The sequence below is a fragment of the Neovison vison genome, chromosome 7 (assembly GCF_020171115.1).
Source record: "Neovison vison isolate M4711 chromosome 7, ASM_NN_V1, whole genome shotgun sequence".
NCBI classification, from domain to species: domain Eukaryota; kingdom Metazoa; phylum Chordata; class Mammalia; order Carnivora; family Mustelidae; genus Neogale; species Neogale vison.
The window spans coordinates 32,706,580-32,849,689 of NC_058097.1; the positions used below are offsets into that span (position 1 = coordinate 32,706,580).

At 46.2% G+C, this 143,110-nt stretch overlaps 1 protein-coding gene across 1 annotated transcript; it reads left to right on the forward strand.

Annotated features, from left to right (window-relative positions):
• The first annotated feature begins 8,221 nt into the window (after positions 1-8,221).
• On the forward strand, positions 8,222-87,703 carry LOC122911468. The gene is made up of 11 exons (XM_044256197.1): positions 8,222-8,235; positions 10,620-10,830; positions 49,804-49,870; positions 69,610-69,687; positions 72,801-72,883; positions 73,030-73,156; positions 76,966-77,165; positions 79,610-79,885; positions 81,446-81,640; positions 84,060-84,206; positions 86,987-87,703. The coding sequence occupies exons 3-11, from the start codon at positions 49,812-49,814 to the stop codon at positions 87,040-87,042; spliced, it is 1,221 nt and encodes a 406-aa protein (XP_044112132.1). The 5' UTR covers positions 8,222-8,235; positions 10,620-10,830; positions 49,804-49,811; the 3' UTR covers positions 87,043-87,703.
• The last annotated feature ends 55,407 nt before the right edge of the window (positions 87,704-143,110 follow it).

Here is a 143,110-nt window from a genome sequence, read left to right on the forward strand (position 1 = left end):
GGCATGCCTCTACCCTGAGATGATGACCTGATCCAAAGGCAGACATTAACCAACTGAACCACCCAGGAGCCCCTTCATACATTTTTATTTATTTAAAAAAATTTGCGTGGGGGGGTACCTGGTGGCTCTGCTTGGCAGAGAGCCTGCTTGGCGCCCCTTTGATGGATTTCTATGTTTGCTGTTTTCCACCGATGTCCTCTACTAACTACTTAAATTACAATATTTGGTAATTTCCCCCTTATAAAACTTTTCTATTATTTTCCATGGGTTAAAAGTGGCAGGGCCATAGTGCCTGGGTGGCTCAGTGGGTTAAGCCTCTGCCTTCGGCTCCAGTCATGATCCCGGGGTCCTGGATCAAGCCCCATCAGTGGGGAGCCTGCTTCCCCCTCACTGTCTCTACCTACTTGTGATCTCTGTCTGTCAAATAAATAAATAAAATCTTTAAAAAAAAAAAAAAGTGGCAGGGCAGTAGGCAAACTTCAGGCCATATGACGGCTCAGCCCAGGGAATTTCAGTCCCTTCACTGAGCACCTGTCGGCAGCCTAGGATGTGGTGGGGGAGGGGACGGACACAGGCATCCCTCCTATGGGGCCTTTTAGGGCAGGAATGCCTTCACGGGAGGGCAGGATGGTGATCAATAGTGATTCTGAATCTTCGGGGGATTCCTCCAGTTGCTTTCGACACCCTGGGACCTCTGACATGTCCTGAGTGGACGCCACCCAGGAGTTAGGGGTGGGATACAGTAATGAACCTTCTTTACTTTTCTGGGAGCATGGCCTCAATACTAAGCTTCTTCTTCGGTTCCCTTAGTAACATTTTTTTAAGAGTGAAAGAGAGAGAGAGGAAGAAGAGAGGGAGAGGGATAAGGAGGCTCAGCGCAGAGCTGGATGCAGGGCTTGATCTCATGACCCTGAGATCATGACCTGAGCTGAAATCAAGAGTCAGATGCTTAACTGGATGGGCCACTCAGGTGCTCCTTGGGATGTCTTTTAACTCACTGGAAACAACTCGGATTGCAAAATTTAGGAAAGGACTGATCTCCTGTAACCCTTCATGGCCACAGTGGGATCAGTCAGTTAGATCTCACATGCAGGAAACAGGGTAGAAAGTATTTGCCCAAAGGTGTCTGGCTAGTAAACCCTTTCCTGACCTGCTGGAAGATAATCATCTAAACAGGCCTCTTGCAGATAAACCCAGAGTGCCAGAAACACAGACCCTCCCTAGCGAAGGGGAACCTGACTCTTGTCAGTGTTCCTCCTCCTAATAGACATGAGGGCTTCTCCCTCACTCATTTCTTAGGTTAATGGCTATAGTTGGAATCAACAGTGGTTGGTCTCCCTCCGGATGGAGACTTTAAGGAATATTCCCAAGCAGCTGCAGGAAACTCCCTTTGCTTCAGGGAAATTCCATCTTCTCTGGCTTGACATGGACTGACTAACCCCTCCCCCCTTGCTGGTGGGAAAACATGGTTATCTGCTTCCCTGTGGGAGCTGATGAGCTCTAAAAACCGGGAACCCTTTCTCAGCCTCTGGTAACACTTTGCCTGTTCTGTCTCCCCGTACTCCTTCTCCTCTTTCTGTACCACCTCTGGCACGGCCTTCATAACTGGTTTCTAGACCATCATTCTCAGTGCCTCAGGCACCATGCCCTTTCTCCCCTCAGGGTTCCTTCTCCCCTCACGGTCAAGGAGCAAGAAGAGCACCCCCCTAGACCTAACACCACCACTCCAGAGTTCCCCAGCAGGGTCTCCAGTAAAAACGACAATGGGGAAGATCCCCCGGTGGAACAGAATTCAGTATGTAAACTAAATTTGGTGGTTTAATTAAGATAAAAGTCTTTAAAGATACCAGGACTAACCGGGAAACTTGGATTCTATCAAGGTTTGCTGAAGGTCAAATAAGCTCATATGATCTGTTGCCATTTGTTAGCAAGAAGATGACTTAAAAGGTTGGTTAATCTTGTCTGCCTCAAAGTTTTCAAAGGGTAATTAAGGTATAGCTTTAAGTCTTTGGGAACCTGAAACTTAAAATCGTTTTGCTGGGACAATAAATGGGATTAAATTCACTGCACACGTAGGTCTTTTCCAGGTAGGATAAAGTGCTAACGCATCATTACCGGATATAGGTTTATGCTTTTGACTTCTTTTTACAAAAAACAAAGGATATTTGGGTCTGTTGGTAAACATGCTTTGTGCTTAACGGATTCATAAATTTACCATCTAAAGAATTCTGGTGTGGGGCCCCTGGGTGGCTCAGTGAGTTAAGCTTGCTGCCTTGGGCTCAGGTCATGATCCCTGAGTCCTGGGACTGAGCCTTGCATTGGGCTCCCTGCTTAGCAGGGGAACCTGCTTCTCCCTCTCCCTCTCGCTGCCCCTGCTTTCTGTGCTCTCTCTGGCTGTGACATCTGTCACCCCATTGATCGCCAGGGTTGATTCGGCTGATCTGGCTGGCTAGTGTCCCCTTCCTCCCTCACCGCTCTGTGTGCCTCCTTCCCGAAGCTGTGGGCTCCGTCGAAGAGGATGAGAGGGGAGAGGACCATTCCTCGGTCAAGGGTATACGAGGAGCTTCGCTCCCCTGCTAGAACCTCCCAACAAGCTCACTTACTCTCTCAAATAAATAAAATCTTAAAAAAAAATAAAGAATTTTTATGGAACAGTTCACAGTTGGTTAGTACTTCGTCTTCACTGGAGATGAAGGTTTCTAAGAGTGCAAAATTCTACTAATGTAGGGGCGTCTGGGTGGCTCGGTGGGTTAGAGCCTCTGCCTTCAGCTCGGGTCATGATCCCAAAGTCCTGGGATGGAGCCCCGCATCGGGCTCCCTGCTCGGTGGGGAGCCTGCTTCCTCCTCTCTCTCTGCCTGCCTCTCTGACTACTTGTGATCTCTATCTGTCAAATAAATAAATAAAATCTTTAAAAAAAAATTCTACTAATGTAGAATGTAATTAAGACTGACGGGAATTAGGGAAACAACTCTATGTAGAAAAGTAGGAAATACGTAAGAAAGATACAAGGAAAGGGACTGCATTTTTGTTGAAGGTAAAAGAAGGTAATTTTGTCTTGCATGAGACTGGTTGTTTGGAAAGAAATGACTTGGGACAAAACCTGAATACAAAGGAAAGTTGTACAAGCTTTCTGAAGGGAAATTTTTGGAGAGGAATTGTAGGTGTGGTCAGGACAGACAAAGATTGAAATGAATGGATCTAATTGTTGGTCTGCTCTTGATAACAAAATGTCAACAGTTGTTTTCTCTTTGGCCGCCCAGAGAAACCAGTTTCTATCTGTTGCCTTTATCATGTCTTTAACATCCCTAATCCTAGTTAGGCATGCCCTTTAAAACTTTGAGGTTTTAACAAACTTCCCCAAGATTAAAATCATGAACAAAGTCTCATTGACTAATCAGGTTTGTTTGTTTGGTATGTTACCTTCTGGGATAAGGCCATCATCACTCCATATTCTGTCTTTTGAAGTGTTACATGTCACAGAAATAACCAAGTTTCCTTGTCACTTGCATCATAACAAACTCTCAGATCATTAACAATGTCAATATCTGAGTTTTTGTTATTTATAATTTTTCTCAGTCTCTTGCGGAATGAATTTCCTGGGGTGCCTGGGTGGCTCAGGCATTAAGCATCTGCCTTGGGCTTAGGTCATGATCAGTGGGAAGCCTGCCTCTCCCTCTCCCACTCCCCCTGCTTGTGCTACCTCCCTCGCTGTTTCTCTGTCAAATAAATAAAATCTTAAAAAAAAAAAAAGTACGTTTCCTCTTGAAGAAGATTCATAAAAAGGACTGTTAGGACAAACAACAAGTAAAGATATTCAATATCTTTAAGATCAAAACTGAAATGGGTAGGAATTTCCAGAACTAACTAAACACTGCATTCAAACTGAACAAGAATTAGTAACAGAGACTAAATGAACTAATAAGATTATACTATCGTGACTCTTGTTTGAAACACTGTTGGTTCTCTAATGTTGGCTCTGCCAGATTAAGGAAACTTTCTCTTAAGATATCTATGACCTACAGAAACGTGATGAAGTATTTATTTGTAAACAAATCAAAGCATTTAACTTTCCTATCTGAACCCTCTGAAATCAAAAAGGTCTCAGTAAGTATTCTTTTCTCCGTGGCAATCTCTGTCATTTGCATAAATTCGATGAGAATCTGTTCTCCTTGGAAGAGATGATCTCTTTAGTTCATTTAGTCCCATGTTATTAATTCCTGTTCAGTTTGGATGCAGCGTTTAGTTAGTTCTGGAAATTCTTACCCATTTCAGTTTTGATCTTAAAGATATTGAATATCTTTACTTGTTGTTTGTCCTAACAGTCCTTTTTATGAATCTTCTACAAGAGGAAACTTATTTTTTTTTAAGGTTTTATTTAACCATTGGAAACATTGGTTATTTTACCAAGGCTATGACTGGAGTGTCATTTTTTTTTTTAAGATGTTTATTTATTTATTTATTTGACAGAGAGAGAGAGAGAGATCACAGGTAGGCAGAGAGGCAGGCACAAAGAGGGCGAAGCAGGCTCCCCACTGAGCAGAGAGCCTGATGTGGGGCTCGATTCTAGGACCCTGAGATCATGACCCGAGCCGAAGGCAGAGGCTTAACCCACTGAGCCACCCAGGCGTCCCCTGGACTGTCTTATTTGAGAGAGACATGCATAGACTCAGATATGACCAAACAGCTTTGAGGAAGTGAGGTTGGCTTTATGAAACCTGGAGCCAAAAAGCCCCTTGGAACTGTTGGCCTGGTACCTTAGCCACCCAGAGAGCCCGATGAGGAACTCGATCCCAGGACCCTGAGATCATGACCTGAGCCGAAGGCAGCGGCTTAACCCACTGAGCCACCCAGGCGCCCCAACCAAATTTTTTTTTTTTAAAGATTTTATTTATTTATTTAACAGACAGAGATCACAAGTAGGCAGAGAGGCAGGCAGAGAGAGAGGGGGAAGCAGGCTCCCCGCCGAGCAGAGAGCCTGACTCGGGGCTTGATCCCAAGACCCTGAGATCATGATCCAAGCTGAAGGCAGAGGCTCAACCCACTGAGCTACCCAGGTGCCCCAGTCAAACAAATTTAAAAGATGCCCCTATTGAAAATACAGATGACAGTTGGTTTACTGATGGCAATGGTTTCATGGAAAAAGGAATAAGAAAAGCTGGGTATGCTGTAGTGTTCACGAGTGCTTTGCAATCACCAAAGCACTATAAATTAATATTTATTCTGACAAATATGCTTTCCTAGTCCTACATGCTCACAGAGCCATTTGGAAGAACAAGGGATTATTATCAAGCCATAACTCTCCTATCAAATAGGGGCCTGAAATTATTACTCTTCTTAAGGCTGTACACCTACCTAAGGACAGAACTATAATTCACCTCCAAAGACATCAAAGGATAGGACCTTAGGATCTAGGGGAAACAATTTGGTAAACTATGCAGCCAAGAACGTAGCACAAAATAAACAAATTTTTTTTTTAAAGTTTTTTTTTTTTTTTTTTTTTTTAATTTGACAGAGAGAGATCACAAGTAGACAGAGAGGCAGGCAGAGAGAGAGGTAGAGGGAAGCAGGCTCCCTGCTGAGCAAAGAGCCCGATGCGGGACTCGATCCCAGGACCCTGAGATCATGACCTGAGCCGAAGGCAGCGGCTTAACCCACTGAGCCACCCAGGCGCCCAAAATAAACAAATATTAAGTCTAAGAGAAATTGTCCTTAGATTGGGACTCCTGGTGTCCCTGCAAAGTAACAACGGACTTTTATTACACAAATTCAAAAGATGGCCCTCCAAACTGACTAGCCCTTGACACCTTGACTGTAGTTGAAAGGGCCCAGAATTATATGACTACCTCCTAATGGGACCCAATGGCTATGTGGCTCTAACTTGTGTTCATGGCTTCCCCCAGGCTGCACAGGCCCCTGTACCCTGGGTTTTGCCTAGAGGCACAGATGCATTATTAAGACCATTATCAACCTGATTAACCATCCAAAGTTAAAATAATGTTGGACAAGTTCTATGTCTCATTGGTATAACCAACTGACATCCATTTTAGTTCCCTCTTTGGGACTGGGGAATGTTATTCGGCACACAGAAACTCTTTAATAAGTACACAAAGCCCTCAGTGACGCTCAAAATAGCATTTATCTACTAAATACTGAACTAACACAAATGTGTAAAGCAGTTTTACAAAATAGAACATTAAGATATTTTAACTGCTACATAAGCTGAAACGTATGCTGCTATCATAAACACTGAATGCGATGTGTATGTTCCAGATTAACACAAAGGATTTCTGGGACTCTGACATGAATACTCAAGTTGTTGCTTTAAGGGTCCCTGGGCGGCTTGGTCGTTGTTGGCTCAGGTCTGGATCCCAGCGTCCTGAGATAGAGACCCACATCCAGCTCCCGCTCAGCGGAAAGCCTACTTCTCCCTCTCCCACTCCCCCTGCTTGTCGTTGCTCTCTTGCTGCCTCTCCTTCTGTCAAATAAATAAATAATATCTTTTAAAAAAGTGGGTGCTTTGAATGATCCATCTCTTTCCTTTAATGATTGGTTAAACTCCTGGACTGGAAGAGGATTTTTGTCCACTACCAAAGGACTTTTTTTTTTTTTTTTAAGATTTTTAACCCACCAAGACATGCGTTGGTAATTATCTGGGGTCTCATGACTGAGGTTTTCTTAGACGATAACAAAATGACCCTTTCCCAGGAATAGCTAGCCCCTCAGGGTCCTGGAAACCTGCTTCTAGAATTCCTTAGAGACTTACAATGTCCCTAACCCCCTCCCAACTTGGAAGGATATAATGGGTCACTCCTTAATGACCCCAAGTGTAGCTCTTTCTGCCCAGGGGTCCTGTCCCTGTGCTTCAATAAAACCAACTTTTTGCACCAAAGATGTTTCAAGAATTCTTTCTTGGCCACCGGCTTGAACCCTAATGTGTTTCCTACATCAATAATCTATCATTGAAAAATATTTTATTGCTCTCTCACTAGATTAGGCCCTTCTTAGGACTGTAGCAGCTTCCTCTTCTGCAAAAGGATGTCCTACTCTGTCCTCAGACCCGCCCATCTCCGGAGTTTCTGGAAAGTATCAGAAATGTTTTAGCAAGACTTATCAAACGACGGGTGCCTGGGTGGCTCAGTGGGTTAAAGCATCTGCCTTCGGCTCAGGTCATGATTCCAGGACCCTGGGATCGAGCCCCACATTGGGCTCTCTGCTCAGTGGGGAGCCTGCTTCCCCCTCACTCTCTCTGCCTGCCTCTCTGCCTACTTGTGATCTCTGTCAAATAAATAAATAAATAAATAAATAAAAGAGTTGGGCGCCTGGGTGGCTCAGTGGGTTAAGCCGCTGCCTTCGATTCGGGTCATGATCCTCCTGGGATCGAGTCCCACATCGGGCTCCTTGCTCAGCAGGGAGCCTGCTTCTCCCTCTGCCTCTGCCTGGCATTCTGTCTGCCTGTGCTCGCTCTCCACCCCCCGATAAATAAATAAAAAAATCTTGAAAAAAAAAGGAAAACAAAAACCACAAGCCTTAAATACGTTTTTTTAAAAAAGATTATTTATTTATTTATTTGACACAGAGAGAGAGAGAGAGAGAGAGAGAGAAAGATCATACGTAGGCAGAGAGGCAGGCAGAGGGGGTGGGAAGGAGGCTCCCTGCTGAGCAGAGAGCCCAATTGTAGTGAGTATACACCTTTAATAAATGAATGTAATAAATAAATGAGTGAATGAAGAAATAAGTAACATGTAGTTTCCAACCAAACGAAAACATTCATAGCAAATACCCAAGCATAGCGAGTAAGCCTAGACCAATGTGTGTAGAGTGATAAGACTAATGTGTGTGCAGTGATAAAGATGAACATAGAGCAATAAGTTGTAAATATTTTAAGTCATGCAGAATATTGCAAAAACATGTTTACAACGTGCATGTGTGTTGTGGAGTGTAAGCATATGAAAAACAAGTGATGTAATATGTTTATGAAGGAGACTTAGCACAGCACATAAAAAGAGGCATCAGGTTGGACTGAGGTGAAGCGAGTTCCCTGTCGGGAGAACATCATCGCCCGTGTTGCCGACGCCCCGACAGTCTCGCTGCCAACCACTCGCTGGTTCCCAGTCGCAACTTCTGCGGTGACCTCTCTGTCTAGATTGTGAGGCGACGTCTCCTTCATCGTGACCACTTGACGAGCTGCCAGACCGCGACGATTGTGGTGCGGACCTCGTCCCAATAAAGATCAAGTGAGTTACATCTTACAAATCTCTCTTCATTCTTATAAGCCGTGACCTCCTGGCGGGACGCAGGGGCTTTGCTCGCAACACCAATGCAGAACTTGATCCCAAGACCCTGAGATCACGACCTAGGTCGAAGGCAGGAGCTTAACCCTCTGAGCCACCCAGGCATCCTAACGTTCTTTGTTTTAAAGATTTTTATTTATTTATTTGACAGAGCACAAGTAGGCAGAGAGGCAGGCAGAGAGAGAGGAGGAAGCAGGCTCCCTGCCGAGCAGAGAGCCCGATGGAGGGCTCGGTTCCAGGACCCGGGGACCATGACTTGTGCCAAAGGCAGAGGCTTTAACCCACTGAACCACCCAGGCACCCCAACGTTCCTTGTTTCAAGAGACTTCCGAGATGCCTCATTTTCAAACAAGAGGCCCTGGTGGCACCTGGCTGTCTCAGTTCGTGGTGTATAGGACTTTTGATCTCAGGGTAGCGATTACTTAAAAAAAATAAAATGGAAACGAAAAGTCTTTAATTTAAAAAAAAAAAAAAAAGGTGGCCTGATTGCCCCCCCCCCCACACCCTGTCTTTTCCATACCCCGCGCGCTCCATTGTAATTCAGAGTGGCTGGAGATGGGCCTTTCTTCTGTAAAGTGAGCTTCGGTGTGGGGGCGGGGAATCGCCGGAGAGGAGACAGCACTTCCAGAGCGAGGAACTGGCATTTAGGTTCTTTGGAGCCTCCCCTCCCTCTCAGTCTGGGTGCTGGACTGCTTAGAGGACGGGCACTCACTTGGATTTTCCCCCAAACCTGCTGTTTATCCATCTTCACTATTTTGGTAAACAGCCCAGCATCCGCCAGGTGTTCAGCCAAGAACCTGTGGGTCAGCTTTGGTTATTTCTCTTTTCCCCTCCCCCAACACTCCTTAAAGCCCATCCATCATGTCCCACCACTTTTTTTCCAAACTGAATCCCAAATTTTCTCACTTCTCACCTCGACCTCTACTGCCCAAGTCCTGGCCACCATCACCCTTGCCTGGAAGATTGCAAGATCCTCTCAACTGTTTCCCTTTCTCCTGCCTCCCATCCTCCAGTTGTAGCCAGGGGTCCTGTCCCTCCCTTATGTAAAATTTTCCATTGCTTTCCTTTGCACTTAGCATAAATTTTGAATAATACTACTTACTAGGGTGACCAGTTTGTCTTGGGCCGAACCGGATAATTGATCACTCACACGACTTCGCTTGGTGCGTTCTGTCTCTGACAGCCTCTGTCACTGCTTCTTAGAGGACTTACTGCCACCTCTGTCTCCTCCCCCATTCCCTAAACTTCCCTCTTTGGTTTATTTGACTCCAATCATGTGGGCGCTTTGTTGTTCCTTGAGAGGCCCAGGTGTCTCAGGACCTTTGCACCTGAGTCATGGTGCAAAGGCTTGCCCTTGGCTTGCTCTTGCATATTGGGTTCGGCTCAATGTTCCCTCCTTCAGGAGTCCTTGGAACACTCCAGCTTTTACCATGATTGTCAGGCCCCCACGCCTTCCTACTTATTCATTGTGGAATTTGAGGCTCTCTGTGCTTCACTTCCCACAAAATAGAGACGGGTGTTATCCCCAAAGGGCTGGAGTTGTGGATATAGTAAGATACTCCTTGCGCAGGCCTCAAATCGCTGCTGAAACAAAGTAAATTCTTCATAGCAACGGTGATTATCGCCCTGTCCTGTTTTCTTTCTAGTTCCTGTTAATATTTGATCCAATTACATTTATATACTTACTAATTTCATGTTTATTGTCTGTCTTTAACAGACATGAGCTGCATCCCGGTGAAGATCAGGTTTATCTCCTTCAGTGCCTAGAATGGTTGCCTGGCACGTATCAAAAGCTCAAGACGTGTTAAATGTGAATGAAGCTTGATGTTTGCTCACAATGGGAGTGTACCTAATGCCACCCAGTTGTACACTTAAAAATGGCTAAAATGGTGTATTTTACCAAATAAGAAAATGCATAGTTGGGTGCTTGGGTGGCTCAGTCGATAAGCGTCTGGTTTTGGGTTGGGTCATAATCCCAGGGTCCTGCGCTCGAACCCCGCATTGGGCTTCCTGCTCAGGGGGAAGTCTGCTTCTCCCTCTCCCTCAGCCCCTACTTGCGCTCCCTCTCTCGCTGTGTTTCTCTGTTCAAATAAGTAAAAATCTTAACCCCCCCCCCAAAAAAAAAACAAAAAACGTACACTAATGCCACGTAATACATACTTGATAGCTTTGATGGTTACAAAAAAAGAAAATGGAATGACAGTCCGAACATCCCAGGAATGGTTAGCCCCTCAGAGACGGGACAGTTTGGGACTGCAGGTTACAGGGACTTTTTTTTTTTTTTTTTAAATTAACATAACACTCCTCCTTTTCATTATGTTCCGCAGCGTACGTGCCCTCCTGGGGAGGTGAGCGGGAGGTGGGGACAGGAAATCCCAGAAGTCCTGCCTCCAAGGTTGAATTCTCCTAGAAGAACTGGGCTTGTTTCTTCCTCCTCGTGCTTCTGGAACCCCTCAGCCCGCTACGCACGGGTCGTCACCCTTCCATGGACAGAGTTTTTGCAGCCAAACGTGCCACTTACCGGCTGCGGGATCTCAGGTAAGTTACCTGACTTCCTCTGCTGCTGTTTTTCCCTTTTAAATGTTAACAACAATAAGAAAAGCTCCCTTCCAGGATTGGTGTGAGGGCTGAGCACGATAAAGCATGCAAAATGCTTAGAGAAGTCCCCACCTTGTTCATCGTTAGTGTTACGGAAATGTTTGCTGTTAATATTTTTATTATCCATCCAGATACTTAAGCCAAAAATCTAGGAGTTGTTCATGTTCTTTCCCCCACTTCCAGTGTTCGGAATGGATCTTGGAGCCATTCACTTTTTCTTCTAAATATTCTCAAGTCTTGCCTTTCCTACTCGTCTTTACCCTCTTCAGAGACTTATCCAATGCGTCTTCGTTTCCATGTGGTCTACCAGTTCCAGTGCTATTTACTCCTAGTCAACCTCTTCCCTGTTGGTCTTCCTGGAGAGTGCTGTGCTGTAAAAGTTTGTGTGTGTGCAGGGGTCTGTTTTGGAGTCTGTTCCATTGGCCAGTGGTTAACGATTTTCCTTCCTCCTCATTCCTTGTGGGCACTGCATCAGCAAGTCCGTGCTACCTTCAAAACACCTCTCAAATCTGTTTCTCCGTGCATTGCCACCCCGCCATCATTTCTCAGAGACAATCTCAATGGCTCCGATCTACTGCCTACCTGCACCTTTTCCTGTGGAACTCCCCTGCCTCTAGCCATTCTCCTTAGTGATGTAGGAAAGATGTTGGGGTTTGAAGCCGACGGCCAGGAAAGAACTCTTGAGACATTTTTGGTGCGAAAAGGCGGTTTTGTTAAAGCACAGGGACAGGACCTGTGGGCAGAAAGAGCTATACCGAGGTCAGGAGGAGTGGCCCATTGTATCCTTACAAGTTAGGAGGGGGTTAGGGATAGTTTAAGTCTCCAAGGAATTTTGGAAGCGAGGTTTCCAGGACCTTGAGGGGGCCAGCTATGTTGGGAAAGGGTCATTTTGTTATCTTCTAAGAAAATCTTAAGTCATGAGACCCTTGTGCACATGGGTGGGTCATATACTTGGGGGGAATGATTGCCAAGATATATATCTTAGGGGAGGGTAGAGGTGAAGGAAGATTCCAAAGGAAGTTTTTCTTTCTTTCTTTTTTTTTTTTTTTAAAGATTTTATTCATTTATTCGACAGAGAGATCACAAGTAGGCAGAGAGGCAGGTAGAGAGAGAAGGAGGAGGAAGCAGGCTCCCTGCTGAGCAGAGAGCCCAATGCGGGACTCGTTACCAGGACCCCGAGATCATGATCTGAGCCGAAGGCAGCGGCTTAACCCACTAAGCCACCCAGGCGCCCCAGGAAGTTTTTCAGTGTTCAAGTAAACTTACAGGGTCCTGGGAGTTAGGGCTAAGATTTCCTTTTGCCCTTAGAAAAGTATCAGTATCAGGCAGTTGAGTCTCTAGAGGAAAGTCACACTGCCTGCTTCAAGGACTTGTCAGTGGGCAGTAAGGGAATTTAATAATTTTTCTTCTGCCTTTGTTTCCCACATCACTTAGTGCAATCCAAGAGACCACTTTCTTTTTTTAAAATGGCATAATGTTTGATATGTACAAAAATAAAGAAGGACGCCTGTGGAGGTGAAGAAGCATGACCACAGAACCGTCTGTGAGCCCACCTCCCTACCTAGGAAATTCTTTGATGTCCTGAATGACCTCAACACTACTGGGAACTTGTGCTTTAAAAAAAAAAAAAAAAAAGGGACGCCTGGGTGGCTCAGGTGGTTAAGCAGCTGCCTTCGGCTCAGGTCATGATCCCAGCGTCCTGGGATCGAGTCCCACATCAGGCTCCTTGCTCTGCAGGGAGCCTGCTTCTCCCTCTGCCTGCCACTCTGCCTGCCTGTGCTTGCTCTCCCTCTCTCTCTCTCTGACAAATAAATAAATAAAATCTTTAAAAAAAAAAATTGTTCTTTTAAAACTATTCCTTTGCTTTCTTTTATCTATCCATCATCATTTATCAAGTAATCTCTACACCCAGTGTTGGGCTTGAACTCATAACCCCGAGATCAAGAGTTGAATGCCCTTCTGACTGACCCAGCCAGGCTCCCCACCCGTGCTTTCTTCTATAGTTTTACTACATGTATATATATTCCTAAGCAATTTATTATTTGTTTTTGCTTGTAAATTTTACAAAAATAGTATCATATTGTGACTACTCCTGAGAATTGGTTGACTTGTTTACCAGTACTGATTCTAAGATCCTTTTATGTTCGTGGTTGTAGCTACTGGACAGTCATTTCTTTTCTTTTTCTTTTTTTTTTAAGATTTTATTTATTTATTTGTCAGAGAGACAGTACAGGCAGGCAGAGGCAGAGGGAGAAGCAGGTTCCCCGAGGAGCTAGGAGCCCAATGCGAGACTCGATCCCAGGACGCTGGGATCATGACCTGAGCCGAAGACAGCCGCTCAGCCAGCAGAGCCACCTAGGTGACCCTGGACAGTCATTTCTGTTGCTACTTAGTAATCCACCGTAGGATCCCTTATTTGCTGCTAATAGGCATTTGATTGCTACTTTGCTTTTCTGTCTTATTCCTGTTACGAACGATGCTTGTGCATGTCTCCTGGTGCACTCCCATAGGGGTTTCTTCTAAGTATTGGCCTTCATCCCCCTCACCCCCATTCGTCTTTGTGCTTTGTCAGGACCCAGTACACTAGACACATACATTTATCCTGCTTTTAGTGGTGCAACTTGGCATTTTCTATATTCTATTTCATTAAAAATTTTTTTTTAATTTTTTAAATATTTTATTTATATATTTATTTGATTTGACACAGAAAGAGAGATCACAAGTAGGCAGAGAGGCAGGCAGAGAGAGGGAGGGAAGCAAGCTCCCTGCCAAGCAGAGAGCCCGATGCGGGGTTGATCCCAGGACCCTGGGATCATGACCTGAGCCGAAGGCAGAGCCTTTAACCTACTGAGCCACCTAGGTGCCCCTATTTCATTTTTTTAAAAAAGATTTTATTTGTTTATTTAAGAGCAAGAGTGAGAGAGAGCATGAGCAGGGGAAGAGACAGAGGGAGAGGGAGAAGCAGACTTTCTCCTGAGCAGGGAGCCCAATGCTGGACTCGATCCCAGGACCCTGGGTTACTGACTCGAGCCAAAGGCAGACAATTAACCGACTGAGCCACCCAGGAGCCTCATATTCTACTTCATTTTTAAAACAGAAGTTGAGGGGGGCGCCTGCTTCCTCTCTGCTGCTTCCTCCTCTCTCTCTCTGCCTGCCTCTCTGCCTACTTGTGATCTCTGTCTGTCAAATACATAAATAAAATCTTAAAAACAAAAAAGATTTTATTTATTTATTTGACAGACACAGGTCACAAGTAGGCAGAGAGGCAGGCAGAGAGAGAGAGGAGGAAGCAGATTACCTGCTGAGGAGAGAGCCCGATGTGGGGCTGTGGGGCTGGATCCCAGAATCCTGGGATCATGACCTGAGCTGAAGGCAGAGACTTTAACCCACTGAGCCACCCAGGTGCCCCTAAATAAATAAAATCTTAAAAAAATAAATAAAAAAGAAGATGATCTGGGGCGTCTGGCTGACCACATCCCCAGAGCATGTGACTCTTGATCTCCTGGTTGTGAGTTGGGTCATGAGTTTGAGCCCCATGCTGGGCCTAGAGCTTACTTGAAATCAAGCAAGCAAGCAAGTAGGAGGATGGAGAGCATTTCGTTGTGAATGCCTAAAAAGAATTTTTTTTTTTTTTAATTTAAAAAGCTGTTGATCCGCAAAATGATTTAATGACCAACCAATCCACAGTGTGGAAAATCCCCTAGTCTAAGGGAGCCTGGCTGGTGCAGTCATTAGAGCATGCAACTCTTGATCTCGGGGTTTGGGGTTCAGGTCCCACGTTGGGAGTACAGCTTACCTAAGAAAAAAAAGAAAGGAAGAGAAAGAAAAACCTGTGGTTGATTCTGAGTATGTACCTAGGAGAGAGATGCTGGTTCAGGGAGTGTGAGCATAGTCAATGCTCAATCAGAACAAATTGCTCTCCTAAGTAGCTAAAATAATTGACCCTTACCAGCCCCATATTAGAATTGGTGTGTATTCCACATCTTTTTTTTTTTTTTAAAAACATGTAGTTTTATTTTATTTTTTTAGATTTTTATTTATTTATTTGACAGATCGTAAGTTGGCAGAGAGGCAGGTGGTAGGGGCGGGGAAGCAGGCTCCCTGCTGATGTGGGGCTGGATCCCAGGACCCTGAGACCATGACCTGAGCTGAAGGCAGAGGCTTGAACCCACTGAGCCACCCAGGCGCCCCTATAGTTCGTACTTTTTGAATAAAAAAAAATTCTTCTCTTTTCCGAACTCATAAAGATGGCCTCCAAGATTTTCTGCTTAACAAATTTTGAAAATTTAAATCTTTAGTCCCCAAGAACTTGGGCAATTTTTCTTTATTTCTTTATGAATTCTCAATTGACCCAGCACCCTGTGCTGGATAACCTGTCCTGTCCCCATTGATTGCTCACGTCAGGCTGTCACTTATCAAACTCTTAACTGTGTGGGTCCATTTCTGTGCTCTCCTCACTTCCTTTCATCAGGGGAAGACTATTCTTGTCCAATACTTATTATTCTATTGTAATTTTGGAGTGTTTTGAGTATTATTTCTTTCTTAAAGATTTCATTTATTTGAGAGAGAGAGAGAGAGAGCATGCATGAGCTGGGAGAGGGGCAGAGAAGAGGAGAAGCCAATTTCCCACTGAGAGGGGAGCCCAACGCAGGGCTTGATCCCAGGAACCTGAGAGAGACCATGACCTGAGCCACCCAGACACCCTTGTTCTGAGTATTGTACATGCTTGGCTCGCATATCTGCGTAAGACTCAGTTGAGCAGGTTTTATGACACCCACTGTTGAGACTCTGGAATTGGTACTGACTCCAGAAATCAATTTTTTTTTTAAAGATTTTATTTATTTATTTGACAGAGAAATCACAAGTAGTTAGAGAGGCAGGCAAAGAGAGAGAGAGAGGGAAGCAGGCTCCCCGCTGAGCAGAGAGCACGATGCGGGACTCAATCCCAGGACCCTGAGATCATGACCTGAGCCGAAGGCAGCGGCTTAACCCACTGATTTTATTTATTTATTTGAGAGAGAGACAGTGAGAGAGAACATGAGCGAGGAGAAGGTCAGAGGGAGAAGCGGACTTCCTATGGAGCTGGGAGCCCGATGTGGGAGTCGATCCCGGGACTCCAGGATCATGACCTGAGCCGAAGGCAGTCGTCCAACCAACTGAGCCACCCAGGCGCCCCAAGAAATCAATTTTTTTTAAAAAAGATTTTGTTTCTTTGACAGAGAGAGAGAGAGAGAGGATAGCAGGGGCAGCAGCAGGCAGAGGGAGAAGGGAAGCAGGGTCGTTCCGAGCAGGGAGCCCAAGGAAGGGGTTGATCCCAGAACCCCGAGATCATGACCTTAGCTGAAGGCAAAGGCTTAATGACCAAATTTTTTTTAAATTTTTTTTAATGACCAAATTTTGAAAATTTAAATCTTTAGTCACCAAGAACTTGGACAGTTTTTCTTTATTGTCCCGAGTAGTCCTATTTTTTCTTACAGATTTTAAAATTTATTTGAAAGAGAATGCAGGGGGATGGGGCAAGGTGGGGGGAGAGAATCCCAAGTGGACACAGGGCTTAATCCCATGACCCCAAGATCAGGAATAGAGCTGAAACCAAGAGTCAGATGCTCAACTGAGTCAGTCACCAGGCACCCATGGTAGTTCTATTTTCAATTTTCTTTCCTTTTTTTTTTTTTTTAAAGATTTTATTTATTTATTTGACAGCCAGAGATCACAAGGAGGCAGAGAGGCAGGCAGAGAGAGAGAGAGAGAGAGGAGGAAGCAGGCTCCCTGCTAAGCGAGGCTCAATCCCAGGACTCTGGGTTCATGACCTGAGCCGAAGGCAGACACTTAACCACTGAGCCACCCAGGCGCCCCCAAACCAACTGTTTTTAAAACTTAATCATGTATTGACATATTAAAGTATCTCACAGGTTTGATTCACTTATTTTATTTATAAAGGTATTTTTACCTTCAAGTTAAAAAAAATACCAAATAATACTAAACCCAGTATAGAAAATCAGAATAAAGAGCAGCAGACGGAGAGGGAGAAGCAGGGAGCCCGATGCAGGGCTCAATCCCGGGACTCTGGGATCATGACCTGAGTGAGCCAAAGGCAGATGCTTAACTGACTGAGCCACCCAGGTGCCCCCTTTTTTTCTTTTTTAATTAAGTAGTTTCCATGCTCAGCGTGGCCCAGCTCAGGGATTGAACTCATGACCCTGAGATCAAGACTTGAGCTGAGATCAAGAGTCGAATGCTTAACTGACTGAGACACCCAGATGCCCCTCTCTACACCTTTTTAAAAAAGATTTTATTTATTTATTTGACATAGATAGAGAGACACAGCAAGAGAGGGAATACAAGCAGGGAGAGGGAGAAGCAGGGTTCCTAGAAGCAGGGAGCCTGATGCGGGGCTCGATCCCAGGGTGCTGGGATCATGACCTGAGCCAAAGCAGATGCTTAATGACTGAGCCACACAGGCGCCCCCTCTATCCACTTTTTAATCAGATTTTTTTTTTCCCCATTGAGTTAATGTGAGTTCTTACACATTTTGGATATTAACCCCTTATCGGATACATGATTTGCAGATACTTTCTCCCACTCCATAGGTTGCCTTTCTATTTTGTTGATGTTTTTCTTTGCTCTATGGAAGCTTTGTACTTTGATGTAGCCCCACTACTTTCTTTTTGCTTTTATTGCCTTTGCTTTTGTCAACAACTCCCCCAAAAAATCATTGCCAAGACTGATGTCAAAGACTTTACTCCTTATGTTTTCTTCTGGGAGTTTTATGGCTTCAAGTCGTAACATTCAAAGCTTTAATCTATTTTGAGTTAATTTTTGTGTAGCATAAAATAATGGCCCGGTTTCATTCTTTCACAGCGGCTTAACCCACTGAACCACCCAGGCACCCCCTCTGTAGGGTAGATTTTTAAGAGAGGGTTTAAAAAAATTGTAAGATAGGGACTCGGGGGTGGTGCAGTTGTTAAGCATCTTCCTTCGGCTCTGGTCATGATTCCAGGGTTCTGGGATCGAGTCCCACATCGGCTCCCTGCTGAATGGGGAGTCAGCGTCTACCTTTCTTACTTCCTCTGCTTGTGTTCCGTCTCTGGCTGTGTCTCCTCTCTCTGTCAAATAAATAGATAAAATCTTTAAAAAAAAATGTAAATTAGATCTTCTCCCTTCCCTGGTTATAACTTGATAATCATTTTCCATTGCCCTTCATATAAAGCCCAAATTCTTTACCTAAACATATACAACCTGGTCCTGTCTCTTCAGTTTTATCTTATAAAACGGGCACCCTCACCCAGAACTGGCCAGTGTCACGGTCTTCTGGTCAGTTCCTCTTGCTTACCTCAGCAATAGTCAGCCAGTGTTTCCCCTCTGCTAGAAGACTTCTTATTATCCCACTGTCCACCTTCTGCCTGGCTAACAACCAGCTCAGATCTCTACTTCATAGATACCTTTTTTGAACCTCTTACTCAAAACCATTCAGTTAATGTTCTTTTTTACCCTTAAAGATTTTATTTATTTATTTGACAGACAGAGATCACAAGTAGGCAGAGAGGCCGGCAGAGAGAGAGGGGGAAGCAGGCTCCCGATGTGGGAGAGAGCAGAGAGCCTGATGTGGGACTCGATCCCAGGACCCTGTGATCATGACCTGAGCCGAAGGTAGAGGCTTTAACCCACTGAGCCACCCAGGTGCCCCAGTTAATGCTCTCTGATAGCCAGAGTGCCCTGTTTTCCCTTCTAACTCTATTGTCTTTGGCAGTTGCTTAGTTTATTTGTCTCTGCCTGATGTCTGGTTTCTTGAACAGCCTACAAGCTCCCTGGGAGACCTTGGCTCTTTGGCTCACCATGGCATCTGGTGCATTGTTTAGTACATAATGCATACTCAAAACATGTTTGTCAAAGGACCAAAGGCAAGGGAAGAGGAAGGGAGAGAGGTACTTCTATGCTATAGCTTGGAAAGCAGAAGCAGAGCCAAATAAGGGATGCAAGGGGTCAAAAGTGGGCTGGGTTTCAAGAAGGTCATAGAGGGGGCCCCCTGGCTGGCTTCGTCGGTAGAACATGAGACTCTTGATCTTGGGGTCCTGAGTTCGTGACCCATGTTGGGTGTAGAGTTTACTTTTAAAAAAGGCCTTGATGGTTGGGGCGCCTGGGTGGCTCAGTGGGTTAAGCCGCTGCCTTCGCCTCAGGTCATGATCTCAGAGTCCTGGGATCGAGTCCCGCATCGGGCTCTCTGCTCAGCAGGGAGCCTGCTTCCCTCCCTCTCTCTCTGCCTGCCTCTCTGCCTACTTGTGATTTCTCTGTCAAATAAATAAATAAAATCTTAAAAAAAAAAAAAGGCCTTGATGGTTTTATTTATTTACTTATTAAGATTTTATTTATTTATTTGACGGGAGAGATCACAAGCAGGCAGAGACGGGGGGGTGGGGGGGGGGGGGGGGGGGGGGGGGCGGGGGGAAGCAGATTCCCCGCTGAGCAGAGAGCCCGATGCAGGGCTCCATCCCAGACCCTGGGATCATGACCTGAGCCAAAGACAGAGGCTTAACCCACTGAGCCACCCTCGTGCCCCAGCCTTGATGGTTTTAAAAATCATTTCATTTATGACGTATGGAATGTATTAATAGTTGTCAAAGGTTCAAATGATACAGAAATGTAAGGAATATACATTTAAGTTTATTTTTACCACCCACTCTTCAGACCCACGCCCCATCTCCAGGGAAACCACATTTATTGCTAGTTTGGTAAATATCTTTATTTTATCTACTTAGACATTTTTGCATATATACCAAATACATTTATATACATACAGGGTTTTTCTTTTAAAGATTTTATCTATTTATTTGACAGAGAGATCACAAGTAGGCAGAGTGGCAGGCAGAGAGGGAGATGCAGGCTCCCTACTCTGCAGGGAGCCCAATGCGGGGCTCAATCCCAGGACCCCAGGATCATGACCTGAGTGGAAGGCAGACACCCAACATACTGAGCTACCCAAGTGCCCCAGATTTGTTTTTCTTTTTTGCGGTCATGGATAGCATCCTTACTGTTGTGTGAGATGCTTGCTTTATTTAAAAATACGACTTGGAGGGGTGCCTGGGTGGCCCAGTGGGTTAAGCCTCTGCTTTCAGCTCAGGTCATGATCTCAGGGTCCTGGGATTGAGCCCCGCATCTGTCTCCCTGCCTGCTTGTGACCTCTCTCTTTGTGTCAAATAAATAAATAAAATCTTTAAAAATACGATATGGAAATCTTTCCATTTCACTTCAGGTAGATATTTAGCCACTCACAGTTGGTGGACATTTAGTCTGTTGAAATAGCTCACAAGTATAAACAGGGCTCAAGTGAAAGTGATTATATCAGTCAGGCAGATGCTTAACGACTGAGTCCACTCAGGTTCCCCAAGTTTCACCTTTATAAGAACGAAAAATGTTCTTGGGGAGCCTGGGGGCACAGTGGGTTAAGCCTCTGCTTTCGGCTTAGGTCATGATCCCAGAGTCCTAGGATCGAGCCCTGCATTGGGCTCTCTGCTCAGCTGGGAGCCTGCTTTCCTTTCCCTCTCTGCCTGCCTCTCTGCCTACTTGTGATTTCTCTCTGTCAAATAAATGAATAAAATCTTAAAAAAAAAAAAAAAAAAAAAAAAAGAAGAAGAAAAGTGTTCTGGACGGTGGTAATGGTTGCACAATATTGTGAATAGGCTTCATGAGCCAGAACTGTATACTTAACATCTGTCATAGATTATATATTATGCATACTTTATTGTAATTAAAAATAGTAATTAAAAAACTCATACCAAGAGCACACAGATTCCCTTGTATTCAGAGTGTTGGAGGAATAGAAGGTTAAACTTACAAAAAGAAAAAAATCCATACAGATGAATTTGAAATCATTCTGGGAACATATAGTCCCAGACTTCCAGATCTGTATCAAAATTTTATTAAGATTTTGTTTTCTGTTTATTATTTTTGAAAATATTTATTTATTTATTTTAGAGGGTAGAAGTAGAGAGAGTCCTAAACACACTCTGCACTGAGCAGGGAGACTGACACAGGGCTTAATGTCATGACCAGAGCTGAAACCAAGAATTGGACTCCTGTGCCACTCTGGTGCTCCTTTAAGAGTTGATTTGATCTGATTTTTAAAAATATTTTATTTATTTGACAGAAGGGAGACACAAACTCCCCACTAGGCAGAGAGCCTGATGAAAGGCTCAATCCCAGGAGCCTGGGATCATGGCCTGAGCCGAAGGCAGGTGCTTAACCAAATGAGCCACCCAGGTGCCCCAAGATTATATTTTTATGCAATCTCTATAACCAACGTGGGACTTGAACATACAACCCTGAGATCAGGAGTCATGTGCTCCACTGACTGAGCCAGCCAGGCACCCCTAGATCTGTATCAATTGGTTCATAGATTGGTTAGGTGCTTGGCTGCAAAAATTGAATAGAGGGGTGCCTGGGTGGCTCAGTGGGTTAAGCCTCTGCCTTCCGCTAAGGTCATGGTTTTGGGGTCTTGGGATTGAGCTCTGCATTGGGCTCTCTGCTCAGCGGGGAGCCTGCTTCCCCCTCTTTCTCTCTGCCTGCCTCTCTGCCTACTTGTCAGATCTATTTGACAGATCTCTGTCAAATAAATAAATAACATCTTAAAAAAAAAGTTACAGTAAAGAAGTCCGCATTGTCTTAAAAAATGGAATGGTCAGTGATTTTACTAGCCAAAATGGACCTGCTTGGGAATAGCAGGGAATTGCAATTCAGGACAAACAAAATAAAGCAAAAAAACCCCAAAAAACAAAAAGCAAAAAAAAATCTAGCCCAATAAACAAAGGAGAGAAATATTATTTTATGGGGAAGTAGGAGTAAGTTGGGAGGAGTTGTTTTGAGTAAAATCACTGGAGAAACCCACAGGTTCAGGGTAACAGTGGTTTCTCATTGGTTGAGTTGCTGGGGTAGTCGATTTCTTGTGGGAGATGCAGTGTACATCTTCCTTTGGCGGTTGATGATTCTTTCCTATAATTGACACTGAGTGTATGGCTCCCCATTCTGGCCTCCCGAGTTTATTTTAGGGAGGAGTTTCTTTATTTTCACATTTCCTCCTTTTGATCCAGATACTTCTCTGAAAGCATCACTGATCAAGAGTCATGTTTTCTTAATTCCCTGGCCTTGTGTCTTTGGTGCCAAGAAGGGCCTTTCTTGGGTGTCATGTCCCAGGCTGGAGAGAAATTGTACAGATTAGAAACCTGCTATCACAGGGGTGACTGGGTGGCTCAGACAGTTAAGCTTCTTACTTGGGCTCAGGTCACGATCTCAGGATCCTGGGATCAAGTCCCACATCGGGCCCCTTGTTCAGTGGAGAGCCTGCTTCTCCCTCTGCCTGCTGCTCTGCCTGCTTGTGCTCTCTCTCACACACACAAGTGAATAAAATCATTTAAAAAAAAAAGAAAAAAGAAACCTACCATCACCTTTGTGCAACAAGGAGGGGTAGGAGGGAGAAGTCAGGCACTTACCATGTATTGTCTGTATTCATTAAGATCGTGAGCATTGGAGATCATCATCTTGGGCCCATCATTTCTACGAAGGTTTAATAGGCAGTAAGTACAGAACGAAAATAACATGACAATTCCACATCATACAGTGATTCTAAGCCAGGACCCAGGGTCTGAATATTGAAAATATTCATTGACACTTTTCCTGACTTAGAGGACAAAAGTTCTCCCTCTGACTCCAAGCAAACCCGGAGTCGACTTTGCCTTCTGGAAGTCCCTGTTTAAAGCAGCCACGGAGGGAGAATAGTGGGTACTGCAGAAGCACAGCTAGAGAGTTCAGCAAGGGCAGTTAGGAAGACGCAGTGCAGGTGTAAACAGGCAGCAATAGCTGATGAACCTTTTGCAGAACATCAGCGCTTCACAGATATTTGACAGCATTGTTAGCTCAAAATAACTGGAATCAAAGGTGGGATCAGTAATACAGCCTTTACATTGTAAATTTAGAAATCAGGAATTCAGATAAGAACCCCGAATCAGGCGGCACCTGGGTTGCACAGTCAGTTAAGCATCTGCCTTTGGCTTAGGTCATGATCTTGAGGTCTTGGGATGAAGCCCCATGTCGGGCTCCATGCTTAGTGTGGAGACTGCTTCTCCCTCTGCCTTTGCCCCTCACTGCCTCTCACTCCGACCTCATTTTTTCTTTATTAACATGTAATGTATTATTTGCCCCTGGGGTTCAGGTCTGTGAATCGTCAGGCTAACACATTTCATAACACTCACCATAGCACATACCCTCCCCAGTGTGCATAACCCAGCCACCCTATCCCTACCCGCCCCCCCAATCCAGCAACCCTCCGTTTGTTCATTGAGATTAAAAAAAAAAAATGGATAATTTGGCTCCATAAAGATTAAAACATCTATATGACACAAATAATGTTAAAACACAAGGGACATATGAAAGAAAATTTTGTCACAATATTAATGTCTAGACTGTATAGAGAATTTCAAAAGCTGAGTAAGGAGCCCAGTGCAGGACTCTATCCCAGGATGTCAGGATCATGACCTGAGCCTAAAGAAGGCACTTAACTGACTGAGTCACCCAAGCGCCCCAACAAATGAATAAATAAAATCTTAAAACCCCCAAATTACAAAAACAAAAAAACAAAAAACAAAACCCAACCCAATGAACCCAGGATCAGCTAATAGTCCAGTTGAAAAAGACAGACTTCTTTGAGTACTGAATCTTATAATCGGCCTGGTCTGGGCATTTTGGGAAAACTATTGTCAGATGTCCTCTTACCAGATACCTTTTTTAAAAAAAGATTTATTTATTTGTTTGTTTGACAGAGACAGAGAGAGGGAACACAAGCAGGGGGCGTGGGGGAGGGAGAAGCAGGTTTCCCACTGAGCAGGGAGCCTGATGTGGGACTTGATCCCAGGACGCTGGGATCATGACCTGATTTGCCGAAGGCAGACGCTTAACAGATGAGCCACCTAGGCTCAAGTAATCTGTACACCCAATGTGGGGCTCAAACCCAAAACCCCAAGATTAAGAGTTGCGCACTCCACTGACTGAGCCGGCCGGGTGCCCGTCATCAGATGTCTTCAATTCTGGGACATATACTTGAAGGTCACCAGATGGTGTGCAGGCCCAGTCAGGATTTGGTGCTTTCTTTAAATGTGTCATGCAAATCCCAGAGTCTAGTTCCTGGAATTTGGTCACACGGGATTGGTTAGCAGTATCTGATGGGGCCTTTCCAGTGAGGCTTAAGAGAGTCTTTTGGAAGTGTGTGTGTGTGTGTGTGTGTGTGTGTTTTAAATAGATAAAATCTTCAGGTTGCAAGATGTGATGCTTTAAGATCTCCATCTTCTGAGCACACACTGTAAAAAGACTGCTCTACCAAAGCATTTTTTTTTAAAAGTAGGCTCCACGACCCTAAGATCAAAAGTTGCATGCTCAAGGGGGCGCCTGGGTGGCTCAGTTGGTTAAGCATCCGATTCTTGATCTCTGCTCAGGTCTTGATCTCAGGGGCGTGAGTTCAAGCCCTGCATTGGGCTCCATGCTGGGCGTGAAGCCTACTTAAAAAAAAAAAAAAAAGTTTCAAGCTCTACCGACTGAGCCAGCCAGGCATCCCAGCATGGCTATTTTTAATAGAAGCAATTAGGCCTTTACACTATTGAAGTATATCTTTTATCAGCTGTGGCTCAAAGGAGGCAGGGACCAAATGCATTGGGCGTCCTATGACTGTCTCAAAGGATGAGACTCGGTGAGTTCCTAAAAAGATGGATCTGAGATTCAGAAGGACCAACAGCAATGCTTGTGGTCAAAGTCGTTAGAGGATTTCTTTCTTCCTTCCTTCCTTTCTTTTTCTTTTTCTCTATTTCTTCTTAAAGATTTATTTGAAAGAGAAAGAGGTTTGGCCAGTTAGGGGGGAGGGGCAGAGGAAGAAGTAGACTCCCCACTGAGCAGGGAGCTGGAGGTGGGGGATATTGGGACTCTTTGACCATGACCCAAGGCAAAGGCAGATGCATAACCTAGGTGCCTCAAAAAGTATTTAGGATTTCTACAAATTTTGCCAGTTGACTATTAATGGTGCTGTTAGCACTGAACTGAAGGGTTAAGGATGGCATGCACGGTGAAAGTGTTGTAAAACTGGCTGAAGAGCACAGATTTATTGAAGCCCCTCACCGGGAAAATGGGTTCGTTGATCACTAGGAAGTCCAGGAAGGATTCCCCAGGTACATGTAGTCTTTTTTAACAGAATTTTAGCCACACAAGAAGCTGTGGCCCATTTACAGATGAAAGCCTTAGACCAGTGAGAAAACATACAAACCATGACTGAAACATATCCCATCCATGAAATGGGAGGAGCTGTATGAAACCGATTGGCCAGACCTCCAGTGGGCCATTGGCAGTTCACAGGGTCTGGGTGCAGACAGAGCACGGGTCCTTGGACTGGACTTTGGACATCTGGGACACAAGAGGTAGGCACTTTGTAGCCTTATTAATATTCCTCTGCCATTATTTGTTCAGGAATGCTATCACTTTGGTTTAAGGCACATACAGTAGTAAGTAGTGGGAATTTTAGAATTTCTGGAATGGCTGGAACAGTATTGGGTCCAAACCAGAGTTCTCTCTTTTTTAGTGAACCAACATTTATTAGATTTCCAGTATTGTTTTTCCTTTTCTGGGGCCAATTGTTCAGTGTCTTTTGTCAATTTTTTCAGATTGTCTTTTGAGAGAACATCCCTCTGGACCGTGACAGAGGTGTGTGACTGTTGGTTTCTTTGAGAGAGAATTTTGGCTGGAAATAATCCGTGGGGTGGTTTCTGCTGGCCTCCAGGGGGTTGAGTCTGGAACGCCAAGAACATTTAATACCCGGAGCAGCTGGCAAAATTAGGGCATCAATCAATTTTGGGTATAGAAGCCATTTTAAAGGCTTTTTTTTTTTTTTTTAAAGATTTTATGTATTTATTTGACGGAGAGAAATCACAAGTAGATGGAGAGGCAGGCAGAGAAAGAGAGAGGGAAGCAGGCTCCCTGCTGAGCAGAGAGCCGGATGCGGGACTCGATCCCAGGACCCTGAGATCATGACCTGAGCCGAAGGCAGCGGCTTAACCCACTGAGCCACCCAGGCGCCCCTAGAAGCCATTTTAAATTTCATTCCCATTAGAGGTAAGGAAACCTCACTGTTTCCATGCCATTCCCAGGTTATGAGCTACTCCAAAGGGGTATCAGTTATCTGTACGAATGTCTGCGGTTTTACTTCCATCTGAGGTACAAGCCTGAGTAAAGGCGTATCACAGCCCATTGGGTGGAGGCAGAGGCAAACACACTGCCTCACTGACATCAAACAGTAGCATGCCCAGCGCAATATTTAGCATTTTCATCCTTTAAATAACATCCACCAGGCGGCGCCTGGCTGACTCAGACAGTGGTGTATGGCTCTTGATCCCGGGGTTGTGAGTTTGAGCCCCATGTTGCTGTAGGGATTACTTAAAAAAAAAAAAAAAAAAAAAAAATCTTTAAAAAGGACCCATCAGGGGGAGGTGAACCATGAGAGACTATGGACTCTGAAAAACAGTCTGAGGGGTTTGAAGTGGCGGGGGGGGTGGGTGGGAGGTTGGGGTACCAGGTGGTGGGTGTTATAGAGGGCACGGCTTGCATGGAGCACTGGGTGTGGTGAAAAAATAATGAATACTGTTTTTCTGAAAATAAATAAATTGGGAAAAAAAAAAAAAAAGGACCCATCAGTAAGCCATGAAAAATCTTCAGCTAGAGAAGTTTTCTATAAATAGCCACGGGGAGGCAAAAGGTGATTAGTCAGCGTGAAGCAGTCACGAGGGGTCTCCTCTGTGGAGGCGGGGTCGGGTGGTGTGCTGGGTAGAATCTGAGCAGGGTGGAATAACTTAAAGAAGTTATAGGAGGGGTGCATGAGTGGCTCAGAAGGTTGAGCATATGCTTTCCGCTCAGATCATGATCCTGGAGTCCTGGGATTGAGCCCCGCGTTGGGCTCCTTTGCTCAGCAGGGAGCCTGCTTCTCCCTGTACCTCTGCGGCTCCCCCTGCTGTGCTCTCTTGCTCGCTCTGTCAAATAAATAAATAAAATATATTTTTAAAAAGTTATATAACATTTTAAAAATGTTATATAAAATAAAATATTTTTTTTTAAAGATTTTATTTATTTATTTGACAGAGAGAGATCACAAGTAGACGGAGAGGCAGGCAGAGAGAGAGAGAGAGAGGGAAGCAGGCTCCCTGCTGAGCAGAGAGCCTGATGTGGGACTCGATCCCAGGACCCTGAGATCATGACCTGAGCCGAAGGCAGCGGCTTAACCCACTGAGCCAAAAAAATGTTAGTGGAAGATGTCATAGGAGGTGAGGTGATTGGCAGCAAAGGGTTGAGTGATGGAATTCAGGACGGCTTTTGCTGCAGGGGGCATAAGCGTGGTTAAGAATGTCCTCTGGCGTTTTCTTCAGTCACCTTAACCAATAGGGCAGTGGCAGGAATGGCTCTAAGGCAAGGGGGATGTCCCCAAGCCCCAGGATCCTCTTGTTTGCTATAATGCCCTATGAAGTGATGATGGTCTCTCTGTTTTGGGGTGAGCACTCCAAGGGATGTCCTTCCCTCTCACATACAGAAAGTAAATAGGAGCTGATAGGATGGCCAAGGGCAGGGGACTTTATTTTAGGCTTTTCTTTAAAGTCCCAAGAGCTATGTCCTCCTAATCTTTCTGAATAATAGGGTCAGTTTGGTTGTTGTTTTTTTTTTTTTTTTTTTTGGTTTAATTTTTTAAAGAATTTATTTATTTATTTGACAGAGAGAGATCACAAGTAGGCAGAGAGGCAGGCAGAGAGAGAGAGGAGGAAGCAGGATCCCCGTTGAACAGAGAGCCCGATGCGGGACTCAATCCCAGGACCCTGGGATCATGACCTGAGCCGAAGGCAGTGGCCCAACCCACTGAGCCACCCAGGCGCCCCTTTTTTTAAAAAAGATTTTATTTATTTATTTATTTGTCAGAAACAGATATATAGAGAGAGAGCACAAGCAGGCAGAGTGGCAGGCAGAGGCAGAGAGAGAAGCAGCAGGCTCTCCGCTGAGCCAGGAGCCCAATGTGGGGCTCAGTCCCAGGATTCTGGGATCCTGACCTGAGCCAAAGGCACCAGCTTAACCAACTGAACCACCCAGGCGTGGGTGTTGGTTGTTTCTTAGTAAAGCGCATACATAGAAGTTGAGCCATAAGAAAAGTTCGGAATCCAGTTTTGACAGTAGCCAGCTAGTACAAGAGAAGCTCATAATTATTGCTTAGTTTTAGGTTTGAGGAAGTTCAGGATGCCATGAAATCTACCTGGTCCCAAATGTAACCATTGTTCTGAGATCAGGTGCCCTAAGTATCAAACCTGAGCTTGAGCAGACTACAATTTTCTATGAAGACTTTATGTGCTTTAAGGTCCATTTTTAAAAAAAAAATTTAATTTTTAATTTTAATTTTAATTTTTTTTTAAAGAGTTATTTATTTGAGAGAGAGAGAGAGAGCATGAGCCAAGGGGAGAGGCAGAGGGAGAGGGAGAAAAGCAGATTCCCCACTGAGCATGGAGCCCTATGCAGGGCTCAATACCAGGCCCCTGGGATCATGACCTGAGCTGAAATCAAGAGTCAGACGCTTGACCAACTGAGCCACCCATGCGCCCTAAGGCCCAAAGTTTAACAAGTGGACTGTCTTCCTGTGTAGAGGTTTGAAAAGTGGAGCAGAGAAGCAGTCTGTGCGTTGAACAAAGTAGAGGCTGCAGAAGCCTTTATATCCTTGTAAGAAAGAAAGGGCTCTCTGAAGCCTTGAGCCATCACTGTGTAGGTATATTGCATTTCTTCCCAGGTGAAAGCAAAAAGAGGTTGACTGTACTTAACCAGAATACTAAAACATGTCCTGTGTCAATCAGTGACAGCAAAAACATTTGCTTTCAGTGGCAGTGGTTATCAATAGCAGATGGGGCTTAGGAACAATGAGGTGCCAAGGGATAACAGTGTTATTTATTCCTTGGAAGTCCTGGACAAAACTTCATCCTCAGTCATTGGGTTTTCTCATGGGTAAAGTTGGGGTATTAGAGGAATGAGTGCAGGGGATAATGAGGCCCTGAATCTTGTAATCCTCTATTATGGGTTTGATACTATGAAGGGCTTCTTTATAGAGTATTGACTAGTTCTGGGGAGGGATTTTGAGTGATATAGGGGAGATGCACTGTGGATTCTGCCAATATCAGTTGAAGATTTTGCTCCTAATGAGGTTGGTAGTTTATCCAGTAAGGATACACAATCAGTGTCCCCCACTCAAGTGTAGTGGTGTCAGTGATAGAGCAGATCAAAGTATCGATGCGTCCTTTAATTCACCCAGTTGGCTAGTTTGATTACTGCTGTCAGTTTCTGGAATTATTTAAACCCTTTTGGGAAAAAGATATTCCAGCATGATATTTTTAAGAAATAAAATCTCTGTCCAGTAAAAATAGGGAGGAATGGGGGTGCCTGGGTGGCCCAGTGGGTTAAAGCCTCTGCCTTTAGCTCAGGTCATGATCTCAGGGTCATGGAATCGAGTCCCACGGAATTGAGTCCCGCATTGGGTCTCTGCTCAGCAGTGAGCCTGCTTCCTCCTCTCTCCCTCTCTGCCTACCTCTTTGCCTACTTGTGATCTCTGTCTGTGAAATAAATAAGTTAAAAAATCTTTAAAAAAAAAAGAGAGAGAGAAAGGAACTAAGGGGAAAAGGGTGGGTAACTAAAGGGGCCTAAACAAAAGGGAATAGTTCAGAAATTGGAATCTGTTGAGGTTTGTTAGAGAACCACACTATTTGAACTATTTTAGTACTCTGAGCCAAGGCCTGCTTTATAGCAGTGGGATTAAGCGCTGACGGTATAGCACTGGTGTCAGTAAGGGCACAGAGAGATTCATTGCTAATCTGGAGAGTTTTTTCCTCCAGGCTGAGTAGAAGGGAAGATTGGGAAGATCCTTGATAGTTTCTCAGAACGCCATCTTTGGGAATTAGGAAGCCATTGGAAAAGGCTGCCTGGTGGGCCGTAGGTGCCTTAAGTTGGTATATGTGCTGCCGAAGCGAGCACGGAAGGTGCCTTAAGTTGGTAACAATCTTTTTTCCAGTGTTCTGGCTCTTTGCAGTAGCAACAGAAACTGTTTGGGTTTTGTTTAGGAGCCTCCATTTGTCAGAATTCAAAATTAAAGAATTTTAGTGGTCTGTCTTTTAGGTGACTCACCTAGCATGCAGGTGAGCTGGTTTGCCACATTAACTCAGTGTGGAGCAGACACAGTTTCCCATTTAATTCTTGTCCTTTATTATTTTTTTTAAAGGTTTTTTTTTTTTTAAATTTACTTATTTTTAGGGGTGTCTGGGTGACTCAGTGGGTGAAGCCTCTGCCTTTGGCTAAGGTCATGGTCTCAGGGTCCTGGGATTGAGCCCTGCATCGGGGTTCTCTGCTCAGCAGGGAGCCTACTTCCTCCTCTCTGCCAGCTGCTCTGCCTACTTGTGATCTGTCTCTCTGTCAAGTAAATAAATAAAATCTTAAAACAATAAATTCATTTATTTGAGACAGAGAGCACAGGCAGGAGGAGGGAGAGGAAGAAGCAGAGTCCCCGTTGAGCAAGGAGCCTGATGTAGGGCTTGATCCCAGGACCCCATTATCATGATCCAAGCCGAAGGCAGATGTTTAACCCACTAAGCCACCCAGGCACCCCCATCCTTGTCCATTGTCCAATGTCCTTGGCCATTAACAAATACAGAGTTAAAGCCTACCCAGGTGGATTCAACATCTGAAGGAAGCCCAGAATTTTTTTGAAAACAATCTGTAGTGGGGTGCATGGGTGGCTTAGTGGGTTAAGCTGCTGCCTTAGGCTCAGGTCATGATCTCGGTGTCCTGGGATCAAGCCCCGCATCAGGCTCTCTGCTTAGCAGGGAGCCTGCTTCCTCTTCTCTCTCTGCCTGCCTCTCTGCCTGCTTGTGATCTCTCTCTGTCAAATAAATAAATAAAATCTTAAAAAAAAAAATCTGTAGTATAAGAGTCATAAACAAGTTCTTCAAATCTTTGTGCGCATGCCTGAATTTGTTCCAGTCGACAGGCCGACCAGACGCTACCACAGTTGCTCGGTGGAAGTTTTCCGCATGTGTTTTCAGCATTTACCAAAAGTTAGGGTTTTGTTTTCCTAATCCTGTTCAGCATGCTCCCATGGATAAATGTCCTCCAATGTTTGGCTTGGCTGTCAGCAACAAGCATGTGGGCTCAGTGATACAGATCTGAGAAACCAGGTGGGTCAGTTTGAATAACTATGTTAAATTCATCAGCAAACCTATGGAGGTCCTCAGTCACTTTAGGAAATTCTTTTTCTGTGGCTCACAATCCAGCTTTTGTCCTGGGAATGTAAGAAATTTCAGATTTATTTGGTTCCCTAGAAACCTGTTTGTCTTTTTCTAATTGTTTGTCTCACTTAGTCTGGACATTGTATTTTGCAGAGGGGCAACTTTATTTTTTATTTTTATTATTTATTTTGAAAAAAGATTTTCATCTGTTTGTCAGAGAGAGAGAGCGCACGCACACAGGGGAAGTGGCGGGTGGAGGGAGAAGCAGGCTCCCTGCTGAGCAAGGAGCCCAGCACAGGACTTGATCCCAGGACACTGGGTTCATGACCCCAGCAGAAGGCAGGCGCTCAAATGACTGAGCCACCCAGGCATCCCAGAGTGGCAATTTTAGATTCCTGATAATATTTGGAATCTTCCTAATACTTATCAAAATAGGCATCCATTTCAGCTTTGACAACTCTAAAGCCATGGTTGTGCAATTTGGTTTTGAGAAAAGTAGGTTTGGGGAGACTGAAAATTCCCTGTAATGGGCATTGCTGTTGGGAATTATTTCTGGTTACGTCAGTCCATTTAGTTAGAAAATAGTTTCTGGTTATTTATTTATTTTCACAGTTTATTTTTTTTTAAAAGATTCTATTTATTTGAGAGAGAGAGAGAATGAGCAGTGGGAGAGAGAGAGGGACGCAGACTCCCTTCTGAGCAGGAAGCTTTATGTAGGACTTGATCCTAGGACCCAGAGAGATCATGACCCGAGCCGAGGGCAAATGCTAAACCAACTGAGCCATCCAGGCCCCCCATATTTATTTATTTATTTAAAAAATTGGTTTATTTTTAAGTAATTTCCACACCCCACTGTGGGACTTGAACTCAAAACCCCGAGATCAAGAGTCACACACACTCCTGATTGACCCAACTAGGCTCACCAGGGACCAGAGTTTTTATTTTCAAAGATTCTATTTGTTTATTAGAGACAGAGAGAGAGGGAGAGGTGGAGGGAGAAGCAGGCTCCCCACAGAGCAGGGAACCCATGTGGTACTTCATCCCAGGACTCTGGGATCATGACCTGAGCTGAAGGCAGACACTTAACAACCTGAGCCACCCAGGCACCCCAAAGTGTTTATTTTTAGTCTTTTTAAATTCATTTTTAAAAATTGACAGCGATCACAAGCAGGCAGAGAGGCAGGCAGAGAGAGAGGAGGAAGCAGGCTCCCTGCCAAACAGAGAGCCCGATGCGGGGCTCCGTCCCAGGTGGGATCATGACCTGAGCCAAAGGCAGAGGCCTAACCCACTGAGCCACCCAGGCGCCATTTTAAATTCATTTTAAAAAGATTTTACTTATTTCAGAGAGAGAGAGTTTGTGCATGTGAGAGGTGGAAGAGGCAGAGGGAGAGGGAGACCCCGGCTCCCTGCTGACCAGGGAGCCTGCCCTGGGGGCCTGATTCCAAGCACCTGGGATCATGATCTGAGCTGAAGGCAGACACTTAACCGACTGAGCCATCCTGGCACCCCCAAGACCACAGTTTTTAAACATAAAACTGGCAGAAATTGTGTGTGTGTGGGGGGTGACTCAAAATATTTTGATGACTGGAATCCCATTTTTTTTTTTTTTTTGTTAGAGAGAGTGAGCAGAGGCAGAGTGACCGGCAGAGGCAGAGGGAGAAGCAGGCTTCCTGCTGAGCAAGGAGCCCGATGTGGGACTCGATCCCAGGATGCTGGCATCATGACCTGAGCCGAAGGCAGCTGTTTAGCCAACTGAGCCACCCAGGCGTCCCTGGAATCCCATTTCTTAGAGGTTTTTTTTGTTTTTCCCCTGGAATCCCATTTCTTAGAGGTTTTTTTTTTTTTTTTTTTTTTTTAAGATTTTATTTTTAAGTAATCTCTACAGTCCATGTGGGGCTTGAACTCACAACCCTGAGATCAAGAGTTCCATGCTCTACTGACTGAAACAGCCAGGTGCCCCATAAGGGTTTTTCTATAGAGCAAAAAGAAAAATTCCTAAACTGCTATATAATAGGAATGGCCCAGTTCCCAAAAGGAATTGGGCCAACAACCAGCACAATCGTGATAGGAACAGTACAGTTCCAAAATGGAGTCAGACCAAAGGCCAAATGAGTACTCTCAGAAAGGAAAACCCTTCAGACAGATCCCCAAATAAAGGCCAGGGAGCTTAAAATGCAGAGAGCAGAGTTAGAAATTCAGGAGAGACATACCTCACTTCAACTCTAGAGTCAGCAAGAAAGCAAAGAGCCCTGTGCATACCAGCTCCTGTTTGCTTACCAGTCTTGGGGTTTTGTGTGTGTGTGTGTGTGTGTGTGTGCACGTGTGCGTGCACACATCCTTGCCAGATCCCACTTATGACACCAAGTAATGTCCCTAAACATAAAAGTTACTTTACCATCAAAAAATGGGTTTATTTGGGAATATCAGAAAATTGTAATTCTGGACAGGGCCACTGCAGCAAAATCCATAGGCTAGTACAACAAAGAAAGATAAATGTTATTTTATGGAGAAGAAGGAGGAATCTGGGAGAGGTTGTTTTGAATAAAAGTCCCCTGGAAAAAAGCAAGATTTCAGCGTGATAATGGTTCTCTTGGCTGAATTGCTGGGGTAGTTGATTTCTTAGAGGAGATGAAGTGAACATCTTTTCTATTGGGGTCTGTAATGATCATTCTTTCTTGTGATTATTCTTCTGCTGGGTCTGTAATTGACCATTCTTCCTCTGTTTGACATCAAGTGGTATGGCATAAGACCTCCCCCATCTGGCCTCCTGGCTTTATTTTAGTGAGATTTCCTTTTATTACTTTACACAACCCTGAAGATGACCTAAAAGATCCAAATTGTATTGGAAGCCAGAGGGGTTTAGTAAAGCTGCAGATGTTTGAAAAGGTGTTTTAGAAACAGTTTCCTGTGAGCATAGATTAGATTCTTATCCTGAGGGCACCTGGGTGGCTCAGTCGGTTATGCTGCTGCCTTCAGCTCAGGTCATGATCCCAGTGTCCTGGGATCGAGTCCCACCTTGGGCTCCCTGCTCACCAGGGAGCCTGCTTCCTCCTCGTCTCTGCCTGCCTCTTTGCCAACTTGTGATTCTGTCTGTCAAATAAATAAATAACATCTCTTAAAAAAAGAAAAAAGAGTCTTTCCTTTACATCTTCAATAAATTCACCTTTCTTGCTCTAGGATCAGGGTAAGAATCTTTTTTTTTTTCCCCAAGATTTTATTTGTCAGAGAGAGAGAGCACGCAAGTGCACAAGCAGGCAGAGAGAGAGCACGCAAGTGCACAAGCAGGCAGAGCGGCAGGCAGAGGCAGAGAGAGAAGCACGCTCCCTGCTGAGCAAGGAGTCCCATGAGGGGCTCGATCCCAGGACCCCGAGATCATGACCCGAGCTGAAGGCAGAGGCTTAACCCACTGAACCACTCAGGTGCCCCAAGGAAAGACTCTTAAACACGTTTTGTTTATTGCCCCCCCTTTTTTTTTTTTTTAAAGATTTTTTTATTATTTATTTGACAGAGAGAGATCACAAATAGAGAGGCAGGTAGAGAGAGAGAGAGGAGGAAGCAGGCTCCCTGCTGAGCAGAGAGCCCGATGCGGGACTCGATCCCAGGACCCCGAGATCATGACCCGAGACGAAGGCAGCGGCTTAACCCACTGAGCCACCCAGGCACCCCCTTATTGCCCTTTTAAATGTATTTCTTATTACAGTAAAATAAACAGAACAACATTTACTTTTTTTAAGATTTATTTATTTATTTGACACAGACAGTGAGGGGGAACACAAGCAGGGGGAGTGGGAGAGGGAGAAGCAGGCTTCCTGCTGAGCAGGGAGCGTGATGGTGGGGCTCCATTCCTGGACCCTGGATCTATGACCTGAGCCAAAGACAGAAGCTTTTTTTTTTTTTTTTTTTAATGAGTTTTCTTTTCTTTCTTTCTTTTTTTTTTTTTAAGATTATTTATTATTTATTTGGCAGATCACAAGTAGGCAGAGAGGCAGGCAGAAGGAGAAAGAGAGGGGTAAGCAGGCTCTCTGCTGATCCAAGAGTCCAATGCGGGACTCAGTTTCAGGACCCTGAGATCATGACCTGAGCAGGGGTCTAACCCACTGAGCCACCCAGGTGCCCCGAAAGGCACCTGAGCCACCCAGGCACACCAACATTTACTATTTTGACTATTTTTTATTTTAATGTTTTTTAAAAGTTTTATTTATGTATTTATTTGAGGGAGAGAGAGAAAGTGAGCTTAAGTGGGGGAAGGAGCAGAGGGAGAAGGACAAGCAGACTTCACACTGAGCATAGAGCCTAAGGCAGGGCTCCATCCCAGGACCTGAGATCATGACCTGAGATCCTGACCTGACCTGAATTAATGTGTCAGATGCTCAAGTGATTGACTCACCCAGGTGCCCCTTATTTTAACTATATTTAAAAAAAGGTTTTATTGGGGAGCCTGGGTGGCTCAGTGCGTTAAAGTCCCTGCCTTCGGCTCAGGTCATGATCCCAGGGTCCTGGGATCCAGCCCTGCATCGGGCTCTCTGCTCAGTGGGGAGCCTGCTTCCTCCTCTCTCTCCCTCTATCTGCCTCTCTGCCTACTTGTAATCTCTCTCTCCATGTCAAATAAATAAATAAAATCTTTTTTAAAAAAGGTATTATTTTTTTATTTAGAAAAATATTTATTTATTTGAAAGATTTTATTTATTTATTTGACAGAGAGATCACAAGTAGGCAGAAAGGCAGGCAGAGAGAGAGAGGAGGAAGCAGGCTTCCCGAAGCAGAAGCCCGATGCGGGACTCAATCCCAGGACCCCGAGATCATGACCTGAGCCGAAGGCAGTGGCCCAACCCACTGAGCCCCCAAGATTTTATTTATTTATTTGAAAGAGAGAGAGATTGAGAGTACACGAGCAGGGAGAAGGGGTAGAGGGAGAGGGAGAAACCGGCTCGCAGCTGAGCCAGGAGTCCAATGTGGGACTCAGTCCTAGGACCCTGAGATCAAGACCTGAGCTGAAGGTGGACGTTTAACCCACTGAGCTACTCAGGTGCTCCAGAGATTTTATTTATTTACTCAAGAAAGGGAGAGAGAGAGAATGAGATGGAGGGTGGGGGGGAGGTAGAGGGACAAGCTGGCTCCCAGCTAAACAGGATACCCAACTCCGGGTTTGATCCCAGGATCTTTGGGATTATGACCCAAGTCGAAGGCAGACGCCCAAACGACTGAGCCACCCAGGTGCTCCTATTTTGACTATTTTTAAGTGTACAGTTTTGGTGCATTAAGTGCATTCACATAGCTGTGTAATGATCACTACCACCATGTCCAGAATACTTTTCATCTTGCAAAACTAAAACTACCCATTAAACACTGACCTTCCCTTCCCCCAGTTCCTGGTGACCACCATTCTACTTTCTGTCTCCATGATTTTGACTTTAAGTACCCCATGTCAGGAGAATCAAAAAGTATTTTACTCTTTTGTGAATAACTGATTTCATTTAACATTTGGTGCTCAAGGTTCATCACATCATGAATGTGTCAGAATTTCCGTCCCTTTGAAGGCTGAATAATATTCCACTATATGTATCTACACCCAAATCGATTCATTACCTTTTGACAATTGGGCTACCATCTCAAGATTCTCGGATTCCTCTAGAAGCAAGCAGCATGAGAAGAAGAACAGCTATTCCAAGGCCATCAGACCAAGCAGATGAAATGAAGAATACTTTACAAATTCTGAATTAAATTCTCACCTTGTCTTTCTGGTTTTACTCTTGAGATCTTCGTAGGCTAATTCTAGTCATGCTCCTCTGCATTCTCTGCCTATTTACTGTACCATAAAGATGGAAAGAACTGCTTTTATGTTAACTTTTTTTTTTTTTTTTTAGTTTTATCATTTTTTTTTTGGGTATGCTATTATAGCTGGTTACAAATGGCTCATTCAGTATCTAATCTTTGGGAAAAAAGTGATCACTATGCATATATCCAATTTTGCTTTGTATGCTGGTTGCTTTCCAATATTCCTCATTTCCTAGCCAAAACAGGTAAAACATCTTTTCAGAGACAAAAGCATAAGGGAATAGGACTTTCTTGAAAATCAGTACAGGGCGCCTGGGTGGCTCAGTGGGTTAAGCCTCTTCCTTCAGCTCAGGTCACGATCTCAGGGTCCTGGGATTGAGTCCCACATCAGGCTCTCTGCTTGGCAGGGAGCCTGCTTCCTGCTCTTTCTCTCCTCTGCTTGCCTCTCTGCCTACTTGTGATCTCTCTTTGTCAAATAAATAAATAAAATCTTTAAAAGAAAAAAAGAGGAAATCGGTACAGTCATAGACCTAACAAACACCAGCCTAATTCATGTTTTGATACAGTTTTGCAGAAAAGGAAAATGTATTTGGAAAGACTGGACCCAACTTTGAGACCCAGGGTTGGCACTAGAAAGTGTTAAGAGAAGTTATAATTAGGTTTCCCTGCCAGAAAGAAAGTTTATTTATTTCATTAAAAAAATTTTTTTTAAAAGATTTTATTTTTTTGAGAGAGTGAGAGAGAGCATAAGCAGTGGGAATGGCAGGCACTGGGAAAGGGAGAAGCAGGCTCCCCACTAAGCAGAGAGCCCAACATGGGGCTCAATCCCAGGGCCCTAGTACAGTGACCTGAGCTGAAGGCAGATGCCCAACAGACTGAACCACCCAGGTGCCCCTCATTTTAAAAATTTTTAAAAAAAGATTTTATTTATTGGGGCACCTGGGTGACTCAGTGGGTTAAGACTCAGCCTTTGGGTCGGGTCATGGTCTCAGGGTCCTGGGATCGAGCCCCCGCATCGGCCTCTCTGCTCAGCATGGTGCCTGCTTCCCCCTCTCTCTCTGCCTGCCTCTCTGCCTACTTGTGATCTCTCTCTCTCTCAACTAAATAAATAAAATCTTCAAAAAAAAGATTTTATTTATTTCTTAGAGAGGGGGGCGGGGCATGAGCAAAATGAAGGGCAGAGGGAGAGAGAGAAGCAGACCTCTCGACTGAGCAGGGAGTTTGATGCAGGGCCCAGTCCCACAACCCTGGGATCATGACCTGATAGGATGGCAGGTCCATCCAGGTGCCCCCAGAAGGAAAGTTTAATTTACAATGATCAGCCAATCCATGTGACCTGCTTCTCCTATATCCCGAAGGATATAGGAGAGTTCCCTAAGGAACTCCTTATTTTCCAAATAATCCAAATGTGGATGATTTTTTTTTTAAAATTTAAGGAATCTCTACACCCAGCATGGGGCTTGAACTCACAGCCCCAAGATCAAGAGTCACATGTTCTACCTACTGAGCCAGCCGGGTGCCCTCAAATGTGTGGCAGATTTAAGTTGGTCACATTCTTTGATACTCCTTGCATCAAGAGATGGGCGTCTCTTCCCCTTTCCTTGAGTCTGGATGCTCTTTGCTATTGCTTTGACCTGTAGAATACAGCAAAGATGATGCTGTGCTCAGTAAGATAAGTCTATAAATCAGTAAATAATTGTTTGGTTTAGGAATTTGTTTAAACCTATTTTTCTGGACAGTTTGCAGGATGGGCTCTCACACTGGGAATCCCATCGGGATTGCGCATCTAGGAGAACAGGTTGCCTATCAAACAGTTCTACTTACTGAGACTTGCTTTAAGAGCCTTGCCTTGAAGTGTTCTCTAATCCTAAAATTTATGTCAAGACATTTGCCCAATCTCAGACAATCCTTGTTTTTTTTTGTTTTTGTTTTTTTAAAGATTTCATTTATTTATTTGGCAGACAGAGATCACAAGTAGGCAGAGCAGCAGGCAGAGAGGGGGGGGGAAGCAGGCTCCCTGCTGAGCAGAGAGCCTCTTGCGGGGCTTGATCCCAGGACCCTGGGATCATGACCTGAGCCGAAGGCAGAGGCTTTAACCCACTGAGCCACTAAGGTGCCCCGACAATCCTTGTTTTTAAAAATAATCCAACTTAAAATTCATCTAGTACATAAATATCAAGGAAATTACATTTAACATTTCTTTCAAACTAGGAGAATGAGTAACCTGGGTGGCTTAATCAGTTATGCGTCTGCCTTCAGTTCAGGTCATACTCCTGGGGTCTTGGGATCAAATCCCACATCTGACTCCCTGCTTGGCAGAGAGTCTGCTTCTCTCTCTCTCCCCCTCTGCCCCTCTTCCCCGCTTGTGCTTTCCCTCTCTCTCTCTCTCCCTCAAATAAATAAATAAATAAGAATTAAAACAAATTGAATTAGGAGGATGTTTTTCATTAAAGCTATGTATCATTGGGTGCTTGGGTGGCCCAGTTGGTTGGGCGACCTATTCTTGGTCTCTGCTCAGGTCTTAATTTCAGAGTTGTGAATTTGAGTCCCATCTTGGGCTCTGTGCTCTGTGCGGACCTATTTAAAAAAAAAAAAAAATGTGGGGACACGTGGGTGGCTCAGTTGGTTAAGCATCTGCCTTTGACTTAAGTCATGTGGGCTCCTTGCTCAGCAGGGAGCCTGCTTCTCCCTCTCCCATTGTATGCTGCTGCCTCTGCTTGTGGTGTCTCTCTCTCTTTGTCAAACAAATATATAAAATCTTTATTAAAGAGGAAGTTCCATAGCCTTTTAAATTCAATAATTGATAGTCAGTAAATTAAAGGAAATAAAATGTCCTTCTAAAATTCAATCTTTCTACCTGCTTTGCAACGTCTTTCCTGCCTATTAGGTCTTGTCTTGAAAGACCTGCTTGAACTACCCAAGCCCAGACCCCAACCCTATAAATTTCCTTTCCTTGTCCCCCCTTTCTGAGACACTACTGAGACTGTCAATGTAGAATTCTCCATTACTGCAGGAAATCTAACAAAGTTAGTTGTGCTTGGTCACAAGTTTTCTGGTTCTCTCTTGATGAGCTGCCCATCAAGTATTATTTTGTGAAACTTGAGTTTTAGTTTTATGGGTGTGTGTGGGTGTGTGGGTGTGTGTACACTGGAAAGGGATGTAAAATGTGTTGCATCTGTGAGTGGGGATAACAAAGTTAGAAAGTCACTCATTTGTTGTCGTCATCTTCTAGAATGTAAGCTGATGGGCACAGGATTTTTGTCTTCCCTGCATTCTCCCCAGTGAGCAGTTTCCGGAGCACATTTAATTGTTTTGTTTGGTTGTTGTCTGTTTTGCACACACATAATTGTTAAATGTAGGAATGAGTGAAAGAACTACTGTGTGATTGAAAACATGAAAAAGGCAAAGGGAAGGTGAGGGGGGAAGGAAGGGCAAGGAGGGATATGCAAGGAAAGGGCAGAGGAAAACGAACAAGAAAGACCAGTCAAGAAGACAGTGGGCCTACACCTCCCAGCCTGCAGGGGCGCTGTGGGCCGCTCGCCCGCGAGGTGTGGGGGGCGGGGCCTGTTGGGCGGGGCCGCAGGCGCGCAGGCGCGCAGGCGCGCAGGGCGAGGTGAAAGTGGAAAGGCTTGAGGAGGAAAGGCGGGGGACGCTGAGTGAGGGAACCCTGGAAGAACACCTTGGTCCGGCGGGGTAAGTGTCCCACCAAGGGCGGAGGGGTCCCGGTCTTCCCTCCCTGCAGGCCTTGTGCCCCTAACCATCTCCCGGCTGGAGAGCCTGGGGAGGTGGAGGCGGGTGGGTGCCTCAGAACCTATGTTCTGGCTCCTTGGGGACCTCAGTTTCTCCAGTTGAGAAGTGGGCAGGTGGGCCTGGTGCATTACCTGGGGATGAACTGGGAACCCCCGGCAGCCTCCCCTGCCTCTTACAGCCTGTGGGTGCATCCTCTTGCCTTCCCGCCTTGGCGTGTCCTCGTCGTCATCTGGTTTGGCCCTGCCTTAGCCTCCCTTGACCTCCTTGGGAGTGGGTGGGGTGGGCTCTTGCTAATATGCTGTGACTGTCTCCAGTTCATTCTTTCTTCCGGTATTTACCAAGGCAGCGGATTGGGTGATTGCACCAGGCTTCTGCGGTCAGACGCGTGGGTGCATGTGGGTGGACCGCTGACGAGCTGTGTGTACCTGGGCAAGTTATCTTACCTCTCTGTGTCCACTTTCTCATCCCCAAAATAGGGTAATGATAGATCTCACTTTATAGGATCTTTTGATGGTTCGATGAGTTAATATGGATAAAAGTTTAGAACAGATACATTCTGTTGCACCATTTCCAAAGTGCCTGTGCTTCCCTGCCTATTACCACACAGTTCTAATTTTGCTTCAGTGATTATTTAATAACCGTTCTGACTGCGTAATGCTTGATTAATAAATTATTCCTAGGAGAGCAAGACAGTGTTCTTACCTGCTCGCCCTGTATCCCCTGCACTAAACTCCATGCCTGAGTTGGGGAGTCTGAGGTTGAGGTTGGCTAGGCTGGGAGTATGGGAGTGATCAAGAGGGTTGTGCCCTGTCTGAAAGAGGCATTTGAACAAGTATGGCATGTTTGGGTCTTCTGTGGGAGTCTGGTGACCGGGAAAGAAATGAGTTTAGGTCAGTATTACTTTTTTTTTTTTTTTTTAAGATTTTATTTATTTATGTGACAGACAGAGACCACAAGTAAGCAGAGAAGCAGGCAGAGAGATAAGGAGGAAGCAGGCTCACTGCTGAGCAGGGAGCCCGATGCAGGGCTCGAGCCCAGGACCCTGGGATCATGACCTAGGCCAAAGGCAGAGGCTTTAACCCAGTGAGCCACCCAGGCGCCCCAAGGTCAGTATTGAGTCTTGAAGGAAGGGTGCCTTGCTGGCTCAGTGGGAGAAGTGTGAGACTGTTCTTGGGGGTCCTGAGTTTGAGCCCCCTTTTGAGTGTAGAGATTCCTTAAGTAAATAAAATAACGACTTCTGAAGGAATTGAATATTGAAAGCTCCAAACTGAGGTTTATGGTTTTGTTTTGCCTTTGGTCATCTTTGTAATTCAGCTTTATCCCAGTCCCAGCAGCAGTGGGGGCCAAGAGGCTACCTATTTTGTTTTTGTTTTTTATTTTTTTTGAGGCTACCTATTTCGCAAGGCAAATGAATGCCTCCAGCCATGGCTCTGCCATAATCAGGGAGTGGGAGCAGACAAGAGGCTACCTGCAATTCAGTGTTGGTTCTCTAATCCTGCCCTTAGCTAAGCGTTGAGAATGCTGTTGCGTTTGGGTGGGTGACCACTCGTCTCTAGGGTGAGGTTTTATTTTGCTAGTTCCCATGACAGGCTGACCTGTGGGGTGACCCTCTTCCCAAGCTCGCGGTGGAACAATTTATCTCCTTCTTACACACTTGTAAATTGACAACTAACGTATGTTTTTATTATACTAATAAGGACTTGCAAAGGGTATCATGACCATCCTATGCTGTGGTTTTCATATGTATGTTTTAGTCCTATTTTGAGTAAAATCCAGGAGGTGTAGATTGCACTCATTTGGTTTATGGAAATTAAATGGCAAAGCACCGATCTGGCCAAATTGACCCTCAGTGTCCAACCGAGAAGTCTGAGTTCACTTTTTAAACAGTGTATTACTGAGATGTGTAACTTACATCCCACATAATTCAGTCATTTTAAATTTAATGAGTTTTAGTAAATTTACATAATACCTTTACCACAGTCCATTTTGAAAATTTTTGTCCCCCCAGAAAGATGCCCCGTACCCCATTTTAGTCACTTCCCATTCTACCCAGGGCAACCAGTAAACTTTCTGTTTCTTTGAATTCACATTTTCTGTATATTTCATATAAATGGAATCGTAATTATATAATTGTTGGTTTGTAAGCTCCTTGGAAGCTTCTGGGTATAATCTGAAATGGGCAGAGGGCAGAGAGAGACCCAAGAAAGAGGCAGACCACTGCCAATTGGTAGGTGTGAGGTATAATAAGCAAAGGAGCTCAAATAGAAGATGTGTCTTGGGCAGCTACAAGATAAGTAGATCTCTGCACCCACCTGCCAAATCTTACCAGTTTCTGTAGAGATCTTCACCTGCATTCAGTCATGTACTGTCCAGATGGTCTCAACATCACATAGCTCTCTGAAGGCTTTGTTCTAGGGCAGGCTCTGGGAGTAGGAATGGCAAGCTGGATGCATAGTCCAAAGACAGAAGGGGGTAAGGAGCCTTCTGTTGCTGAGATCCTGCTCACAGGTCATGTCGTCTCAGTGACTCCTCCACCAGTAATATGTAGCCTTTGGTGACTGGCTTTCACTGTGGTTTGCTGGTTTTGGGATTCATGCATGTTGCAGCATATCTCAATACTTAATTCCTTTTTATTGCTGAGTAGTAGTTCATGGCACGGATATCCCACATTTTTTTCTTTTTACCCGTTCACCAGTTGATGGACATTTGAATTGTTTTCATCGTTTGGTTCTTGTGAGTAATGCTTCTGTGATCATTCACCCACAAGTCTGAGTGTGGATGTTTCATTTCTCTTGGGTAGGTGGGTTGAATGGCTATTTATGTTTATTTAACTTTTTAATAACCTACTAAACTGCTTTCCAGAGGGGCTGTACTATTTTACATTCCCAGCAGCAATAGATGAGGGTTCCAGTTTCTTCACCTCCTCACCAGCCTTTGACCTTTTTGTAAGGTTTTACAGGCGAGATACAGGACACCAAGGCAAGATAGGCACAAGGCAAGCTTTATTAAAGGCACCCTCTGGTGAGGTTCTGCGACTGTCCTAGGAGAGGACAGGCGGTGAAGTCGTGGGGTAAGGGGTTAAGTGAGCTTTTACTAGGCCAGGGCAGGGTGGGGGCTCATAACCATATTTGGTGAGGTTAGAGGTTGGGGTTGAAAAGTCCCAAAGTGGCTGGTTTCTGTTTCTGGTAGAGGTTTTGGTTTACTCATGGTGACCTTGACAGATGTCCTTCTGGTGGGAAAGTCCTGGGTAGGGGAAGATGGCGGCCTGGAGGCCATTTTATTGTTCCTCATGCATTCCCAGGGCCGCTGACCCAACACTTTCGGTGAAGTGCGGTCTCTTTGTGATTTAAACTAAAAAACAAAACAAGGGCGCCTGGGTGGCTCAGTGGGTTAAGCCGCTGCCTTCGGCTCAGGTCATGATCTCAGAGTCCTGGGATGGAGTCCCGCATCGGGCTCTCTGCTCAGCAGGGAGCCTGCTTCCTCCTCTCTCTCTCTGCCTGCCTCTCTGCCTACTTGTGATCTCTCTCTGTCAAATAAATAAATAAAATCTTTTAAATAAAAATAATAAAAAACAACAACAACAAAAAAAAACAAAACCGAGACTAGAGCCAGTGGTACTGTAATAGCGCTGTGTGTGACAGATGCTGGCGACACTGCGGTGAGGATAGTGCCATGTATAGACTTGTTGAGTCACTAGTCACTGGGTGGCACACTTGAAACGAATGGAATGTGTGTCACTAGTACATGAATTTTTAAAAATTGTGGTAAGACACACATGACAAAATTGCTGTCGTAACCATTTTTTTAAAAAGACATTTTATTTTTTATTTATGTATTTATTGATTTTGACATTTATTTATTTATTTAGAAGATTTTATTTAGTTATTTGACAGAGAGAGAGATCACAAGTAGGCAGAGGCAGGCAGAGAGGGGGATGCAGGCTTGCGACTGAGCAGAGAGCCCGACGCGGGGCTCCATCCCAGGACCCTGAGACCATGACCCGACCCAAAGGCTGAGGCTTAACTCACCCAGGCACCCCAAATTCATGTATGGGGGGAGGGAGAGAGAATCTCAAGTACACTGCTGAGCGTGGAGCCCCACGTGGGGCTCTGAAACAAAATCAAGAGTCAGATGCTCAGCTGACTGAGCCCCCCCAGGTGCTTTCATCTTAAGTGCTTTTGTGTGTCCAGTTCAGTGGCGGAAAGTATGTTCACCTTGTGTGCAACCAGTCTCTGGGACATTTTGCAAAACTGAAACTTCTTGCACATGAAACAGCAGCTCCCTCCTCCTAACCTCAGGCAACCTCCATTCTGCTTTCTATTTCTATATATTTGACTCCTCTAGATAACCCCATATAAGTGGATTCATAAAATGTTGGCCGTTTCGTAACTGGCTATAACCATCCGGTATAATGTCCTTGAGATTCATACATGGTGTAGAGTGTATCAGAATTCCGTTCCTTTTTAAGGGTGAATAGTCCAGTCTATGTTTATACCACATTTTGTTCTATTCAGTCTTCGACTGATGGACACTTGGATTGCTTGTACCTTTTGGCTGTTGTGTGTGAACTGTGCTGCCATGAATATGGGTGTACAAACGTCTCCCAAGACCTTGCTTTCAGTTCTTTTGGGTATATACCCAGAAGTGGAATTACTGAATGATAGATAATTTTGTTTTTAATTGTTTGAGGAACTGTCATTCTGTTTTCTATAGTGGCTGCACCATTTTACATGTCCGCTAACAATGTGTAAGGGTTCCCATTCCTCCACACATCTACCAACATATATTATTTTCTGTTTTTTTTATAGTGGCCATCCTTATGGGTGTGATATCACTGTAGTTTTGATTTGTACTTTCCTTATGACTGATGATGTTGAGCACCTTTTCATGTGTTTTGTGCCATGTGTACATCTTCTTTGAAGAAATGTCTGCTTAAATCCTTTGTCCATTTTAGGGGCACGTGGGTAGCTCAGTCAGTTGAATGTCCAACTCTTGGTTTTGGCTCAGGTCATGATCTCAGGGTCTTGGGATTGACCCCCTAGTTGAACTCCACGGTCAGTATGGAGTCAGCTTGATTCTTTTCCTCTGCTCCTCCCCCTTCTTGTGCTGTTTCTGTCAAATCAGTCAATCAAATTAAAAAAATCGTTTGCCCGTTTTACTTATTTAAAGATTTTATTTATTTATTTATGTATTTGTCAGCGAGAGAGAGCGCGCACGAGCGTGCGTGCGAGATAGAGCACACCGGCAGGCAGAGGCAGAGAGAGAAGCAGCCTCTCCACCAAGCAGGGAGCCCGATGCGGGACTTGATCCTAGCTGGGATCAGGACCTGAGCCAAAGGCAGTGGCTCAACCAACTGAGTCACCCAGGCTTCCCCATTTGCCCGTTTTAAAATTGCGTTATTTTTCTTTTTATTATTGAATTGTAAGAGTTCCTTTTATGTCCTGAATACAAGGTCTTTATCAGATACAAGATTTACAAGTTTTTTTTTTAAAGATTTCCTTTTTGTATTACCTTTCTTTCTTTTTTACTTTTTTTCTTTTATTTTTTAGATTTTATTTATTTATTTGACAGACAGATCACAAGCAGGTAGAGAAGCAGGCAGAGAAAGGGGGAAGCAGGGTCCCTGCTGAGCAGAGAGCCTGATGTGGTGCTCGATCCTAGGACCCTGGGATCATGACCCGAGCCGAAGGCAGAGGCTTTAACCCACTGAGCCACCCAGGCGCCCCTCTTTTTTTATTTTTTAAGATTTTATGTATTTAGAAGCACCTGGGTGGCTCAGAGGGTTAAGCCTCAGCCTTCGGCTCAGGTCATGATCTCAGGGTCCTGGGATTGAGCCCCCTCATCTGGTTCTCTGCTCAGTGGGGAGTCTGCTTCCCCCAATCTCTCTGCTGCTTTTTCTGCCTACTTGTGATCTCTATCTCTGTGTCAAATAAATACATAGAATCCTTAAAAAAAAAAAAAAAGATTTTATGTATTTATTTGAGAGAGAGAGCCAGAGAACACAAGTGGGATGAAGAGCACTGGGGAGAAATAGACTCCCTGCTGAGCAGGGAACCCGATGTGGGGCTTCATCTGGGGACTCCAGAATTGTGACCTGAGCTAAAAGCAGATGCTTAACCTACTGAACCACCCAGGTGCCCCTACAAATATTTTTTTTAATGGTGTCTTTTAAAGCACAAAATTTTAAAGTTTTGATAAAATCAACTTGTCAAATTTTTTTTTTAAAGATTTTACTTATTTGACATAGAGAGATCACAATTAGGCAGAGAAGCAGGCAGAGGGGGAGGGGGAAGCAGACTCTCCGCTGAGCAGAGAGCCGGATATGGGGCTTGATCCCAGGACACTGAGATCATGACCTGAACCAAAGGTAGATGCTTATCACCTGAGCCATCCAGGCGCCCCCAACTTGTCAAGTTTTTTACTTCTTTTTTGATAGCATACGATCGAGGGGAGGGGCAGAGGTCATGGGAGAGAGAGAATCTTAAGCAGGCTCCATCCTCAGCACAGAGTCTGCTGTGGGGCTTGATCTCATGATCCTGAAATTAAGACTGAGCTGAAATTGAGAGTCAGATGCTTAGCCGACTGAGCCACCCAGGCACCCCCCCAGCCTGTCAGTTTTTTTAATGCTTGTGCTTTTGGTGCCATATCCAAAAATCTTTCTCTAATCCAAGGTTGTAAATATTTACTCCCATGTTTTCTTCTAAGAATTGCATACTTCAGGGACATCGGGGTGGCTCTGTCAGTTAAGTGTCTGCCTTTGGCCCAGGTCTTGATCCCAGGGTTCTGGGATTGACTCCGACATCAGGCTCCTTGCTCACCAGGCAACCTGCATCTCCTTCTGCTTCCCATTCCCCAGGCTTGTGCACTCGCTCGCTCTCTCTGACAAATTAATAAATAAAATATTTTAAAAAGTTAGGAATTGTATACTTTGACTCTTTTATTTAGGTCTGTGATCAGTTTTGAGTTGATTATTGGTTATGGTGTAATCAAACATGTCCATCTTTATGTTGAACATTCCAGTCTTCTGGGATGGACAGTGCTTAGAACCATGCTGGGAATTGGATGAAATAAGACTCTCGTTTCCTTCAATATGTCTTGTTGAAGTTATTTGCATTGTTCTGCCTTCTCTGCTTACTTTAATCTCATTCTGAAGTTTCTACTGGGGTGATCCACTGGATCAAGTGAGATTCTGGGTGGTGGGCGGTTGGTCTGTCTTCTGTGTGGTGGGATAGTGTGATTGAGCGAGAGGAGAGGAGGAGGTTACAGGCCTTTCCTCAGCCTGTTAGATCAAGTCCGTGTGAGAAAGAGTACTTGTGGAAGCTGGGGGCCTGCAGTTGCGTTGAGAGTATCCGTCATGCTCATGCTCATGATCCGCAGAGAATGTCTTCCTATTTAAGGTTGATGTCAGGTGTTGGCAAGGTTGGGGAGAAATTGAAACTCTCATGTATGGTATTATTGATGAAAATGTAAAATAGTACAGCATATGTGGCAAACAGTCTCGCTGTTCCTCAAAAAGTTAAACATAATTACCCTGTCGCCCAGCAGTTCCACTCCTAAGTGTGTACCCAAGAGATTGAATATGTGTTCCCACAAAAATTTGTTACACAAATGTTCATAGCGGCATTGTTCATAATAACCAAAAAAACAGAAGCAACCCGAGGGACCATCCACTGGTGAATGGATGAACAAGCCGTATATCCATACAGTGGAATAGTATTTAGCCATAAAAGGAACAAATACTGATGCATCCTACAACAACCCAAAGCATGCTGTATGAAAGAAGCCAGACATAAAAGAGGACATCCATTTATATCACAGTCTGAAATAACATAATTCCAAAAAGACTGGAAGTTCATGATTGGTTACCAGAGCCTGGGAGGAGGAGCGTAGAGGAGTGACTGCTGCTGGAATTTTTTTTGGTGGAGGGAGAATGGTGAGAATGTTCTGGAATTTCAGAAGTGGTGATGGTTGCACAACTTTGTGAATGTACTAAAAAACACCATAAAATTTAACTTTAAAAGGGTGAATTTTATGGTGGGTGAATTATAGCACTTATTTATTTATTTAAAGATTTTATTTATTTATTTGACAGAGAGAGATCACAAGCAGGCTGAGAGGCAGGCAAAGAGAGAGAGAGGAGGAAGCAGGCTCCCTGCCGAGCAGAGAGCCCGATGCGGGACTCGATCCCAGGACTCTGAGATCATGACCTGAGCCGGAGGCAGCGGCTTAACCCACTGAGCCACCCAGGCGCCCCAAATTATAGCATTTAAAATAATGGCCGGTACCTCGGTGGTAGAGTCACTTGAGAAGCTGATACTTAATCTCATGTGCCATGGAGCCCCACATCAGGCTTCCATGCTTGAGGTGAAGTCGGTTTGGGATCTCTCTGCGCCCCTCCCCCTCACCGTGCTTGTGTGCGCCTGTGCGTGCGTGCACACGTGCTCTCCCTCAGATAAATCTTTATAAAAATAATAGGAAAGTTCCTTATTTTGGTGCTTCTTTTTCTCCTCATTTTAAAGGTTTATTTGTTCTCTCTTTTAGTCATAGACATCTCAGCATCTTTTCAGTGTAGGTAATGCACAGATCAGTTCATTAAGGAAAAGAAAACTATGCTTTCTGGCTCCAAATCTGGACAGTGTGTTTTGTGATCGTTTGCCTTTGCCATGTCTCCTTGTCAAGCATCACATGGTTCTAAAGGAAGACAGGACACCAAAGTGGAACTGAAATCAGTGAAATAAGTTTGTTTCATTTGTTTGTTTCACCTTGCCACTGTGCATTTTAAATCATACTTATCTCTTTTCCTTTCCTCCAATCTGTGAGCATTTTTGCCAGTGCCCCTTGCAGCTTCCCTAGATGTTGTGTTGACTTCGACTTTTTCTTTAGCTGAGAAATAGAGTTGGGAGGGTATTTTAGGGTTGTGATTAGCTGGTCTTCATTATTGTGTTTGCTTGAAGAGTTGTTATGGGTGGAGGTTGGAAGCAAGCACTGCTGCTTGTAAATGTTTCACACTGCTCTTGATTGTAAAATGGTTTTCTAATTTAATCCTAAAAAAACCCTCAATTTATTTTCCTAGGACTTAAGATGTCTTCATCTGCCAAGCCTCGCAGAAGACAAGATGGAAGATCTTCGGTAGCTAAAAGGTAAAGTGAAATATTTTTTAAATATGTGTATTGGTTTTTACATGTTCCCAGGGTAAAATAGCAAAATTAGATAAAGATGTCAAGATTTAATTTTAGGGGTGCCTGGGTGGCTCAGTGGGTTAAAGCCTCTGCCTTCAGCTCAGGTCATGATTGATCCCAGGGTCCTAGGATTGAGTCCCACATTGGGCTCTCTGCTTGGCGGGGAGCCTGCTTCCCCCTCTCTCTCTGCCTGCCTCTCTGCTTATTTGTGATCTCTCTCTCTGTCAAATAAATAAATAAATACAATCTTTAAAAAGAAATAATTTTAGCAGTTGTTGCTGATTTTACTTTTAGTTTATGTAACTTACAAAATGACATTTTTTTCAGTCTTCTAAGAGCAAAAGTAACACGTTCTTTAAACTTTTTATTTTGGAATATAGATGCTTAAGAAGTATAGTAAATACTTGTTTTTAATTTTTCAAACAACACTGAAATGTATAACACAAAAAAGTGCAAATCTTCTATAAGCCCACTCTTGAGCATTTGGCACTGTTAACAGATTGGTACGTGCTCCATGCATTTTGTTATATTGCTAGGGAAACTTGCAAACTAACTTCTCTTTTTTTATATAAGATTTTTATTTATTTATTTGACACACACACACACAGTGAGATGGAACACAAGCAGGGGGAGTTGGAGAGGGAGAAACAGACTTCCCGCTGAGCAGGGAGCCCAGTGCGGGGCTGGATCCCAGGACCCTGAGATTATGACCTGAGCCGAAGGCAAATGCTTATCGCCTGAGCCACCCAGGCGCCCCACAAACTTCTTAATTTTTACGTGTTTGAGGATAGTCTGTAAATTTAATTGTATACTCCGCATTTTACCTCTTCAGTCACCAAAACAGTTCCGTTAGATGTTTGTATTTTTTTTTTTAACCCCTCAACTGTTGTTTAAAACTTACCGACTTTGTAGCCCTTACTCAGAGCCTTGTTACTCCCAGAGAGATGGGGTTAGGGCCCCAGGACTCCACTGTGGTTTGCTTCTCAAGCTTAGGGATGCCTAAGAATCAGTTGAAGAGCCCGATGAAATGCAGATTCCCAGGCCGCGTCCCTGCTGGTTTTTGAAGTCTTGGGCCAAGGGAGATGCACATTTAACTACGCAGCTTGTATGTCTTCTGCTTTGGGTTTTAGAACCAGCAAATTGCTGGTACCAAGTATCTGAGAAACTTTGCAGCCTGAGAAGACTAGCTCCACTCAGCACTCATGGCTGGTTGTGTTTGGTTGGAGTCTGGGTGCTGTAGATGAAGCCAGCGTGGGTGCCCCTGTAGGTCTGGGGACACACACCAGTCTCTTAAGCTGGTCCCCAAGACAGCCCTCGTGTCCACCTGGCTGCCTGCCTGATACAGAGCAGGGACTGCTGGGATAGCTGCTCATTGGTGTTGACTGAATGAGCAAACATGTATTTGCTTCCCACTGCCATAGCACATATGAAGTGGTGAATAAGCAGCAGTCATAGCCTATACCCTTACACCAAAGGACAGTAGGGAAAAAATGCAGAAAGCGGACAGAAACATTAAAAGTCCTAGACATTTTAGGGCGCCTGGGTGGCTCAGTAGGCTCTCTGCTCAGCATGGAGCTTCCTTGTGTCAAATAAATAAATAAATAAAATCTTTAAAAAAAAAAAAAAAGTCCTAAATGTTTTGGACCATGTGTGGTTTTCCATTTCTGCCATGTCAGATTAGCATACATTTAGCACTTTAAAAGAACACATTCATTACCATACAGCTCTGTAGGTCAGAAGAGCAACTTGGGTCTCTCCAGCCTAAAATTCAAGGTGTCGGCAGGCTGTATTCCTCTCTGAAGAGGTTGTAAGAGACCGCACATGTTCTTGCTTGTTCAGAGTGTTGGTAGAATTTAGTTCCTCACAGTTGGAGGACTGAGGTCTCCATCTCCTTGCTGGCTGGCAGCTGAGGGCCATTCGCAGCTTCCAGAGGCCACTGGCCTTCCTGGCTCGAGACCCCTTCCTCTGTCTTCAGAGCCAGTCCCTGTCACGCTTCAGATCTCTCCTCCAACTCTTCTCTCTTAATTGCAGACCAGAAAGGTTCTCTGCTTTAAAGGACTCCAGTGATTACATTGGACTCATTCGGATATTCAGTGTGGTTCCCCTAGCTCAAAGTCTGTGTCCTTAATCATGTCTCTAAAGCCCCTTTGGGACATAAACTAACCTGTTCACAAGCTCTAGCAGTTTTGCTGTGGATGTGTCTTAGGCCATTCTGCCTGCTGCAGGACATTAGGACCAGTGGTCTCAGTAGTACCCGAGAGCATTGCTCCGTGATGGGATAGCACTGTTACTGTTTCTTTAATTCTACGATGCCATTCGTTAAAAAAAAAAAAAACCAAAAAAACCCTTTTTTTCAAACATAAGCAGAATTAGAGAAACAGTGTAATGTACTGCTCTGTGCCCATCACTTTTTTCCAGTATTACTGACCCTTGGCTAGCCCTGAGCCTAGTCTTGGTCCTCACCCCAGCTTGAAATTATTTTGAAGTCAATCTCTGAGAACATGTTTATATATTTGTATTTCAGTATGTTTTTCTGGAAGTTAAGAACTCTGTTTTTATTACATAGTCACTGCTTACTAATATAACTCTCCCAAATCAATAGTTTAATATCATTAGATATCTAGACACCATTTATATTTTCTTGATTATCTTATAGTTATTTAATTTGAATTGAGATCTGAATAAAGCCTACGTACTACATTTAGTTGACTATCTCTCTTATTGGGTAAAGTATATATAACATAAAAATTACCATTTTAGCCATTTTTAAAAAAAAGACTATTTATTTATTTGAGAGAGCTGGAGAGCACAAGTAGGGGGAGGAGCAGGGGAACAGGGAGAGGGAGAAGCGGCTCCCCATTGAGCAGGGAGCCCGATATGGGGCTTGATCTCAGGAACCTGGGATCATGACCTAAGCCAAAGGCAGATACTTAACTGACTGAGCTACCCAGGTACCCTAAAACTCTATACTTATTGAACAAGTCCCTTTGCCCTCTTCCCAGCTTTTTTTTTTCCTTTTTTAAGATTTTATTTATTTATTTGACAGAGATCACAAGTAGGCAGAGAGGCAGGCGGGGGGGCGGGGTGGCAAGCAGGCTCCCTGATGAGCAGAGAGCCTGATGTGGGGCTCGATCCCAGGATCCTGGGATCATGACCCAAGCCGAAGGCAGAGGCCCCAACCCACTCAGCCACCCAGGCACCGCCCCCTTCCCAGCTTATTAACCATCATTCTACTTCCTATTTCTAGAAGTTTGACTACTTTAGTGCTGTGTTCCACCCCACCTCTTGATGGTGATGCTGTCAGCTAGGAATACCTGGGCCTCTCTGATGGTGGGCTCCATTGATACTTACCCCGCGGGGGGTTGGGGCTATGACTGGTTTTGGTTCTTTTTTTTTTTAATGATTTTATTTATTCATTTGACAGACACAGAGATCACAAGTAGGTGGAGAGGCAGGCAGAGAGAGAGAGGAGGAAGCAGGCTCCCTGCTGAGCAGAGAGCCTGATGCAGGGCTCGATCCCAGGACCCTAGGATCATGACCTGAGCCGAAGGCAGAGGCTTTAACCCACTGAGCCACCCAAGTGCCTCTGGTTTTGGTTCTTAATGATCACAGGATGCACCTCAGCAAAAACAAATCAGGGAATTTTGAGGAACAGGATTTATTACTTCAAGTCCTGGAGGGTATGATACAAGTAAGGTCCCAAGCAGAGAGAGAGAGAGAGAGGGAGGAGCTGGGGCTCTGACTTCATTAGGGTTTGCAGGTGGAATGTCTGGCATTTTGAGGGGTCACTCATTATTGGCTAATTTGAAGCATAAGAGCAGAAATGAGGGCATGGGAGAGTGGAAGCAGGATCATTGAAGTGGTCAGTTATCTACCTCACCCAGCATATTTCTAGAAGTGGAACTTCACTGGTGACTTAGTTCCTAATCTGGTGGTTTTACCTAGTGTCTGTGTCATATACCTTGGCAATATGTTTATTCAAGGTGGTCCAGCATTTTTCTATAAGGGGAACTTTACTGGTGACCTAGTTCTAATCTGGTTGTTTTACCTAGTGTCTGTGTCATAAACCTTGGCAATATGTTTATTCAGGGTGGTATCTTTGAAATGGATGTCTTGGCAGTCAGAAGCTTAATTAATGTCAGGCACTTAACCTACATTTAGTTACCTCATATTTTAAGTGAAATCCTATCATTGTACTTTTGTGACTGATTTATTTCACTTAGCATAATGTCCTCAAGGTTTATACATGTTGTGGCATGTGACTGGATTTCCTTCCTTTTAAGACAGCATAATACTCCATGGTATGTATGATGGTTAATTTTATATATTGGCTGGATCATGTGGTGCCTAGGTATTTGGTCAAACATTGTTCTGGATACTTCTGTGAGGGTGTTTTTGGAGAAGAGTAATATTTAAATTGGTGGGCTTTAAATGAAAGAGATTGCCTTTCAAAATGTGAATGAGCCTCATCCAATCTGTTAAAGCCTGAAGAGAACAAAAAGGATCCACCTCCTTCAGCAATTGAGAATTCTCCGGTAGATTGCCTTCGGACTTCATCTGCTGCATCAGCTCTCACTCGTACTTCAGCAGACTACCTTCAGACTCACACTGAAACATTGGCTCTCTTTAGTCCCCAGCTTGCCAGTCTACCCTGCAGATTTTACATGTGCCAGCCTCTGTAGTCAAATGAACCAATTACTTATAATAAATCTCTATGTATACGTCCTATTGGTTGTGTTTCTCTGGAGAACTAACAAATACAGTATGTGTAAACCACATTTTGATTCTCTCTTCTTCCATTGATGACATTTGGATTGCTTCCACTTCTTGGCAATTATGAATAATGCTGCTATGCACATGGATGTGCAAATATCTCTTCGATATTGCAGCTCTTTCGAATATATACCCAGAAGTGGCATTGTGAGATCATATGGAAGTTCTAATTTTAAATTTTTGAGGAGCTTCCAGACTATTTTCCATAGCCGTCACACTATTTTATAATCGCTCCAACAGTGCACAAAGGTTCCAACTGCTCTCCAACCCCACCAGTACTTGTTTCTGGGTTTTGTTTTGTTTTTGTTTTTGTTTTTGTTTTTATGGTGGCCATCCTAATGGTTGTGAAGACTGTGTTCTCTCTGTTTCTTTCATTCTCTCTCTCTCTCTCTCTCTCTTTTTTTTTTTTTTTTTAAAGTAAGCTCTATGCCCAGTGTGGGGCTTGAGTTTTAAACTCAAATCCTGAGATCAGGGGTTGCATGCTCTACTAACTGAGCCAGCCGGGCATACCTTATTGTGGTTTTGATTTGCATTTTTCTGATAATTAGTGAAATAGAGCATCTTTTTAGGTGCTGAGTGCCTATTGTATATCTTGTTGGAGAATGTCTGTTCAAGTCCTTCGCCAGTTTTTGGATTGGGCTCGTTTTTTTGTTGTTTAATTGTAGGATTCTTTTTATGTATTTGGCATATAAGACTGTTACCAGATATACGGATTGTAGATATTCTCTCTCATCTTGTGAGTTGCCTTTTCACCCTGTAAGTAACCTTTTATGTGCAAAAGTAATTTTGGTGTAGTCCAGTTTATGTTTTTTTCTTTTGTCGTCTCTGCTTTTAGTGTCACATTCAAGAAATCATTGCCAAATCCAGTGTCATAAAGCTATCCCCCATCTTCTCTTCTAAGGCTTTAATAGTTTCAGGTCTTATATTTAAATCTTTGATATACTTTGAGTTAATTTTTGTATATGGTGTAAGGTAAAAGGGTCCAACTTCATTCTTTCGCATGTCGATGCTAGTTTTCCCAGCCCATTTTGTTGAAGACTATCCTTTTCCCATTGAATGGTCTTGGCACTTCCTAAAAAATTATTTAACCCTCATATTTGAGGGTATATTTCTGGACTTTTGGTTATTTTGGTCTGTGTATCTGTTTTTATAACAGTACCACACTGTTTTCATTACTGTGCTTTGTAATAAGTTTTGAAATCAGGGAGTGTGAAACTTCCAACTTTGTTCTTTTTTTTTTTTTTTTCCAAGATTATTTTGGTTATTTTGGGTCCCTTGGAATTCCATATGAATTGTAGGATGGAATGTTCAGCTTTTGCAAAAAAGTCATTGGGATTTTGATAGGAATTAAACTGAGTCTGTACATTGTTTCAGGTAATATTGACATCTTAATAATACTAAATATTCTAGCTCGTGAAGGTGGGATATCTTTTCACTTATTGGTGTCGTCTTTAACTTCTTTCAACAACACTTCATAGTTTTCAGTGTACATAGTCTTTGACCTCCTTATTTAAGATTATTCCTAAGTATTTTATTGGTTTTGTTCGAATTGTTTTCTGAATTTCTTTTCATATTGTTCATTGGTAGTGTATAGAATTGCAACTGTTTTTTGTAAGTTGATTTGTGTCCTACAATTGAGCTTAATTTGTTTATTATTCTAACAGGTTTTTTTCTTTTTTTAAAAGACTTTATTTATTTATTTGACAGACAGATCACAAGTAGGCAGGGGGTGGGGGAAGCAGGTTCCCCGCCAAGCAGAGAGCCCAATGTGGGGCTTGATCCCAGGATGCTGGGATCATGATCTGAGCCGAAGGCAGAGGCTTCCACCCACTGAGCCATCCAGGCGCCTCGTTTTTGTTTTTTGTTTTTTGTTTTTTAATTTTTTATTTTTTATTAACATACAATGTATTATTAGACCCAGGGCTAACAGTTTTTTTTTTTTAAGTTGTTTTTGGTGCAGTGCTTTGTAGGGTTTTCCCTACATATATAACATCATGTCATCAATAGAGATAATTTTACTTCTTTCTCAATTTGGATGCCTCTTATTTCTTCCTGTTTCTTAATTGCTATGGCTAGGACTTCTAGTCTTTCGTTGGAAAGAAGTGGTGAAAGTGGGCATCTGTGGGGCGACTGGGTGGCTTAGTGGGTTAGTCTCTGCCTTTGGCTCAGGTCATGATCCCTGGGTTCTGGGATCAAGCTCCGCATCGGGCTCTCTGCTCGGCAAGGAGCCTGCTTCTCCCCCCCTCTCTCTGCCTGCCTCTCTGCCTACTTGTGATCTCTGTCTGTCAAATGAATAAATAAAATCTTTAAAAAAAAAAAAAAAGTGGGCATCTTTGTCTTGTTCCAGATCTTAGAGGAAAAGCTTGCAGTCTCACCATTGAGCATGATGTTAGCTTTGGGCTTTTCATATATAGCGTTTATTATGTTGAGGTAGTTTACTTGTATTTTTAATTTGTAGAATAGTTGTAGAGTACTTTTTTTAAATCATGAAAGGTTATTGAATTTTGTCAAGTGATTCCTGCATCAGTTAAGATCATGTGAATTCCTTCAACCTGTTAGTGCACACTGATTGATTTTCATATGTTGAACCATCTTTGCATTAAAGGAGTAAATTATGCTTGGTTATGGTGTGTAATAATCGTTTTAATGTTCTTTTGAATCCCAATTGTTAGCCATTTTTGGAAGGTTTTTGCAGCAGTGTTTATTAAGTACATTGATTTACAGTTTTCTGGTAGTGTCTCTCTGGCTTTGGTATCAGGGTAATGCTGGCTTCATAGAATTAGTGAGAAAGTGTTTCCTTCTCTTCAGTTTTTTGGAGGAGTTTGAGAAAGATCTGTTACTTCTTTAAATGTTTGGTAGGGTTCACCAGTGAAGCCATCTGGTTTAGAGTGTTCTTTATGGAAATTACTTGCTTGCTTGTTCTTGTTTTTGTTTCTGTTTTACCTCTTGCTCTCCCAAAGGATAACAGTTAACAGTGGCAAAAGGCCACTGCAGAAGCAACAGCCAGAACTGGCTTCATGCTCAGGAGAGAATACTACGCCCCTCCTCAGGGTATTCAGTACTCCATACATTCAGAGAACCTTTTCTTTTCTTTTTTTTTTTTTTTTAAAGATTTTATTTATTTATTTGTCAGAGAGAGGGGGAGAGAGAGCGAGCACAGGCAGAGAGGCAGGCAGAGGCAGAGGGAGAAGCAGGCTCCCTGCCGAGCAAGGAGCCCGATGTGGGACTCGATCCCAGGACGCTGGGATCATGACCTGAGCCGAAGGCAGCTGGTTAACCAACTGAGCCACCCAGGCATCCCCAGAGAACCTTTTCTAGTAACAAACTATAGAAATGGTCCCTGGAAGTATAGTCTTCCATGGGGTTTTTAATCTTCTTACTAGTTACAGATTTTTCAGATTTTTTATTTGTTCATGATTCAGTCTTGGTAGGTTGTATATATTTCTAGGAAGTTGTGCATTTCTTCAAGGTTATCCAGTTTGTCGTGTGTATCATTACACATAGTCCTCTCTCTCTTTTTGTTAATACTTGTTTTTGAGAGAGAGTGCCTATGAATGGGAGAGGCAGAGAGAGAGGGAGAGAGAATCCCAAGCAGACTGGGCTGAGCCCCACGTGGGGCCCAGTCCCACAATCCTGAGATCATGTCACTGAGGTCATGACCTGAGCTGAAACCAAGAGTCGGACATTCAAGTGACTTCGTCACCCAGGTGCCCTCATAGTACTCTTACAATCCTTTTTATTTATGTAAAAATGGTAATAATGTTTTCTCTTTTATAACTGATTTTAGTTATTTGTGTGTGTGTGTTTTTTAATCCTGGTTAAAGGTTTATCAATTTTGTTGATTTCTCCAAAGAACTAACTCTTCATTTTATTGATTTTTGTCTATTGTTTTTTTTTTTTAATATTTTATTTGTTTATTTGACAGACAGAGATTACAAGTAGGCAGAGAGGCAGGCAGGGGCGGGGGGGGGGGAAGCAGGCTCCCTGCTGAGCAGAGAGCCCAATGGGGGGCTCGATTCCAGGACACCAGGAGATCATGACCTGAGCCGAAGGCAGCGGTTTAACCCACTGAGCCACTCAGGCGCCCCTGTCTATTGTTTTTCTAATCTTTATTTATCTCTGATCTAATCTTTATTATGTCCTTCCTCCTGCTAGCTTTGGGTTATCTGTTCTTCTTTTTCTAGTTCTTAAGTGGTAAAGTTAGGTTGTTGATTAGAGATCTTTTTAAAATTTTATTTATTTATTTGACAGAGAGAGAGAGCACAAGCAGAGGGAGTGACAGGCAGAGGGAGAGGGGGAAGCAAGCTCCTTTTGAGCAGGAAGCCCGATGTGCGGCTTGATCCCAGAACCCTGGGATCATGACCTGAGTGGAAGGGAGACGCTCTACCAACTAAGCCACCCAGGTGCCCCGATTTGAGACCTTTTTTCATGTAAATGTTTACAGCTGTACATTTTTCTCTTAGCATTACTTTCACTGCATCTCAGTTTTGCTGTGTTTTGTTTTCATTTTCATGGTGTCAGGGTATTTTCTGATTTTTCACTGGTTTCTTTGACCCATTGGTGTTTAAAAAGGTATGAATTTCTCCATTTTTGCTGTGATCCGAAAAAGATACTCCCCCCCCCCCCCGAGATTTTATTTCTTGGGGCTCCTGGGTGGCTCAGTGGGTTAAGGCCACTGCCTTTGGCTCGGGTCATGATCCCAGTGTCCTGGGATTGAGCCCTACGTCGGGCTTCCTGCTCAGTGGGAAGAAATAAAATCTTACCCCCCAAAAAAGATTTTATTTCTTTATTTGACAGAGAGAAATCACAAATAGGCAGAGAGGCAGGTGGGGGTGGGGAGGGGGAAAGCAGGCTCCCTTCTGAGCAGAGGGCCTGATGCTGGGCTTGATTCCCTGGATCGTGACCTGAGCTAGAGGCAGATGCCACCCAGGCGCCCCAGAAAAAGATACTTTTTATGATCACAATGTTTCTGAAATTGTTAAGACTTGCTTTTTGACCTAACATGATCTATCCTTGAAATGTTCAGTATACACTTGAAAAATGTGTATTCTGCTGTTGTTGGGTGGAATGTTCTTTCTGTAGTGGTTGATGTTTCTTAAGTCTTCTTAAATCTATAGGTTCCCTCATTTTTTTTTTTTAAAGACTTTATTTATTTATTTGACAGACAGAGGTCACAAGTAGGCAGAATGGCAGGCAGAGAGAGAAGGGGAAGCAGTCTTCCTGCTGAGCAGAGAGCCTGATGCGGGGCTTGATCCCAGGACCCTGAGATCATGACCTGAGCCGAAGGCAGAGGCTTTAACCCACTGAGCCACCCAGGCACCCCCATTTTTTTTTATATATATATTTTTTTAATTGAAGAAACATGTCCTTTTTTTTTAAAAACATTTTTTATTTTTTATAAACATATAATATATTTTTATCCCCAGGGTACAGGTCTGTGACTCGCCAGGTTTACACACTTCACAGCACTCACCATAGCACATAGCCTCCCCAGTGTCCATAACCCCACCCCCCCAAGCATGTCCTTTTTGTCTTCTGGTTTCCCATAGTCTATGCCAATTGCATCTTGTGGTGTCATTTATTTTTTATTTACTTTTAAATATTTTATTTACTTATTTGAGAGAGCAAGTGAAAGAAAGCACAAGCAGTGGGAAAGCACAAGCTCAGCAGGGAGCCTGACCTGGGCCTTGATCCCAGAATCCCTGGATCAAGACCTGGGCTGAAGGTAATCGCTTAACTACTGAGCCACCCTTAATAGGTGGCTTAACCTTTTTTTAAAAGATTTTATTTATTTATTTGAGAGAGAGAGAGGGGAGAGCATAAGCATAGGGAGCAGTAGGCAGATGGAAAGGGAGAACCAGGCTCCCTGTAGAGCATGATGAGCCAGCCCTATGTGAGACTCAGTCCCAGGACCCCAGGATCATGACCTGAGCCGAAGGTAGTTGCTTAACCAACTGAGCCACCCAGGTGCCCTTAGTAGTAGCTTTTAAAAGGAAAACACACGGGGCGCCTGGGTGGCTCAGTGGGTTAAAGCCTCTGCCTTTGGCTCAGGTCATGGTCTTAGGGTCCTGGGATGGAGCCCCACATCCGGCTCTTTGCTCAGCAGGGAGCCTGCTTCCTCCCTCTCTCTCTCTGCCTGCCTCTGCCTACTTGTGATCTCTGTCAAATAAATAAATAAAATCTTTATTTAAAAAATTAAAAAAAAAAAAGGAAAACACACAACATCAAATGTATATATTATTGTAAGAAGGATCCCTAATTTCATATATGGAAAAAGTACACGTCTTACATTTGAGAAAATAGGGGAGTGATGGTCATAACTGACTTGGAGTAGCCAACAAACAGATAAACAATGAAAGACTATTTTACTTGTTAAAGGAGGACAAGATGGGTCTAGTACATTTTAGAAAGGCTGATTAGATAAAACTTAAAGATGGGGTACCTGGGTGGCTCAGTCAGTTGGGTATCTGTCTTTGTCTCAGGCCATGGTCCCAGGGTCCTCGATGGAGTTCTGACTGGGGCTCCCTGCTCGGTAGGAAATATGTTTCTCCCTCTGCATATCCCCCCACCTCGGGCTTGTGCTCAAGCATGTACTTTCCCTCTCTTAAGTAAGTAAATAAAATCTTGGAAGAAAGATTAAAAAAAGAAAAAGAAAAATCTTAAAGTGAAAAACTTTGATACTGTGTCTCTGTGTGTGTATGAACTACCATATATCCCAATCATACTGCTTAATGAGATGTTAATATATGAATCAACTTTCTTAGGTAGCACCCTTAAGGCTTTTGGAAGAAGATAGAGTAAAAAACACATAAGTAAAATTTTTTTAAGTCTGTCTGTTTGATATGCTTGAAGTTCATAAAATTTCCCAGAATACGGGTTTGGCAGAGGACACTTCTGTATATCTAAAGAGTATTTGCTTTAATAGCTGATATTTGCATGGAATATATAGAAGAGTAGAAGCACTAGAAATAATTTTTCCATGTTTATGCAGCATTCTTTTTTTTTTTTTTTAAAGAGAGGGTGAGGGCAGGGAGGGGCAGAGGGAGAGGAAGAAAGAGAATCTTAAGCAGGCTCCATATCCAGTGCAGAGGCTCACATGGGGCACAACCCCAAGATATGACCTTAGCTGAAATCAAGGGTTCGGTGCTTAACCAACTGAGCCACCCAAGCGTCCCACATACTGTTCATTTCTGATAAAGTTTTGAATCACTTGATTTTCATGTGTTCCATAAGTATTTATTTAACACATGTTATGTATTGGGCTCTGGGTGAGTTGAGAAAGTGTATATTTGAAGTTCTTGCTTAGCGATTTTACCCAGCAATTACTGGATTCCCATTTGGTTATCACTAAAGCACATGTTGAAAGGTTGCAAAACAGGTATAATGAGTGGGGAGAATCCCTGACATCTTTTCCTGAAAAGATACTAAAGAGGAAGGAATGAGTAAAAAAATAGAACCGTCTATCTGTCCTGGCAGGAATTCACGTCTCTCCATTTACACACTGTCATTCATAGGGTTTTCTAGCACTGGTGCTGGTTTTAGGTGATCATCCAAGGCCTATGCAGAATCTGATTTGACCTAAAAGATCTCACTCCTCTTTATCACCTGCTAGGTGACTTCTCCTAATTACTGGTGTCGGCATTTTTTTCCCTTTTTGTTTTTTTTTTTGTTTGTTTTTTTTTTTTTTACTTACACTTATAAAATAATAAGGGTAAAAATGCAGTAAAGTATTCAAGTCATTGACCTAAATAAACACCGTTATGCAGAAAAAGCTGTTGAGATAGCTGAGAATGAGTATCTGCTCCCAGGTTCCCTGTGGGTAACACGAAGTGTCAGACCGGCAGTGGTTGAGATGTCCTTGTGTGCAGTGAAATCCTGGTTTTCTGTGTGTGGCGGTCACAAAAGGTCGAGGAAATTCCAGTTCTGGTTCCTGTAACTAAAAAGTTAACCTAGCCTGGGGTGCCTAGATGGCTCAGTTGGTTGAGTGTCCAACTCTTGATTTTGGCTTAGGTCATGATCTCAGGGTTGTGGGATTGAGCCCTGTGTCGAGCTTGGGCTTGGCAAGGAGTCGACTTGAGGATTTTCTCCCTCTCCCTCTGCCCCTCCCTGCTGCTTGCATGCTCACTCACTCTCCCTCAAATCTTTTTTTTTTTTTTTTTTAAGATTTTATTTATTCATTTGAGAGAGAGCGCACAAGCAAGGACAGCTACAGGCTGAGGGAGAAGCTGACTCCCCACCAAGCATGGAGGCTGATGCAGGGCTCAACCCCAGGACCCCAAGATCATGACCTGAGCCAAAGGCAGGCTCTTAACCAACTGAGCCACCCAGGCGCCCCTCAAATAAATAAATCTTAAGAACCAAAAGAAAGTTACCTAATCCTCAAGACCTAATTGTCTTCATGTGTTAAATGAGAAGGGCTGGCCTTTATGAAACCTGAAAGTCTAGGGAATTTTAGAGTTAAAAAAAAAAAATTTCATTTTAGCAAATTCATTGATTCCGCAGTTATTCATTGAACAGCTTACATTGTGGCAAGCCCTGTTGGAGTTGCTGGGGAAACTGTAAACAGACAAAAATCTAGAAGATTACCTTCTAGAATCTTACCTTCTATCTTCTAGATAGATATCTTCTGTCTTCTAGAAGCTTACCTTCCTGCTTGGGATGGGATAATACCCAAAAAAGTAAGAATATGTAGTATGTGATCAGTGTTCCTCCACACTGCTGAGGTCATCAAAAACAAGGAACGTTTGAGAAACTGCTTCAGCCAAGAGGAGCCTGGGGAGACATGACCAAAGAATGAAATGTGGTATCCTGGACCAGAAAGAAAGACAGTAGGTAAAAAGGGAGAAGATCAGAATAGAGTATGGACTTCTTTTAATAAGAGTGTGTCAGCATTGGTTCACTAGTTGTAGTAAACGTAGTCCAATTTAAAAGATGCTAATAATAGGGGAAATGAAGTGTAAGTTATCTGGGAGATTTCTTACATAGTACTGTCTTTACAATTTTTTCTGAAAATCTAGAAGTGCTGTAAAAAATAAAGTTTATGTTTAAAACGTGTGTGTGTGTGTGTGTGTGTGTGTGTGTGTGTGTATGAGTGACAGAGAGAAAAATGAAGCTGGGTCAGAGGGTAGGGAGCACAGGTGGTAAGGATGGTGAGGGAGGGCCGGACAGATAAGATAACATTTGGGCAGAGCCCTGGATGGAAGCCACGTGGGTGTTTGCAGGGGTGGGGTGGGGTGGTGGTGTTTAAGACAGAGAGACCTAGAAGGCATAGCCCCCCAGGAGTGCAGGTGGAAGTAGAGAATTAGGTCAGACCAGTGGGGGGGCTGTGGCAGGGTGGGGGCTGGGCATTAGGTATCTTTTAAGTCCGGATCAGGACTTTGGCATTGACTCTGGACCAGATGCGGGCAAAGCCGTGGGTCTGGCTGCCTTCCCTGTGGCACAGATCCCACATCACATGGCCCTCCTTTCACAGGCTTCTGAAAGTTACCACTTGAGGGCCTCGTTAGGCTTTAGAGCAAGGGTTGGAAACCTACAACCGTGGGCCAAATCCTATCCCACCGGGTTCTCTGCAAAACTGTACAAAGGTGAGCTCCTACCTCTTCCCTCCCTCCCTTCCGTGAGGTGGTTTCATATGTTCATAGACAATTTGTAATTGTTTTGTCACATTCTGTATTCCATCCTGGGATTCTCTCGACTTCCTAAACGATTTGTTAAAATCTGCATACATTAAGGTTCACTCTTTATGCTGTGAAGTTCAGTGGGTTTTGACAAATGCATATAGTGTCATGTATCCACCATCACTGTTTCATGCAGAATAATTTCACCGCCTGGAAAAAACCCCTGTGCTTCGCCTATTCAATTCCATCCTGTCAAACCTCTGGCAACCACTGATCTTTTCACCCATCTTTATAGTTTTGCCTTTTCCGGAATGTCATGTAATTGGAACCATACAGTATATATCCTGTTTAGACTGGCTTCTTTTACTTAGCAATATGCATTTTAAGATTAAGCCAAGTCTCTTTGTGGCTTGATAGCTCTTTTCTTTTTATCACTTAATAATTCTCATTGTCTGGTTGTGCCAGTTTATCTGTGTCCCCTACTGAAGGGCATCTTGGTTGCTTCCGGTTTGGGGCCATTATGAATAAAGCTGCTATAAACATTCATGTGGAGGTTTTTGTGTGGACATAACGTTTTCAAATCAGTGGGGTGTGATTGCTGAATCGCATGGAGACACTGTTCAGCTGTTAACTCACCCTGGTTGTTTTTTTTTTTTTTTTTTTTAAAGAATATTATAGAGGAAACATGACTTTTTTTGATTTGTGTCCTTTGACAGTGCCATGCTACTAACTCGTTTCCTATTTCTGGAGGCTTGATTGAAATTTCTCCAGAGGAGTGTTAAAATTCAAATTGTTTTCAGTGAAATTTGAAATTATGATGGAACTTCTAAGAGTAGATTCTTAAAAATCTTTTTAATTTTAAAATTTATCCCCAGTGGGTCCTACCCTGAGAACTTAATAGATCAGCTGTCTAATAAGTTGAAGTAATTGAGATACAATAGTAACAAGTTAAAAATAATCGTACTAGCATTCCTGGAGGCTTTGGGAGTGACATGTACATTTAATTTGAAATAGTGAGGAAGTGTTTCGATGGACTCTTTTTCTGTAGATGTGTAAGCTGCTCTCCATGTAAAGACAACAGAATCTGCCTGATTTCTGACTGGTGCTAAAACTTGAAACATTTTGAAAACACATTGATGTTGAGGTGTGTGGCTGGCTCATTCGAAGACTGTGTGACTCTTGATCTTGGGGCTGTGAGTTTGAGCCCCACATTGGGTATAGAGATTACTTAAAAATAAATAAATAAACTTAAAAAAAAAAAGAAAGGAAAGAAAGAAAACACAATTGATGTGACAGAGGGAAGGTATGAAACGGGAGAAAGGCTTGGATTTTTTTGTTTTACTGTCGTATGGTTATTGATGTGTAATAATACATAGTAAATATCCTGCACATTTTTAAAATGTACAACTTCAGTTTTGACATGTGGATGACTGACCGGCACTACAATCAAGGTAATGAACACGGCTATCATTCCCCAAAGTTTCCTGACTCGTCATTGTCATTACCCTTTGTCTTGGCAACAACTAGTCTATGTCACTTTTATCATGATAGATTAGCCTGCATTTTCTTTTCTTTTTTTAAGATTTTATTTATTTATTTGACACAGAGAGAACAAGAGAGCACAAGCAGAGGAAGAGGGAGAAGCAGGCTCCCCACTGAGCAGGGAGCCTGACACAGGGCTTGATCCCAGGATCCTGGGATCATGACCTGAGCTGAAGGCAGCTGCTTAATGGACTGAGCTACCCAGGCTCCCCTAGCTTGCATTTTTTATAAGTTTCTGTATATTGTATATATAATTTATGTGAATTATATAAATGGTAACATACAGTGTATATTTGTATGGAAAAGTTTCTGGTTTCCCTCAGAATAATTGAGATTCATCTGTATTGTTGGGTGGATCGGTACTTCCATTTCTTTTTTTTTTTTAAGATTTTATTATTTATTTGACAGAGAGAGATCACAAGTAGGCAGAGAGGCAGGCAGAGAGAGAGAGAGAGGGAAGCAGGCTCCCTGCTGAGCAGAGAGCCTGATGCGGGTCTCCATCCCAGGACCCTGAGATCATGACCCAAGCAGAAGGCAGCGGCTTAACCTACTGAGCCACCCAGGCGCCCCTGGTACTTCCATTTCTTCGGTGCTGAGTAGTATTCCAATTTATGGTGCCATGGACTGAATTGTGTTCCTTTTAATTGCATTTTGGAGCCCTAACCGCCAGCGTGACTGTATTTGCAGACCAGGGCTTTTAGGAGCTGAGTAAGGTTAAATGAGGTCAAAAGGGTGGGGCCCTAATCTTGTAGGACTGGTGGCCTTATAAGAGGAGGAGGAGGAGTCTTTCCTTCTGCACCATTGAAGGGCTGTGAGGGCACAGCAAGGAGGTGGCCTTTGCAAACCAGGAAGAGAGCTCTCTCTAGAACTGGACTATGCTGACATCCTGGTCCTGGACTTCCTGCCTCCAGGACTCTGATACAATAAACTTGTCGTGTTTTAGCCATCCAGACTGTGATGTTTCGTTACTGTGGCCTGGGCAGGCTAAGACCTGTGGCTACACCGTAGTTTGTTTTGTTGTCTTTCTGTGGTTAGACATTTCTAGTTTTTGGCTCTTTGCACATCTGCTATGAACATTCATACACAAATTTTTTTGTTTTTTTTTTTTTAAGATTTTATTTATTTATTTGATAGAGAGAGAGATCACAAGTAGATGGAGAGGCAGGCAGAGAGAGAGAGAGATATGGAAGCAGGGAGCCTGCTGAGCAGAGAGCCCGATGCGGGACTCGATCCCAGGACCCTGAGATCATGACCTGAGCCGAAGGCAGCGGCTTAACCCACTGAGCCACCCAGGCGCCCCATACACAAGTTTTTGAGTAGATCTGTGCTTTCATTTTTACCTGGTAAAATCTACTGGCTTGATTATGTGTTTCATCTTTTAAGAAACTGCCAGATGATTTTCTGAAGTGATTGTACCATTCGTACTAGCAGCATATGAGAATTCTGGTTCCTCTATATCATTCTTGAGGCTTGAATTTTGAATCGCTCATCCTTAGGTGGTCCACCCAGATGCGCGGAGGAGGCTCTCCACCTGCTAGCGCACGTGGGCAGGCAGCCATTTCCCTGGGGAGCCCGCTGCAGTACTCTCTAGAGTGTTCTCAAATGGGAATTTATGCCCACGTGAATTTACATTCCATAAAAATACAGAATGGCTTAATATCTTTATTCGTTAAGATTTATCCTTCTTTCATGGCTTTTCCTAGTTTTATTTTGCTTGCAGACCTCCTGTGTTAAGCCCAGACTTTCTGGGCTATGAGGTATTGGAGGGAGCCTGGGTTTTTGAGTCATACACACCTGGATTTGAATTTGGGCTTTATGGCTTAGCTGTGTAGCAAGTTGTGTGAACTGACTCTCCATTTCCTCATCTTTTTCTAAAAAGTGTTGGGAGATTGGTAATACCCAGCTTGATTGGTTGTTATAAGTCTTAAGTATAATGCATTGAAAACATTTTCATTGAACATCTTGGAAACTATTCATTTCCCAAGATACATTTGTAATTAGAAGTCCCATTTCTGACTGACCTGCTACCCACGGAGTAGGAGAGGAATTAAAGTTTTAATGGGTACTACCAGATAGAGGGAGGCCCAGAATACATAGCAAAATGCCAGGGCTTAAGATAACCTTGCAGCGTTTAATAACATCCAGGCCTTCCTTTGGCCATTTGTGGATTTATCTCGTGTTCCTATTTATGTACTTACACAAAGACAATTCCTTCTGAGTGTGATTCCTTTTAGTAGCCCAATTTGTGAACCACCAGCATCCACGGTACTTAGGGAATGTTTTTAAGGAGGAGAAAAGGAACACACCGTGGCTCTGGGAGGGATGTTTCTCAGGCTTCTGGGATCCCAGCCAGTGTACACGGCTGTCTGCCTTTCTCAGAGCGGGAGCTGCCGTGTTTGAGTGCGGGCCTTTTGGCCTGCGGACTCCTTTGTCCAGCTGGCTGTGGTGCGTTGAGTGCTTTGGGCCTTCTCTCCCACGGAGAAGTGGGACTTATTCTTTGATGGCCGGGCCAGACTGCTCCTCTGATGTTACTGGAGTTTGAAAGGTTGTCCTTGTCTTCGAGTGGTTGGCATTAGTGTGGCCAGGTCGGTTAGAGTGGGAACTGTAGGGGAAAGGGAAGGTCCTGATGAGGTGGGAAGTGTGGGTGTCCGGCGGCGCTGGATTTGTTTTGCCAGGTGAGGGTGTCTGGGGCCTTCTCTCCCCTGCCCAGCCACTGGGTTCCAAGTGTCCTGCAGTGTTTCTCCTTAGAGCCGGCTGGCTTTCTTGGCATCATTCAGTCTAGTTGCTAGGAAGCCGAATAAGGCAAATGCAACTTCCTTTTGACTTACTCACATTGAACCATCTGCTTATTCCTTCTCATGGCCTTCAAACTTGGCTAGGATCATTGAGAAGAGGGTCGAGTGGAGCATCTGTGCTCCTGATCCTTTTTGGAAAAGGAAAGCTTTCTAATAACTCTTTAACCCTCTCGGTCCAAATTCATCGTAGTTCCTCTTGTTTAGCCCCTTGTTTCTTTTAGCTAACAATTTGGAGCAGGCATTTTCTTCTTAGGCTTTGCCCCTTATTTTTGTCTTAGATTTAGATCAGTGTTAATTCATTAACCACTACCACTTCTAAATGAGGAAGACGTTGTGGACGTGCATGGAATGCATTTGGCATGTAAACCTAACAGTGGTTTTAATCGAGGACTTCGACTGCTTAGAATTGATGCACACGAATGATTCAGGAACGTTCTTGATAAGTGCCATTGTGGAGTTGGTGTCAGATACATACATTAAAGGTGCCTGATAATTTGTGAAAATTTATGGTGATGTTGGTAGAGCATCTACCAAAGAGAAGCTTCTAAAAAAAAAAAAAATCGGATTTTTAAAAAATACCAAACACCACCAGCATTGCATTCTTACTTCTCTTTCAGTTTAATTCAGTTCATTTGGGTAAATCTGATTCATTATGTTGAAGCCCCTTTCCTTTCGTGCATTTATAATGGTCTTTTCTTGTGAGAGAGCTCTGCCTTCAGTTGTCAGCTCTGGAAAAGCATTGAGCAAACAAATTAGACGAAAATAGAAATAAGCATTACAAAATAGAATAGAGATTCTGAAAGAAAAAAAAAAAAAAGAAGTCTTCAGAAAAGCATTGTTCGAGTTTCAAAAATCCAGTCTCACTGAAGATTTAATCACCTTTGAGTGTACCAGAACTGTGGAAAGTAACATGTGGGCTATGGGAAATAATTTCTTCTTAAGTGTAATTTTGTCTTTGTTGGTTTTTTAGCAGCAAGCCATATAAACCTTTTCTGCCGACTTCTTATTCTCCCCAAGAGGGCTACTTAAAGGAGGGTGAAGACATGCTAAGGTAAAGTTTTATTGTTCTGGCTCAATTTGCTAAAAGCTTTAGTAGTAATGTAGATGTGTTCTTACTGTGCAGACTTACGTGTTTGTTAAAATTGATGCTATTAATATTTGCTTTTTGGGAAGTCCCTCAGGTCAGCTTGATCATATTAAGCCATTCTGCTTTAACTTCTCCCTTCCCATAGCCATTTGGACTCTAGTAACTAAAACAGGCTTACGAACTGGAGGGACTCGAACACCCAAGCCCCTTTGTGAGCTCTCCCTGGGTGACCCGCTGCAGCAGGCCCTCCACTCCCTTCTTCCACACCTCCCCACCTTTTTTGTGCCACCATCTGACCGTGGGTAGATGCTCTAAAAATGCTAATTTATTTTAGTTAGGAGGTGAATCGGTATTCCAGTACAAATAAAGTCCCTGAAAAATGGTTTGGAAGGGAAATGCAAGGGAAAGGGCACCTGGGTGGCTGGGTCAGTTAAGCGTCTGACTGTTGATTTCTGCTCAGGGCTGTGCCATGGAGCTCTGTGCCCTGCTCGTGCTTAGTTAGCATGGAGTCTGTTTGAGATTCTCTCTGTCCCTTCCCTCTCACGTGTTCTCTTTCTCTCCCGAACGGATAAATAGATAAAAAAGTGATACTAAAAAATAAAAATCCCTTTCAGAGTCCTCCCTGCCCTCCCTCTATTTATTTATTTATTTATTTTAAAGATTTTATTTATTTGACAGAGAGATAGACAGTGAGAGAGGGAATACAAGCAAGGGGAGTGGGAGAGGGAGAAGCAACTCCCCGTAGAGCAGGGAGCCCAACACGGGGCTCGATCCCAGACCCCAGGATCACGACCGGAGCTGAAGGCAGACACCTAACGACTGAGCCACCCAGGCGCCCCACTCTGCCCTTATTTTTAATTTAAATGGCTCATCCTGGTATATTGTTCTAGAACTTTCTTTCAAGTAAAATGTCACGGAGGATTATTGATCCTCATCGGTTTTGACCACCATGTAGGATTCCAAAGTCTGTAAACCAGTTTTGAAGGTAATCTCACGTAGTTTAGTCTGTCTTTCCACATTCAGCAGTGGAGTTCCAAGTAACTAAGGAGGTAAATCAACACGGCACTACAGGACTCCTGCTTTGGATCTACCTCTGTAGTTTTGGTAAAAGCAGTTTTCCTTGAACTGTATCTGAATTGATTTTTATATGTATGAACCTTGACAGGGCCTCTCTCTTGCCTGCATTAAAGATGAGATTTGTGTCAGATTAGATTAATAATTCAAAATTGAAAAATGCCTTCCTCGACTGCGGAAGCACTTGGAAGTATAGAATTCAGGAGTGACTGTTAATGGGGGTTAGTCTCTCTCAGGTAACGTTTCCTGACAATGAGACTCCAAATACTTGCACCGGTAGGCGATCTTCTGAAGGAGGGATTTTCTTAGCTCTGGCGTGAAGGAAGCCTAAAGGCAGAGATGGATGAGAATGGCTTGCATCTATTGAAGGCTTCTCCTGCATCAGACACCGTTCTAAGGGCTTTACCTACTTTAACTCATTGAATCCTCATAACAGCATTTCTAGGGAGGTTCCGATAGCCCCATTTCACAGGTGGGGAAACTGAGGCATAGCAGTGTTAAGTAAGTCGTTCAAGCTTCCCAGTTCGTAGGTGACAGCACTGAGATTCATACCCAGGCAGCTGCAATTTCAACATCAGGCTGCTTTTCCTGGATGGCCACATAGCAGCTTCTGGGGTGCACCCCCAACCCTGTCTGATTTACTTAGAGTGGTGGTGAGCAGTTTTCAGACCACTTTGAAAAAGATTCTGAATAAACTGTGAGAGAAAGCCAGCAAGAACACAGCCTAGCAAGGAGTAGAGAAAGCAGGCAGCTTGAGGAATGGCCTCGGGAGCCAACGGCTAGTGTTTGTTGGAGACAGTACACAAAGATGAAGTCTGTGTGGGGGAAGGAAGCATTCTCGGGGAGCTCAGGGTGCTCAGGCAGTAGGGGAGGCCTGGATTCATGCAAAAGCTTTGCCTCTTAAGAGTCTGGAGCCACGTCTTTGCTGTGTCAGGGAATTGGATGTGGCCAACAACCCAAAAGAAAATCGTACAGGAGACGAGCAAAGGGATCGACGTTTGCTGGCAGCTTGCTGAATAGTTGTGGTTTGAGCATGTTCCGTGGCCGCTTTGCCATGCAGCGTGATGCCTCTGGTGAGAAAGGAACTAATTGCTGCCTGCCGAGGTGGTTCTCTCCCTGGCAGGACACTCCTTGTGGACAGACACACTGGTGTCTGGATGCTGGAGAGCCGCAGTAAAAATGCCTGATTTAGGGTACAGAGTGCCTCGAATTCCCCCCTTTCTTCTGTTAAATCACAGCAAAGGGGACTACTTTAGATGCCTAATAGATTACCAAGCATCTGTGCGCTATTTTGCATGCCTTCAGCAAGGGAAAATGGCTGGCTCACAGGGGCTGTAGAGTGTTTAGGAGTAAAGTGAGCAGACTTCATTGCCTCATTTTTTACCCATAGCCAGTGAAGACCTTCAGAGGTAAGCGCCTCTTCTTCAAATGGTGTACATGGCTGCTAGAATTAACTCCTCTTTAAAATAAACACCTTCGGGGCACCTGGGTGGCTCAGTGGGTTAAAGCCTCTGCCTTCGGCTCAGGTCACGATCTCAGGGTCCTGGGATCGAGCCCCGCATTGGACTCTCTGCTCCGCGGGGAGCCTGCTTCCCCCCCGCCCCTCTCTCTACCTGCCTCTCTGCCTACTTGTGATCTCTGTCAAATAAGTAAGTAAAATCTTTTAAAAAATACATAAATAAATAAATAAATTAGACACCTTCGTGTATGGGCTTCTGTCTATCAGTCTGTCCTGACAAAGATCAATGGCTCCACGTAGTACTTTTCGTCATAACAGGCAAGAGGAAGTGAATGGGAGAGAACAGAAAAACTCCAGAAACTCGCCATAATTTTAAAATGAGAACGGATTATTGAGCATGTTTCTATCCCTGTGTAGACACGGCCCTTCTTCGGGTGCATACGCATTGTGCCAGGCGACCTTGTGTTTATTTCTTGGCTTTTGGGGACACATTTAGAGGGAAACTCAGTTTGCATAAACTATTATGTTTTCATGCATCCAATAGCGTTAAAGAATTACAGCGGAATGTGGCTGATTATTCAAAAAGGCACGAAGAGAACCACGAGCGGCCCCAGTCCACTCAGTTCGGTAAGAGTCTTGCTGAGATCCTCCTGTTTGCCTCATCTATTCTTCATAGAGCTGTTGCCATTCATTTTCACTTTTGTAAAAACCCTGAAAACCTTCAGTGATTGCTTTTGCCCTTGTAAGAGCATGAACACGTCAATATTTTTCAGGTGATGCCGGTGGCAGGGACACTCAGAAAGAACGGCTTTTCCAGCACTTTTATCAAATGATTCAGAAAGAACGTGATCGAGAGAGGCCTTCAGATTGTGTTATTGTTTCTATCAACAACGAGCAAAGGTATATTTTATTTCTTTCTAGCCTGTCGAATGAGAATATGTACAAATGGAATAATTAAGTATTCAGCCTTACGTACATAAGTCACTAAAAGAGAATGGAAAGATTCAGGAAATGCTGTTAGAACACTGCCCTAGGGGGTGCCTGGGTGGCTCAGTGGGTTGGGCGACTGCCTTCGGCTCAAGTCGTGGTCCAGGAGTTCTGGGATCAAGTCTTGCATCGGGCTCCCAGCATCATGGGGAATCTCCTCCCTCTGACCTTCTCCCCTCACATGCTCTCTCTCTCAAATGAATAAATAAAATCTTTAAAAAAAACCCAAAAAGCAAAAAACAAAACAAAACCATAAAAGAACACTGCTCTAGGAATTACAAGAATGTGCTGTTGGGTTTACCATCCTGTGGCTGTGGCTGGGAGGTTTCTGATGATACCTTTCTTTTTTTTTTTTCTTTTTCTTTTTTTTTTTTTTGATGATAACTCTCTTACTCAGTTTTCTGTATTGCTCGAGTTTTCTACAATGAGTATCCATCGATTTCATAATCAGGAAAAAAAAAAAACAAGGCTATTTTCAGACTGGGTTCTGTGTGCTGGGCACTGTCCTAGGCTCTGGGAGTACTTGAGTGAACGTAACAGACAAACCTTTGCATTGGGGTGCTGAGAGTAGTGTAGGACCCACAAGTTGGCCTCACTGATAATTTCAGAGATGGGTTCCTCTCCTTTCTTAACTGCTTATTGAATTCCTTTCAGCCTTTGTCCTTGTTATTTTTCCTTCGATGTGGAATGCCTGTTCCTTCTCCATCTGTAACTCGTGCAGGCTAATAACACTTGTAACTTGTATAGGCTACTTAACACCTGCAACTCATCCACGCCACTTTTGGCCTGTTTTGGCCTGGTCTCCTGGTCTCTTGACTGTCTCCAGCTTGTCCTTTGGGTCCACATAGTGCCCTGATCTTGTACACCATTGGCTGTCACTTGAAGGCGGACAGGAGAATTAATGTGGGATGATAATTGTCTCTGGATTCTGTCGGGTTTCGTAGTGCTTGGCGAAGACCATGTCGACAAACGGTTGGTGGGAGGCATGCGCACTTACTCCAGGCGAGGTGCGGAGTGAGGGATCCTGCAGACTTCAGACATGAGAACTAATCATTCCTGAACAGGAGACCAGGCACGCACAAAACATAACTCAGCATGAAGGCAGCACTGGTGTTCTCACTCTGTGTGAAAATCGACAATCTTGAAATGACTTCAGAATTCTTATTCTGTGATACCTGCTTTACAGAAACCTAATGTATTTGTAGGTAGCATCTTTACTGTTAGAGTTTGTGAAAGCAACATTATAGCTTCATCTCATTTGGAGGGTATTTGGGTTGGATCTTAGGAGAAAATGGCCTGGAAGAAATGAGGTCAGTCACAGCATGGGGAGGGTGGAGAGGCCAATTTCTTTTACATTAGAAAATTACGGGAGTTCCCTTTAATAATTGAAAGACCAGCAGACATGCCCTGGATTAATTTGATCATGTGGTAATTTAAACCAGTTTTGAACCAGAGGCAGTAAAGACTCAGCATGCATAGTGGCTTGGTTTTCCCTCAACATTTAGCAACTTTGCTATAGTCATTTGCATCAGCCAGGGAAACTGCATTAATCTTTGACTAAATTGACTTTCTTAGAACTTATAGTAGGCATCACATCAGATCTCTAGCACCTTGTAGCTCTTTCCGAGCGGTGAAGGGCTCCAGCGGCCGTTTGACTCCTGCACCCTGATGCCCTTGCCAGTCTCCCAACTCCAGAGTCAGGCTGGCTGGTGTGGACTGGAGCACAGTGCTGTGTGGTGGAGAGGAGTCCTTGAGATTGCTCTTCTGCTCCCCCACCATCTGGGGTGGTATTCGGAAACCGCTCCTCTGCCTGGCGTTCTGTAGTTCTGGCGTTTATCCACGGATTAAGACCCTCAGCAGGTGCAGCGTAGGAACTCCTTGGCCGAGGGCATCCTGCGTCTACCAGAGTCTGTGAACTGGGCCTTGCTGCCTGCTCTGTTGTCACTTTGATGTCGGAAGAGATTTGTAGTGATACATTGGTTGGCTAATTCATTCTTTTATACTCCTAAACAGTAATTAGTTTTCACATTATGTCCTCCAGTGTGAATTATTACTGTGATAGGTTTTTTTTTTTTTTTTTTAAATTATTGTGATAGTTTTGACTCATGGGCTGTTACTCTGTAAATACGAACCATGTCTTGTTTTTCTTGTTTTCCTCTTGAATTTGTTTTCTGAAATCATCATTTATGTTCCTAAATTGCCTGGATAGCATTTTTCCGGACATCGTTTTAATTTTTAATACGCAGAACATGGTGCTTAATGTGTACCTGTTATGTTTGCTAAGGTCAGCGAGGAACATACAGATAATTAAGTGACAGTTCCTCTTTTGTACCACAGACAGCCTGATAAGGTAAAACAGGCGCATAACTAACAAGTGGAAGATGCGATATGCTGAGTTGTTCCTGCTCTAAGCAGAGGATATGTAAGAGGAAGAGCAGACTACCGTTGTAGGGTCCAAGGAGGTAAATCAGGGAGGTTTCAGGGAATCAATGTCATTTGAGATTTTAGGTTTCTGTGCAGGTTTCTAAGTAAGTATTGGGCCGGAAGGGAAGCAGAAACCCAATGGAGAGTTCTGGGATCGATTCTCTAGGACTTGAAGACCCAAGGCTGAGAAAATGGGAGCTGAGAGGACTCTGGGGTTTGATCCAAGGTTGGTTATGGGATGGTTGGTGTTGACTGAGATGGTTAACTCTGGTATCACCTGTTTACTCTTTCTTGCATGTTTGTTTGGCTATACATTTACTTATTTATTTATTTACTTAAATAAACTCTACCCCCCCCCAGTGTGGGGCTTAAACTCAAAACCCCGTAATCAAGAGTCGCACACTCCGCTGTCTGAGCCAGCCAGGCGCCCCTCACCAATTCACTTGTTAGCAAGGAATTGTCACAGTTGCAGATAAATACTGGTCTGTCCCCAGAGCTAATTGTAGATGAGCATTCTCTTATTTTCTTTGAAGATACTAGTCTCAATTGTTCTTTCAAACAATCTTACATTTTGTTTCATGGTCTTTAAATTGAAATGATTTCATCAAATAACATTTGAATGAGTCCATCTTGAAAAATGCTGGCCCCGTTTATCTTAAACCCAGTGTATCATGCCACACAAAAACACGGCTCTCACCCGCTCTGCTTCTTTTATAAAATTCTGTATACGGTCAACCGTATGAGGACACCACATTTTCAGAAAAATAAGTTTTCCTTTGGTTAGAGTTGTCTCCAGTTCTCTTACTGATTCCATAAAGGGATAACATACTACTGAAATTTTTTCTTACGATTTATTTATTTATTTATTTGACAGAGAGATCACAAGTAGGCAGAGAGGCAGGCAGAGGGAGGGGGGAAGCAGGCTCCCCTGCTTCCTTCAAGCAGGGCTTGATCCCAGGACCCTGGGATCATGACTTGAGCTGAAGGTATAGGCTTTAACCCACTGAGCCAGCCAGGCGCCCCTCTAACTATATGTTTTCAGTATGTCTAAGAATGAAAACAAGTTGCAGGGCCTGCATGATTTTTGAAAAAATACAGCACCTTCCACTTCATTTACCCAAGTACAGTAATAATATAATATCTCTGCCTTACTTAAACTTGTCATCAGAATATCACTGGAACAACCGCTTGGTGAGGTAGGGTTTTGGTTTTATTCCCCCCTCTCGTTTGGTTGACAATAACCTTACCTTTTTCTTGTGTGTGTGTGGTGTGTGTGTGTGTGTGTGTTTTTTTTAAAGGGAATATGCAACAGGCATAGGTCATCGGTTACAGGATCACGGCCTTGTGGTGGAAATGATTCACCTCTCTTCCGAGTCAAGTCTTACAAGAGCGCTCCATGAAGTTAAGGATGATAGGTCGCCATTTTGCATTCTTGTTGAACAGTCTAATGTAAAACTTTCTTCTTGCACTGTAATTATACTTCATGAGTCTATCAAAAGTAAGTTTAGCTCAATCTAGAACTTTCATTTAAAATGGATCCTGCTTTAAAAATATAATAGTTTTTCTTCGTATGCTGGTATACTGTGAAGGTTCATATTTGTCAGTAACTAACCTTGATCTAGTTAAGTAAATGGTGACTTGAATAGGTATCACAAAATACTCTCCTGTGTATTAGGATAATTGAAACTTAAATCATCTTTATTGCTTCTTACTTAAAAATCCAGAATATTTTGACCAAATCTCACCACCATCTTCTCTGCCCTCCGTGGTAAGTCTACAATGTTCATGCATTCTTAGACGACCCTTCTTCCCAGCTTTGCCTCTCTTGTGATACCTCAGACATTTCATTATTCTTAGGCTCGCGAGAGTGCACAAAAATGAGCCCTTCTCTACCCTAAAATACATAGCCTCACGCAGATGCACACATCCTAGACCACCCTCCTGTTTGCCTCTGGGCAGAGTTGCTGCTTCCAGAGAGGAGAGTCTGCCTTGTGGAGGGTCCTCAGCGTCCCCCTTGGAGTCAGAACCAGACGAACCTGGGTTCTGTAGTCCTCTTGGCTCTGTGGAAGCTTTTGGTGCTGTTCTCTGCAGTCCACACTTCCTGAGTTCCTCATGTGCACCAGGCACTGCATGAGATGCAGTCAGGCTGCTTCTCCAACAGGCGCATTATCAGCTTGAGTCGCCCTAGTGGTGTCGGATTTTCACGCTGAGTTGGGAGACCTTTCCCCTGGGCAGATACATAGTGGAGCACTAGTAGTTGAATTCATATCCTGCATGTGGCTCCTGGGACCTTCACAGAAGTCCGTGTCAGACTGATGTCCTAGAATCCAGCTATAATGTTGGGTCTGGAAAAAACAGTAGTGAGTATTGGCTTCCTAATAATCTGGGGGATGCCAGGACATCTTCTGGCCATTCCATTTGCTTTGCTTCTGTATAGTGACCTATACCCACCTAGCCAGCTCTGGTTCAGCACTATTCCCAAGAGCGTGAAACGATGGTTTTTCTCAACATAGATAATGTTTAATTTATTTTAAACAAATAATAAGACTAAACCAAAGTGTAAAAGAAAAGGCATACTCTCAGAAATTATAAACCCCACCTCCCTGGGGATGGGGGTGGGGGAGTTTAATTGAACAGGTTGTGCCGAGGACTAATCACATCTGTTTATATTCATGCAAGATCGCTGAGGAAATAACCACTAAAGTAAGTAGGCCTCTCTTTGACGTTGCATTATTTCTGGCAGTGTTGTTTTATACCTTGCGCGCAGCCATTATGCAGAAGCCCGTGGAGCTGCTTCTGTGCGGAGACAAAACATGTAAGAAGACAGTCAAACGGTGAAACTTCAGCACCTGTAGGCAAATATACATTCATATTTCTTCCTAAATGTAAGCCTAATAAACACTTTAAGGTTTAACCAAATACCATCATTTCCACTGTAGCTCCATAGTGCCCCTTGGATCCTAAATTTGTTCAGATGTGATACATGGAAGACAGGGTAGGGGCCTCTCATCTAAAATGAAACTTTTATGAAGTCTTATTCTCCGTAGGTAAACCCAGGAGAGATTAGGAGACACCTATGCATTGACTGTAGCCATTAAGTTATGTAAAAGCCATTCCTAGTGTCTAGAATTTATTTTATATGTAGTATTTAGGGCCTGGAGCACTCCTGACCTGACCTGGAAAGGCTTTTAACATGATTTAAGATCCCAGAGGCCTGAGCTAAAGACTGCAGAGCCACGCAGAGGATTGTGGGTTACTCCTCAGCCTACAGTGACAGAGCCTAGAAGTCCTGCACCACATGTCTGTGTGTCTGTCTGCCTTTTATCAATGTATTACATATACAGAGTGAAGAGATTAACACTAAAAGGCATGTAGTGAAAACCAGTAGCCCCATGTCTCACCTGCTTGCTTCTTTGAAGGCTCTGTTCTCTGCTTCTTTGTTTCTTCTGTGAATCATTCTTGTCTCAGGTTATCCACTGGATTGCTGGAACCAAATCAAACGCCTTCACTTTTAGGGTTTTTTTCTCTCTCCTTTAAACATGCCCAGTAGCCAGCAATGGGTGAAGTTGCATCCTGCCTTTTTTTAGGCCAGATTTGTTAGCATTAAGAATTCCCATTGATACACATGGCACCTATTTCCATTCTCTTTCTGTCTCTCTCAGTATAGCGTGAAGCTGTCCAACTGTGAAAAGCGGGTCTGTATGGAAAAGGTAAATCAAGCTGCACATGTTACAATTTTGAAACAATGTAATGTTTGATTTTGAAATCGACAGGCACCTGCTTTGGAGGGTCCCAGGCCAGTTGGATCAGTAGACAGTCACATCTGTACTGAAAGCTGACACAGCTTAAACAACACGTAGTTGGATTAACTATGTTATTTTCTGATTTTAAAAGGAATCTGGGCGCCCATTTGATATAAAGCAGGCTCTTTCTCGTCCCTAGTACATCGTCATATGCCCCTGGAAGATGCCCTGGACCTGGTGGCTAAAGAATATAGGAGATTTTTCTCGAAACGGGAGCAGCAGGAACGTGCTGGAATTGCTTTGCAGGCTGGAGATCTGACAGATGACTTCTTGGCCCGGGAGCAACTGACCAGCTACTCTGTCCCTTCGGGCATTCAGCACCTCCTCTTTCTTTTGAGTGAGGGCATGCATTTGTACAGGAATGAGTTGAATCTGCTCATCGACTACCTGAAGACCAGGAAAGGGCACCTGGAAGGTATTTGGCACTGTCTGTTTTCCCTCCCCATATTAAACCCCAGGAAATCCTATTCAGCAAATCCATATGTGAAAGTAAAACTAAGAATTTCTTACTTACTCGAGAGACTGTACTTCTGTAATATAAAGGTGTCTGATAGGAACATGTTCCACACAGGAATTACACAGTTTTTTAATGTGTAACCTTTATAGACTAAAATGCTTTTCTTTTGGGGCGCCTGGGTGGCTCAGTGGGTTAAAGCCTCTGCTTTCAGCTCAGGTCATGATCTCAGGGTCCTGGGATCGAGCCCCAAATCGGGCTCTCTGCTCAGCAGGGAGCCTGCTTCCTCCTCTCTCTCTGCCTGCCTCTCTGCCTACTTGTGATCTCTGTCAAATAAATGAATAAACTCTTTAAAAAAAAATGCTTTTCTAAGCTAAATTTCCTTTTGAATCAGATTTTTAATGTATAAATAGGATGACTTCTCTATATAGATGGACAGGTGGGAAATAGTTTCTGTTCCCTGTCGGTTTACTTTTGTGATTCAAAGGTTTCAGCTTGTTTTTTTTTTTTTTTTTTAATTTATTTATTTGATCACAAGTAGGCAGAGAGGCAGGCAGAGAGAGAGGAGGATTTGATCACAAGTAGGCAGAGAGGCAGGCAGAGAGAGAGGAGGAAGCAGGCTCCCTGCTGAGCAGAGAGCCCGATGCGGGACTCGATCCCAGGACCCTGAGATCATGACCTGAGCCGAAGGCAGCGGCTTAACCCACTGAGCCACCCAGGCGCCCCAAGGTTTCAGCTTGTTAATTGATAACATTTGTAGATTATTTTGAAGTGTATGGTAAACATAAAGAAGTAGTTCCTAATCTTGAAGATTGTAAAGAGCATTCCAGTTATGAGCCAAACTCGTTAAAATGGTGACTTTTCAATTTATTTGTTTTGAGTTGAGTAGGTGAGAAGGAAATAATAATCACTTGTCCCTGTGGGGAAACATAGCTGAACTTCTAGGGCCATGTTAAAGCTTTAAAGAACTCGTTCATCTTATAAAATGTAGAATGTATTTTATTTAAGATTTTATTTATTTATTTGAGACCGAGAGAGAGCACAGAGGGAGAGGGAGAAGCAGACTCCCCTCTGCACAGGGCTTGATCCCAAGACCCTGGGATCATGACCTGAGCTGAAGGCAGACCCTTCACCAACTGAGCCACCCAGGTGCCCCAAAATGTATTTTATTTTTGTACATTTTTGTACCTTCTTCTCAGGGTTGTGGGGGGGGGGCTCATAAACTTGAAACACAATTTTTTTCCCCCCTGAGTGTTTATGTCATTGATTAATTGATTAATTGATTAAGTATAATTGACATTTTCTGTTACTTTCAGGTGTACAGCATAATGATGCGATACTTGTATATATCATCTGATGATGACAGCAACAAGTCTAGTCAACATCCTGTTTCTCTTTGATCGTAGAAACCTCTCAGTCAGAAACATTACGGTCTTCTTTGACTTCCCCGAGTTGTTCCTTTTGCAGCTCGAGCCTCTGCCGCAGACTTCTGGTGACCATTCATTTTCTTCATTTTTCCAGACTTTGAGACACTTGAGTCTTCGGCTACCAGTGATCATTCCTCATTTCAAGGAAGGAGTACCTCTGTCGTGGGCAAGCCGCCTCCACTTCTTCCAACCCCCGGAAAGCCCTCCTTCTCGGGCCCTCATCCCCCACTTCCTGCCAAGTCCCCATTGTTAGGGGACAGACCGGGAGGGGGTCTCCTTCCACCACCAGGTCAGTGCTTCCCTCCAGGAGGAAGAGCTCACGGTGGTTCTGCTGCCTCTACGCGCATGGCTCAGAGAGAGCAGACAGTTGAGAACAGTTGCAGTGTCTTTTGGCATAGTCACAGCGAATGCTAAGATTTCAGAAGACCAGAAGAGACACCTGGAGTTTCAGTGGGTGCCATTTCTCTTGAGTGAATTGCTTAAGTTTTAACATGGGGGACGTGTAGAGGAGCTTTCTTATCAAGGTTGGTGGCCACATTGAGGATGGCTTAAACGGAGTTCCCTTAATATGCATTCTGAATTCCATAGTGTTTTCCAGGCTTTTCTGAGTAGTTGGCATAAATAGTATCTGACATCTGCCTAAAATGAGGTTGTATTACTGTGGACTCCTTCCATTGTAAGTGACAGGGACCTAACTCAGCTTAAAACAAGGAGACCTGACTGGCTTACATAACTGAAAATGCCCAGGGTTGACTCGCTTCCAGCCAAACTGGATCCTGCTGCTCAAGCCTGTTATCAGACATCCATCTCTTCACTCTGGGAGGAGACTTGGGTGTGGCGCTAACCACTTGGGATACCAAGTTCCAGTCAAGCCCAGTGTCCATTATGCCTCTGGTTCTTGGGGTGGCTGGTATCTGAGCCTTTCCTGCCTCTTGAGGGTAAAGAGGTTTTTTGTTTTGTTAAGATTTACTTATTTAATTATTGAGAGAGAGTGAGATTGAGCACGTGCGAGCAGGGAGTGGAGTAGCGGGGAAGGGAGAGAAGCAGACTCCCCACTGAGCGGGGAGCCTGACACAGGGCTTGACCCCACAACCCCGAGATCATGACCTGAGCCGAAATCAAGAGTTGGCCACTTAACTGACTGAGCACCCCCAGGCGCCCCAAGGTCAAAGAGTTTTAACTCCTCTGTAGGCACCCGGAATGCAGTCCCACTCCTTCTGTTCTCATCTTCCAAATATTTGTTGGTACACTCTGTCCCCTCTCCTGTGTTCCTTGTGTATTAACAGTGGGAGCAGAGAAGAAGCTGGATGAGAGCATGTTTTCAGTCTGCCATGTTAAAGACAAAAGTTGGCAGTGAAGTCTTGATAGAAAGGCGGCTTTTCTCCTGGGCCTCAAATAAAACTTGGACCTTGGATGCATTTGTGTCTAAGAGTCAAATATTGCTTTGGTCTTTCATGTGAGCAGGGATCATTTTAGCCAAAAACCTTACGAGCACAATATTTCCACCTTGGCTATTACCGTGGATCAAAATAGAGAGAATGGTTCCTTTTGCTTTGGTCGCTGTACATGTGTATGTCTTTTATTAGCGAAGTCTGTGTGTGTTGAAGATCCACAGCCCTAGGGGTGAATGTTTCTGAGTCCCCTCCCTTTCTGACCTGGTGACCTTTGGGATGATTGGGAATATAGTTCCAAGTCTTCTCTGTTTCTGTCACAACTGGGGCTCTCCTGCTATGCCTTGTGCTTGTTCCTTTCCTTCTGCTGCACTCAACCATGCGCCCCTCTGCCTCAGCCCAGTCCCTTGGTCCACCCTGGACATTCTTAACACCTGGTTCCTGTAAGAAGCCAGTGAGTTAAGAGAAGAAAGGCTCAGGGGGAGCTTTTTTTGCTCTGAGTTGCTTCTCATCCTTGCTGAAGGTTTTTTAAAAAATGCAGACCTCAGAAAGGGCTAGGTGCCTGCCTCAGGGCCTTGGCATCAACTGTAGGAATAAATGCCCTGTTCAACAGGGTGAGGTCGGCAGGGCAGATCGACTGCCTGAGAGAGAGTGACAGGGTGCTAGGTCATGTGGGAGACCCCCAGGACCATGTCCAGGCTGATGTTCTGGGGGGACGGATGTTAGATTCTTGGGAACAGTATGCTTCAGGTATGTTACAGATCTGCTTTTATGACCTGTCCGGGAAAATGATGGCTGAGAGAATACATTCCGAGTGTCAAAGAAAACATTTGGAACAAATCCCACTTGTGGAAAGGTGAGGGTGGAGAACCGGGATGTCAAGACACACACGCACGCACATGTGGACTAGATGAAGGGTTCGCAAACTTTTTAAGGGCCAAATAGTAAATATGTTATTTTTAGTGTTTACAGGCCAAGAAGCAAAGTTAAGGATATTGTGTATACTTCTATAATCATTGAAAACATAATTATTTAAAAATGAGAAAGCCGTCTCAGCTCATAGGTCATACCAAAACAAACAGTGGGCTGATTTTGGCCCCCAGACTCTAGTTTGCGAGGCCCTGGATAAGCACTGAGGCCTAGTCTGGGCCCAGAGGGGGCTTGGTCGAGCTCGGAGGAGTTGAGATTTATGTGTGTGGCAGGTGCTCCTGCTCAGCCCTTCTCTAAAGATTAAGGAAAAGTCCCTTTGTGGGAGCAGCAGGAATCACCTTCATCATATATCTTCTGGTTTATGTTTTGTTTTTTCATTCTCTGCAGGACTGGGCAACCCCAAAGGTCTGTTTGCCCCTCCCCTGCTCCCAGCAGCCCCCTCCAAGAGACCTGCTCCTTTGGGATGCCCCTGCCCCAAGCGTGCCAAGCGTCCGCTGCTTGGGGAGAAACCAGGCCTTCTAGTACCACCTCCAGGTGAGTAGCCAGCGAGCTCATGCTGTCCACTGGCGCTTTCTGCGACAGAGGAGATGTTCTGCAGCTGTGTGGCTGGACGTGACAGCTGTGGGCCGCATGTGGCTGTTGAAACGTGGCTGGTAAGACTGAGGAACTGAATTTTCAGTTGTGTTTAAGTGTAATTAATTTGAGTGAGTATCATCACATAGTAATTATAGAGTAGTGACATGTGGCTAGGGGCTGCCTAAGTGGTCAGTGTGGTTCTAGGTTACTGGATGTGACAAGAGGCTATAGCAGTAGGTAAGAAAGTGTGTTATGTTTTTACAGTGTAGAAACCTACTTTTTTCCTAGTCTCCCCTCCCCTTTTAAAGCTGCAGATGTACTTGAAAAGGGAAATACATTTCTAACAAATGGACATTATTGTCAGTCGCTGTAAAATAGAAGGTAACCCTAATAAGGAGACCGCAGAAGAGTATTGCCGCTAGAAACTACTGCCGGTCTCAGTCTCCGAGCGTAGGGCTTTTCTAGCTTCTGGTTAGGAAAGGAGATTACTGAGAGTCAGGGAGGTGTTAATGGGAAACCAGCACTACTAGAAAAAGAAACTCCTTGACCGTGACTCTCCAGGAGGATTGCAAGAAGTTGGCAAAGGGAGCATGTTCTCACGAGGTTGAATGTCCTGTAATCATGTGCACGCGTATCGCTGACGTCACCCGGAGGGGTGCACTTTGTTTCTGCTTGGCTCGGGGAGATGCACCGCCTCCCTGCTGCCTGGCAGGTGGACCGGGACCCGACCTGTCAGAACTTAAGGTAGTGATTGATTGATACGCAGCCGTGGCTCCGAGTCTGCGCAGGAAGACAGGCTTTTCCTCTCTTCTTTCTAAGTGCAGGCCTGGCCAGCTCTTCTCTGGTTGCCTTTCCTCCTGTATGGCTGGGGGAGATGAGGCCAGAGGCCCCGAAGCTGCCCTCGACCCCACCAGGGCACAAAGGTGGTGGTGAGAGCTGCGATGCTGGGGTGGAAGGCGGCCAAGCAGGCATTTTGCTGACTTCATCTCTAGTCATTCAGGCTTTCTGAGCCTAAGGAAAGGCGCTGCCCAGAGTTATTCTTGGTTCATTGTTAGGTTTGAGTTCTCTTTTGAGATTTGATGCCTAAACCCCAGCTCTTAGGAAAGTGAGCTTTTGTCCCTCTCTGCTTTTCATGCAGGACACATTTTTCATGATAATTACTGCCGTTTTAAAGTCTCAGTCCTCGGGGACCTGGCTGGTTCTGTTAGTTGATCTTGAGGTCGTGAGTTCGAGCCCTACATTAGAGGTAGAGTTTACTCTAAAAAAATAGGTGAAGTCTCATCTTCTGTGTTTTAGTCAAATCTAGTTTTGCAAGATGTACATGCTGTGGTTGTGGTATAATGGATGTGTGTTTATAAAATGGTGACAAGACAGGGAACATGCATAGGTTCATGATCCCTACCCTCCTGGGAACCTAGACCGTCTCTTTCATTCTGAAGATCCTTTTCTGATAGACCTCATTTTGGGGAAATTTTGAGAATTTTCCTTACCTAAAATGGCCCTCTGTGCCCCAAATTCCAGGACTAATAGAGAAGACATTTTAAAAATATTTTTTAGGGGCGCCTGGGTGGCTCAGTGGGTTAAGCCTCTGCCTTCGGCTCAGGTCATGATTTCAGGGTCCTGGGATTGAGCCCTGCATCAGACTCTCTGCTCTGCAGGGAGCCTGCTTCCTCCTCTCTCTGCCTCTCTGCCTGCTTGTGATCCTATCTGTCAGATAAATAAATAAAATCTTAAAAAAAAAAATTTTTTTTTAAAGATATATTTATTTGACACAGAGGGAGAGAGATCATAAGTAGGCAGAGAGGGGGAAGCAGGCTCCCCACTGAGCAGAGAGCCCGATGCGGGGCTTGATCCCAGGACCCTGAGACCACTACCCAAGCCAGAGGCTCAACCCACTGAGCCAAGGCAGAGGCTCAACCCACTGAGCCACCCAGGTACCCCCTAGAAAACATTTTTAAAAAACAAGAGTGAAAACATGGAGGCTGCCTATACAAGGCATAAGGGTAGTAGTTACCACGCACTGAGTTCTTGTCCTGCGGCAGGCATTGAGGTAATCTCATTTAGTCTTCAAACAACCCTGCAAGGTACATAGTGAGATCATCTCCCTTTTCCACATGAGTCACTAAGGCTCAGGGGGTGAGGAGCCTGGCCAGGGTCACACAGTGGTACTGGTGGGGCAGACACTGCACAGCAGCCATGGGACTCCCTGCTCAGTGCTCTTCCCTACCTCACAGTCCAGAAAGTTGTCAGGTTTTGCTTGGATCCAAGTTTTGCCACATCCTTCCCTTCACAGTGGAAGGACTGCAGAAATTTTGAGGGAAGGAGTGGTTGTAGTTTGTCCAGGGCTTCTGGGAAACCCAAGAGCTGGCTTTGGAGGAAGTCGGGTGTTAGCGTGTCTGGAGAGGGAGAGGCACCAGGCACCAGGATCTCCTGTGGATAAAGAGGGACCTTTGGGTGAAGTGTTTCTAACTCAGCAAAGGTGGTGTTGGGAGCAGGTGTCCCCTAGTGTTTTGTAAGGCAAGGTTTAGCACCAGCCACCAGGATTAAGTGAGGTAATATGCATGAAAAGCTTTTAAGATGCCCCAAGCGTGGCACAGATGTCCGCCTGCTGAGGTCGCAGCTAGGTGGGTGTGCTTCTGTCTGCAGAGGTGGGCGCGGATGGAGGGCTGTGGGCCAGCTGGGCCTGTGCAGACGAGGCAGGACACGTCACTGATTCTGCTGGTTCCTCCTCTTTGCAGCTCTTCAGTCAGTGCTGCACAAGCAGACGGCGCAGCCCCCATCTCTGCTGAAATAAAGAAAGCTCCCGGAGCCAGGAGAACAGAGTGGCTGCTGCCCAGATGGCGGCTTCACCCTCCTTCCAGGACCGAGGCCCCTTTCTGATCCCACGGCTCTGGTGTCTGGGCCGTGGGTGTGAATGTGCTTCCCTTCTGCCCAGTAACGTGGTCCCGTGGAAACACGTTTCCTGTTTGGAGTGTCTGTGCCAAGGTAGAGATGTGTGGAAGGTCATTGTTGTAGAAATTGGATCTTAAAGTTGTTAATTATATACATACTAAAATAAAATAAAAACTTTGAGCTTTTACATACCGGTTGCCACTTTTTAAGGACTTGTTATTTTGGAATAAGTTCAGATTTATAGAAAATTCCCAGGGATAATAAAGGGGAGCTCCCTTTATCCAACTTGCCCTGGTGTTGACATCTTACAAAACCATGGTATCTTTATTGGGAAATTTGCATTAGTACAGGAATATTCACTATATCGTAGACTTAATTCGTATTTTACCAGCTTTTCTGCTAATGTCATTTTTCTGTTTCAGGAAGGTGCCACATTACGTTTAGACTCTGACTTCATTATGTTCCACTGTTTTTATTAGGAAGCATTGAAGTATACAGAAGATTTGAATAACATATACAATGAACACTCATATATTCTGTATCAACACATTCCCCTTTTTAAAAATTTTTTGTGCATTTCTTTTTTTAAATTTAAATTTAATTAATCAACATATAATGTATTATTGGTTTCAGAGGTTAGAGGTCAGTGATTGATCAGTCTTAAGTAACACCCAGTGCTCATTCCATCAGGTGCCCTCCTCAGTGTCCATCACCCAGTTAGCCCATCTCCCCACCCACCGTCCCTCCAGCAACCCTCAGTTCATTTCCTGTGATTAAGAGTCTCTTAACGGTTTGTCTCCCTCTCTGATTTCCTTGATTTGTTTTTTCCTCTCTTCCCTGTGATCATGTTTTGTTTCTTAAATTCCACATATGAGTGAGATTATATGATGATTGTCTTTCTCTGATTGACTTACTTCGCTTAGCATAATACCCTCTAGTTCCATCCACGTCATTGCAAATGGCAAGATTTCATTTTCCTTTTTATGTCTGAGTAATAGTCCATTATATATATATATATATATGCATGCGTATACACCACATCTTTATCCATTCATCTGTCAATGGACATCTGGGCTCTTTGCTATTGTGGACATTGCTGCTATAAACATTGGGGTGCAAGTGCCCCTTCAGTTCACTACATTTGTATCTTTGGGATAAATAACCAGTAGTGCGATTACTGGGTCATAGGGTAGCTCTATTTTCAGCTTTTTGAGGAACCTCCATGCTGTTTTCCAGAGTGGCTGCGCATGCTTGCATTCCCACCAACAGTGTGGGAGGGTTCCCCTTTCTCCGCATCCTCACCAACATCTGTTGTTTCCTGACTTGTTAATTTTAGTCATTCTGACTGGTGTGGGGTGGTATCTCATTGTGGTTTTGATGTGTATTTCCCTGATGCCGAGCACTCTGCCATTTCTTATGTTGTACATATGTCTGTGTAAATAAAATTTTTTTCTCTACTATGAACGTAAGTTCCAGAGTTCATGACATCCTGCCTCTAAATACTTAAGCCTGTAGCATGCATTCCCTAAGAATGGGAACATTCTCCTGTATAATTATGATACTGTTATCACACATTAAAAATGAATAATAATTCTGTAATATCAAATATCTGGTTCCCGGATTTGAATTTCCCCATTTGTCCCCAAAGAGCTTTTATGGCCTTAAAAAAAAAAAAGAGTTTTATTTTTAAGTAATCCCTGCACCCATTGTGAGGCTCAAACCCCAAGATCGAGAGTCTCACATTCTACCAGCTGAGCCCGCCACTGCCCCTTTTATGGCCTTTTTCCCGCTCTTCGCCCAATGTGAGGCTTGAAGTCATGCTCCTGAGATCAAGATTCCTGTGCTCTACCTACTGAGCCAGCCAGACGTCCACATTTGGCTTTTTATGTGTGCTGAGTTTCTTTCCATCTAGAACAGTCCTCTTACACCTCCCCCTCACCTCTCAGTGGTGCTGTGAGTCCAAACCGCTTGTCTTTCGTAGAATATCCTACATTCTGGATTTGTCTGATTTTCTTCCTGGTGTCACTGGATTGTTCCTCCGTTCCTTATATTTTCTGGATACTGACAGTTTGGTCTAGAGGCTTGATTCAATTCAAGTCCCTACATTTTGGCAAGGCTGTTTCACAGGGGGTGCTAATTCTTACTGCATTTTGTCGTAAAGCACGTAAGAATTGTCCTGCCGGGAACGCTGCTGCGCCTGGTCCCTTGGGTGACCCCGGAGCAGGTAGGTTTTTTCCTTGAGGCACTATACTTTGGTGTCAAGCAAATGGCCTGTTCCCCAACTTTTACCCTACTGTTTCAGTGTCCGTTGATGATTCTTGCCTGATTCAAGTATTATATTGTATCCTTTTTAATTTACTTTTAATTTTAATTTACTTTTACATTAAAAGTAACAGAAGGCAGAGGCTTTAACCACTGAGCCACCCAGGCGCCCCCAAATAAATAAGTTCTTTAATTTACTTTTAATTAAAGTAAAATATCTTAAATGTTTACTGAGTTTTAGTAATTGTACAGACCCTGGTAACCAGCACCCGAAATAGGGTATAAACATTCCCATCACTCAGAACATTCCAGGCATTGCCCCCCTTTCCCCAGTGACTTTTGTCATCTTAGTTTTGTCTGTTCTTTTAGTGTAAATGGAATAATTTAGACTTACTGCGATGATCATTTCGCAATGATTAGTATACAAGTACTGAATCATTGTGTTGTACACCTGAAACGTATAATGTTGTATGTCAGTTATACCTCAGCAACAGAAAATAAACTAGAAATAGTTCTTATGGATATTCAGGTAAACTATTTCCAGTAGAGCTTTTTTCGACTTCCCTTCTCCAGTGTAAAAAGATCCAGATTTGCTTTGATTCATACATTTATTTCAATATTCTGATTTAAAAATTTGGCTGTAGGGGCGCCTGGATGGCTCAGTGGGTTAAAGCCTCTGCCTTCGGCTCAGGTCGTGATCCCAGGGTCCTGGGATTGAGGCCCACATTGTGCTCTCTGCTCAGCAGGGAGCCTCCCTCCCTCTGTCTCTCTCCCTGCCTGCCTCTGCCTACTTGTGATCTCTGTCTGTCAAATAAATAAATAAATTCTTTTTTTTTTTTTTAAGATTTTATATATCTATTTGGCAGAGATTACAAGTAGGCAGAGAGGCAGGCGGGGGTGGGGGGGGAGATGCAGGCTCCCCGCCAAGCAGAGAGTCCGATGTGGGGCTCGATCTCAGGACCCTAAGATCGTGACCTGAGCCGAAGGCAGAGGCTTTAACCACTGAGCCACCCAGGCGCCCCCAAATAAATTCTTTTTAAAAAAAAAAAATGTGACTGTAGGGGCACCTGTCTGGCTCAGTGGGTGGAGTGTGTGACTCTTTTTTTTTTTTTTTTTTTTTAAGATTTTATTTATTTATTTGACAGAGAGAGATCAACAAGTAGACACAGAGAGAGAGAGAGAGGAGGAAGCAGGCTCCCTGCCAAGTAGAGAGCCCGATGTGGGACTCGATCCCAGGATTTTGGGATCGTGATCTGAGCCAAAGGCAGAGGCCCAATCCACTGAGCCACCCAGGTGCCATGAGTGTGTGACTCTTGATGTCAGGGTGGTGAATTTGGGCCCCACGTTGGGTGGAGGGATTACTTAAAAAGTCTGGGGCGCCTTGGGTAGCTTAGTCGTTAAGCACCTGCCTTCAGCTCATGTCATGATCCCAGGGTCCTGGGATCAAGCCCTGCATCAGGCTTCCCGCTCAGTGGGAAGCCTGCTTCTCCCTCTCCCACTCCCCCTGCTTGTGTTCCCTCTCTCCCTGTCTCTCTCTGTCAAATAAATAAAAATCTTTAAAAAAAAAAAAATCTTAAGGGTGCCAGTCGGTTAAGCATCTGACTCTTGATTTCGGCTCAGGTCTTGATCTCGGGGGTCATGAGATCAAGCCCCACATTGGACTCTGTGCTCAGCTTGGCATCTATTTCAGATCCTCTCTCTCCCCCTCTGCCCGCCTCCTGCTCATGTGCTTGCCCACGTGTGTGTTCACTCTCTCTGTGTGAAAAAAAGAAAATTCACTTAAAAATAAATAAATAAAAATGTGGCTTTGTTTAGATTGTTGTTTTAACTGGTTGCAACACCTTACTGGTTTCCTCCTTAATAGTCATTTAAATAAAAGCTTTAACCCATGTTTATTTTAAAAACCAGAATCCAGCAAACTTTGTTTTTTTTTTTTTTTAAGATTTTTTTTTTTAATTTGACAGAGAGAGATCACAAGTAGGCAGAGAGGCAGGCAGAGAGAGGGGGAAGCAGGCTCCCCGCTGAGCAGAGAACCTGTTGCGGGACTGGATCCCAGGACCCTGAGATCATGACCTGAGCTGAAGGCAGAGGCTTAACCCACTGAGCCACTCAGGTGCCCCCAGCAATCTTCGTTTTATTGAGACTTGCTTCTTTTGCTTAATAGAATGCTCTAGAAGGTCACCCTGACTGTTGCTGGAGCCCGTAGATTATTCCTTTTGTGGCTGAGCAGGAGGTCATTGTATATCCATATGCCACAGGCTTTCCATTTTTCAGATGGTGGACTTTTGGGTTGTTCTCAGTATTTAACTATTATAAGATTGATTATAGAGGTCCTTTTGTAGACCTATATTTTCATTTCTCTTGGGTAAATACTTAGGAGTGGAATTGCCGGGCCATAGGATAGACGTATACTTAATTTAGGAAGACTCGTCAAAGTGACACTCCCATTTATGTGCCCCCCCCCACAGTGGCTGAGATCTCTGGGTCCCCCCCCCCCTGAGTGTTGTCAGTCTTTTGGAGGAGTACAAAATATGTTGTTACTGTTTGTGCAGTTCTTTGGTGACCAGTGATGTTGAGCTCTTTTTCTTTTTCACTCTTTATCTATTTAGGGAATGGGCTAGTGAAGACTATGGAGGCTTTTTGTCAGTGTATTTGTTTCTGAGGGCTGCTATTTAGTAGTAAAAAAGGGCCACACTTTGGCTTAAAATAACAGAAAAGTTCCACAGCGCTGGAGCCTAGAGGTCCAAAATAAAGCCAGGCCATCCATGCTTCATTCTGAAACCTGTTAGGGAGAATCCTTCGTTTTTTAAAGTTGGGTGTTTTGTTTGTTTGTTTGTTTGTTTTGTAGGGGGAGAATCCTTTCTAGATTCTTCTAGCTCCTGGCATTTGGCAGGAATCTTTGGTGTTCCTTGGTTTGTAGAAGTATCCCTCCCAGGCTGCCTCTGTGGTCATGCGGCCATCAGTCCTTGCGTGTCTCCATGTGGTCTGTCCCCTCTGCATGGCTTTTCCTTCCACAGCTTGACAAAGAAACCTCTTTTTACTTTGTCTCAAGGCATCTCCTTAAATGACAGGAACTTACAAGTCTTGTCTTGCATAGTGTGAAGGCTTACATCCTGGCTGGGCATTTCTTCACTTGCTCTGTTGACATTCAGTGTCTGTGCCCTATCAAATGGGTGACATGGGGCCAGTTGGAAGCCCCAGTCAATGGCTCCATACCAGGTAGTAGAGGGACAGGAGGTTGAGAAACTCATCCCTGTAGAGCCCTTGTGTCCTGCCCTATGAGTCTGCCTTCAGGTGCTGCTGGGTTAGTCACGAAGCTCTCATCCCATCTTCATGAGACTTCTTAGGGGCGCCTGAGCTCTCTCTTGCACATAAATATACATAAAATTTCTGAAGACGATCAGGGTTGTTAGATGAATCACCAGCATCTACAGGGGAAAGATTTTATTTTCTTATAGTGGCGTAAATAATTGAGTAGAACAAGATTAGAACAGTAACTTGTGTTAAGGTTTTTTTTTTTTTTTTTTTTTTGAAGATTTTATTTATTTATTTGGCAGAGAGAGATCACAAGCAGGCAGAGAGAGAGAGAAGGAAGCAGGCTCCCGGCTGAGGCTGAGCAGAGAGCCCGATGCGGGGCTCGATCCCAGGACCCCGGGATCATGACCTGAGCCGAAGGCAGCGGCTTAACCCACTGAGCCACCCAGGCACTCCCTGTGTTAAGGTTTTGAAGACAGTCTGTGTATTTCTTGAAAGCAAAGATTTTTCTGAAGTTGGCTTATTCTTTTTTAAAAACTAGTGTTTTAGAAAAATAGATGATATACAGACACACAATACAACGTTCAAAAAAATCAAAAAGTAAATAGTAGGGGTGCCTGGGTGGCTCAGTGGGTTAAAGCCTCTGCTTTCGACTCGGGTCATGGTCTCAGGGCCCTGGGATCGAGCCCCGCATCGGGCTCTCTGCTTGGCGGGGAGCCTGCTTCCTTCCCCCTCTCTCTCTGCCTGCCTCTCTGCCTACTTGTGACTTTTCTCTCTGTCCAATAAATAAATAAAATCTTAAAAAAAAAAAAACAGTGAAAAATAGTTCTCCCACTTGTTTCTTAACTTAGTATTGGGATTTCATAAATATTATACAGATATTTATTCACATGGAAGCAAGTATATACAGACTTACACTCAGATGGTAACATCCTGTAAACATTATCTTATCTCTTTAGATTTTCATTCTCTCTTGAAAATGATTGTAAAATCAGATGTATTATTGCTTCTTTTCAGTGATTACACATCATTCTGGAGTATAGACTTGCCTTTGTTTAGTTCATCAGATCTTATCGATAGGCAGTGTATGTCATTTCTAACCTTGTGCTGCTTAAGCAACAAGTTTTAGAGCCAGTTACACATATTCCCAATTATTACTCAATAGGAAACGACAGAAGTGGGTTTCTGCCATTAGGAGTGTAAAGAAACCTCATGTTGTGAATTTTACAAACAAAACTGTATCACTTTGGCTAAACACTTGGGCTTATCATCAGGCCATCACTTAGTAGGATAGGATCATATTTGGAAAGAAGGTGCAATGAGGTATGCTTTCTCACATTACAGTAGGAAATTTGGGGTATAATGATAGACACTGATTTATCCCCACATTGGATTTTGGATAAAAAATGATGACTAGATTGAAACAACTTAAAAATTTTTTTTTAAAGATTTTATTTATTTGACAGAGATCACAAGTAGGCAGAGAGGCAGGCACAGAGAAAGAGCAGGAAGCAGGCTCCCTGCTGATCAGAGAGCTGGACGTGGGGCTCGATCCCAAGACCCTGAGATCATGACCTGAGCTGAAGGCAGAGGCTTCCCGATTGAAACTTCTAATACTGCTTTTTCTCCAGTCTGTTAAATACATTTCTATTTTCCACTTTGGTCTGTGGTTTTTGTTTCAAAGCCCTTGGGAGCAAAGCAGGTCTGTCTGAGCTCTTGCGCGAGCCAAGACAAGAACTGACTGAAGGCTTTGCCCAGGTTTTTTTTTAGGGTCTTTTGATATGCAAGTATATTAGTTTCTTCCTGCTGTGTAAAAAATTACCACCAACTTAGGAGCCTGAAACAATTCACATTTATTGTCTTTCAGTGTCCGTGGGGCAGGAGTCTGGGTACGCGTTAGCAAGTTTGTCACCAGACTGAAAAGCAATGGATGGGCAGAGGCAGGTCTCATCTGAGGCTCGTGGTCCTCTTCCAACTTCCTGGCTGTTTCTTATTTTTAATTTATTAAAAAAAATTTTTTTAAATTTTTTATAAACATATATATATTATTTTAAAGATTTTATTTATTTATTTGACAGAAATCACAAGTAGGTGTAGAGGCAGGCAGAGAGAGAGAGAGAGGGAAGCAGGCCCCCTGCTGAGCAGAGAGCCCGACGCGGGACTCGATCCCAGGACCCTGAGATCATGACCTGAGCCGAAGGCAGCGGCTTAACCCACTGAGCCACCCAGGTGCCCCCATATAATATATTTTTATCCCCAGGGGTACAGGTCTGTGAATCGCCAGGTTTATACACTTCACAGCACTCACGATAGCACATACACTCCCCAATGTCCATAACCCCACCCCTCTTCTCCCAACCCCCCTCCCCCCAGAAACCCTGTTTGTTTTGTGAGATTAAAAAAAAAAAAAAAAGAGTCACTTATGGTTTGTCTATTTTTATTTTTTAAGATTGATTTTTTTGAGGGAGTAGGAGAGAGCAGATCCCGTACTGAGGGAAGTGCCCAAACTGGAGCTCAGTTCCGCGACCCTGAGATCATGACCTGAGCTGAAATCAATAGTCAGACTCTCTCTGTGTCTTTTTTTTTTTTTTTAAGATTTTATTTATTTGAGAGAGAGCAAGAGAGCAGAGAGGGAGAGCACAAGCATGGGAGAGGGAGAAGCAGGCTTCCTACTGAGCAGGGAGCCAGAACTGTGGCTCAGCCCTAGGACCCTGGGATCATGATCTGAGCCAAAGGCAAACACTTAACCAACTGAGCCACCCAGGCGCCCCTCAAGCTCACTGGTTGTTGACAGAGTTAATTGCCTTGTGACTGTATGACCAAGGGCCCCATTTTCTTACTGGTTATCAGTTAGAGGCCGCCAGCTGGAGACCCTTCTCCACTCCTGGGGATTCTTAAGAATCCATTGCCGTGTATCCCTTCCTCAGATAACATGGCTTTTGCTTTCTCCAGGCTACTGGGAGAGCCTCTGAGGCTTAGGCTTCTGAGGCTTCTTTTTTTTTTAAACTTTAAAAAATTTTTTTTAATGTTTTATTTTTAAGGAGATAGAAGTGTACTGAATACACGGCCAGGGAGCAGAGGGCAGGACAGCAATGGAGAGACTGTCTGCCAGGAGGCACTTGTGGGGGTGCTGCACTTAAGAGTGCCAGGTGAGGAGGTATGCGGATGTATAGAAATGTTCTTTTTTGGTACCTGTGCCTAGTTGTCAGTAGCCCCTTGGTCAGGTAGGTCTTAACGGGTATTTTGAGGTAGGTCCCCTGATGGGCCTGTTTGCATTCAGCCCAGTGGCCGCTGTGGGCCCTTGTGTCTTACTCAGGCTTCCGTTTCTCAAGGCTTTGGCCTCTGCATTCCCCCTGACACATGGATAATGACAAATCTTTGCCCTTTGGGTGGAGGTCTGGTCTTTAGTATCTGCCTCGTGCTGGTGAGGATCCTTGCTGGACCTGCCTAAACGTGTCGGTCCATCAGGGGTTCTGTGCAGTTAAGGGATCAGAGCATGGCATTAGAGTAAAATGCTGATGGGTGATTTGAGTAAAACTCCTTGGGGGTCAAGTCCATGGGATTGGTGTGTGTGTGTGTGTGCGTGTGTGCATGCGCGCACACGTGCACTTGCTCAGTCCCAGGACCCTGAGATCCTGACCCTAGCAGATACTTAGCCAACTTAGCCACCGAGGCCCCCTTGGGGGCTTCCTTTTAAAGTACTTGCCTGATTAGGTCAGGCCCACCCACCTAGGACAGTCTCCCATTTGGTGAACTCAGGGTGATCTCCCGTAATATGAACTGGTCCCACCTACACTCAAAGAGGGGATTATGCAAGGCATGTGTACCAGGGGACAGGAATCTTGGGGGTCATCTTAGATTTCTGCCTACCACAGAGGGTGTTTGTGAGTTTTGAGTGCTGTAGTCACAGGGGAGGTGAGCTAGAATTGTTAAACCTTTTTTCCTATACAAAGAGTTAGTAATTGGGCAATAATGAATCTGTACCTTTTTATGTGAGACAGTCCCTAAACCCCAGTGGATACGTAGGCAATTCTGCTCATCCCCACCTTGATTACATCCATTTTATTCAAAACCACTGGCTTTTCAGAAGGGATCTCTCCTGTTGGGAGTCTTCTCTGTTTCTCTCCTTCAACCCTAAAACATATTCTTTCCTTAATAGCTGGCTATCTGGGCTGCTAATGGTTTCCAACACTGTTGTCCAACAGCAGAAAGGAGTTGTCTCACTACAAAGTCTGTACAACAATGCTGGAAACTTATTTCCCTCCACTACCATCCGCATGTACCCTCTGGGATTCTTTAAACTCTTTTTTTAAAGATTTATTTATTATTTATTATATATAAATTTATTTATTTATTTATTACATCACAAGTAGGCAGAGAGGCAGGCAGAGAGAGAGAGAGAGAGGAGGAAGCAGGTGAGCAGAGAGCCCGATGTGGGGCTCGATCCCAGGACTCTGGGATCATGACCTGAGCTGAAGGCAGAGGATCTAACCCACTGAGCCACCCAGGCACCCGATTCTTTAAACTCTTAACTCTACCCCTTTCATAGGTCTTAAGGAATCTAGGTTGGGGGCTGGTGTGGGGAAAGCCCTTTCCATCAGTCTATAGGGTCGGTCTCTGAACTTGTGCTTGGGGCTCAGATCTGACCAAGGCTACCAATGGGAAGCTGCAGAGCCTACTTAGGATGCCCTCAAGGAAGGATACTGGGCAGATGAGAAACTGCAGGTAGAAAAAGCCACTTGTCCCCAGCAAGAGCGGGTACAGACGTCCACAGACTAAAAGTTGAGGGTGGTTTCATAAGGGAAGTATTTATGATGCAGGATCCAGCCAGAGGAAAGTAACCTTTAAAAGCAGTTTAAGAGTTTGCTTTTCTGAACGGAGAGAAAGTCTGCCTGCTGGAACCATCTCCTGGCACCATACTTCACCCTGACTTGTGCTTTCAAAGAAGGGGGATTAGAAGCCGGGCCCTGACAAGGTGGCAACAAAGCGGGGTGCCCTGGGGTTTCCTTGAGTATGTCTGGTAGAAAGCACTGCGCTGCTCCGAGAGCACTCAGGAGGACCTGCAGACTGACCTCCGCAAGCAGGATCTGCTCCTTTGATTTCCAGCACGTTCTATGGAAGCTGTTTTTCTGTTCCTGTGGACGGTGTTTTCATGCCCCAATTTCCCAAGCTTTAATGTCTTAAGTTCTCACTCGCCTTGAAGTCTTTACTATGGGGAGTGGGCTCGTTGTTCAAAGGAAAGTCTGCCCTTCATAGAATCCTACTTTTTCTAGTTTTTGTTTGTTTTTCATAGGCTCCATGCCTACCTAGCACGTGGAGCCCAACACAGGGCTTGAACTCCTGACCCTGAGATCAAGACCTGAGCTGAGATCAAGAGCTGGACACAGGGACGCCTGGGTGGCTCAGTTGGTTAAGCAGCTGCCTTCGGCTCAGGTCATGATCCCAGCGTCCTGGGATTGAGTCCCACATCGGGCTCCTTGCTCAGCAGGGAGCCTGCTTCTCCCTCTGCCTCTGCCTGCCATTCTGTCTGCCTATGCTCGCTCGCTCTCCCTCTCTCTCTCTGACAAATAAATAAAATCTAATAAAATCTTTAAAAAAAGAAAAAAGGGTGGACACAACTGACTGAGCCCCCCAGACACCCTGAATCCCACTTTCTCTGATGGACTTTTAACTTTTTCATTTTGTTTTTGTATGTATGTATGCATATATATATTTATATTAAGGTGTGATTGACATAAAAAAAAGCTGTATTTATGTGCCAGTCTTAATGGGTCTAAAGATGGGGCTTCTGGTTGTCTCAGTCGGTTAAGCATGTGCCTTCAACTCGGCTCGGCTCATGATCCCAGGGTCCTGAGATCGAGTCCTGTGTCGGGCTCCCAACTCAGTAGGGAGCCTGCTTCTCCCTCTGCCTGCCACTCCCTATGCTTGTGCTTTCTTTCTCTGACAAATAAATAAATAAAATCTTAAAAAAAAAAAAAAGTCAGATACTCAACTGATTGAGCTACCTGGCGCTCTGGTATTTCCTTTTTTAAGGAAAAAAATTACATATGCATATACCACATTTTCTTTACCCATTTATCTGTTGACAGACATTTAAGTCGTTTTGTTGTTTTGTTTCGTTTTGTTTTGTTTTTAAAAATGTTACTCCTTTATTTGAAAGAGAGCACAAGCTGGGGGAGCAGCAGAACGAGAGGGAGAAGCAGACTCTCCACCAAGCAGGGACTCTGATTCGGGGCTCGATCCCACAACCCTGAGATCATGACCTGAGCTGAAAGTAGGTGCCCAACCTACTGTGCCACCCAGGTGCCCCGGTTTTTTTTGTTTTGTTTTGTTTTTGTTTTTTAATGATTTATTAGATCTTTCGTCTTAGATCTTCATCTAGCCTCCCCATGTTCTAGGAGTCAGGTACCCATTCTCTGCAGTCTCCATGTTTGAGCTTCTGGCCTTAGAATAGAAGATGTGTTTGAGCTTCTGGCCTTAGAATAGAAGATGTCCAGGAAACATAGTCTCCTTCTCCATTCTCGATGCCTCTGGGGCTGCAGGTGCCCCCCACGGGTGCCCTCACTCCAGCCCTCCTGCCTAATGTCAGCGGCATTGTTCTGTATCACTGAGGCAGTGTTAGGAAAGTGGTGGAAAGCTAATCCAGTCCCCATTGTGCTTTTCCCCACCCCAAATACATGCTAAGAACTTTTCACTGGGGCACCAGGGTGGTTCAGTCAGTTAAGCATCTGCCTTCAGCTCAGGTCATGATCTCAGGGTCCTGGGAAACCAGCCCTGCGTTAGGCTTTCTGCTCAATGGGGAGTCTGCTTCTTCCTCTCCATCTGCCCCTGTCCCCTGCTCATGCTCTCTCTCTCAAATAAATAAAATCTTTAAAAACAACAACAACAAAAACTTTTCAATGCCTATAGGAGTGTTTTTCAAATTAGAGACACAGACCCCTGGGGGTCTTTAAAATTGTACCAAGATGACTGTGAGTTCTATGAGGTTATTTTGATTTTGTGTTTCAGTTTTCATGATAATCTTCAAGACATTTTTAATAAAAGCTTACACTAGATTATCTGGATCACACTTTATAAGTGATCCTGTTGTGCGATTTTAAGTGCCTGAATTTCTGTTTGGTTTGCTTTGGTGCCGAGAGAACATCCAGGGTGGTAGGGGTTTAATTGTTCATGCGGTGTTTTTCTCAGAGAGTGTGTGTGTGTGTGTCTGTCTGTGTCTGTGTGAGCTTTGAAAAGCACTAGGTCGTGAGCTGAAGCCAGACTCCTATGCCCAGCTTACAGGGACCTCCATGTGCGGGCTCACATTCATGTCCCATCTCTGTCCCCATGAATCCTGTGCTATGGCTTCAACCCTAACTCCTTGACCCTGAACCTTTAGTGTACCCACCCGGTTCCTTTCTACCTTCTGGACTCACCTTGATGTTCCTTCCTCTCAGAAGCTGCCTCAGACGTCCCAGGGTGACATTTCTTTCCTAGTTTCTGTTCTGGGAAGGCCTTTGGTGACAGCATTTATCTTGTTGATGCCATCAAGGGTCCCCCTGTCTTGTCTCTGCAACAGACTATGAGCCCCCAGGAGACAGGACCGAGCTCTCTGCCTTTCTGGGCCTGGAACCCAGCAGGTGCATAATACACACTGTCACATGATTTTGTCTATGCCCAGGAGCTTGTGGTCACACCAGATACCTTTCAGCTTTGTTCTCAGGTTGGCATTGGATCATGTGCCCTAAGGAGCTGGGAGGTTTGCTGTTGTCCAGCATCCTGCTGTATGTATTGTAGGTGCTCATTTAACATTCCGCGATTACTCTGCTCAAGATGGATGGAGGATAATTTTCTTCCCTTACGAGCAAATGGTTTGCAAAAGAAAAAAAAAAATCAGATCTGAGAAATAAGATTCTTTTTTTTTTTTTTTAAAGAATTTATTTATTTATTTGACAGACAGAGATCACAAGTAGGCAGAGAGGCAGGCAGAGAGAGAGAGAAGGAAGCAGGCTCCCCACCGAGCAGAGAGCCCGATGCGGGGCTCGATCCCAGAACCCTGGGATCATGACCCAAGCCGAAGGCAGCGGCTTAACCACTGAGCCACCCAGGCGCCCCTGAGAAATAAGATTCTAAAGAAGAATTGCTTGCATATTATCTTGCAGTTTTCCTTAAAATCTACCTCACTTGGTTATACGTCCGAGTGTTCACTGAACTACATTGCACGAGCCACTTACGGACAATTGTGGACACACCGTTTTCCTTGAACTATTTTCCCATTATTTTCCCTCTCGTGCTCACTTGGCGTGTTACTCTTTCTGGTGATGACTCTGGATATGCTTAGTCTACAGTATGTTTTGTAGCCAGCCACCAAATCTGAGTTTTTCCTGCCAGCTAAGCTCTTTGGCCGTCCAAAGAGGAGCCACCCCTGCGGCACTTCATGGTCGACTGACTGTATGATGCTTGTGTTCCCTGGGGCCGCTGGGCAAATGAATTGGCTTGAACTTGAACCCTTCTTCTCTCTCTCGTACTTGTTTGTGTATGATAAACTTTCTGAAGATGTTTGAAAAGTAAATGTTTGAATTGCGCATCCGTATTTGATCGACCTTTTGCACTCCCCAGCACCGTCGGACCAGAGAGGGGCTGCTGGCTGGCTTGCCGCCGGGGGAGACACTGAAGGCACCGCGGCATCGAATGTCTCTTGACTTTTTCCTGATATTCTGGCAGAAGCTGGCTATTTAGGTAGAAATCAATTTAATTTATTATTATTTTTTTCACTAGTAGAACCCTGCGTCGAGTCTCCTGAGAATCCTAGTGAAGGCAGTGTAAGCCCCCTGGGGACTCCGTTGCCTCAGATCTGGTATTTCAGCAGGGTAATAGTGACAACCATTTTATAAAAATAACAGTTTTTGCTACTATAGGGGTAAAACGCACACAAGGCAGGAAAGTTGGAAGATTCAGAAATACCACAAATTTAAAAAGGCACCATTTCAACACCCCGAGGTGGTTGCTGGCGCTTTTTCCCTATGTTTCCTCCCACACATTTTCTCTACATTTATGGCTGTATCTCACAAATGTAGCTCGCTGTTTCCTGCACTCCTCAGTAGAGCATAAACATCTCACTATGTCAATATTTATTCTTTTACCATATGCAGATAGCACATTTTACTTCACCAGCCCCTTGTTGGACATTTGGTTTGGTTCTAATTTTCTGTTATTACATTTATCTTGTGATATGCATCTTTATTCATGCGCCTTAGCTGGCTGGCATTTCCGTTATCCTGTCCTGAGGATGAATTCTGAGAAATGGAGTTCTTTTTTCTTTCTTTCTTTTTTTTTTTTTTTAAGATTTTATTTATTTATTTGACAGAGATCTGTCTGGCAGAGAGAGAGAGAGGAAGGGAAGCAGGCTCCCCGCTGAGCAGAGAGCCCGACTCGGAGCTCGATCCCAGGACCCTGAGATCATGACCTGAGCAGAAGGCAGAAGAATTAACCCACTGAGCCACCCAGGCGCCCCAGAAATGGAGTTCTTGAATCAAAGGGAATATATACTTTTTAACACCAAAATAAGAACAGATTGACTTGATCTTAGGTCATCGAGCCCCATGTGGGGTGTGGTATTTTATTTTATTAAAAATCTAAAAAAATAAAAATAAAAGATTGACATAACAAATGTCATTCATGTAGAAAACGAAATATTGGGGCGCCTGGCTGGCTCAGTTAAGCGACTGCTTTTGGCTCAGGTCATAATCCCAGGGTCCTGGGATCAAGCCCCACATTGGGCTCTCTACTCCGCGGACGGCCTGCCACACCCTCTTCCTTTGCCTCCTGCTTTGTCCACTTGGTGCTCTCTCTGTAGCTCTCTACCAAATAAATAAATAAAAATCTTAAAAAAAAAACCAACCCGAAATATTAATCTACAATTTCCTCCCCCAACTTGCGAGGACTCTTACTCTCTCTCAAATGAATAAATAAAATCTTTAAAATAAAAAACACAGGGACTCTTGAGTAGCTTAGTAGGTTAAACATCTGCCTTCAGCTCAGATCATGATCCCAGGGTCCTAAGAACAAGTCCCACATTGGGCAACTTGCTCAGTGGGGAGCCTGCTTCTCCCTCTTTTTTCCACTCTTCCTGCTTGTGCTCTCTCTGACAAATAAAATCTTAAAATCTTAAAAATAAAAATAAAAAAATAAAATAAGTAACACAAACTCTGGGGCCACATGGCCTAGGTCCCAATCCTGTTCTACTGCTTACTGGTTATATGACCTTGACTAGTCATGTTAGCTCTTTGGCTCTGTTCTCTTCTCTACAAAATGGGGACAATAAAAGTACCCATCTCAAAATCATAATAAAAAATGAAGTACTGTATGTAAAGTGCTTAGAAGAGCCCTGGCGCATAGCGAGTGCCATGTAAATATTTGCTGTTTCATTTATATCTAGTTGTTTTACTTAAGTCGCTCTGCATATCCGTGAATATAAATCCTGTTACTCTTTTTGGTGGCTATAGAGTATTCCATTATAAAAATGTGCCTGTGTGTTTTAACCAGTCTTCTGTTCTTTCTAGTTATCTTTTTTTCTTTTCTTTTTAAGATTTTATTTTTGGAGTGCCTGGGTGGCCCAGTGGCTTAAAGCCTCTGCCTTCAGCTCAGGTCATGATCCCAGGGTCCTGGGATCGAGCCCCACATCAGGCTCTGTGCTTGGTGGGGAGCCTGCTTCCTCCTCTCTCTCTGCCTGCCTCTCTGCATGTCAAATAAATAAATAAAATCTTACAAAAAAAAAAAAGATTTTGTTTTTAAGTTATGTCTACACCCAACGTGGGGCTTGAACCCACAACACCGAGGCCAAAAGTCTCATGTTGCACCGACTGAGCCAGCCACGCATGGGGCTGGTTCTCTCCTTGTGATATATTCATAGCGCTGGGGTTGATAGGGGCTCACTTTTAAAGGCTTCTAGAGGGGGGTGCCTGGGTGGCTCAGTGGGTTAAAGCCTCTGCCTTTGGCTCAGGTCATGATCTCAGAGTCCTGGAATCGAGCCCCACATCAGGCTCTCTGCTGGGAGCCTGCTTCCTCCTCTCTCTCTCTCTGCCTGCCTCTCTGCCTGCTTGTGATCTCTGTCTGTCAAATAAATAAATAAATCTTAAAAAAAAAAAATAAAGGCTTCTAGATACGTATATACGTATTTCCAAATCTTCAGAAAGAGGAGCCAGCACGCCCGCCTGGCAGCGAAGGCTCTGTTGACTGGGACCGTGTCTAAAAGAACATTGTGCTTTGCTGCTCAGCTTCATCTCCTCGCCTGGGCATACACAGAATTCGGAGAACAATGGAGACCATAGACTTTGTTGTTAAACTTGAAGGGCTGAGAACGGCACAGCTGTTGGGAAGAGCTGCCCCTTTAGAGGCCAAAGGCGTGTCAGCAGCCAGGGATTCCCAAACAGCCATGTCACGGTCACCGTCTTGGCCCCTCTCTTACAGTCAGATTCAAAGAAGGAGTTGTGCTATTTATGGCTTTTGCTTGTTTCTGGCCTAATTTTCCCTGTTTTAACTGGAAATGTAATTCATGGAAAAATTTGCACCTGGTGTGAAAAACAGTTCAGAATGATAAGTACCTCTCCCTCCGCCCCAGACCTTAGTCTTCTCCCAGAGGCAGCCGATGTTAGCAGTTTCGTGTGTGTGTGTGTTCTTCTAGAAATATTCTATGGCTGTGCAAACATATAGCTATGTCCTTACTGTTTTCCGAGGAATAGAGTGTCCTAAAGCACTGATGTGTGCTCTCCTTTTTTTTCACATAATGGCCTGAAAGATTTTCATTCGTCTCCGCTTGATATCTGAATGGTATCTGGCATTTGTCCCCTTTCAGTGTTGAAAGAGCAGGTGACTGGGATTGGACAGGATGCGTCTCATGTTTGGGAGGCAGTTCTTTTCTGACCAGCTGCCAAACCTCTCTAACCGAGTCCTACAAAACCAGTTGCCTCTGCCTCCTGTCCATCACTGAATGCAGCCCAAACCCGAAGCAGAACAGGGAAGGACATGGCATTTCAACATCAGCGGCTTGACTGACTACCTGTGAATCTCTGACGGGAGGCAGTCCCTGTCCAGGACCCCAGTTTCCTCTTTGTTAAAATGCAGAATTAGGTTATAGGATCTTAGGCAAGCCTGACATGGTCCAGGTCTCGTCTCTTTCCCCACTAGATCCCCCACTCCTAGAAGACAGCTCCCTTCCAGCTCTGACACCACACCCTTCTCTGTCATCTCCACCATATACAAGAGTCCTTCAGTAGGGACACCTGGGCTCCTCTGGAATAGGGGTCCCTAACATCATGGAGTTCGCGGTCACCGACAGATCCAGGAAAGGAGTCTGTTCTGTTCCTCCACAGCAGCAAGCTGGCTAATTTCTGTACCTTCATAGTTTGTTTAAATGGCCCATTGTAATGCTAGGGGAGGTGTCTCGGGCTGGTCGTTCTCCCCCTGCAGCTGTAAGACCTCGCCACCAAACTTTGGAGAGCCACGACAGCTGCAAGTTATGTGTATAAATTGTGTTAACTGCTTAGGTGTGTCGTTTCATTTAATCCCCACACGTAGTTTCTGAAGTGAGTACACGTTATCATCTCAGAGAGCCTGGGTCACTGGGGCAAGGTCACACAGCTGAATAGCAGAACTGCAAACCCACTGTGTCTGTCCTGTGCCCCGAGCAGGGGGATCTTGTGAAGGGGTGGTTCACTTCTCATTCTGGCTTTACCTTGTGAATCATACTGTCTGACCAGGGCCAGTCCCTTCTCTGGTCTGCAGTTTTCCCATTTCCATAAGCGAGAAAAGATACCCTCTCGAAGACTTGCAGAGCTCTGCATGTCAGAATTCTGGGGTGTTTGAGCTATTTTGATGTCAGAAGACACATACATGGCGTATTGAAAGGGTTTTAACTCAAGAGCGGCTAATGAGGGGACTGGTTACTGAGATGTGGGGACCCAGTAAAGCATAGTGAGGGCTCGGGGACTAGGAACACACAAAGCCATTACCGCCGCACAGCCTGGAGGGGCCAGGAGAGGCAGTGCAGTTAATGGAGCTCAGCCAAAGCTGGAGCAGTGGGAGAGAAATGGCTGAGAGCTGTGGCCTTTAAGAGAGACAGCCACCGCCAGAGCCCAGAAGTGCCCCCTGGCCATCCCCTCCCCCCACCCCCGCCGCCTCACGCGTCTGTTCCACCCTGCACATGCAGGAATGGCGGCTGGGCCGTTGAACATGCAGGGGAGGGGTACCCTGTGTTCGCTCCCAGGGCACAGAGCAGGCTGGTAAGTGGAAGAGGCAAGCAGAGAACAACCAGCTCAGGGGTCTTGCCGGACTTGGAGCCCGTCCTTTGAGGGAGGAGTGCAGTGACCGTGGACAGGCACCTGCTGAATGGGCGAGAGCAGTAAGAGCCCTCCTGCTGCCTGCAGAGGATTGAGGGAGCAGCAGGCACCCCACGTCCCAGGCTTTCAAAACAGGCAGCGAAGTGAGCGGGCTCAGTCCTCTGATTCATGTGGGTAGTTCTGATGTTTCTGAATCACCTTCAACGTTTCCCAGTCTCCTTTCCTTCTTGATGCATTTGGCTGAATGACTACTGCATCTAGATTCTTCCTAGAAATGAATGCCCTTGCTCACTGAGAGTTCTTGTCTTTGGCTCTTGATTCTAGGGAGAAAGGATTCTGGGCCACTCCAAACACAGAGCAAGAGGGGTTAGTAGAAGAGAAATAACCATTATGGGGGTGGGGCAGGGAGGTTGGGGAACGGGACCCACAATCAGTGACTGTTAGCCCCGAGTGACTTACTGAATGGTTCCTGGGAGCTGTCACCTTCTAATACAGCCTGCTTGCTATCCCTTGTGTGTGTCTTACTATACTGTGACCCAGGATTGCTTCAAGGTCCCAGGCTGCAGGGTCCCTTCACACCCATCCCCAGGTGTTGGCTCCACAGTCCATCCCCTGCATGCTGGGCAATTGGAGGCTGAGTATTTGGCCCAGGCCTCTTTCGGCAGCAGCATTCCAGCATGGTTGTTTCCAAACATGCAGAGGGCACGCTGGGAGCACAGTGCGGCATCTCTCCCTACCCAGGAAGGGGGGATCAATCGTCAGACTGCCTGGAAAACAGTCTGTCAGTATGTATTAGGAACTTTATTTATTTCTTTTTTTTAAAGATTCTGTTTATTTGACAGAGTGCACAAGGAGGGGGAGCAGCAGAGGGAGAGGGAGAAGCAGACTTCCTGCTGAGCAGGGAGCCTGAAGCGGGACTCGATCCCAGGATACTGAGATCATGACCAGAACCTCTCAGGCGCCCCCATATTAACAATTTTAAAAACACTCTGCTTTGGGGTGCCTGGGTGGCTCAGTGGGTTAACGCCTCTGCCTTTGGCTCAGGTCATGATCCCAGGATCCTGGGATCAAACCCTACATCGATGGGGCTCTCTGCTCAGCGGGGATCCTGCTTCCTCCCCCCCGCTCTACCTGCCTCTCTGCCTACTTGTGATCTCTCTCTCTGTCAAATAAATAAAATCTTCAAAAAAAATAAAAATAAAAACACTCTGCTTTGATCCACAATATACACTTTTGGGTCCATCTTTTAAGGAAATGAAGGATTGGAACCGTGAAAAAGTATGTGTCTGATAAAGAATCCAATAAAACTTAAGGTCAGAAACCCAACTCGAAGTGACAGAATGGGAATTTACTAGCTCATGTGATTTTAAAAAAAGAAAGAGGGGTGCCTGATGGCTCAATGGGTTAAGCCTCAGCCTTCGGCTCAGGTCATGATCCCAGGAGCCCCTGGGATCGGGCTCTCTGGTCAGCGGGGAGCCTGCTTCCCCCTCTCTCTCTGCCTGTCTCTCTGCCTACCTGTGAACTCTGTCAAATAAATAACTAAAATCTTAAAAATAAATAAATAAATGGGGGGGGAGCACCAGCATTAGGTGCAAATGGATGCAGGGGCATCTCCCGACTTTCACCCTAACGTACCAGGAACAGAGAATGAGCACGCCTCTCTTTGCAAGAATTGTCAGCCCTCCGGATTTGATGGGGCCACATGCTCATTCTGGATCCAATCCTGTGGCCAGGGGATGGGCGACGCCCACTGGTCAGCCCTCAGTCACAGGTCCTCTTCCCGGAGTTGGGTGGCGAATAAGGCCCTGTGTGTCTGCACCCCTCTGGGAGGGGGAAGGGCTCCAGTGCATTTGGACGGATGTGGTTTTGCCAAAAGAAGGATGGGTGTTGGGCGGGCAGGCTGCGAAGCCCGTGACTGACTTACAACCTCCCACAAAAAAGATGCCAAACAAAGGATCAGCTCTGGAAGAATGGCTTGAATTGTGGCGTATTCATAAGATGGAATATTAGGCAGCCATTAAAACATACGTGAGTGTTAATTGTATGGAGACAGTGATCGTATTCATGCTAGAATGCTTTGGAAAAAAATAGGTTACAACACGTATGTCGTATACTTTCAACTGTGCAAAATAATTTGTGCTTTGAAAAATGCTGAAAGAAAATACACAGAAATGTTCATAGTAATTATGTCCTGGCGATACGGGTAAATTTCATTCTGTAATTTCTTTCTTTTCTTCCCCTCCCTCCCATCCATCCGTCCATGCATTTTAAAGTGTCCATTATATGCATGCCTAAGAAGCAAACGTTAACTTTTAAAATCTGAGCTGCAAGATGATTTCCGTTTGACCAGCGTCTGGCTGTGCTGTGACCAGGTGGGGACGATCATGGTTGTGGGGGTGGGGGGTGGAGGTGGAGACGGGTGGGGGTGACAAGGAGGGACGGGGAGGGAGCCAGCTCTGCCAAGTCCACTGTGTTAAACCTTGAAGAAAGCTGTAAGCAGGTTTTGGCCCAATCCGAAGCGACCTGTGGGAGGTGTGGTTGGGTTGGGGTAACCCTAAGTTCCCTTAACAGGCAGACGGCGACTCAACTCTTAAGACCTTGTCCGTTCATTTGTTCGTTCATCCTGTCGCTCGTGCATTCAGCAGGTGAGTGCCGGTATGTGCTGGGAACGGCGGCAGGTAACAAGGGACGTCCTTGTGCTCCTGAAGCCCACAGCCCTGCCTGACGACACGCAGGCACACAGAGAGCTTACTGCCGCCTAACCATGTATCTCGGGCCTAGGGGATACGTAGTCATTGGCAGAAGAGCTTTTGAGAGGAAGCCAACACCTGGTGAGGACCCAGCAGTTCCTGTGGAGGGCGGGACAGTGGGGTCTCTGCGAATGAGCACAGCAGGGCCGGGATCATGCTTGACAGGAGAGGGGGTGCTGGGCAGTACGCCCGGGCACTGGCGCCCCGGCTCTGAATGAGGGGCTGTGGCTACCGAGCCCTAGAAGGAAATTGAGCGCCTGGGGTCTGGCCGGACAGTGTGGGATGGGATGTGGGTGAGCCCGAGCAAAGCTAAAGGAGGCACAGGGGCCAGCGGAGGTGACTGGCTCTGGCTTAGAGCAGGTGAGGCAGAGACGGCCTAGCAGGGCGGGGGACTGAGCCTCACGCTCAGGGGCCAGATGTCCTAATCAAAGCAGCTCACAGGCCTGAGCTCTAAGACCTGGCAAGCTCCAGGGTCCTCATGTGGAAAAGAGGAGGTACTCCTTAGGGAGTACCATGAGACCAGGGCTGATGAACCGAAGCTGGCCAGGAGAAAGGGGAAGTTGGTGGGAGGGCAGGGGCAGAGAGGGCCCCTGGTAAGACCACACTTAGCAGCCTTCTAATTGGTGACCAGGCCGAAACCACCTGGCAGAAGGCCTCTCTGTGACCTGAACAAGGGTTTGTTTTTTTTTTTTTCCTAAAGATTTTATTTATTTGACAGAGAAGAGATCACCAGTAGGCAGAGAGGCAGGCAGAGAGAGAGAGGAGGAAGCAGACTCCCTGTGGAGCAGAGAGCCCGACTTGGGCCTCGATCCCAGGATACTGGGATTGTGACCTGAGCTGAAGGCAGAGGCTTTAACCCACTGAGCCACCCAGGTGCACCCCCGCCTTTTTTTTTAATATTCTTAAAACTCTTCACAGTCAGGAAGGCTAGAATTAAAAAAAATTTTAAGTTTTTTTAAGAAGATTTTATTTATTTGACAGACAGAGATCACAAGTAGGCAGAGAGGCAGGCAGAGAAAAAGAGAAGCAGGCTCCCTGCTGAGCAGAGAGCCTGATGCGGGTCTAGATTCCAGGACCCTGAGATCATGACCTGAGCCGAAGGCAGAGGCTTTAACCCACTGAGCTGCTCAGGTGCCCCTAGAATAAAAATTTTAAAAATTAAAAAAAAAAAGGAAAACAACCGTTGGTGAAGATACGGAGAAACTGGAACCCCCACACATTACTGGTGGGAGCGTGAAATGCGGCAGCCGCTGTGGGCAGCAGTTCGGCCGTTCCTCAAAAAGTCGCACAGTGTCACCACAGGACTCAGCAGTTCCACTCCTGGGTGTATGCCCCCCGGAGCTGAAAATGAGTATTCCAGCAGAGCCCGGCACATGGGAGTTCACAGCAGCATATTCACGACAGCCGAAGGGGGAAAATAACCCTAATGCCCATTAACGGACGAAGAGATAAACAAAATGTGATCTCCCCGTACAGCAGAACATTATTTAGCCTTAACAAGGAATGCAGGACGGGTGCAGGCTACGATTTAGATAAACCTTGAAAATATTAGGGGTCACAAGGGGCGCCTGGGTGGCTCAGTTCGTTGGTCGTCTAACTCTAGGTTTCTGGTCAGGTCATGATCCCAGGGTCCTGGGATAGAGTCCTTTATCAGGCTCCCTGCTCAGCGGGGAGCCTGCTTGTGTGCATAGGCTCTCTCTCTCTCTCTCTCTGACAAATAAAGAAAATCTTAAAAAAAAAATTCTTTCAAGGATTGCACCTTTGATGTTTGAGTTAATTTCTGTGAATGGTGAAGCTCTGTGTCACATTTTGTGCGTGTGGACACGTGGTAGTTCAGAATCATTCGTTGAAAAGACTATCTTTTCATTGTACTGTGCCTCTGTCAAAGTATTTATGTGGGTCTGTTCCTGGGCTCTCCATTCCATTCCATGCATCTGTGTGTCCATTCTTGCCACTTAGATCACTGCCGCCTCGTGGTATGTCTTGAGGTTGAGTCATGTCAGTTCTCCAGTTTCGTTCTTCTTCCTTCAGTATTGAGTTGGCTATTCTGGATCTTCTGCCTCTCCACATAAACTTTAGGATCAGTTTATTGGTATCCAGAAAAATGCTTGTGATTGTATTAAATGTAGAGATCACGTTGGGAAGAACGGACCTCTGGACAATGTTGCCTCTTTCTGGCTATGAACATGGACTGGCTCTCCATTTATTTAGACCTTCCTTGATTTCTTTCGTCAGTGTTGTGGTTTTCCTCATACAGCTCTTGTCCGTGTTTTGTTAGATTTATACTGAGGTATTTCATTTTTGGAAATTACTACCAAGTTGTTCTTGTGTTTTTAGGTTTGTTGTTGTTTTAATGTAAGTAGGCTCCACACACAATGTGGAGCCCAACGCAGGCCCTGAACTCACGACTCCGAGACCAAGTACTGAGCTGAGATCAAGAGTCAGGACACTCAGGGCGCCTGGGTGGCTCAGTGGGTTAAGCCGCTGCCTTCGGCTCAGGTCATGATCTTGGGGTCCTGGGATCGAGTCCTGCATCGGGCTCTCTGCTCAGCAGGGAGCCTGCTTCCCTCTATCTCCCTCTCTGCCTGCTTGTGATCTCTCTCTGTCAAATGGATAAATAAAATCTTTTAAATTCCCTTGTTTGTTGCTGTTATGGAGAGAAACGATTGACTTGTATATTAACCTTGTATCCGACAACCTTGCTATAATGGTTATCAGTTCCAGGAGCTTTTATTTTTTTTTTAATGATTTTATTTATCTGATAGAGAGACAGAGATCACAAGTAGGCAGAGAGAGAGGGGGAAGCAGGCTCCCTGCTAAACAGAGCCCCATACGGTGGTGCTTGATCCCAGGACCGTGAGATCGTGACCTGAGCCAAAGGCAGAGGCTTTAACCCACTGAGCCACCCAGGTGCCCCTCCAGGAGCTGTTTTGTTGATTCTTTTGGATTTTCCACATAGAGAAGCAGAGTTTTAAAAAATTTTAAATTATTCGCTGCTTTGGTCATCTACCACCTCAGGAGAGATATGGGGAGACGAGGGTCTGAAAGCTGCATGATAATGTAAAGCGTATCCTAATTTCATATACTCAGTATGTCTTGTGAGAAAGCATGCATCGTAGATCACGTTTTTTCCTAGAAGCACAGTGTACCCGGAACTGCTTCTTGGAGTAGAAGATGTCTCAGTGTTGGCGCTTGTGGTCTCAGGATGCCAACCACGGGTCCTGGCAGCTAAGACCTACCCAGTCTGCGGGGCCGTGGGTGTCATGGCTGTCTCCGATCCGTGCGAGGCAAAAAGCCTGGTGTTCCAGGACTGGAGATTGAGCGGCGGCAGCTCCTCTCCACTCTGGAGGCTTTTCCAAGCGGCCAGTACAGGAGCCTTGGGTAGCTCCAGTCTGGTGCTGATAACTCTGCTCTATGTTTGGCATAAAGTAGCGGCTTTTGGGCATGAAAGCAAGACAGAGGAAAAAATAAACCCCAAGCTAACAGAACCCGTCACCTTTGCAGTAGACAACTGCTGCATTCATCTGGGGACTCCGCCTTGATAACCCTTTGGAGAACCACCCCCTCCCCAACTCCCAGCCCAAGGGACTGACTGCCCAGCTCAGCGCCAGCCGGTGGGGGTCACGTGACCCGGGCTGAGCCAATCAGCATTACCCCCTGGCCTGACCTCTGTGATTGGTTAAGGCCGGCCTGGACTCCAGCTGGTCCAATGAGAGTCCTCCCCAGGACTTCCGGAAGAACTCACTGAGAACCAGCCGCTCAAGGCGGTTTTCATGGAGTTGCCAAGTGTGGGCGCCAGGTGTAGGCTGTCGTCCTGGAGCTGGGATTAGGAAGTAGCACCCGAGGGAGGGCGTGGGATGCTGGAGAATGAGCCACTGCAGAGAGCCCAGGCCAGAGGTGGCAGGGAACCTGGGTCTGACGTGACTGCCTGAGGCCCTGGGTGGTACCTGGAGAGCAGCCATGCCCTGGCATTTTCAGTTCCACGAGCCCGTAAATCTTTTACCCATTTATACTTAATCCAGTTTGAGTGCTGTCACCCCAAAGAGAATGAGGCCAAACTGGCATCCCCTTAGGAACGGCAGAGGGCTGTCTGCTCAGGCCTGGTTCTGGAAAGGCAAACTCCAGACTCTCAGGAAGGAGGACTTTCTCTTCCCTAAAACCCCAGCCTTGGGACGCCTGGGTGGCTCAGTCGCCTAAGCCTTCTGCCCTCGGCTCAGGTCATGATCCCACAGGCTCCTGGGATCGAGTCCTGCATTGGGCCCCTTGCTCAGCCGGCTTCTCCCTCTCCCTGCTGCTCCCCCTGCTTGTGCTCGCTCGCGCTCTCTCTCTGACAAATAAAACCTTTTATTTTATTTTATTTTTTTTAAAGATTTAATTTATTTATTTGAGAGAGAGAGACAGTGAGAGAGAGCATGAGCGAGGAGAAGGTCAGAGAGCGAAGCAGACTCCCCATGGAGCTGGGAGCCCGATGTGGGACTTGGTCCCGGGACTCCAGGATCACGCCCTGAGCCAAAGGCAGTCATCCAACCAACTGCGCCACCCAGGCGTCCCAACAAATAAAACCTTTTAATTTAATTTAATTTTATTTATTTGACAGACAGAGATCAAGTAGGCAGAGAGGCTGGCAGAGAGGAGGAAGCAGAGCAGAGAGCCCGACGCGGGGCTCGATCCCAGGACACTGAGATCATGACCTGAGCGGAAGGCAGAGGCTTTAACCCACTGAGCCACCCAGGTGCCCCAACTCACAAATAAAATCTTAAAACTCCCCCCAAACCTGAACCTTTCCCATTACTCCCTGCTACCTCCCAACACTCATCCCTCAGGCTGACCTTAAAGCCCTCCAAGCCCCATTACCCACCTGTGGCCCCGCCTTGGTATGGCAGAGTAGTGCCCCCCAGGAACACGGCTGCTTGGGCATCTGTCTGCCTGTGTTTCCCCTTCGGGGAAAGTGGGGGTCTAGGGGGAGCTGGAGCCCAGTCGCCCTTCCTCAGAGGCTCTTGTACCCTGCCTGTCACTTGCCAACTGCTTGGTGAGCTGAATGGAAAAAGGAAAACAGCCCAGCAGCAAACAGGATCACCTGGAAATCCGGACAAGGGAAGGCTTGGGACAAGGAGAGAGCACTGAACTTGGAGAACAGAACTAAAGGAACGCAGTGTGGCTCTGCAATGATCCTGTGATTTGCTTGGGCCTCTGCTTGAGCTCCTGCGGCCTTACCCATGGCAAGAAGATCACAAGCCTGGCCCTTGGTGTGCCAGGGAAGGCACTGGTGGTCTTAGCATGTGGAGCTGACACAGGGCCTTCTCAGTGGACAATCGCCTTGGGCCACACACTTTATGTGTGCGGTTTCATCTAATCTGCTCTGCTATTAAACCCACAAGACTGCTTTATTAGCCCCATTTACAGATGAAGAAACCGAGGCACGGTGCAGTTAAGTCATAGGCCTAATGCCACAGAGCAAGAAGATTGCTCTTGAGACCAGATCAGCTGACCCAGAGCTCTGGTCCCTTTGAGGGTGCAGAGGCAACGCCGATCCTGCCCCAGGCTCCAGACCTTACCGAGACGCAAGCCCTCCAGTTGGCATTTGGTCCCGCACAGTGTGCAAGCATATGTTTTGTGGCTTCCATATGCTACAGGGTGAGAAAGCATCGAAACAAATCTCTGCCGTTGTCGTCTGCTTAATATGAATAGATTTAACCAGTGAATGCTCCTAAGACACAAATGACTGTGCAGTTGAACTATGTCAGGGTAATTAACATTTCCCTTTTAAAAAATTAACTTAGAGGTCACTGAAGGCAGCCTTGCCTGGTGATGGGACACAAGTTTCAAGTTGCTCATTTTCCATGCTGTTCCTGTGGGCCATGCATAACAGCATCTGGAGGGAAGGTCATACATTTGAGGCCCTTGTCGTGGGCCCAAGCCCCCGCCCCCTCAGTCAGTGCTTGGGAGGGGCACCCGGGAGGCAATGCCAAGGCGGGTTCAGCCCAGCACCTTCATCCCATCTCCTGGGCTGGATGGAGCTCCTGCCAGCCCGAGGCTTCCTGAGAATTCCTGGCCACCAGAAGGGGGCAGACTGTGACTTCTGAAGCCCGGGACACAATGGGTGTATGAAGATGCAGGCAGGAGGGGACAGAGGTGCCAGGCCGCCTCCAAGAACATGACCACCTCAGGGCAAGCTGGGAACCTGTGGGCTGGGCCGGACTCTCCCAAAGCTTCAGGTGTGATCTGGCTCAGAGGAGCCCAACCAAGCCCATGCTTGTGCCAGGTCATCCCACAGGGGCAGCTTGGAGGTTGGCAGGCTGGCGATGAGTGGGCGTGCTGGGGGTTGGTCTTGAGGCTGAAGAACAGGAACTAGCTTTACCTGGGTTGTGTATTTACTTGAGGTGGCTGGAGAAGCTGCCGGAGCTTCTGGGTGGGCTTAAGTTGCCCCAAGCCATCTGTAAGCCTAGCCACTGCTCAGGGACGCCCTTCACGCCCGGGAGACCTCCAGAGCCAGCACACTGCCCTGTGTGGAGGGCAGAGACGCAGATCTCCGGGACATCCTCATGCATCGCCATTCCAGGCAGGCGTGCTGGGAGACTTGGTGCCTCCCTCCAGCTCCCTAACAGCCAGTCCCTTACTCCCCAGAGACCATGACAGTGGCGGGGTGGGGGGGGGAGTAGTTAGGGGGGGTTGCTGGGTGTTCCTTGTGGACCAGCCCCTCAGCAGTACATTCTCCTTGAGCCCAGCAGCCAGCGTCCCAGACCCTGGTCCCTGCCTACATTGAGTCTTTTTGTGGATTCCCCAACCCCAGCATCCCAGGCTCTCAGGTGGCTGAAACAAAGAGAATTTTAAAGTGACACAAGCTGGACATGCAGCCACGAGAGGGTGTCTGCCCAGATTAATGTGAGCTCCAGCTTGGGCCTTTGAAGGGCCCTGGATTTCCCAGGGTGATGATGGATTTTCACACCAGAATTAGGAAAAGCCTCACCAACCCAGACTCATCCACCAGGACGGCCTCATTGTGTCACCAGGGGCTCCAGAGAACCCTGATATTTCTGACATCCCTCCTGCACACACTGCCCCAGGTCCTGGCGCAAATGTTGGTGTCCCTGTGTGGAGGCCTGACTCCCAGCCAGCCTGCCCTCTACCTGCAGCCCCAGGCCTCTTCCCAAGCCCCAGGCTGGCCCCCAGCTGAAAGGTTTCCTGTGACTCCCACAGTCTCAGGATGGAGTCCAGGCCTTTACCTGCCTCTGTAAGGCCCTGCCCGCCCTCCTCACCTGGGGTCACCAGCCTCCCCCTCTCCCCTCCCCTTCACTGCCAGCCACCTGGACTGCTTCCGGGTCTCCTGAACCCTTGCCTTGCCCTTGGACCATCATGCATTGCTCTGCCTCTGCCTGACCCTCCTCTGCTCCGCGCAGCCAATACCTCTTTGCCCTTGGTGTCAGCTTCGGTGTGACTCCTCTGAGGGCTTCCCTGGCCACCTGGACCCTTCGTCCTGTCTCCTAGCTCTGTTCTGTTCTAAATCTCATGGCTGTTGGCATCACCACTGGTCAGTCCCATGGCCCAGCTCAGTGCCAGATGCATAGTAGGTGCTCAAGAAATGTTATCTGAAGACCAACAGGAATGGATGAGGGGCACAGAGGATCCCGAGGCATCTGTCTGCTCCCTCAAGGAGAGGCTTGCTGAGTGGGAAGGTTGGCCTTAAACCCAAGGGTACCTAGGCAGGCATCTGAGCCATACTCAAAGCCACACCAGTGACTCGCTCCTCCCTGTCCTAGAAATTCACCTTGCTCATTTCCCACAGATCTATGGCTTCCTGCAGGGACCAGGCTGATCTGTATGTGAATTTCCAGGCAGGGAGCCCCCCTGGTCATAGTCTGGAGCCAGTCGGAGAGAGGTAGGCTTCTCAGACCTCACTCATCCCACCATCCTCAACCCCTGTCCCAAGTCCACCTGCCTCAGAAAGTGGAGGCCCCAGCACCCCATTCCCCTGAATTCCACCTCTAGCCCTTTGCTGGAGGGAAAGATGTTCCTTCTGGGTCCCTCGGTGGGACCTCTGGACTTGGTATGCAACAAAGGCCCATTACTTGGTCACCATTCAGGCTGGCGCGTTGAGCCATGCAGTGCTCAGACTTGAGGGATACCAAGAAGAGGGATAATCAGTCCTGCTCCCCAGATCCCAAGCTTATCCCAAGAGTGCTTAGGCTTTCTGCTTGGAGAAACTTCTAAAGAAATAAGTTTTAGTGGCCCAGGGGAAGGGATTACAGGACTCAACTCTAAGCCATCAAGAATGACATGTCACCAGCAGAAGTGAGGGGGGAGCCCCCTGGGAGCCTGCCCTTTTGCTGTTGGTTCAGGACATCTTTTAGGGGCAGGATGCAGTCAAGACACCCTGGAACGGCTACCAGAGCTGTCGGGGCAAGTGGCAAAAGGTACAACCAAATAGCTCCCCAGGATCAGAGGCCCTGTCCTGGTACCCAGCAGGTCCTTTGTGACCTCAGACAAACCATTGGCTTAACCTTAAGCATCAAATGGCAGCAGGGGACAGAAGAGTCCCTGGGGTGACCCAGAAGAGCCCCAGCTGAGCCCCACCTGCAGGGCTGGTTACTTCGGCCTCCTGGTACCCGGCAGAAAAATTGAGCGGCCAGACTTGTCAGAGCTGATGATTATTTTCAGGAGAATTTTTTTTAAAAACCTGAGTTGTTACATGAGATTTCCCATGTTAAGTGCTGGCTCAATTACAACAACACACCTGGAAGGACTATTTGACCGGGCAGCCTCTGAAGTAAGCCCTCCGAGGGCTTACTTGTTTTTTTTGTTTGTTTGTTTGTTTTTTAAGATTTTGTTTATTTATTTGACAGACAGAGATCACCAGTAGGCAGAGAGAGGGCTGGAAGCAGGCTCCCCGCTGAGCAGAAAGCCAGATGTGGGGCTCGATCCCAGGACCCTGAGATCATGACCTGAGCCAAAGGCAGAGGCTTAACCCACTGAGCCACCCAGACGGCTCCCGAGGGTCCATTTGTAAAAAGAAGGTGGTCTTTCCTGGCTTGTGGAGGCCACCCACAGCCCCTCCCAGTGAATCAGCTCTGCCCCTGTGGGACACAAGCCCTGGCCACCGCTGACTGGGCCAGGGGCGGGCTCCTGATGCAGGGCCACCAGTCACAGGCTGGGAACAGTTGATGCTGTGACTTGGGGTCAATGCCGCCGTGGCCAGGCTGTCTCCACTCTCCATACTCCAGGTCCTCCTCAGCCTGGCCCCTGCTATCCTTCAGATGTGGCCATGCATCCTCGCGGGAACCTCCCAGTTTCAAACTGCGCACCCCTGGAAATGCAAAGGAAAACCACTATAAGGTCTCAGAATGGCTAAAATCAAAACACAAGAAATAACAAGTGTTGGTGAGGAGGTGGAGAAAGGGGAAGCGTCCTTCCCTGTTGCGGGGAATGTGAGCTGGTGCGTCCACTGTGGAAAACACAGGGAGGTTCCTCAAAATATTAAAATTCAAGGATGGTATGACCCAGTACTTGCACTATTGGGTGTTTACGCAAAGAAAATGGAAACACTAACTGGCAAAGATGCATGTACCTTGATGTTTATTGGCGCCTGGGTGGCTCAGTGGGTTAAGCCACTGCCTTCAGCTCAGGTCATGATCTCAGGGTCCTGGGATCGAGTCCCGCATCGGGCTCTCTGCTCAGCAGGGAGCCTGCTTCCCTCTCTCTCTCTCTGCCTGCCTCTCCGTCTACTTGTGATTTCTCTCTGTCAAATAAATAAATAAAATCTTTTAAAAAAATTTTAAATTTAAAAATTTGCAGCATTTACAATAGCCAAGATAGAGAAGCAGCTCTCATGTCCACTGAAAGACAAACGGATAAAGAAGAAGTGATATATACGTGTGCACACACCCATGCACACACCCATGCAACAGAATATCACTCAGCTATAAAAGAAATGGAATCTTGCCATTTGTGACCTGGTTGGACCTAGAGGGTATTAAGCTAAGTGAAATAAGCCAGACAAAGACAAATACTGTATGATTTCACTCACATGTGGAATTTAAGAAACGGAACAAATGAAGAAAAAATGGAACAAATGAAAAAAAGAGTCTTTAAAAAAGACTCTTTAAAAAAAGATTTTATTTATTGGACAGAGAGAGAGAGCAGAAGTAGGCAGAACGTTAGGCAGAGGGAGAGAGAGAAGCAGGCTCCCCACTGAGCAGGGCTCCGTCCCAGGACCCCAGGATCATGACCTGAGCCGAAGGCAGATTTTTAACCGACTGAGCCACACAGGGGCCCCCAAAATAGACTCTTAAACGCAGAGAACAAACTGGTGGGGAGGGGCAGCGAGTGCGGGGAGGGGGGCAGATAGGTGAAGGGCATTAAGAGGACACTTACCGGGCGCCTGGGTGGCTCAGTGGGTTGAGCCACTGCCTTCGGCTCAGGTCATGATCTCAGGGTCCTGGGATCGAGTCCCACATCGGGCTCTCTGCTCAGCGGGGAGCCTGCTTCCTCCTCTCTCTCTCTCTGCCTGCCTCTCTGCCTACTTGTAATCTCCCTCTGTCAAATAAAAAAAAAAAATCTAAAAAAAAAAAAAAGAGGACACTTACCATGATAAACACCCTGATGTATAGAATTGTTGACTCAGGGGCGCCTGGGTGGCTCAGTGGGTTAAAGCCTCTGCCTTCGGCTCACGTCATGATTTCTGGGTCCTGGGATTGATAAGGCTGCTCAGCAGGGAGCCTGCTTCCCCCCTCTCTCTCTGCCTACCTCTCTGCCTACTTGTGATTTCTGTCAAATAAATAAATAAAATCTTAAAAAAAAAAAAAAAGAATTGTTGACTCACTATACTCTACCCCTGAAACTTACATGACACTGTTAATTATAGTTCAGTTAAAACAATAAAATTCAACTTTGATATTAAAAAGTTTTAAAAAATAAATTAAAAATGTAAAGTGCCTACCACTCCAGGGGGGATTTTTTTTTTCTTTTTCACTTGTTCTTTGATGTAACCATGGCACCCAGAAAGGTGCCTAACTCCTCACAGACCTTAACCAGATATTTGTTGAAGGAACCAGGGAGTTCCCACGAGAGTCTGTCATCCTTGTCACTCTGGGACGTCCCCCCTGCCCCATCCCTTCCCCCAACAGTGATTTGTGCTAGTTTCAGGAAGACTCCTTCTAGAAATCAAAAGAAGTTATTCAAGCCTCACTGGCTGTTACACAGAGTAGAGGGAGGGACAGGCTGACCGTGCCAAGTGCAGACCCCAGTTCTTAGTAGCTGCTCAATACACATGTGGATTTGGGTTTTTGGGGGGCTCTGAGCTGCCTATCTTGTGACAATGTTGCAAGAAGAAGGTTTCAGCGGTCTCGGCAAGTAGATGGGAGTCCTGTTTGTCACTGGAAAACCCTCTGGGCAGTTTCCTCGGCCCCACACTCACACCAGGTTCAAAGCCTTCCCGGAACGCCGTGTCTGGGCCAGTTCCAGGGCCGCTCCCCGCGCCCAGACATGGATGACGAACGTCATGCTGGAGTCTACGGCTGATAAAGAGATCATTGAGCCGTCGGTTCGTATTGTGTGTCATCCAAAAAGAAAATCAATTTTAAACATCAGATAAAATGTGACAGGCGTTTTAAGAACATATTTTATAAGCAATGCACTGTGCTGGGAACAGGGTTGGCGGGCTAGTGGAGGCCTTGCCACTGAGCTGGCTCAGGGCGGTCTGATGTGGACCCTCGTAGGGGCTCAGCGGTCTCTGGCTCAGCATCCCAGCCCCTCAGGGCCCAGACTGGAGGGCGCCTGCAAGCCAGGCTGCTGGCAGCTGGGGAAGCTGGCCAGAGAGGGTCTCATGCCGCCGAAGGGAGCTGCCATGCCGAGGCTGGGAACCCTTCCCGAAGGGGAGCGAGGAGGCTGGTGCTGGTCCAGGCCTGACTGGAGTCTTCCTGGGGACCATGGGCCAGTTACTTTGTCTGGGGGATTCAGCCTTCTTTTCTTTTAAATAGGGATAACCATACCTCCCCCGCAGGGAGGGTCTGATGAGAGCAAGAGGGGAGTGGTTGGGGTGCCTGGGTGGCTCAGTGGGGTAAGTGTCTGCCTTTAGCTCAGGTCACAATCTCTGGGTCCTGGGATCGGGTCTCAGGTTGGGCAACTAGCCCAGCGGGGAGTCAACTTCTCTCTCTCCCTCTGCCTCTCCCCCTGCTTGTGCTCTCTCTGTCTCTCCCTCTCTCAAGTGAATAAATAAAATCTTTTTTTTTTTTAAAGATTTTATTTATTTATTTGACAGAGAGATTACAAGGAGGCAGAGAGGCAGGCAGAGAGAGAGGAGGAAGCAGGCTCCCTGCTGAGCAGAGAGCCCGATGCGGGACTGGATCCCAGGACCTTGAGATCATGACCTGAGCCGAAGGCAGCGGCTTAACCCACTGAGCCACCCAGCCACCCGAGTGAATAAATAGAATCTTAAAAAGAGAGAGAGTCGTTAAAACACTTTGAAGATGAGTCTGTTTATTTTATTTTTTATTTTTTTTAAAGATTTTATTTATTTATTTGACAGAGATCACAAGTAGGCAGAGAGAGAGGAAGGGAAACAGGCTCTCCGCTGAGCAGAGGGCCCGATGTGGGGCTCGATCCCAGGACCCTGGGATCATGACCTGAGCCGAAGGCAGAGGCTTAACCCACTGAGCCACCCAGGCGCCCGAGTCTGTTTATTTTAAACAGGGAAAAGCCTCCCATGACATTTTCAAATGATGCTTTTTCAAAATCAGACTCTCAGATACAGAGTAGGTGTGTTCTTCCTGCCCTTGCTCTGCTGCTCCTTCCTTGCTCCCCCAAGAGGCAGCCTCTTAGCAGCTTCTAGTGCGTATCTTTCCAGAGAGGTTCGCCCCCCCCCAGCCCCAGTTTGTGCACACACTGTTCTGGATTTGTTTTTTTTTTTTTTTTTACCCCGCTTAGGCCCACACCATGGAGCTCTTCTTTTTTTTTTTAAAGATTTTATTTATTTATTTGACAGAGAGAGATCACAAGCAGGCAGAGAGTCAGGCAGAGAGAAAGGGGGAAGTAGGCTCCCTGCTGAGCAGAGAGCCCAATGTGGGGCTCGATTCCAGGACCCTGAGATCATGACCAGAGCCGAAGGCAGCGGCTTAAACCAGTGAGCCACCCAGGCGCTCCCCCATGGAGCTCTTCTATGGCCATTCCTAGAGCGGGCCTTCTTCCTTTTCCGTGGTTACCCCCAAACACGTGGGCTTCCTCGCCATCCCACAAAACTATAAGGAAAGCCTGGTCAGTACCGCGCCACAGCTGGGCCGATGGGAGGGGCAAAGGGAGAAGGGAGGGGCAGGGGGCGGGGCTAAGGGGAGGGGGCGGCACCGGTGGGGAAGTAAGGGAAGAGGTGGATTGGAGAGGTAGAAACAGAGTGGCTTCTGTGTGTCCCTCTTGGAAGATCCTTCAGAGTTGGGATGAGAGGAAGGGGAGACTTGCCCTATACTGTGAATAATAATAATAATAACAACAGCTTTTATTTATTAACAAAAAATCCAGTTGTGCCGATGGTCTGTGGTCTGCTAGCCAATCCCCTGCCAGCCCACACAGTGCTGTAGCCGTAGCCTGGCTCCTGTGTGCACTTGCTTGCCAGAGTGGAAAGCACCCCACAGGCTCCTGTATTAAGGCAGGGACCTGCAGTAACAATGCTCTCAGCCTGAGTAGTCTGTGCCTTTGTCCCTGACAGAGCCATAATGAGGGCTGGGGGTGGGGGTGCGGCAGGCCTGAGACCTATAGCGATGGTTTCAGGGCTTGGCTTTGCTGACTTGACTCACAGAGCGATCTTCCTCAGCCTGAACCTTATTTTGCACCTGTCCGTGGTGTGAGCTGAAGCACATACGAAAATGAATTTTACAGACGTCCAGCCCTTGCCATCACTCTAGTGAAGAAACTTCTGGATTCCCAGGGGTCCACACTGGAGGGACAGTGGGTTGCGGCAGCTGGTCTCTAGAGAACCTCTCGTGCTTGGGGTTCCTGCTACTTTGGAAACTGTTGATGGCAGGGGTGCCTGAAGAGGGTGTCTATTCCAAAAGGGCTCCCTCAGGGGCTCTGCCCCACCACTCCTCTTCAGGAGAAAGTACTCTACCGCCCCAGTACCCTGCAAGTAAGGCCCCTGCAGACCTGTTCCTACCTGCCAATGCCAGCCTGTTCCTGGTTCCTCCCTGGGCATCGCCCCCTCCCCACTTCTGCAGATGATGGCAGTGAGGTGCTGTGCCCAAAGGAGGAGAGGTCCTGTTGGACAAGCTGTGACATAGGCAACTCAACCACACTGTCACCGTGCGAGAGCCCTCACCCCTGGGGCAGGGGCAAGGCTGGGGAAATAGTCCAGCAAGTTTCTGGTCCCCATTGTTAGAAACTCTTTTTCTTTTAAATAAAGATTTTAGGGGTACCTGGGCGGCTCAGTGGGTTAAAGCCTCTGCCTTCAGCTCAGGTCATGATCTCGGGGTCCTGGGATCGAGCCCTGCATTGGGCTCTCTGCTCAGCAGGGAGCCTGCTTCTCCCTCTCCCTCTGTCTGCCTCTCTGCCTACTTGTGATCTCTCTCTCTCTCTGTCAAATAATAAATAAATAAAAATCTTTTTAAAATTAATAAATAAAGATTTTATTGATTTATTTATTTGAGAGAGAGAGAGAAAGAGCATGAGAGGGGAGGTCAGAGGGAGAAGCAGACTCCCCATGGAGCTGGGAGCCAGATGCGTGACTTGATCCCAGGGCTCCGGGATCATGACCTGAGCTGAAGGCAGTCGCTTAACCAACTGAGCCATCCAGGTGCTCCTAGAAACTCTATCAGGGGATAGGACTAATATCTGGTGGACATGTGGGCCCTCTCTATTATAGTCATATAATTATAACATCTGCTTTCCTGTTTGGACTTGTTTCACTTAGGGAAGTGGGTAGAGTGAATATTACTTCCATTTGACAGATGGGAAAACTGAGTTTTCAAGACACTGTGAGTGGGAGATGATGTTGGTTGCTTGTTCCAAAGCCATCTCCACCCCTCGTACCAACACATACCCTTCTTCACCCCCATTTTCCTTGTGTTTTCTCCCAAGGGAAGTGAGTCACTCCATCCCCTGGGGAGTGATTTTTGGCTGACAAAGACATGTTGATCTCCTCCTCTTGCCCAGTATTGAGCATGGGGAGGAGATGCAGGGTGGCAGAGAAGCCCATTGGGGTGTGATAGGGAGGTTTTCCTTGTTTTGATAAAAAGACCCATGTCAGGGTGACTCCCTTTTATCTTGTGCCTCTGGTCATTGTTGGCTGCATGTAATTTTTGGAACTGTGGTAGCCAGTAGAGCCATGAAGAGAGTCAGAATAAGGTGCAAGTTGATATGCTGAGGATGTGTATCAGTCAGCTTCGGCCCCAGTAATGCTGCATAACAAACAACCTCAAAACCCAAGAGGCATTCAGCAAGAAGCATTTACTGCTCATGTGATTGGAGTTGGCTGATCTAGGCTGGCTCATCCCCCACAGGGTCTCAGGGCCAAGGCAGAGGGGCAAAGGGCAAACCTCCACGGGAATGACCATTTCAAGCCTCTGCCTGCATCTGGGTACTATTACCAAAGCAAGCCACCTGGCTGAGCCCAGTGTCAAAAGGGGCAGAGCCGGTGACCCCTCTTAGAACGTGGCCACTGCCAGGTCACAGGGCAGAGGGCATGGATGAGGGGGTAAATAGTGGGACCTTTGTTCCAGTCTACCATAGGAAGCAGAGCAGAAAGAGAGAAGGAATGGCTCCTTGATGAAGCGATTGAATTGCTGAATTAGCCAAGCCTGGAGCCTTCTATCTTGGGGCTTTTGGTTATTCAAGAAAAAAAAAGTTGGGGCACCTGGGTGGCTCAGTGGATTAAGCTCCAATTCTTGATCTCGGCTCAAGTCTTGATCTCAGGGTCATGAGTTCAAGTCCTGAGTTGGGCTCCATGTTGGGTGGGGAGACTACTATTAAAACAAAACAAAACGAACAAACCAAAAAAAAAAAAAAAACCCCAACTTATTGTTTAAGCCATTTTGAGTTGGGTCTTCCATTTCTTGTAACCAAAATCACTAATCAGCTCAAGATCACCCACCTAGAAAGTAGTGGAGCTGACTCTAGGTCTGAGCTGCTGCTTCTTCTTCCCTTTCTTTCTTTTTTTTTTTTTTTTAAAGAATTTATTTATTTGAGAGCCACCTGGGTGGCTTAGTGGGTTACAGCCTCTGCCTTCAGCTTGGGTCATGATGTTGGGGTCCTGGGATCAAGCCCTGCATCAGGCTCTCTGCTCAGCGGGGAGCCTGCTTGCTCCTTCCCTCTCTCTCTCTCTCTCTCTCTCTCTGCCTGCCTCTCTGCCTACTTGTGATCTCTGTCAAATAAATAAATAAAATCTTTAAAACAAAACCAAAAAAAAAAGAATTTATTTATTTGACAGAGAAAGAGAGAGAGAGAACAAGTGGAGGAAGTGGCAGGCAGAGGGAGAGGGAGAAGCACGCAGACTCCCTGAGGAGCAGGGAGCTGGAACCGGGGCTCGATTCCAGGACCCTGGATCATGACCTGAGCTGAAGGCAGATGCTTAACCCACTGAGCCACCCAGGCACCCCTAGGTCTGAGCTTCCTGCAGTGCCTTTGTGCCTTTGCTGTTTCCGAGCCTGGCATATGTGTCTCCTACCCTGCTGTCCCAGGCCATAGAGAGTGTTGTTATGCAGGGGGCCAAGCAGGGATGGGGAAACCGGCTCTGTGCTATATTCTGGAGCAGCTCTGCTGAAGCACTGCCCACAGCCCAGCGTGTGGCAGAAAGTCTCAGTCCTCAGAAAGCTGGGGCAGTTTCCCCTGTGGACACCTTCTTTTCCCAGGTGGAGAATTGTGGTTGTGGTACTGAGCTGTCAGTCATACCTTGGAAACAGGTACATAAGCTAGGATTTGGTTTAGCTGCATATAAAAGAGAACTTCAAAATGATAATGGCTTAAAGACAGTAAAGTTAATTTCTCTCTTGCAAAACAAGACCAAATGTGAACAGTCCTTGATGGGAGGATAGCTCTATCATCAGTGATCCAGGCTCCTTTTCCTGTCCTGCCCCACCAACCTTGGCACTGGCTTCCAATCACCTGTCACTCATGGTCCAAGATGGCTGCCAGAGCTCCAGCCATCATGACCAGGATCATAGGAATGTGAAAATGCAGAAGAGCAAACAGGGACTCCTCTCAGCTCCGCTAGTTCTGTTTCAACATCCTTCCAGGAAATCCCACTCAACACTTACACTCCCTTCTCATCAGCTGGAATATAGTCCTTGTTGCAAGGGAAGCTGAGAAACGTGTCTTCTAGGCCATAATTTTTACGACCACCTAAAAACAAAGGTTTGATAACTTGAAAGAGTACAGAAAGAATGGCTGTTGGGGAAAGTAAAGAGCAGCTTCTGCTATGAGGCATTCGACCTCTACTGGTTTATTTTCTGAGTACCCAGTATATACCAGGCACAGGGCTAGGCTGTGACACATACAGATAAATAGGACATGCTCGTTAATCTCAAGTCTAGTGTGGATGGCGGACCACAACAGAAATGGCTGTCACAGTTATGAATTGTTCTGCAACAGAATGTTTAACAAGGAAAAAACCTGCCATCCCTGAAACTTAAACAAACCATGTATGAGCTGGACTTCTGGAGACTCTGGAAACATTTGAAGCTCTGGCAACAGCGGGTCTGCATCACTTCCTCGTGGCAATAATAGGCTGGACAAGGGGATGCCCTCCCCTGTTTGCCGCAGTCCCTACCAACCCCTGTCGTCTCATACCACTCCTACCTGCGCGGCCCTAAAGGGCATTTGAGTTTGCAATCTCTGCTTATGGAAGCCGAGCTGCGGGAAGGCGGGGGGTATCACTAGATGGGTGTTGGGGGGCTCTGTGTACACCACAAGCCGACCCCTGCCCCAAATCACCCTTCTAGATGCCAATTCCCTCGAACTTGTGCCTCTCAGGAAGGAAGATGGCTCTGAAATAAAAAGGTAAACACAACCTCTACTATAGCCTTCTAGAAATCTGCTTTTCTCTAAAGGAGATGCTGAAGATGTGAAAATATCCTTTCTCAACTTCTTTCCTTGAGAAGGTCTCTCCGGCCTTCTCTGGCATGTGGAGACAGGCCGGGCTGTCAGAGGCAGGCATTTCTCTCTCCCCAGCAGATGCCCCCAGTGTCAGGCCAAAGGTGGGCCTCCCTCCCTGAGGCCCCAGCAGCAGCTGGAAGCTTCTCCAGAGTCAGCAGCGACCCAGGCCCCCCACTCGGCTCACCCCGGAGCAGAGGCCCTCCTCATTAGTGCTCTGAGACGTCTTTCCAGGCTGCTCCCTGAAACCTTTCTCCCGAGCCCAGGGCTGGCGAGCTCTTGCTGGAACCACCTTCGGTCTCGGTTGAGAGCGCTGGGGGCTAAGGGAACCCGGAGCCTCGGCCACCGGAATGGGAGAGCTGCGGCCCAGTCTGGGTGGCCTTCCCTCCTGCCCAGCCCAAGGACGTCTTGCAGCTATAAATTGAGTAAATTGAAAATGTTACTGAGAGTTGGAGATAAAAGAGAGAGCTGGGTGTCTCCATGAATAAAACATGGGAGGGAGGCCATTTCTTGGAAAAATAGAGAGAATAAATTGTGGTGGATCAATTTTATCTAATTTCTTGGCGGAGCTTCTGACATGCAAATGAACGCGCTCATAATTTATGAGTGAGCTACGGAGATTGCCAGAGGGAAGGGGTGCCTGGATTTCTGGGGGAGGAAGGAGGGGCATGGCTAAGGATTTAGCAAAAGTCCACTAGGCTTATTTCTCCTTAAAACCTTAAAGATTTAGAAACCCTCCCAGGGAATGCAAAAGCCAGGCAGGATAAATTCTAGATCCTTCGGCCTGTCTTTGGGGCCAGTTCCTCTGGGCACGCTCTGGCTGTCACGGCCACACTGATGGTCCGCTGGCCAGCCCTAGCCACAGCAGACGTGGTCTGGCCGCCGGGCCTTTGCTCTGTTGCTCTCCGTTTCCCGACACCCCATCTCACCAGCCGGAGTCCCATCCTCGATTTCTGGTTTCCAGCCTGACTCATCCCTGGTAGGCTGGAGCAAACTCACCCTGCCTTCTGTGCTTTTGAGCCAATCCTGCTTACAGACATGTTTTCTTTGGCCTGAGCCATGACCGTTAGGTGTCTGAATCAGTTGCTCAGATTAAGAAAGGAGGAGATTGGGGCGCCTGGGTGGCTCAGTGGGTTAAGCCGCTGCCTTCAGCTCAGGTCATGATCTCAGGGTCCTGGGATCGAGCCCCACATCGGGCTCTCTGCTCAGCAGGTAGCCTGCTTCCTCATCTCTCTCTGCCTGTCTCTGCCTACTTGTGATCTCTCTCTCTCTCTGTCAAATAAATAAATAAAATCTTTAAAAAAAAAAAAGAAAAGAAAGGAGATTTCTCATGTGCTTCCGGATATCCAGCTTTTACTGTACAATCAGAACCTTGGGTTACAGCGGCTGATGTTTTCACTGCAGGCCGGCTGGAAACAAGAAGCAGCCCCAGACCCTTCAAGATAGAGCTGTGGACCCCACGGCTCCCTATTGCCTGTCTGGCCCCGAAGCCGTTGATTACTGGATTTGCATTACTGCTTTGCTTACGGTGGAGTTGGTGGGAAAGGGAATTACCTCTTCTTGTGACTCTGACAAAATGGGCAAGTCAGAGAGACAGAGAGAGCAAGTTTCAACAGGGAAGGGACACACTTTTATGTTGGTAGGAGTGACGAGTGAGCCCAGGGGTAAACGTGTAAAGAGAGCAGGGGTGCCCCGGGCTGCATCCTCATGGAGTTCCCTGGCAAGCCCTGCGGGGACTCCAGACGGCAGCCTCTGTTGTAGGAGTCTTAGCCGCTTTGTCCCATCATCTGGGTTCTCTGTTCTGGAACCACAAGGACAAAGAGAGGGGAGCTTGGAGGAGGATTAGAAACAGCCCAGGCCAGTCTCTGGAGGCCACCCAGCTCCTCTCTGGGAGGCACAGGTTCAGAGAGAGCCTGAAGTCCTGCTGCACAAAGGAGCAAACTGAGGCCCAGATGGCTTGGGAATGGGCAGCCAACTTGGGAGAGCCTGGCTGTGAAGCCATGTCTGCCTGGCCCCACAGCCCAGCTTGGCCAGTGCCCTCTGGCCCTCTGTGCTTGCCCTGCCTTGGTCTGTGGGGATGATGAGACTTGTGAGCAAAACAGTGTACAACTTGGGGTGCCTGGCTGGCTCGGTTGGTAGAGCATGCAACTCTTGATCATGAGGTTGTGAGTTCAAGCTTCACGCTGGGTGGAGAACGTACTTAAAAAAAAAATAAAAAAAACCCCAAAAACCCATAACTTAAAACAACAGCTGCGTAGGTGGCCCCAGATGACTCCTGCAAGGCCTCCTGGAAGCTCAGGGACCCTGCCCCTGGGCCTTTGCATTGCCTTTTCTTCTTGTTCTTCATAGTTCTACGTCATTCTCCTGGAGGTCTTAGTTTCCTGCTCGAAGTGGCCTCCCTGCTTACTCTTGATCCTGTCTTTGAGCACCCAGTTTCTTCTAAAACATCTTACTGATTTGCTTTTGTGTGTATTATCTCTCTCTCCCCCCCACAGGAATTAAGTGCCAGGAGAACAGAGACCTAATCTATTAGCTGCTGAACCCTCTGTACAGAAGAAGTGCTCAACAATTAAAGAATGAGTGAAAAGTGTGTCCAGGTGTCTGACCCAGAGCAGCCTTCAGAGAGGAGGGTGCTGGCCGGGAAGGAAGTTCTCTGAGCATGAGGCCATGAGACGGAGGGGAAGGGGGCGGGCACAGCTGTCCTCTGAAGTGGGGGTGAGGCGGGCTACCTACCGGAAAGCCTGCTGTTTACAGCCCGACTTTAAGAACTCAGGGGCAGCCCAAAGCGCACACATCTAGAAAGATCTGCAAGCCCACCAGCGCAGGGACAGTTCTGCTGAGACCTGTGAGGATGGGCGGCCGGGGTGCAGCGTAGCAGCTGGGAGGGATCCAAGTGAGGCTTCCTCACCCAAATGCCCTGGGGCTTCCTCATGCAGCAGTGAGAATCTGAGCCTCCTGGAGGGTCAGGAATGGGAGGGACACTGAAGCTCTGAGTGGGAGACACCTGGCCCAGTTCATAGCAGGTCTCTGCAGACACACAAGTCTGCTGGGGGTCAGTCGGCACCTGGGCCCTTTGCGAGTCCAGAGAGATGCGGGCAGTGTCGGTTTTGAGTCTCTAGATGAATGAAAACAAGTAGAGAAATGCCCAAATAGGATTTCGAAAATTCTGGTGCATTTTAAACTTTGGCCTTGAGCGAAGGAATACTTCAGTACACTCAAAAGATCCCATGCAACGCACTCTTCAGACGGTAATCCTGGGTGTTAGGAGGCAGTGATCCATCCTCATGTCTGGGAGGGGTGACCTGGGGGTGAACGGACACCTTAATGTGATAGATGCGGGCTAGGTGTCTGTGACGCCCCTCGGGAGAACCTACAGAGCCTAAAGTCGGGGCCTTTCATGGGAGGGGGGCAAAAGCCACATGGCTTCCCTGAGATGGGCCTCGGTCGGAACCCTTCTGAACCTTAGTTTTCAGATCTAGTAAATGGGCACACTCCTTAGTCCACTGCTGGGCTGAGCTGGAGATGTCTGTGTGGGAAGTGCTTAGTCCCAAGTCAGGGCTGGCTGTTGGGTTCATGCACAGAGCTGGGACCCAAGCCCACAGCTCCTGCTCTGGAAAGAGCTCCTCCCCTCTGCCCCCATAAGCTCATCTCTTGGGAAGGTTTCAGACTCTGCTAGGAGGACCTATCCTTTGAAAGCAGACAAGGGATTTTTCTTCCCAAATCCATTCCTTGGGGGAAGTCTTCAAAGAGCATTCTCGTAATTTCCCGTTATAAAATTTTATGTGCCGTTCTAAACAATGAACTGTGGGCATGAATTGAGCAGACCAGGAGATTTTCTGTTTTTAAATCACAGACTATTTTAAAATGTTCCAGACCACAAGAAACTGGCCTGAGGAAATACACTTCCAGAGGGTGGCCCAGACCTCACTTCCCCCTGCCTCCCTACAGTTGTCCTTGCTACATCGGCATTTGCCAGGAAAGGTGGCCATACTGGAAGCTTCTGGGCTCTGCTGCTTGCTTGTGTGTGTGACTACTGGCTTTCCACCTGCTCTGCTTGCCAGGCACATGGCAGGTCTGTGTCCATCCATCCATCCATCCATCCGTCGGTCCAGTCATCCATCTGTCCATCTTTCCATCCATCCATCCGTCCGTCTGTCTGTCTGTCCATCTGTGAATCCATTCAACCAAACAATATTTGTTGAGTAGCTACTATGTGCCAAGCTGTGGGCATAGAGCCATGAACAAAACAGACAAAATTCCTCCCCTCCTGGAGCTGCCATTTTCACAAGGGAGACAAAGAGAACAAACACAATAAATAAGAACATTATACAGTGTATTAGAAGGTAATAAGGGCTTTGAAGAAAACCTAATTAGGGATGAAGGATGAGGCAGGAAGGAGTGGATGGGGGTGGGGGGTGGGGGTGGGGGTGGGGATCTGGAGGAAGCTGGGAAGCAAGCCACTGGGATGTCTCTTGTGGAAGTGTTATAGGTATGAGGAGAGAGCAAGTGCAAAGGCCCTGAGGCATGCCAGTCTGTTCATTTAGTGAAGACTTTAAAATGACCCTGAGAGAAGTGAGGAACCGCAGCAAGACTCCAAACAGAGGAGGCATAAGCCCTGGGCCCTGGCCGGCATTTTAAAAGGACCACCAATCAACACAAATAAAAGGCAACCTATGGAAATGGGGAGCACTTGGCTCAGTTGGAGGAGCATTCGACTTTTCTTTTTTTAAAAGATTTTATTTATTTATTTGACAAACAGAGATCACAAGTAGGGAGAGAGAGAGAGAAGCAGGCTCCCCGCTGAGCAGAGAGCCCAGTGTGGGGCTCAAGGAGATCATGACCTGAGCTGAAGGCAGAAGCTTAACCCACTGAACCACCCAGGTGCCCCAGAGCATTCGACTCTTGATCTTGACCTCAGGGTTAGGAGTTTGAGCCCTGCAGTGGGTGTAAAAATTACTTAAAAATAGAACTTAAAGAAAAAGGCAACCTATGAAATGAGAGAAAATATTTACAAATGCCATATTGGATAAAGGGGCAATATCCAAAATAGATAGCTTCTAAAACTCAACACTCCGAAAGCAAACAATCCACTTAACAAATAGGCAGCAGACACGAACAGACATTTCTCTGAAGAAGACATCCAGATGGTCAGCAGACACGTGAAAAGATGCTCAACATCACTCATCATCAGGAAAATGCAAATCAAAGCTACAAGGAAATATCACCTCACACCTGTCAGAAGGGCTAAAATCAGCAACACAGGAAACCACAGATGTTGGCGAGGATGCGGAGAAAGGGGAGCCCTCTCGCATGGTTGGTGGGAATTCAGGCTGGTGCAGCCACTCTGGGAAACAGAATGGAGGTTCCTCAGAAAGTTAAAAATAGAGCTATGCTACAATCTAGTAATCACAATATCGGTATTTACCCAAAGCATACGGGAACACTAATTCAAAAGGATACACGCCCCCCCACACCGTGTTTATAGCAGCATCATTTATAATCCCCAAGATCTGGAGGCAGCCCCAGTGTAATTTCAACAGATGAATGGGTACAGAAGGTGGGGTGTATATGCACACTGGAATATTATGCAGCCCTCAAAAGAATGAAATCTTGCCATTTACAAGGACATGGATGGAGCTAGGGAGAATCATGCTAAGTGAAATAAGTCAGTCAGAGACAGACCAACACCATATGATTTCAGTCATGTGTGGAATTAAAAAAAAGATTTTACTTATTTATTTGACACAGAGAAAGACATCACAAGTAGGCAGAGAGGCAGGGAGAGAGAGAGGGGGATGCAGCCTCCCTGCTGAGCAGAAAGCCCAATTTGGGACTCGATCTCAGGACCCTGAGATCAGGACCTGAGCTGAAGACAGAGTCTTAACCCACTGAGCCACCAGGTGTCCCTCATGTGAGGGATTTAAGAAACCAAACAAGTGAGCCCCGGGAACAAAAAAAAAAAAAAAAAAGAGAGAGAGAGAGAGAGAGGCACACCCAGAAATAAACTCTTAACTCTAGGAATAAACTGATGGTTTGTTCAGAGGGGAGGCGGTGGGGGGGGGCTGGGTTCCACAGGTGATGGGGATGACGGAAGGCACTTGTGGTGATGAGCCCCGGGTGATGCATGGAAGTGTTGAACCACTACATTGTACACCTGAAACTAACACAACACAGTATCTTAACTAACTGGAATTAAAATAAAATTTAACAAAAAATAGGACCTCCTGGCTGCTGCGTTTTCAACAGAGCTGCTCTATCACAGAAACCACTGGCCAGCCACGTGGCCACGGAGTGCTTGCAATGTGGCCTGCTAAATTGACATTCGCCGTGTGTGTATGTATAGAGTGGATGCCAAAGATATGCTCTGGGGACACCCAGGTGGCTCAGTCGGTTAAGCCTCTGCCTTGGGGTCAGGTCATGATCCCGGGGTCCTGGGATCAAGCCCCACATCAGGCTCATTGCTCCACGGGGAGCCTGCTTCTCCCTCTCCCTCTGTTTCTGCCCCTGCTTGTGCTCTCTCTGTCTCTCTTAAGTAAATAAGATCTTAAAACAAAAAATCTCTTAAAAAAAAAGTACTCTGAAAGAAATAAGGTAAACTACCTCGCCAACTATTTTAAAGATTTATTTATTTGTTTGAGAGCGAGAGCGCACGCGAATGAGCAGGAGTAGGAAGGGCGGAGGGAGAGGGAGAATCGCCAGCAGACTCCCCGCTGAGCACAGAGCACGGCACAGGGCTCCATACCACGACCCTAAGATCACAACCTGAGCCTACACTAAGGGTCGGACCTCAACCAACAGTGCTATCCAGGCGACCCATCATCAACTCTTAAAACGCCGATGACATGTTGAAATGATAGCATTTTAGATATGTTTAAAGTTACTAAAATTAATATTATCCATTTTCTTTTACTTTTTAAAAAATGTGGCTAGTAAGACATGAGAATCCACACCCATGGTTCATGTTGTATTTCTGCTGGACAGCACCGTTCTATGTGGTGCAAGACCAAGGGCAGAAGAGGAGAGACAGGAGGCCAGGGACTGGTTCTGGTGGGAGGTGATTGCAGGAGGTGGGGTTCTGAGAGTGTGTGTTTTGTGAAGCTGAGTCAGCGGGTGCACGGGCTGGGGGTGGGGGTGCGTACCTCCACCATAGATGTGTGTGGAATGAGTACTTGGCACAGGCTCTGCCCATGGAGCTGGGGTGGGGAGGAGTGTGGAAAAGGAGATAAGCCCCAGAGGCAGAGGCTGGGGTGGGGGTGGGGGGTGTGTGTGTGTGCAAGGTGCAGGCCAGAGGGGAGCTGGGTGTCCGCATGGGGGCAGTATAAGCCCAGGTCTCCTGCGACAGCTGCCCAAGGGACGCCCAGGCCTTTACTTCTTCATCTGTACAATGGATGCAGTAGGGCTCAAACTCCCAGAGTGGAAAGTTAAAGGTAAGGCATGGCAGAGACTAAGTGTCCAATCAGTGAGGGGCTCTCATTAGTGAGCTAGGACTCGCGGTGACCTGGGACGTATGGCTCCACTTCTTCAGTCTGATAGTAGGGTGGGGTGGAGGGGATCTCTGCTTCCTTCCACCACCCTCTTTCAGCTCAGCCTAGTGCTGAGCCTTGCACACAGTAGGTCCCGAATAAAGACAATTGAATAAGCAAGGGAATATTGGGAGGCACTGGGGTAATGTTTGTTGAATGCACAGCACAAGAACGCTGGATGGAAATCACCCCAGTGTTGACTGAGCTATGAGCGATCCACATCTGTCCAGCTGTGCCCACCCACTGCCGCCTGGACCCAGGCCTCCATCACCTCTCACCCGGGGAACCCACAGTAGCCCGCTCACTGGTTTCTTTCCTTCCTCTTACCTTCTGCAGCCTTTCTCCACACAACAGCCAGAGGGAGCTTGTAAAAGTACATCAGGGGCACCTGGCTGGCTCAGTAGATAGAGCATGTGACTCTTGATCTCCAGGTTGTGAGTTCAAGCCCCACACCCAGCAGGGCGCCTACTTAGACACAGAAACAGTAGCAACTAAGTTCATCAATCAGACTATCCCACCTTCCCAGGTGGAAACCTTCTACAAGTTTCCCCTGCAACCAAAACGCAATTCTGCAACCCCCAGCATGATCTGGCCCTGTGTCCCTGGCCAACTTCAAGTCGTAATGCTCTTACTCTCTATGCCTTCTTTCCTGTCCTGGAACTCAAGCCTGTGTCTGCTTCAGGGCCTTTGCACTTGCTGCCTGTCAAAATCAGGCAGGTGAACAGATGTGTGTATCTGGGTGAACGTGAGCCCTCCGTATGCATGGTCTCATCCAGTCCCCACAGGGCTCTTCGACAATCATCGTCCTGAGGATTCAGAGCAGGATGTCTGACTCCACGGCCTGTGCTCTTGAATGCAGTGTGATGCTGTCCCTCAGATCTAGGTTCTGGTGCGGGTCTGCCAGAGCAGTGACCTTGGTCAAGTGCCTGCCTGCCTGCCCTTCTGACTCCAGGCCTATTAGCTGAGTGTTCCCGACGTCCCTGCAGCTCTGCTGATCCAAGGGGTTCTCGGGTGTAAATGCTCCCTGGGGAAGACTTACGTTTGGGATGTTCTTTTTTTTTTTTAATGATTTATTTATTTGAAAGAGAAAGAGAGAGAGAGCGCGAGCACACTCATTAGTGGGGTGAGGGGCAGAGGAAGAAAGAGACTCTCAAAGCAGACTCCATGCAGAGCCCGGCACAGGGCTCGATCCCATGATCCTGAGATCACAACCTGAGCTGACACCAAGAGTCACAGGCTTAACCGGCTGAGCCATTCTCACGGGAACCTTGCCAACCTGCCCCACCGCACTTACTGTTGGATTATAAATATATACGTTTATTAACATCTGCTTTCTCTTATTTCCTTTCTTAATTTAGGTGGGGATTTATGAATTTCATTTGAGGACGATGAACAGGGTATGACACGATAGATGATATCAAAGGGGGGGCTTTCTGTCGTGGGTGGTGACAGGGTCCGAACAGGGGCCTGGGGCACAAGGTAGGGGCCGGGCTCCGGCACGCGGGGCTGCTACTGGCGGCTGGTGTCTATGCCTACACCGGAGAGGGAGTCACGCTGGTGTACACACGGCTAAAAATTCAGGGAGCTGAACCCTGCAGAGGGGATCCCTTAACTGTGCGTAAACCACACCGGTTTAAACAGGAGCGCCTGGGTGACTCAGTCTGTGAAGCAGCTGCCTTCGGCTCCAGGCATGATCTCAGGGTCTGGGGATCGAGCCCTGCATCGTGCTCCCTGGTCATCAAGGAGTCTGCTTCTCCCTCTCCCTCTGCAACCTCCACCAGCTTGTGCTTGCTCTCTCTCTCTCTCTCAAATAAATAAAATCTTTAACAAAAAATAAAGGGGGTGATAGATGTGAAATAAATAAAAGGCACGGAAAGACCGCACAGGAGGCAAGGGCTGGGCTAGCAGCCTGTGCGGTGCCCTTGGCCTGCCTCACGCCTGACGCTCTCATCTCCTCCCTGCCCCCACCTCCTGAGCTCCCTTCGTCTGTCCTGCCCGGGTGCCTGGGACACAGGCTGCCTACAGTGGTGTTTGTTGAACGAAGAAGCGCCCACTGAGCTCAGGAGGAGGAACAAGGGCCGAGGCTCATTCTTTTTTTTTTTTTTTTTTCCCAAAGATTTTATTTATTTATTTGACAGAGAGAGAGATCACAAGTAGGCAGAAAGGCAGGCAGAGAGAGAGGGGGAAGCAGGCTCCCCGCCGAGCAGAGGGCCCAAGGTGCAGCTCGATCCAAGGACGAGGAAATCACGACCTGAGCCGAAAGCAGAGGCCCAACCCACTGAGCCACCCAGGCGACCGGAGGCTCATTCTTTAAAGATTTTATTTATTTATTTGAGAGAGAGAGACAGTGAGAGAGAGCATGAGCGAGGAGAAGGTCAGAGAGCAAAGCAGACTCCCCATGGAGCTGGGAGCCTGATGTGGGACTCGATCCCGGGACTCCAGGATCACGCCCTGAGCCGAAGGCAGTCGTCCAACCAACTGAGCCACCCAGGCGTCCCAGGAGGCTCATTCTTTAAACCAGGACAAGGTGCACATTCAGAATCTGCAAGTCAAGAGGAGGGGGAGGGGGAAGCACCGTGTCCCCTGCGCACTGCCTGTGCCAGGTGCTCCCGGGACTCCTGCTCGAAGGTCAGCTCAGGTAATCGTACCCTGGAGGCTGGTACCTGGGTGGCACTGGGTTAGAGGTGCGGACCGGAGCCCGCAAGAGTGGGGCGCAGAGCAAGGGCTGCACCCAGGTCTGCCTGCCTCCAGAGCCCAAGCCTTGGCCCTCACTTTCCCTGCAGCTTCTTGCTCAAGTAGAAGCTGAGAAACGAGATGACAGCTCAGCCCCACTGTCTTGAGGCTTCCTTACCTCCCTGTGCCGGGTTCTCAAATGTCTAGTCTTTATTTTATTTATTTATCTAAATTATTTATTTGATTAATTGACAGAAAGAGAGAGAGAGTGCACAAGCAGGCAAAGTGGTGGGCAGAGGGAAGGGAAGAAGCAGGCTCCCCACTGAGCAGGAAGCCCAATGTGGGGCTCGATCCCAGGACCCTGGGATCATGACTTGAGCCCAAGGCAGCCACTTAACCAACTGAGCCACCCAGGTGCCCCAATGTCCAGTCTTTAAATTTGATTTCCTTATCAGCCAAGATATAGATACGTCTGACCTTTGGTTGCCGTATTCTCAAAATACGCTTTTCCATGAAAGCAGGTGAGACTACAGTCAGACCCAAGACAGCACCTCCTGACTATATATGATAATACACTGTTCTGGGTAGGTCAGCTGTGGTTGGGAGGAAAGCAGGGCCGGGATCCAGGGAGATCTGTGGTCTCGTGGGCCCAGATTCTGACTCTCCATGAACTCCTGGCTCTTAGGACCCACCTCGGAAAGAGTGAAGCCAGCCAGGCATGAGGCCTCCTGGGACCCAGGTCCCTGTGCTCCCCGGAGCCGCAGGAGCCCAGGAGACCCAGAGGGTACATGAGGGGAGAGAGATAATGTTGGTAAACTTTTCCAAGCAATTTTCCGGTGGCCTGCTGCTTCTCTGGGCTCTGTCTCCCAAAGGTGCAAGGCCCTGGGGAGGGGGCTGTGGGTGATTGGAGCCTGGCAACTTCCAAGCAAACTATGTGTCCCTTAGGGCTCCTTCCCAGGAGGACCCTTGACCCCAGAGCCTCACTTTCCAGTCCTTTCCCTCAGGAACTTGTCCCCTCCTGGGCCGGGGCCCAGGTTGCTGGGCAGAGGCCACCAAAGACCCTGGGGACCAAAGGAAGCTTGGAGAAAGCCCCAAGGTCTGCTGCTCCAGGGGCCCGGTTGCCAGGCCCTCCCACTCCAGGACCAGAGTTGAACTCCCTGTGCTCCTGAAGGGTGGGGGCTCCCCCGGGGCCATGAGTGGCCTGGGTGGAAGATAAATATGGCGGAGTTAAAGCAGGCAGGAGGGATCTTACAGGAGCAGCCTACGGGTGCCTCCTAAACACGGAGCAAAGTCCCCACCCTCAGGGAACTGACAGCCAGGAAGTGGGCCAATGACAAAAGTGATCAGAGCTGTGGTGACAGTCATTAGAGTGGCTTGGCAGAAAGCAATGAGGTGGGGGAATAGACAGTAGGGGGACCAGGGACAGCCTCTCTGAGGAGGGGCGCTTCCACAGGCAATTGCCCCAGGCAAGTGCAAAGGCCCTGAGGCAGGAAGTGCTGGAGAAGTTCTGGGTGAAGGAAGATGGCCAGAGTGTCAGTGCATGGAGGTCGGGAGTGAGGTCAGCAGAGCCTGTGTCGTGCTGGGCCAGGCTAGCCATGGGCACAAGATGACTATTATTTTAATTGTCAGAGAAGCCACTTGGAGGTTTGACCGTCTCAGTATTTGGAGAACATTGTCCTGGAGGCTGTAAAGGGAACAGGTTGGAGGAGCTAGTGGGGGAGACCTGTTAGGGTAAAGGATGGACTGGGGGTGAGGGTCCCTGAAGACCCTCGAGGTCCTTTAGGTACTTGGGACAATGCTTGAGTTTCCTCTTCAGTCTTCATGGCAACAAAAGGGCGACCTGCTGAGGCATTTGCACCTGGGATTTACCTTGCTTTATAATCTGTGGGGTTTGAGGGGGGGGCCTAGGCAATTGTTAAAAAATAGTTCTGCTTCCCAGAATGTAGGGAACAAGAAGGGACGGGACTCCACCTCTGACTAGGGAAGGCCAGGGCAATGCCTGGCAGCTAGTCAGAGGGCACCACAGCTGGCCTCACCCTCAGGGACAAAGCCCAGTGGAGGGGGCGGGGAAGGCTGCTTTCCCCATTGGCCCTCGGGTTGAAAAGTGGGCACTTAACGGGAGCTAGTGTCTGAGGTGGGAGCTTGCCACCACGATCACTGTCCAACTGATAATAATCCTCTCTGCAGGATGCACCGGGGGCAACAGCTTGTCCCCGCCTGTTTCCGGACTGTCACCAGAGTGACCCGGTCTCTCATCGCCAGGGGCCAAGAAAAACCCAGCTGTAAGTTCTATAGAGAAAGATCTCAAGTTGGGTCTGGTGCAAGGTGGAGGAATAGCTTGGTGGGGAGCGCGGAAAAGGTTGAAAAAGGTGAAGCTGTAGGCCAAGACTTCACTTTTCCAAAGGCTCTGGAAAAATCGGGATAAAATAACAAAGAGGCAGAAGAAGCCCCTTACAGGTGCTTAAAATTCAAACTCTGGGCTTTTCCCTTCATGAGGCTGGATGGTGCTGCCAAGATGGGAACTCCAGGAGAGCATGGAAGGGTCGGCGGCCCTGAAATCTTCTGGCGAAAGAAACCCGAGGGTCAGTAATGGCTCAGGGCAGCATCAAGGTGAAGCGTGTGGGTGTGGAGCAAGCACCCCGAGTCTGCAGAGCTGCTCGGTCAGGAACACCCGTGGAGACAAGACCTCGAGTGCAAATGGTGATTTAGGGGTGACCTCAGGGAGCACTAGGAGGATGGTGGGGAATCGGGGGGCAGGGAGGGAACGCCATACAGCGTGGGTTTTTGAGCAATTGGAGCTCATCCCTTTGGGGAGATCTGGGCATGAATGTACAGCGTGTCCCCGAGGGTGGGGGGCAGCTGGGATGTTGATACCCCGACTCTCACCACCATGGATGGAAGGCTGCTCGGAGGGCTGTTAGCTTGGCAGTACCCAGGTTGGCTGTGTACATGGGCAGCGTCCCCTCGGATGACCAGAGAAAGACCCCGGCAAAGAGACGGAGCTGCTGGCTGTTGGAAGTCACGCCTTCGGGCACTGAAGTGACTCGGGGCAGGTTATGGGCAGTGCATCTCAGCGTCCCTGATGGTGAGTTCCTTGGCCCAAGCCTCTGTTGCTTAACCTGTAAAATTATAAAACAAAGAGCAACCGTGTTTCTACAAAATCAGTACAGAGCGCCGTCTTCTGGGGTGATTGTGAGGCTTAATGAGAGAATGCTGTGAAGCGCTGACTTCTGCATTCGGCCCACAGCACATGTCTGTGTTGGGTTCTGCATTCCTGGAGGTAACGGGTATTTGCCGAAAGTCTCTGGTGCCAGGCCCTGGGCCCGCAGGTACAATGACAACGTAAACCCAGCTGCCTGCCTCCTGTGCCCTACTGTGGAGCTCAGATCCTCACGAGGATGACTGACAAGGAAGGCCAGAGAAGGACAGGTATGACAGGGCCACAGGAGGGCAAGGTGGGTCGGCATGGGAGCCCCAAAGGAGGCCTCCGTTAAACCTGAGGAAAATGCCATGTTGGAGACCCCACACTCACCCCGGTGTCTCCCACGAATCCAACATGGCCCGTTTTTTGAGGTTATTTAGGATGATTTGATAGTTATCTTTTGTATTCCTAGGAGGAGCTGAGCCTAGGGTCCTCTGGCTCAGCTGCCGCCATCTTGTCCTCCCCTCCCCGGCATGGCCCTGATTTGGGCCGAGCAGCTTTCAGTTTGTGCTTAGGGACCAAGTGGTAAGAGAAATACAAATCTCAAAACCCTCGATTTTCCCTGGTGCAGGGATGAGTTGACACTGTGAGGGAAATGAAGGCCTGAGCCAGACTGTGGGCAGATCAGTCTCTTGGCTAAGATAACTTCCCTCTCCTTCCTCCTCTATTTCCCTCACTAAGGGTTGGTCTCAGATGTGAAATGAGAAGTGGTGGAATTGCGGCTGACATTGTGGACACTGGCCTGCTGCCCCTCAACACCCAGCATCATGGGCCTACAGGGGCAGGGCCTCCAGCCTCCAGTCCCTAAGTTCTCTGGCCCCTGGAGCCCACTTGGGCTGAGGGCCAGGCAGGCCAGTGGTGGTGAGGAGTCAGCACTCCCCGTGAGCAGCTCGTGCTTCTAGGGCATACACCGGGCATTCTCAGGATTCCCTGGGTTCCCAGCAGGTGCCCGCCCCACCTCAGTCACCTGCACAATGACACACCCTCTAAGGCCTCACATCCCTATTCCCCTGATGTGCCTCTGAGCATTGCCTCCTAACTATTCACTTGCCCACTTGGCCTGGGATCCTTGTCTCGGGATTTCCTTGGGGGTGGCGGACCCAGGCGAAAAATAACCAGGAACGGGGACACTAACTTGGCTTTGTCCCCTCAGTTCCTTTGTTCTCCTCATGCCTTTCCTCCGTCAGCCACACAAGACCCATGTGAGGCCCCAAATGAGTCAAATTATGCTCAGTGAGGCTCTTCACACCTTTACCCACACCATGCCCTCTGCCTGGATTGTCTTGCCTCCTTCCTTCCCTTGGCAAACTTCATGGATCTGCTTGCTTCTAGAAGACTTGTTCTTTTCTGTGTCTGACTTACTTCACTCAGCGTAATGTTTTCAAGGCACATAGGTAGGGTAGCACGTGGCAGAATTTGACTTTTTGTAGGACTAATGTTCCCTTGTATGGATCTGCCATATTTATCCATTCTTCTGTTGATGGATATTTGGGTTGCCTTACTTTTTAACAATTTTTTATTTTTTTAATTTATTTTCTTTTGATGTTATTTATTTATTTGAGAGAAAGAGAGAGAGAGAGGGAGTACATGAGCAGGGGGAGGGGCCCAGGTTGAAGCAGACCCCGCGTAAGGGGGGGGACCCAAAGCGGGACTCCATCCCAGCACTCCGGGATCATGACCTGAGCTGAAGGCAGACCCTCAACTGACTGAGCCACACAGGAGCCCCTGGACTCGCTTACTTTTTAAACTCAGCTCTGTCCTAAGCAGCATTATCCATAAAAGCAAGAGTTGGATGGGACATTTTGTTTTGAATACCCATGAAAATAAATCTACAAAGCAAGAAAATAAAAATGTGTCCAGGGCCCCTGGAGGGATCCCACCTGCCGCTAGGGCTTCTCCTGCCCCTCTGGGCATTTACAGGACAAAAGCAAGCTTCCCCCATGGCCAGTCTCGAGGTCTTGCCAGAGCAAGGTGCATTTCCAGCAAACCTGGAAATGGTTTGCTGATGGCTTTAGGCCTGAGGCTCAGAGTCTGCTTTGGCCGGAAAGATGCAGAGCTGTGCGTCTTCAACAACCTAGCAGTCTGGGACCTTACGTCCGGACCCACCTGTGCTGGGACTGGGGTTCGGTGTGTGTGCGCGGAGCCCCATTACATCATCACCGCCCGGTCCCCCCACCCCCTTCCGCCTTCCCTGAGCCTGACAAGTCAGTGCTGCCCAGTCTGACCCCCAGCGGCCAGCCCCTGGGGTCGTCGGCCTGCAGGCTTTCGCTGGGCACAGGAGCCCATGTTGCCATCCATAGAGCAGACCGAAATGCCCGAGAATTAATGGCCCGGGATGGCTGTCCCCCAGGACTGAGTCCCAGCCACCTTCAGGGGTAACACGCTGGACAATACACCCTTTAGTGGCTGCTGTCCCCTCCCTGTCCACGTCCTCCCCCCTCCTCCTGGGGGTATTTCCCGAGACCCTCCCCTAAGTGAACAACTTAAACTGAAACCCGGGTCTCAGCCTGTGCGTCCGGGGGGACGCACGCTAGCGCCCCGGAAAACAGTTCATTTTAGCGGGGCCTCCACACCCAGGAAACACGGTTTTTCTTCCCAGTGGCTTGCAGCGCTGTGATTGGGGTGGAGCTGCGGGAGGACCCGAAGCGGGCCAGCTTTCGGGCGGTCTGTTTTCCGCAGGGGTTACCCCAACTGGATAGAGCTTCTCAAAGAAGTGGAAACATGGTAATTAACATATGAAATCCTTACTTCTGATGTTATTAAATTTGTTACGCTTATACAGCGCGGAGCATATTGAAAAGACAAATTAAAATGTTATGTGTTAATAAGCTTGGATTAAATTGGGTTTTGAGAACCCGGGGAGGCGGAGTTAGTCCCACACGGATGCTGTGTAAGGGTGTTCAAGGAGCCTTTTCCTCCCGGAGAA

Bases quoted from the DNA above. Each gene is read 5' to 3' on its own strand.
- LOC122911468 (XM_044256197.1), top strand. From the start codon at position 49,812: ATGTCTTCATCTGCCAAGCCTCGCAGAAGACAAGATGGAAGATCTTCG. The intron at 72,884-73,029 runs GTAAGAGTCTTG...AATATTTTTCAG, and splicing joins GCCCCAGTCCACTCAGTTCG to GTGATGCCGGTGGCAGGGAC. The intron at 84,207-86,986 runs GTGAGTAGCCAG...TCCTCTTTGCAG, and splicing joins CCTTCTAGTACCACCTCCAG to CTCTTCAGTCAGTGCTGCAC.